Source organism: Enoplosus armatus, chromosome 7, assembly GCF_043641665.1.
Source record: "Enoplosus armatus isolate fEnoArm2 chromosome 7, fEnoArm2.hap1, whole genome shotgun sequence".
NCBI lineage: Eukaryota > Metazoa > Chordata > Actinopteri > Centrarchiformes > Enoplosidae > Enoplosus > Enoplosus armatus.
The window spans coordinates 20,967,013-21,111,191 of record NC_092186.1 but is presented as its reverse complement, the minus strand read 5'-3'; the positions used below and the strand labels follow the sequence as shown (position 1 = coordinate 21,111,191).

At 41.4% G+C, this 144,179-nt stretch overlaps 3 protein-coding genes across 3 annotated transcripts; 1 reads left to right on the top strand and 2 right to left on the bottom strand.

Annotated features, from left to right (window-relative positions):
- Nucleotides 1-48,837: 48,837 nt before the first annotated feature.
- On the bottom strand, nt 48,838-88,909 carry anos1b (anosmin 1b). Its single transcript, XM_070909449.1, has 15 exons — nt 88,733-88,909; nt 77,458-77,505; nt 64,915-64,977; nt 64,000-64,207; nt 63,101-63,285; nt 60,783-60,912; nt 57,450-57,543; nt 56,731-56,974; nt 54,216-54,354; nt 52,440-52,676; nt 51,314-51,408; nt 50,296-50,458; nt 49,710-49,942; nt 49,137-49,280; nt 48,838-48,948 (listed from the first exon to the last, which is right to left on the bottom strand). Exons 1-14 carry the CDS (start codon nt 88,907-88,909, stop codon nt 49,140-49,142), a joined length of 2,157 nt encoding a protein of 718 aa, XP_070765550.1. The 3' UTR covers nt 48,838-48,948; nt 49,137-49,139.
- Nucleotides 88,910-94,832: 5,923 nt separating this feature from the next.
- On the top strand, nt 94,833-115,999 carry swt1 (SWT1 RNA endoribonuclease homolog). The gene is made up of 17 exons (XM_070909221.1): nt 94,833-94,944; nt 95,396-95,468; nt 95,793-95,866; nt 95,961-97,032; nt 97,195-97,324; nt 97,691-97,792; nt 97,968-98,159; nt 99,127-99,220; nt 99,726-100,030; nt 100,285-100,436; nt 100,585-100,723; nt 103,477-103,616; nt 103,860-103,990; nt 104,342-104,488; nt 108,239-108,305; nt 108,431-108,498; nt 114,690-115,999. The coding sequence occupies exons 2-17, from the start codon at nt 95,400-95,402 to the stop codon at nt 114,787-114,789; spliced, it is 2,982 nt and encodes a 993-aa protein (XP_070765322.1). The 5' UTR covers nt 94,833-94,944; nt 95,396-95,399; the 3' UTR covers nt 114,790-115,999.
- Nucleotides 116,000-118,586: 2,587 nt separating this feature from the next.
- On the bottom strand, nt 118,587-131,916 carry ivns1abpa (influenza virus NS1A binding protein a). Its single transcript, XM_070908706.1, has 15 exons — nt 131,750-131,916; nt 126,699-126,996; nt 126,378-126,511; nt 125,600-125,769; nt 125,420-125,495; nt 125,133-125,306; nt 123,640-123,765; nt 121,905-122,015; nt 121,182-121,323; nt 120,674-120,898; nt 120,263-120,384; nt 119,920-120,046; nt 119,619-119,750; nt 119,181-119,354; nt 118,587-118,965 (listed from the first exon to the last, which is right to left on the bottom strand). Exons 3-15 carry the CDS (start codon nt 126,486-126,488, stop codon nt 118,703-118,705), a joined length of 1,953 nt encoding a protein of 650 aa, XP_070764807.1. The 5' UTR covers nt 126,489-126,511; nt 126,699-126,996; nt 131,750-131,916; the 3' UTR covers nt 118,587-118,702.
- Nucleotides 131,917-144,179: the final 12,263 nt, after the last annotated feature.

The following is a 144,179-nucleotide window of genomic DNA, read 5'->3' as shown; positions in this document are numbered from 1 at the left end:
TTCCCTCTCTGTAACAACGTCTGACGTGTAATAAATGTAGCTTGTCGGAGGGTTGAGCACAAAAACGCGTTCAGTTGAATTCGCTGAAGGCTATTTTCAAGAGATTTCAGCTTCATTTATTTAGTATGCATGCATGGACAGTTTATTGGAGACAGGGAAGTTGAAATGTAACACAGGATGAGAACCAGACTGAGGCCATGCTGTTCCTCTCTTCATGTTTTTTGTCTCTAAGAATCCTCCCCAGCCACCTGCCCTCCTTTTTTATTCCATCAATGTTTCCATGTGTCTGAGCGTTGTTGATATCAAATGAACTTACTTTTAGTGATAAAAACATCTAAAGTTTTATAGACCAATAATCTCAAGCCTAATCTAGACATTCATTAAGTAACACCCTGCCAACATTTTCTGCTTTTCTCCCTCATACATATCTTCACCACTAAAATCCAGTTACAGAAGTAAACAGCTGTGGAGCTCCTACAATCAGTCGATTCACTGGTTCGTCAATGATCAGAATGTTAATGAGCACTAATTTTGATGACTCATTATTTGTTGAAGTCATTTTCTGAGCAAATATGCTAAAACACGTACTGGTTACAGGTTCTCAGTATTGGCTGATTTTCTTCATCTTCTTTGATAGTAAATGAAATGTCTCTTAATTTTATACCATCAGGCAGTCGGACAAAACAACCAATTGAAATATTTCAACTTGAGCTTTGGGAGATTGTGATGGCCATTTTTCACTATTCTACGTCATTTTATAGAGCAAAAGATGAGTTGTTCATTGAGAAAATAATCTGCGATTAAAAGATAATGAAAGTCGTCAATAGCTGCTGGCCGAAAGCCCATTTAAAAACAAAACAACACTCTGGGAAATGTTCAACGAATAGAAAATTAACATCTCCAAAGCACCACACTGACTACATAAGGACATGAGGACTCTCAGACAATAACAAGGCGTGAGCTCAAAACATTGCCAGGCGACAGACTGACAGGCGAAGTGTAAGAGGTCACAGTTTGTACTATCCCAAGGTGCCACAGTAGAGAAGATTTATCGTTGCTGTGGTAACCAGCACCACTTCTCCTGACCACACACAAAAGAGCGATAGAGAGGACGGATGAAGATTACAGTGTTTGTTAAGACCGATTTAGAAAGAGTGGAGGGAGGTGGGATGGATGTCATTAAAGAGAGGGAAGAGCGACAGAGCACAGGGCAGAGAGGAGAGAATGGGAAGAAGGGAGAGAGAAAGTACTGAACTGTTGCTTTCGCTGGCAAAGATTCAACCCTCAGCTTCCAAGCTCTCTAATTGGAGAATGAACAGCTGTTCAGTTTGACCCGCGCTCCCTGTAAATACAAGCTCAACTGCCAGAGTGTGAGGGATGGTAAGAGAGAGGGAGAGAGAGCGGCAGAACGACAGGGAAGAGATGGAAGCTAAAAGAAGTGAGAGAAACTGACAGGCAGAAGCAGCAAGAGAGATCAAGAGTCAGAAGAGAGGAAAAAAATACATAAAAGAATGAGAGGAGACACGTCCTCCCAGCACACTACATCATACGTAATTTGTTGTCACCTTTTCAAAATGACCCCTACGAGAAAAAACAGTTCACGGTGAACATGAATCATTCTTGTTTTCTTATCTGCCACTGTGGTTAAGGTTTGGTTAAATTTAGGGGGGGGGAAAACCTACTGCATTTAAAGAAATTGTTTGACATTATGGAAATATTCACACTCATGTCTGTACATTACACATGGCATGGAAGATCTTAGGCAGTTAGCTTAGCTTAGCATAGACACTAGAAGCAGGGGGAAACAGCTAGCCTGGCTCACCCCAAAGTACTGTAGCTCACAGCAACAAAGCACCCTGACTTCCCAAAGTGTTGTCTTCATAGTGGTCGTTGTGCACAGAAGTAGTGGATGGATAAAGTGTTGTTCGTCAAAATAAATTGTTATGATACGCAAGTCCCCCTAAATCCACAAATTGCCGTTCTTAGAGAATTACTGAGCTTTAGCTTTAGAGCTTCCAGCAGAACGAGCCAGGCTAGCTGTTTCCCCCTGCTTCCAGTCTTTACACTAAGCTAGGCGAATCACCTCCTGACTTCTGCTAAACTACTGCTGATGAGGTTAGACAAAAAGATTCATTTATTCATTTAATCATTTGGATAAAATATATTCGGTAGGGGACTGTGGTCAAGGTTAAAAGGAGGTATGACCACATCAGTCCCTCTGTGATTCTGACACACAACAGTCATAATTTGCACCATCATAAGAGCTCTTTGTCAGGTAAACGTAAACAATAGCAGTCATTAAAACATTTTCATTCTTTTTAAAGTCATAACATTTAGATAATATAGAAGTTTTAAGGAACTGTACACATCCTGATTTAGCAAAACCCTTTGAACTCGAATATAAAATATTTACTGAATTACTAACGAGAATCAGAGGAGACAATGAGGTTGAAATTACGGCAATAACCTCAGATGAATATTTTAAAGGGTGTGGAAGGACTTGATGAGAGTAAAGTATGTACAGACACACGTCCCTGCGAACCCTAGGAAACAGATTTTAAACGAATGAGTGAAAGGCTGAGCCGAATGCTCACAGCACCTGTAATTGTGCATGAGCCTATGGAGATGAGCATGGTAACGCACAGAAATATGCAGAGTCACATACCAATGGTGGCATGCATTCAAGCACATCCACACACAGAGACAGACATGGAGAGTCAGAGCTGATCAGATCAGAGCTGGTTAGCTGTGACCTGTCGTTAGGTCTGTGGGGCACTAATCTGTCCACCCCTCAGCACACCACAGTCCAATAACACACACACACACACACACACACACACACACACACACACACACACACACACACACACACACACACACACACACACACACACACACACCATCCTTGTGCATACTGACTCTTAATCACCTGCACAAACAGCCTAAAACACACCGAACTAATCCAATCCAAACGTGAAGGGGCCAAATCATTAACACAAACACTCATTGACATATCTTCACACACTTACACCACTCAAATCTGATCCCAGCTAAGCATCACCAGCTGAACCAAATCCCGTCTGTTAGAGCTGAAATCCAATAACAATGTCCTACCTCAGCACACTTAAGCCCACTGATTCAGGAAACACTTAACACGGTCACTGAAACATGTACTGTAAATACACTGGCACCACATGTTAAGAGCCTTCAGACAGAAGAAGTAAATCACTTCCTAAAAGTTACTAACCATATGCTGAACCACCTACTGAAACCTTCAAAGCAATATGACTTTGTGTGGTACAAAATCAGAAAATATACGCGTATTTTAAAAGGAAAACTTCAACATTTTGGGAAACATGCTTATTCGCTTTCTTTCCCAGAGTAAGCTCGTCAGTGCGTTAAGTATGGAGCTATAGCTGGGTGCCTGGGAGAATTAGCTTAGCTTAGCATAAAGACTGGAAGCAGTGAGCTGTTTCCCCTTGCTGTCAATCTTTATGCTAAGCCAGCCAACACCATATTTTATGCACAGAAACAAGAGTGGTATCAATCTTCTTATCAAACTCTCAGAAAGAAAGCGAATAAGCGTATATACCAAAATATTTATATGGAAAAGTTATATGTATTCTAAAGACACATACCAGTCTTAAGCTAGAGCAGAAATATGCATGACTCAGTGTATCTCTGTACCATTATAAATGTTTACTGTTTAAAAGCTTCTAAAAAGGATGTGCTCAAAAACTCAACAAAAAAAAAAAAAATCAGTTTTTCATCACCCAACTGGTCCCTGAAATAGAATTTCCTTTTTCTCTCCACAGGAAGGTATAAGTACAGCCTGAAATCCAGAACAGTGCGTCCTGGAGCTGGCAAGAAATGAATGTCAAGTACACAACAGCTTGCCCACATCCCAGTGCCAATGCTCATCTCCCCTGTGACTACAGAAAGCCAATACCAGGTGTGATATCAAGTGTGGCATCATAACCCTGACAGGTAACACCATACACCACACCTGAGCTAAACTACTTTGGAGCTCCAACAATCTGCATCTGCCAAAGCAGAGAGCAGACACTCAGCTCATTCATGTGTTCTTTATTCTCACTTTCTCCCTCCATTTGATAAAATAACTGTTACCATTACCATCATTATGATGATTATTATCATTATCATCTCCCACACACACACACACACACAGGGTCTCACATACACATAAACCGATCTCCCTTCTCCAAACCTCCTCCCCACACTGTGGTGCTGACAACTACATTGATGAGGTCGACCGGCTCAGGTGTGGTTGGCACCTCGAACACCCAAAGCTGTGGCAAGATGTGTTGATTTGAGGAGCAATCACAGACCCTTAGCTCCTTAAGGGTCTGGGAGCTGCTCTAGGAACAGCCTGGCCTTGTTTTTCTTCCATTTCTGATCCAGTGGTTGAAAAACACACTACTGAGTCACTCCACTGGATGTATTTTCATTGAAAGCTGCTGAAAGCTTAACAATAGCATGTCCGGAAGGAAAGAGCTAAAAGTCAAAGTTAGATGGCAAAGACAGTGGAAGAGGAAAGTGAAAAAGACATGGAGTGGAGACAGGGAAGGTAATTAAGTGAAAGAAAGAAAAAGCACACAATGTTCAAACGAAAGAGAGAGAGACGGAGAGAGACTGATTAATGCACACCCCCACCTTCAGCTATGGACTATTTGAGAAATGGTACCAAACACCCACAGCCACTGTGGAGTGCACCTGCATGTTTCTGTCCATACAGCGCGAGCGTACATTATACATTATTATTGTACAGGTGCCACACACATTACTCCACACTGCCTCCTTCAAATTAATGAAAACAGATTTGCAAAAGGAATTTACACTCAGTTCCAATAGAGATGGAGTGTTGTGGAGTTCAGGGAGGTAGATGGCTGCTAAAAGCACTCTACTGCAACACAGCAGCCTTGAGTCTTTGTGTAATCTTACACAGTTAAGTCACGATTTGCTTTTTCCATATTCGACTATGAACACAGTCTCTACCTTACCTTTACCAAGTGATTTAGTAGCCTTAACATAACCATAGTGCTTTTGGTTGCTTAACAATAAATACCTTAAAATATTACAGCTCCAAATTAGCATTGCCTTTCTTCAACGTTGTAGGAAAAAATCCAAATTGATGCAGCATTACCCACAATGCAACTCGATCACTACAGATCAGTTGGAGATTCAGGTGTGTTAAGCTAGTGTAGCCTCAAAGGGAATTTTTTTTGTTTTTTGCAGATTGTGCAGACACAATCAGTACTAACGTTTCTATCCATATATGTTAAGTAAGAAGATTGTTGAAAAAAAACCCATTGTGTTTTCACAAAAAAACATATTTAGCTATGCAAATTAAACGGTTAGCTGTCCACATGCATGTTTACTGTACGTTGGTATCAGTAGTAGATCAAATTAAGACACAGGTGCAGGATGTGTTGTGCTGAGGTGCATAAGGCTATACACACAACATGTGCAAACACTAGTACCTGTGGGGTTTAAACATCACATTGCATGTTTAAAGACCTGTGAGTGAGACTGAAGGGAGAAGAGAGAAAGATCAGAGGCAGAAACAAGAGGAGAACGGAGCACGAGATGGGAGCTGCAGAGCTAACAAAGGGGAAACTTGACGTGGCAGAGGAGGAGAGAGCCAGCCAAAGCCCAGAAAAGAGAAAACACAGGGAGACTGACAAAGAGAGGGACGATTCAGAGCATCAAAGAGGAAAGTATACCATCCCGTATCCTCTGTGTGTGTGTGTAGAACTGCTCGTCTCTGCACTTTCCTCTGTCCTGCCACTCAGCTTACACTAGAAACTACATGACGTGTGCTGCTTTGTCAGTTAAAAACTCTTGAATTCCTCCTAATTGATCGTGATCCACACTGTCTCTCTCAGTCAGGGTTTTTTTGTCTGCTACTCTTGTGTTTATGTCTCTCTTTTGTGTCGTCAAAATGTGTTTGATTGCTCTCCTGGTATATACAGCCTGTTGTGTAACTGGTGAGATATATTGGGGACATGATGACTTACATTGTTGGGAGACACCGTGAGAACACTCCTGCTTTTCCTCATCTTTCCTCGTGTATCTCCCTCGCTGTCCAACCACGGCAGCTTCACATGCAGTCCTGGAAAACACAATTATACAAATACATTGTTATGGTTTTTTGTGTGTTTTGTGATACTTTTAGAAGAAGTTGCAATGTTCACAATGAGGTCAATGAGTGGTCATCTTGAGTAATTGGACATTGTTTCTGGATAGACACTTTTTCACTGCTAGACAAGGACATACAACTTTTTTTTACCTTTACCTTTAACATAACCTGAACCTTATTCAAAGTATTTCCCAATCCATGTTCTACTTCCTGCAAACTTTCCCACCTTTTTTGGTCAATACAAAGTAATACAAAAACACATGTACATACAGATCCCTGTGCATCAATATTGAATTTATGAAAGTGCCTTTTTTAGTAATTGTGTATTTGTCTCCCTATAAGGAAGAGTAGTGCAAAGCAGTCAAAACAAGACAGCCTTGCCTTCAATATTGCTCCATCGAGGGGCATTTGGTAAACGACACATCATAGCGATAACACTGCTGTACTTCACACTGAAATCCCCCAAGATGCACCGCTATGTGATAATGTGCAAGATATTCTTAAAGGTCCCGTAAAAAAAAACAGACTGACAGAGAGGCTGGCTCACTATCTGGGCAACTTAATAGCTCCCTTGTTGAACTAGCTTTTGTTTATTTCCCTTTCCTATGACTCCCCAGGATCAGCAAAAGGTGGTTCATGTAGAAAAAAGACCAATACTTCAGTTTTTAGAGCTGCTACGTTGGTAGTTTGAGAATAATTAGATTTGCATTAACAGTGTGTAAGTAGTAGGTAAGAACAGATAAAGATCTTCTTTAAAAGCCCTCGAAAATTAGGTAAAAAAAAGTACGTTTTAAGAAGAGATTTAAAATGTTACTGACTCAGTCGTTCAGTCTCAGCTTGATTTCCAAGTCTCAAGGCCCTGACTATAATGGCTCTATTCCCTCTAGCTTTAAGCCGGGACCTCTATCCAAGGATCTTAAGCTTAGTTCTGGTTAGACACCTGACAGCTGAGTATATATAGAGCAAATATACTGTAAATGTAGGGCTGCAACTAACGAATATTTTCATTATCCATTAATCTACAGACCATTTTCTCAATTAATCAATCAATTATTTTGTCAATAAGAAAACCATGAAAAATGCCCATCACATTTTCCCACAGTCCTTGTTGAGGTCATCACATGTCTTGTTTTGGCCAACCAACAGTTCAAAAACCCAAGAATATTCAATTTACAATGATACAAAAACAGAGAAAAACAGCAAATCCTCACATTGGAGACGTCACAACAAAGAATTTTTGCCAAGAAATGGCTTAAATGATTAATCGATGATCAAATTTATTTTGTATTGACTGACTAATCAATTAATCAACTAATCATTGCAGCCATATGTAAATGTATAAGTTAATACGCACACATCAGCATCCGAGGATGAAAACCAACAGCTTAAAGGGAACATGGACAACTGATGAACACGTTTTCTACAAACACTGATGACTGAAACTAATGTTTAAAGTAAGGAACTAAGTGTAGAACTTCATGGTTATTAAATGCTTTCTCTATATTTATCTGCCTGTGAAATGAATCATTAGCTGCAATATAGTTACTTGTGCATGGAAAGTCTACTGACCACAACATATCATACATTTTGCACTGACAAGTAGGTCAGCTATTTGGAGAAGAACATACAGTATTTCTGGTAACTTTTTTGGAGTCTTCAAGAAATCACTACACATCACAGTGATTCCTACAAAAGTAAACTCTACAATACAAATCATTCCCCCGTGATATAGAGCTGAGATAACAGCCAGCAGAGGATGACAGCTTAAAGACAAAGAGAGTATGTCATGTGAGAATGTGACAGAACAACTCAAGTTGTCTGTCTTGAACTGGGTCACAGGTTATAAAACAGGCTAATGAATACTTAATGTTACGAACAACAGCACGGCCATTTATCCAATTTTGTTGCCAATAGCCCCAAATTACAGTAAACGGTCTCTGCTTTTAACCCACTGTAGGAACATCACTTTAATTATGTTATGTAATAAGATTACACAACCTTACATGAGGAACACTGCTACTGGGTACACATGTGAAAAAACACATAGTATACTAGAAAAAAAAAAAAGGTAGAGAACAGGGCAAAGAACAATAACAATAACAATAACAATGATCCAAACGCAAATTGTAAATCATCATGTGTGCGTTTATACCGTGTGTGTGAAGCTAAGGTATGCTGAAGGTATGGATCTTAACAGGCAAGTGAACACAAACCAAAATGAACACACACATTACACGTGAGCACAAATGAACTCCCTCACACACACTGATTACCCATCATGTGTCCCTCGGCTCTTCATCTGATGCTTTCCGATAATCTTTCCAATCACGCTAATCTTTATAAGTTTTTCTCCCTTGCCTTGGCAAATTACGCTTTATGCTTTTTGTATTTTTTTCTCTCAATAACACATGCTAATGAAACAGAGAGCTAATGAAACCTGGAGCAGCCTTAATGGTTCAGCACACTTTAATTCCCCCCATGCTAATCATTCAAAAGCAGCAGACAAGACTGACTCCACCGCCACTGAGCCTCTCTCTAATGAGCCAATTCAGGCAGTCGTTAAAAGGCCGTAAGAACTCATATGTTCTTCCTGTGGCCCGGTCTCTCGTTTCTTTCTTCAATAATCAGGAGAGAGGGGGAGGTTAGCATCAGCAGTGAAGTAATACAGAGGGAGGGCCTGATGGGAAAAGAAGATGAAAGAGACTGTTTTGGGGAAGAAATTCGATGAGGTCGGGTTGAGAGAATGACTTGAAGATGGAGACGGAGAATGGTAAAGAGAGCTGCAAGCAAGCAGGTCAAAGAGGATTTAATGACATGAAGAGAAAAGGCTCGAGGTTAAAGAAGGAAGGCTGGAAGAATGAGGTGTGAAATTATGAAGCAGAGGAGGGAGAAACAGCGAGGAAGACTAGATGAGGTGTTTGGGTTTAACGAATAGTTCAATGTTAAAAATACTATTCAATCAGGTTCCATTTCTTGCAGAGACTTCAGTGAAAGGATCTCACCACTCTCATGTCTGTACGGTTAATACAGCAGTCGGTTAGCTTAGCTTGGCTCAGCCCAAAGACTAGAAACTGGGGGAAACAGCTAGCCTTAGCATACGACATGCTAATTAGTGAACTTTCTTTGGACAGAGTCAGGTTAGCTGTTTCTCTTGTGCTAAGCTAAGCTAACCAGCTGCCAGCTCCAGCTTCATATTTACCATACAGACACAAGAGTGGTATCGATCTTCCCCTCTTAAGTCTCCGCAAGGAAGGAATAAGTGTATTTTCCAAAATGTGGAACTATTCCTTCCGACTGTATGCAAACAGGGTAATGTTGCTGTTTCAAGATGGCGTATGTGTCCTGTTACATGATGAGAAATCAAATGGTAAAGGACAGTTCATGCTCTTGAAGCAGATGGACAGCTTTCAGCTTGAACAGACAGGACAACCTTGAAGCCAAGATGTGACACCACTATTACATAAAAACACCACTATCACGCCACCTAAATGCAGTGAAAGAGGAGTAACCACTGTAAAAGAACAAACAGTATTTCCCTTTAAACCATGGACTTCCATTCAAAAATAAAGAGACTTTCTGGTGGATATAATGTTTCATAATATTTTGTTTGACAATTGTTGAGCTCATTAAGCTGAGTGACAGAAATTAGGCCAGTCATTAAAAAAGCCTTGAACATGTATTTCATAGAGGAAATTATCAGTGGCAGGGTCTCTCTTTAGGGATGAGGATCCGTTATCACCATTAGCAGATAATTAGTGGGTACAGAGGAAATTTGTGTTTCAGGGCAGATCTGAATATTGTGCTCGGCAGCACAGATGTAGAAAGCATTTTATGAACACAGATTAGCGCTGTAGCCTCAGGGGATGCACAGTGGTACTAACAGGGAGTGTGGTAAGTGTGTGTTTTGGTGTCTCCTAATTGGTGTTACTTTTGCCTAATTAACAGCATCAGGTCAGACAGGTGCGAAGACAGAAGACAAACACGCGCAAACATGAGAAGAATGTTCAACGAAGCACATGTTTGCTCTCTGCATGAAAACAATACACAAAAGATCTCCAGCATGTGTTCGGCATGCGCACAGTGCCGGCGTTGTGTGGCCTTGTGTGTCTGTATGCTTTGATGGTTTGGCAATAGCTTGTTGGTCACACGCCCACCAGTGGTCGGAGTGAACAACCGAGTGTCCTCTGCTCCTCTAAAATGAGGAAGTGGCACGGCCCTCCCTTTGGCTTGCAGTCAAACCGAGAATGTGGCAGAGGTGGCGTCACGGAGCACAGCACCACAGACTTTTCAAAGCGACTCTCAACAGCAAAGACACTTTTCTCACTGCGAATTCAGCAGGCACTAAAGGTGCATCCTTCTGAACAGAGTTGTTGGAAGTCTTTTGCTTAACGACAAAGCCACACAAGGAAAACTCCGTGATAGAGAAACTGCAAAGTAACTTACACTGCTGTGTTATATAATGAGATCGGCTCGCTGCAGGTGTTGACATTTTTAGCACTGATGACATTCTAATGACAATAAAATGGTACTGCTTTGTCAAAACTAAATGGTTAAAGGTGAAAGAATAAAGAATCTGCATTTTTCCTTTGCTGAAGAAAGTTTTGCTTATTTTTCAAGGACATACTTTGCAGGCCGTAGCGGCCCGTTGAGAGTCACCTGTTTATGTCCACAGAACTGTCACTTTCTAGCAGCCCTGCATCATTCACTGTTAGGAGGGGCAGACTGTTTCCGGGCAGGTGTACCTAATACAATGTAGTGCAGTATCTTACTGTGCAAAGCAGCTTTATTCATTTCTACCTAAGTGGTGCTTGACTATAAGGCAAACATTTCCTCTCCAAGCTATCAGTCAGTCAATGGATCATATACAGTAATACCTGAAAAACTCACCCAATTCCCCAGACTGCATTTCACAGGTATTTAATTTTCAAATGTCGCACAGGGAGACAACTTCAGGCGGGTGTCATGGCAAAATGTGACAAGGTGTCTCATCACATCTTGTACACACACTCGGGTTGACATGCGACATCGTCATTGGAAGATGGCTTTAACAGAGCATGTCGTGTATCAGCCTAACAGAGCAGAGATAACAAGTGCTCGCTGCCTGCCTGTGCTGTTGACTGACTGGCACACTGGGACACCTGACGGAGGAAGAGTAACAGGATCTGAGCAGCTGGCTGTCTACGTCTCAGTCTACCCGTCTTCTGGTCCACATTTCTGTTGGCCGACTTTAAGTTAGAGCCTGAAACTGTCTGCTTCTCCGCCGTTTGGGCCTGTTCTATCTTTTTCTGTTTGTTAGTTTAACTTGCGGGGTTAAAGGCCTGAGTAAGGGGCTGTCCGGGGGACAAATCAGTGTGTAAGTGTGGATTGTTGAAAGACTCTTTTGCACTTTTGAAAGAGAATGAATGTCCCAGTGGAAATGGAAGGAAATCAAATGCTACAGGAACACAGCAGTAGCATCCAGCCTGTCTACATTCATTCATAGGTTTACTGTGATCTGTCGTGCTCTTGCATCATGCCAGTAGACAAAAGGCATACAGCAAAAAAGATAAAATGTTGTGTGGACAAATCCAACTGTAAGAACAATAAAAAATAGGGATCTCTTGATCACATTTTCTGCCATTCCCAAGTCCAATCCAATATTTATCTTTATGATAGGTTTTGTAATTGTTTCCCTTGCACACAGTGTACAGTTGCTTTCTGTCGCTCAAAGCCTCGACTGGTTCTGCAGCGCGATTTCTGATCATAGCTGAAAATATCCAGACTGCGCCAGATCTTGAGATTTTTACCTCACATTTTTGATCATCATACCGTGGTCTTTATGTGTGGAGGTGCGTGACTGTGTGTGTGTGTGTGTGTGTGTGTGTGTGTGAGAAAGGGAGACAGCAACAGAGAGAGAGACTCATAATGATGCCAATACGAAGCAGCTTACCCAGATCCAAAGAACTGTTTGAGTATTCTGAATTGTTGGTCTTATATCAATGAATACTTTGATATTAATTAATACTCAGAACACCCTTTATACACAGTTAATCCTCTACAGACTCTGAATCCTGTCAAACTGTTGGAAATATTCAGCAGGGCAAGCTCACCCTTTACACGCAGTCTTAGACTTCATAAAACCTAAATACAAAAACAAAGTTAAGAGTTTATGGCAAACATCAAATACAGCATTGGATACTTTTTAAAGATTATATGGAGGACATTTTATTTTATTAAGCACCACTGACAGAGACAAAGGGGAGAGGGGAGGCAAGCAATGGAAGTTCATGAGCAACTTGTATATATATTAAAATACATGCTAGAAGAATTATCATTTAAAATGTATAAGATGGTACTTTAATTTTTGTTAAATAATTCTGATATTCAGCTTTTGTTGTTTTCCACACAGTGATGTGAGTTACTGGCTAGAAGTAATACTGATGCATGGACTTTAGCTAAAGCTATTGTCATCCCGTGTTCAGCGATATTAGCCAGCTAGCCGCTTGTTGAATAAAAGTTAAGCATTGTAAACTACAACATGGCACTCAAAAGGGAGTTTTAATGGTTCTATTTTCGATTTCTCAGACCTCGTATGATAGAAATGTTTTACATGCTGTATAAGTGTTTTTAGTGCTGTGATTTAAAACATTTTGTTTGCCAACCCCACTGGCTCCTGTTTATCTTCTGTTTGAGAGGTTGCCGGCTTGCTGGAAAATCTCCGTCCACAGAATCTGTAACAAAACGCAATCTCCATTCATCAATATTGCTACAAGTCGGCACGTCATACCATTTAATTTAATGTCAAAAAAGTTGGAACTTTCCCCTTTAATAGTTTCCAGACATTTCGACTACAGTTTCAGTAAACCAGTGAAATTGCAGTCCCAAAATAGCACCAAATAATCCTTTTTGGTGTAAGGGAACAGAATTGATTATGACAATTTACTGAATGCAGAAAAGCAATTTTATTTTCCTTCCTCCAGAATTGAAGGAAAAACCATTTAAATAAATTAATTCCGAAAACTGTTTTATGATTTGAATCCTGTTTACCCAGTACTGGTTCCCCTGCTGATCCACTAATCCAGTTTAAAGCACACAGATGTCCAGGCAAAGGTGCTTTAAAAAGCTTCCTGGGATAACGTGACAGTTTGGTAAACGCTGTGTGGTAATATTCCCTCCCAGTAGGCTAGTTACATAATACACAAACATTTGACGTTTCTGTGGTGGAGGGGACAAATGTGATGTATTTTCTTTCTGATGTATTGTTTGAACAGGGAATTGAGGAAGGTAGTCTACTAACACAGCCATGGGACCACTTTGGTCTACCAGGGTGAGAGGGCAGCACTGCCTCAGGGGAGCCTTAAAGGACCTGTAAAAAAAAACAAAAAAACTGCTGCCTAACTTTGATGAGAAGACAAGAATCATCTTAGGCGATGCAAAGTGCGCGGCGGAAGCATCCTTTTGTTTTTTTAGTCTGTGTGTGGAGTATGCATTTGTATGTGTGAGAGTCTCAGATTTCACCGTTAAAAAAAAAGAAAGATAAAAAAAAAAATTAAAAAAAAAACTCATCCATATCCACATCAGCAACCTCACACCCACTGCAACTGTGCAGTACATGGGAGTCCTGAATAGAATAGTGGACATCACCACACTGGGTACTAATGGGCCAACTGCGTATTTTACCCCCCTCACACTAGATTCCTTAGACTTGTTTTCCTTACCACAGGAAAACAACAATATTGGCTGCAATCACTGGCATTAAATTTGCACAAAATCAGAAAAGAAATCACAAACTTGCCCACATAGTGTGGCAAAATAACTAAATGTGTCCTACTGAAAAAGATATCAAGGCGACTTTGCATATGAATTGGTTTCTGTGACGGCACATCTTGGCATGTGTATAAATTTGAGTTGGTGAGTTAGTGGCCTGCTGCTGCTGCTGCTGCTGCTGCAGTGCTGATCCTGTTCCCTGGGCTCAGATAACAGCGGCACATCTGCTGCTACGTGAGGCCTTGTGTTTACTCTGGATTCATTCATAAAAAAAAAAAGAAAATGCCACTAATCGCCAACCTCAATTCCACCCATTAATTGTCTGGCCTGTGGCCCTGTCGTTTCAGCGAGTTCCCCGAAAATAACGCGCATGTTTACATTCGAGTGACAAATCCCTCTAGTGGCCGTATTAGTTATGACGGGGGCAAAGGAGAAAGTCACGTGATGTTATTGTAAATGTGTTCGCAGTTTATTACTAAACAAACACTGGTTGAGTCTCTGAAACATGGCAATCTACTACTAGCAACATTAGCATTGTAGCTAAGGTGGTGTTTGGCTGTTGAGCGGTAAATACCACGGCAACCAACGTTTGGTTGGTCGTTATTGTGCCTAAACCATAGCGTTATTTCATCATAAAAGTGATTCAATTCAAACCGACAGTGATTTGTAACAGTTGCGGAAGGTACAGACAATATAGGAGGAAGAATCTTAAAACTCTGTTATCACGGTGGCAATCATTTTATCCGCCTCAACCACCAAGTAAACAGTGCAAATATGCTGTTCACGTAACAAAGTCATCTACCAGGAATGTGTGATCCTTTCATTTCAGATAGCCACAACAAAGTCTTAAATAGGTCCTTCAAACTTTTTATTTCATATGCTTCCCACCTACAAAGATTTTATATTTCTATCGTAAGAATTCATGACACACTGAAGACGCTTTATGGTGGAGGGATGTATGTGAAACTATCACATCACTCTGCAGCCTCTAAACGCCTCCTACATGAGAATAGTGTAGAGGAGAAAAATCACAGAGCGAGAGGTCAAAGCAGTGGAAATAGACTCATTGCTCCCACGTTTTCTACAACTTTCCTGATTTTTATTCCCAAGCCAAGGTTTACTAAGCCAATGTAACACAGGACTAATCTTGACATAAATAAGTAGACTACTGCCACTTATTACCTTGTTTATTAACTTATTAACTCTAACGATCAGCCTCTTCTGCTATGCTGGGCTCCAGCAACATGTTCATTCAAGATACATTCAAACTCCCCTCATGCAAATTCTAGGTCCTGAAGCAGCTGTTAAGAAACTTCACCAATGATCTGTAGTTTATCTGCTGGCTCCCGTCCACTCTGTCTGGGGATTTTCCTCCTCACAGAGACCATCAGTGTGAGCCAGAGAGCTGGTGCTCAGGGAGCTCCTAATGAGCAAAGTCTCTTTCTTTCCCTTTGTGTTGCTCTTGTAGTCGCTCTCTTCTCCCTTTTCACACCCTAACGTGAATGTTGTCATTTCACACACACACACACACACACACACACACACACACACACACACACACACACACACACACACACACACACACACACACACACACACACAGCCGTCTTTCACCCTACTTGACTAAGTCTTGGGGAAACCAGCTTATGAAAAAGTAAGTGCTTTCTCATAAGAGACTAAAAAAAACTTGATTAGCATCCCTATTTTTTTCACTCCCTCAAGCGGTGTCATTTTAACGAAGGGGGAGCAATCAGAGTGAGGGCTGCACTCTTGTTGAGCATGAACACTTAGAGAAGGGACTCTATATTGGAAATAAATAAATAACTAAATAAGAAAAACAATGGAGGCAGAGGGAGAGAGAAAGGGTATATATATATATATATATATATATATATATATATATATATATATATATATATATTTTAACCACATCAACAAAAAACAAAAGCATTAGTGATTTTAGACCGCCCCATCTCTCTCTCCACACACACACACCCTTTCAGCTGTTAAGTACTACTGTATACTGTTTTCACACAGGATCCGTTTGACATGGGATTATGTACATGAGATCAACCCTCGTTTGACCCAATCATAACCAGGGTTAATCCCCTCATTGTCGCCATTCACGCAAGTCAACAGCTGTAATTCCACACACGTCACTGCTCACGCACAGAATTACAACAGAGCAAATACACGTACCCTAACTCTATTCCACGACTCAGGTATAAAACATAAGATACAAACATGTCCAAATGTAACTGTGACTGAGCAGAATTATAGTTGGGTAGGCTTGAAGATTGCTCTACAATAATGCTTTAGTAACCCTACTGTGACCCTATGGTAACCTTTTATTAATCTAAATCTGATGACTTCATCCTCTCATATGAAAGGCTGATTCAGATCAACAGCAAACATGACTTTCTCCCACACCACTGTGTCAGTCTGGAAGGGTTATAAACTGTAGGCTTTGAGGCTGTTGCAATTCACCAGTATTGATAACCAAGGTATTCAAGTAAGAGGAGAGTATTGATCGGCTGCCGGGTCAATTAGACTCCTCCTGCCGAGATGCCCCGAGGACATTTCTTGACACAAATATGATAGACTATGGTTGACTTTTCATAGCAGGAAAACCACAGGCGTAATTAATAACATTAATGATGGTTCTGAGCCAGTACACACAATACCAGGGCCTTGGCAGTAACACACCTAAATCATAATAATATAATAATAATGACTTACAATAAAATGCAAAGGCAGCAACGTAAAACGTAAAAAATAGAAATGAGGTGAAATATAAACAGAGATACTAATTAAAAACAGATCAAATCTATGCATACAAGTATTGCCAAAAAAAAGGAAAAGAAGAAAAAAATGAAATCAAATTAAAATGCCATTACCAGGTTAAAATTTCAGGTAAAAGCTCCAGCAACACTTGAAGTATATAGAACTTTATTGTCAGACCTGACAATAGAGGACAGGAATAGAGGACTCGAAGCACCTGGGGAAGATGAAAATAGAGGTCATGCTGAAAATAAAATAGGGAAAGGTTTCGAAGAAGATAAATTCGGGTCTTGTTTGAAAGGCAATCTATTTGTTCTGTTGTTTTTAGTTTAGATTTATACGCTTTACTGCTGTCTAAGAGACTTTATAGCAAAACTACATTTTTAAAAAGCAGTAGTGCTTCATATTTAATGTTAACAATCTGTGTTCACCCTGTAACTGCATCTGTATAATGTCACCAGTGTGTCTTACACAGAAAACCAAACCCAGTTCTATTCCTCAATCTACTCATCAGTTTTAGCTCCCGCTTCTCTTGAACATGAAGACATGAGCTGACTGCTTGGCATGTTAATTACTCTCAATTATCTAGCTCATCTCTTCTCGCTATTCATCTCTGTCAGCTCAAGCTTTGTGAGGGTAATACTCTCTCAGAGACGCTGAGTGAGAGGAGGGAGAGGGCGTCCTTTTGTTTATTCACCGATTAAATTAATAATCATTATTCACGTTTATGATATTCATAAGAAGACTGTCAAGAGTCAGAGACAGAGATGAGCAGAGAGAATGACAGAGAAAGTGAGACAAAATGAGGGAGAAAATGAAATAGAATCCTGTTAACACAAGGCTAAATGGGAGCCTATACTAAAAATGGACCACCCACAGTTTGTGACCTACAAAAAAAATAACATTATCAGGGTTAGTAAGCAGTGTTTGGATAGTACAATAAAGCAGACATCTAACAGCTGCAGCCTTTTAAATGGGTCAAAGTAAGACACAGAACACTTACAGCGTTCTGTATTTTCTTCACTGTTTGGTCATTGCATGGAAAACGGGGTTGTGGAGTTTAGCATGGTCTGCTTCAGGTAGCCAGATCAAATCCCCCCCCCCCAAAAAGACACATACAGCATGAATTAAGATCCAGCTTTAAACAGCCACTGTGTACATGACAACTAGAGAATTCATCTGCTGACGAAGTACATATGATTTGATCAAAAGCTCTGAAACGGCCAATAAATGGACCTTGTGGTTGTGGCTACAGTTACATAACAATGGAGCAAACTGCATCTGCTGATGAAGATTATGTGGTGTGAGTGAAAGCTCATGAACTGCTACTGGATCGTACGGTGAGACCGTTTGTGCAAGTACTTTGGCATTGAGGCAAGGCTCGGACCAATTCACACGCAGAACTCACACACCTGTGACTGAGTTGAGATATTTTTTTATGTCAGCCCAGTTACTCAGTAACCTTGGTTTCACCTGAAGAATAATGTGTCAGAACATATGTCACTGCGATTTCATAACTCTTGCTTCTAAGCATGCAAGCTGCGCACCTAAAATCAAGAATACTTTCCCTTATATAGAGCTGCAAGGATTACTCGATTAATCGATTATTCGATCAAAAGAAAATTACTTGCCAACTACTTTGGTAATCGATAAATCGTTTCAGTAATTTCTCAAGCAAAAATGTAAAACATTTGCTGGTTCCAGCTTCTTACATGTGAGGATTTACTGCTTTTCTTTGTCGTTTATGTTAGTAAATGAAGAGTCTTGGGGGTTTGGACTGTTGGTTGGACAAAAGAAGCTATTTGAAGGTCTCCCGGAAATTGTGACGAGCATTTTTCACTTTTTTTTTTATTTACATTTTATAGACTAAAAGATTAATCGACAATAATCGTCAGATTAATCAATAAGGAAAATAATCGTTAGAGGCAGCCCTACCCTTGTATCAGACTCCGATCAAATATTAGAAAATGCACAATCTTAAGATGTGTCTTAAGGTGTTTTGATGCAATTCACCTTCAGAATGTAATTTCAGCTGGATCACACACAAAAACAAGTATGCAGATGTTAAAGTATTGACAAGTTAATGATTAAAGGGAATACTTCTCTCCGCTCTGTACTTGACGACAAAAACCCAATTATCATGAAATGTTCTCCGGCTGTCACTGTTGTAATTACAGTTGCCTGACAACCTCTTACTCTCTATTTGTTTCTCAAATTTTGACTCAAACTAATGCATGAGCACATACAGCTGTCTCTACTCCTCCTAGTTATCCACCATTATATATCAATTCCATTTGGCCTGTAGAGCTGTGGGCATTATCCTGCCATGTCTCTATCGACCAAGTGAAAGCCCACTTAAGAACGGCCAGTGAAGATGATACAGTGATGGCTGGATGGATCTGGAGATTTATAAATGGATGCTGCAAGAAGAAGAGGAATGGAGGTCTGTTGTTAAACTAAACTACACTTTCATATCTGGAAGACAGCAAAAAAAAGTGGGGATGACATCTTCTTAGGCCAAAGTGGGAAAGGGGATTGTATCCCTCAATCACATTCACACTCTGTGAACAAAACAACTACTAACTACCATTAAAAGCAAGAAATATGCGTGAGGCAGCAGACAAATTAATCTGAACCTTCCAAACGTTGGCTATTCAGGACATACATCATGAAGTAGGCATGAACACATGAAAAGGAAACACTCTCTCACGTATAAAACTTTGCATAGCTTTGACACGACACACTCAAGACACAACACACATGTACACTAACAGCGGACATATTATGGTTACAAAACACAAGCCCTCGCAGATTTGTGTACAAGTCTAATATGCTCACCCTGTAAACTCCCAAAAAGAGGGATAATGGGTTGTTGGCATGCCCCACATTCACCTGTTTTCAATTGATTTTTCAACCAGCTCTTAGAGTGAGGGATATTAAGCAGATGCATCCTCTGTCTGGCAGATCTGCCAAGACTATTCAACCAACCTCCCAAAAAAAGCCAGGACAAATATAGTGATGGTGTCGCTCCAGTAAAAAAAAAAAAAAAAACAGCATAAATAGCTTTTAAATAACACATAAATTGGCTTCAACTACTGTTGTATGCAGAACACATAAGCAGATGGAGTTGCACACACCATCAACATGACCTGACCTTTCATTAGATCTCCATATGAGAGCGGATAGCGCCCTCCCATTGAGCTGCACATTCAAAAATCCATATTGCAATTAAAATGACAGGATTGGCTGAGTGACAGGCAGGGATTGTGGGTAAGAAAAACTGTGTTGTGGAACATGTTGTTTAATAAGTGCAGAGATGAATATCACATGTATGACAGGAGTGCTGGTAGCCTGCTGGGCAGTCGGCAGTGCCAAGACAGGACTGACTGAAAATCCGTGTAAACTGAGTGAAAAACAAATGTTCCTCCTCCTGGAGACTGGAGCTTCTCTATGGTCAACGGCATAAATATTCACCTTTGAGGTGTGAAAACACGCAGCTGTGAAACAGGGCATTGTCGTTATATATAATAAAGACCAGATGTGGTCAGCAAATCTTCATTGGGAATAATGTCACAACACTGTGCAGCTCCCAGGTGTGAAAGTGTACAGCTGAAAGAGTGTGAAGTAAGGTGTTGGAAAAAACAAGAACACACAGTACACCTCGCAAATCTTCCCAGGATAAGAAGTCGCCGCGCGAAATCTCGTATCTCTAATTTCCTTTAACCCTGCAGTGGCGGCCCACGATTTTCACTTCTTTCATTGTTTCCTTGCGATAAATCATTTAGAGTAGGACGTGCGATAAATGATTGACAGCTGTTTCCTTTACTCCCGTCATCACCACAAACCCTTCCTACGCCTGCATGGATGAAATAAACTCTGCTCTCTTTGATTATTAAGTTAAAAGCCATACAGCAAAAGCAAAACCTACACTAGCTGAAATAGCGGTTCACAAGGTTCGGGAGTCTTAAGATCCCTTGAGTCACATCAGCACTCAACAAATGCTCTGGCATGGATCAGACCGGCCGAAGGGCTTCTAAGTGGACTGAAATCTAATAAGAAAAAGTGAGCTCTAAAAGGTGTAGTCTGACTTTGTGAGGCTGTTTACTGAGTGCTGTCCATCTGTTGTATGAGAGGTGATTCATGGCGCGAGGAATGGGTCAGCTAGCTCCTGTCAGTGCCCAGGCCTCATCAGACAGTTACCCCTGGAGTTGCTGTATGTGTGCACTAACTTACTCTGGGTTAAATCCTGCTGGACCCCCCACCTCTCGCCGTCTACACTCTCTTTAAAATAATCAATAAATCAATAAAACATCTCTGAATGGCAGCTGAGAGGAGGCACCGCCATCAGTGTCTGAGAGGCAGAATAACAAAGATGTGTTGTGATCATACAACGCGTCCACTTACTTGCCGAATGTGCAGCACGTGGTTCTAAGCAGGCTAATTGGTTGGCATGCATGCCGAGTGTCAAATTACTGAATGTACGATTCTTGTAATGAATATCCAAAAGGTTTAATGTGCATATACAGCCCGCTGTGTAACCCACATCAACACCACACGCACTTTTTTAATGCAATCAAAGAGCCCCCGTTATAGAGTGCTCAATTACAATCTCAAAGTGGGTCAGCGTAACCAATTTCAGTCCCACAATGACACCCATTAAATATTTGTAAATAACACAAGTCAATCATGACAGTCAGTATTACAGTAGCTGTAATTTGCTCACGTGTTGCGGGATTTACAGGTGCCTCTCCACTAAGAGCTCTGCTCACGGATCAATGGCTTTCCACATTTACACATGGAGAGTAAGCCAACAGATCGATAGACCCCGAGTTTTGAGGAATAATGTCACACAGTTCTCCCATCCAGGGAGGGACCGACAGCCAGACAAAGACAGAGGCAAAGACTGAAGATGTGGAACGCATGTGCGCAGAGCTGGAGGATGCAAGTGGTAGAGAGGAGTCGAAGGCACGACGGAAGGCGAGCAGGGAAGCATGGAGGGTATCTCAGGGCATCTATAAGGTGCAGAATCAGAGGTGAGTGTGAGAAAGATAACGGGTGATTTGAGAAAGAGAGAGAAAGGGCGAAAACAGGGGGAGCTGCTGGAGAAAGGAAATGCACCTGCCAGCTAGCCCATCAGCCAACTGATTTATGTGTTTGTTCACAGTTTCCTTCACAAAGCAGGACACCCTGCTGTTTTGGATCTGTCACTGCTGGGAGTCCCCACGCTGCCTGTCCAACATGCGAGGAATTCCCACTGTACCAAGTCTCCATTTCAGTCCATGATCTGAATACATCCTCAGCCCACCAAGCTCTTACCTTTAAAACGATGCTAAACATGTGATGATAACAAGGCCATCTCAGCAGACACAGGCCGAGACCAATCTGTCTGCGAAGTCTGCCATAAGGTCTGAAACGTCATTGTACTTGGAGCCACTGTCAGTCAGGACCAAAAACAGCATAGCGGGAAATCTGCTGCTCTCTGCAATACTGGAAATCAAGTTGCCAAGTCAGTGACAGGCAGACGTGTTGACAGCTCTCTAAATTTGAGGAAAAAACGGGAATTTAAACCTCTTGTAAAAATGGGCCACTCAGTTCAATCAATACCGGGTCCAGGGGTTAAAACTGGACAGCCAGAAACTGCAGGGTTCTGATAGATGCACCTCCTTCAGATAATAACATAATGCACTTGTTTAAAGCAGGTCAGGTCAACGCCGTTCGACTATCAGGCTGCTTCCTCATGGCCGCTGTGACTCCTACTGGGACTAATGAGCACTTTCCTTGCAAGGTATTGAGGCGGTTGCGGATGACTATTATAATAATAGGCCTACTGCTGAAGGAGATACAACCCTGACATGCCTAATGTAAATCAATGGCACTTATGCTGATTGGCAGGTGTGCGGTTATTTCTTAGAGCCCAGCAAATTAAGCACATACCAGCATCTAATTAAAAATGAAAGGTAACAAACTCTATGTAATATACCTGGTGAAAGATGTCAGGCAGATAAATGACAAGACTTAAAGACTTAAAATACCTCCAAGTCAATATGAGAGGAAGAAAAATATCCTGAAGTCAACATTTGCCAGTATGAATATGAGAAATATGAATATGATATGTTGAGATTTACAGGGCTCAAGGGTTCAATGGACTCCTTCGATAGGATGCAGCCTGGGGTGGGGGGGGGGGCACCGGGGGTTGAAGGGCTAGGGTTCTGCTGAACTTGTCGGTGTATTTAACGATGACAGGAGCCAAACAAAGACAACCACAATCTTGTCCACACCTCCACATCTTTTCTTCACTGTTGCGTTTAGGATCAAAACTCAAGCTCGTCCAGCAAATCACATTTAAAAAAATGTTATCTAATAAAAAAAAAAAGTATATGTAATTGGACAACCGGACATGGAAAGCTTCTTGGTTACCTTGTGTCTTCTGCACGGCTCGTCCACACGTGGGGACAAAAGGAACCCCGACGCCTTTTCTGCGCGCGTGTTTTCGGACAGCAGCTGTCACCGCGTCCACAAAGACCTTTTATTCCGTGTCGGGGAGTGTTTCCGCCATCCACAGCTGCTCTCCCCCCCCCCACCACCACCAAAGCACAGGGTAATCCAGACTCTTCAGCCGGTGTTTGGCATTCACATGATCTAAGGTTTCTTGCTTGTCCACTTTTCCCGCACCCCCCCCCACCCCGCCGAGATTAAAACATCACTGAAACAAAACTGCCGCGTTAATTAAACCGATTCTTATTTGGTCCCAGCTGCGTTCCGCTTCATCATTCACAAGCTCCTCTCCAGGAGCGAGGTGCTTGTGTTCGGGGGGCTTTCGCGTATCAAACGCATCTGACACTCGGTGTTCCCCTCCGACCGCCCCCCCCCCTCTCAGCAGACGGGGAGTGTGGACCAATTGGGAGGCAGAAAGACAGAGAGCGAGAGAGCGTCAGAGCAGAGTCTGGTGTGGGACCGGAGAGCTCAATGAGACCGCGAACAAACACTTCATCTACATCACACCATCATCATTACCAGCAAAGGGTTTGTGGACTGGACACGTGAGGAACCTGTGTGACCTTGACAATTTGTAATAACAATAAAAATGCACTAAATGTGATGTTTCAAATATGAACATTTATGCAATTCAACAACAAAGGTCAACAAAGATGTTTTTTTTATCTAAATAAATAAATAAATGAAGCCTTGCCATAAGCCTTCTTTTTGTTTTACCCTGAATGAATCTATGAATTCAAACTATTGGCAGGGAAAACAATAAGCTTTGTTATGAATGTGTTCAGCCAACTAGTGGTGACTACATGTCAAGTCAACTAAATTTTGCCTCGGTCAACTTCACAATCTGTAAAGCACATGACACCTCTGTCATGGAAGATGGAAGAAACCTCAGGAAGAGCAACGGAGGAGGGATCCCTCTCTCAGGACGGACAGACAGCCAATAGATGTCGAGTGTGCAGAATAGACCAACATAGTAGAGCTGCAGCACGGACGATCGGGATGACAAAATCATATCTTCGAGCAACTGCAGGTTTCGCCCAACAGACCTGAGCCACACGACCTCCTGTCCACCATGGAGACCTGGAATAGGACAGACGCACCATTCACACAGATAGGAGACAGGAACAAGCTCACACAGAGGGAGGGAGAGACAAGAGGAGGAGAGGAGAATCTCCTGGAGGTCAAAGATCCAGATCCAAACATCTGGAATGATTATGCTCTTTAACCTCTTGCAACGTTACATCACATCTGGGTGGTACTTTACATTCATGTTGCCGACACCTCTGTCCAGAGTGACTTACATTGTTCGTATACACATACACTTGGTGAAATGTTGGCCTCAGTGTCTGACACATGGACAGGAGCAGCTGAGGATTGAATCACCAACCCTACATTTAATGGTCGAACCTGGTCTACCACCTGAGCTACAGCCCCCCCCCCCAAATTCTGCTATACTTGTGGTCACACACCTGCTCACACAGCTGTGATCATGGGTGTGGCCAGAGGTTCAGAGGTTACTCTTTAAAGCCACTATGTGTAGGACTTTTGACTTTAGGGCCCCCCAGTGGTAGAAAAATGACACTGAAATGTGTGCGGCTGAGCCTTCCAGAAGTTTGTCCCTGCTTCTGGCATCGCCTCCTTACCTGTAAGTGTAAACTATGTAAAGAAACCCCAGCTTACTCTCTGGTGCAGTTTACACTTCAGGTGGATCAGCTGTCTGTACTTGAATTCATTCTTTGTGCTAAGAAACACGTGCACCTCTCTGCACTGAGCACAAAGTGATGAAACTGAGGGATTCACTGAAGCATTAAGCTTCCAGTGGAATATGGCCGCTCTTTGTGCATTTGGTGAATTGCTGTACGTTTGTCTTCTCACATATTGCCCCACCGTGTCCCTGGAGATTTAGTCAATGTCAGTGGAAATGGTGGAAAATATATAGGGCTAATATTAATTCACATCCGCCTCCTTTTACAACCACAGATGACTTCTGAAGAGATTCCCATGTTGCAGTAAATAATCTGTGTTTTCAGACTGTGCTGTTCCAGTCAACAAGAGGAAGAATAATGTTGGGAAAAAAAGGCAATATTACTCTCTTGTGAGTTCATATATTATCCTTTGTCGACGTCTGATCTCATGTTCTGGAAGTTCTCTATAATAAGTTTGAGACTGAGTTGTGTGTGTGTGTGTGTGTGTGTGTGTGTGTCACCGTGTCACCAGGTCATGTTGTATGTGATTACTCCACATATGCTGTCACCAGTCTGTTCATTAAGCCCTATGAGACTCTGAGGGACAGAATTAGTGGAACACAGACTGTCATTTTTCTATGGCTTAAAAAAGATTTTTACTGTCAAATACATATAGTTCATGACACGTGTCTCGTATAATCCACTGTAGCTCACATTTACTGACCTACATTAAGCAGAGAGGTTGCAGGGAAGCTTTTCCAAGCAGGCAGTTAAACGCATTCTGTCAAAATGCAGCTGGACAAAAATGATCCAAATGTGATTAAAGCATGAATGTTAAACCTTATACATCTTTGAGTTTTTGATCCTCAAATCCTACAAAAGAAAATCTGAATCTCGAGCAAAAATAACACTGAGTACAAATTAAATGACAAAATAGGTTGTTTGTGCATGTCCTCCAGACGCGGCTAATCTATCGCTGCTATCAACAGGACAACGTTGTTTGTCAGTGGCTTCCAAAAGCATTCCAAAAGTTGGAATGTGTGACGTTAGGTAGGGTTAGGGAAAGATCATGGTTTGGGTTAAAATGACTTCAAAACTACTACACCATCATGCTTACAATATTGACCACATGTTTAAGGTCATGGTTGACTGTCTGTAGGAAACAGGACGGGAGCAGCAGTCTCCCGTCCTGTTTCGTGTTTACCCGTGATTCCTCGAGGGCTTTGCCACTTGAACATAACCGTATGTCGTTCTTGGGTTTATTTGCTGAAATGACTGATGCTGCCGCTTCTCTTGGGAGGACAGTCTCAATTATTCTTGAATTCTATTTCTGACTAAAGAGCTTCAGTCATGCAATGAATTTCTACTTTAAACCAAGCGCAGGAGCTGTGTGCCATTTCCATCCAACAGAGCTGGACAGATTTCAGCAACACAAAGCCGATCTAAAACAGAGATATGAAAATATAATTGCTTACTTTGCACACTTTTCACTTCATTTTTCAGAATTTAGAGAGACTGAGACTGACTGTATTGACATTTCTACTAAATATTAGTGCTCATTATGGCACTCTTTCTTCCTCCCTCGCAGAGAGATTTGGGTTTTTCCTTTTTTTTTTGTAAATCCCTTGTCTCCCTGCCACCACAAAGCATGTCTAATCTCCTCAAGCGGCCGCGCGGGAGCAGGTTTCTGTTGTCTTTTTCTATATTGTGCGGCCAATTACAGGAGAAATTTCTGTGTGTACAATAGTGCATCTGGTGCACTGTTGCCTATCATTACTGCCGTTGCTTCTTTCCGTGGCTCATAAACATATTGTGATTTGAAGGCAGATGGAGTCAGCCATCCCTGATGTGCGGTTCAGCAAGCCAAGAAGGTCTGATCGGTCAGCAGTAATAATTACAGGAAGACCCACACAGCTACTGTGTGAGTAAACCGCCACACACTGACCGCAGCTTATTAGTCTGAATGAGCTATTGCAGGACTGAGGTCAGAATATTTCACTCAGTCACAGAGGAACAATGTCAGAAAGGCAGAATATGAATAAGATGATTAATGTTTGGATTTAAATAACATTTGACATCAGCAGAATACTTTTTTACCATATATATATATATTTACCCGTCTACTAGCTAGGCATCTTTTGGGATTTGCAATCAGTTACAGGCTGTTCTCCTGGTCTGGTTTCTGACCAGAACGTAGGATTAGGATCTTCCTGTGCCCGACCCATAAAAAAATTGCGAGAGAGAAATTGCCACAAAAATGACCATAAGCATGGATGAGATCGAGACCGCTATGCAGTTTGTTTCACAGTCGATTCATAGAAGGAACAACTATTTCTAGTGATGCGAAAAACATTGAGATAACTGCTGCTAGAAACCTGTGGCGAGTGCAGCCTGCATGTCGACTGAAAATGACATCACTGGATGGATACATCACTTGCCACTGATTGATTCGGGCAAAATAACGACCCCACCAATGATTAATTAAACCTCTGTACTCTGTAAAGACAAAGCAGCCAAGAAATTGTGCTTAGAAGTGCTGGAAAAACAGATTGTTTAATAAACAGATTGTTTAATCTTTGGACAGAACCAGGATATGTGTTTCTGTTACTGCTTCCAGTCTTTATGCCAAACTAAGTTAACCACCTTTGGACGAGTGGTATCAATCTTCTCATCTAACTGTCGGCAAGAAAACGATTTAGCTTTTATTCCCAGAATCAAGTCAAACTATTGCTTTAAACATAAAACCCTTGAAGTGAATTGGAAATCAGTTTTTCCACGTTTTCTATGTTTACAAAAATGATTTTCAAAATAAAATTAAGTTGCCCCCCCCACCATCTGAGTGTGAACACATGATTACCCTTCCTTTTCTGGGGGCAAGGCTTGTAAACACACACATTGATGAGATATGCAGCACCACCTCCACTGTGAAGATACTCATCTGACATACTGCTATGAATAATATCACAGGCTGAATAGATATGTTTACAGGAGATAAACATGTATCTGCTGGGATGTAAACATCACCTCAATGAGACAACAGATTGAGATGAAATAAATCTATTTAGGTCTTATTCATATTCCAAAGCTGAGCGGCATTTTATTTGCAACCAAAGGGGGGAGACGGGGATTATGCTGAATTGAAAAGGGAACAAAACAGAAGTGATGTTTCTGAATGCAAATCAATTCAATCCCTACCCCTGCATCTCAGTGGATTGACTCAATCTCATATTTAGACATTCCTGTATTGAGTCCAACTGTAATATCTCTAAATCATAATATGCAAAGCAGATCTCGAGGCTATGCAGACTCTGCTACAGAGATTAAAATACTACCAGTACTATAATACAATGAGTTTGTTTTTTTTCATGATGCTTCCACACTGATCTCATTTCACTGACATAATTCCTCTCCGCACTGTTTGAAATGCTGTCACTGGGCACCAAGACAGATGAGAATTGGACTCCTCCATATTGATGAGAGATGATGCCACTTTGGGTGACCAATCGTGTTTGTTTAAGCTGTGACACGGTGCGTTTTGTACTTCTAATTGGACGCAGAAACTCTCTGCTTTTTGTTGATTCCCACTCGACCGGTTTCCTGCAACCCACAAATCCCAAGACGTCTGTTTGTTATGTGTTTAATTAATGATGTGTGTGATACGTGTGCATGTTACAGTGAGGTTAGTACATTACCGAGGTGTGTGCGAGCGAATGAGAGGACTGTGTGTGTATCAGTGTTTGTGTGTTGTTTTTTTCGACAGGGGGATTTACTACTTAAGTAACACAGCCGTGATTAGGAAGCATTGCCATCTGGTAGTGGAAGGGTGCTGAGACACATGCACATGAGCATGCGCAAATACACAATCACACAAGGATGCACACATACAAACAGGTACGCAGATACACACAAATGTCAGCATGTAATAAATAATTCAAATACACTGTCTACTGTATCGGGCATTCATACACACATCACGTGTACATAAATAACACTACCACCTTCTCATTCTCTGACGGCCTCTCCTGTTCTCACCAGACACTGCACATTTACTTTCAAAGTTCCTCACTCTTCCACTTGATGCTGCTTTCATTTTCCCTCTGGTGGGAAGAAAGAAATCCCCATCTGTCGGCTCAGGAGAGGATAAAACATCACGTCTGTGAGGTAAAATTCAATGTTCCTAAGCAACACGTTTACCTCTTTCTGTATTGAATTACAAGAGTACCCAGACATGAAGACACACATCCTCCGTCTTCTCACTGTGGTCTCACACAAAAACTGCGCAGCAGTTAACATTAGTTTGACCTTGATAGCCACTGAGCCAAGCTGATGCATCACAGCACACTTGCGAACTGCCGTGGTAGGTGAGTGTCGTGTTTGTCCAGGATTATAGCCATGATTCCCTCTGTGCGGTATCACAACGGACCACATTTTGAGATAAAGGTCAAGAATTTCACGAGATTGTACCTTATGTTGGCCGGCAGTGAGCAGAGGTAACAATAATGACCTTATCTGGCAGTCCTCTGTGGACATCAGTGCAACACATACTCATGTATCTGAGCACATATGGACAAAATCGTTCCACGCCTCCTCAAGCCGACTCTCCCTCACACGCACACACATACACACACGCAAATCACTTGCTTTGAAAGCTTCTGCTGCTCTCTTTGCTCATCTTGTGTACAGTGAGCGAGGCGTGCTGAGTGGTTTTGCCTACACACTGTGGTATGTCACTCTCCTCTGTGCAAATTTAACCTGTCAGTCCTCACAGCATGATCTCCAGACATGACTCACCAGCATAACACTGCGTTTGTACACACACACACACACACACACACACACACACGAGCAACTGCAGTCGCAACCATCAGCATGCATATAGGTTACACAAGAAAATGTGGAGGCACAGTTTTGTACACAGATTCATTTTCAGTTACACTTGATATTCCATTAAGGATCAGACGACTCTACAGCACAGAGAACCGGACAGTGCAGATACTGAACACGTAACTTTCACCCACATACATACATGTATGGCTGCTGGTTCCCAACCTTGTCTGAGTCAACCTTGTCAGTTTGCAGTTGTACTACTACCAGTGGCAGAAGCTGGACATTTCAACCATTTATCCTTTACTATTAGCTAACTGAGCTAGAACCTGCACAATCGAATCCAATCCAATATTATGGTGCTGTAACAAATGCTGCCAATTTGACAAATTCACACCTAATTAACTCCACAAAGGTAGGGTTTGTTGCAGGGCTATCATAATGGATTGTATTAAACTTCACAGGTGCTCACAATATTGAATCCAAGCCGGGTACAGTCTACATCTTTCTACAGTGCAGTAGAATCTTTAGCTTCTGAGACTGTAAGTTCTCACCGAAAAGATCTGGTAGAGAGTGAAATATACACGCTGTTGACATTCATAACATGAAACATGCATTCAGCGTACTGTATTTCAGATAAAAAGGGTTAAAAGAGTATGCATCAGCTCTCAGAAACTGTAAGTTCTGTTTCAGGGACAGTCTTTGCTTAAAGTGCTTTTCCTCCACATCTCGTCTCCTGGCACTCAGTCTAAATATAGGATTACAACGTTTGCATATATATGTTCTATAGGCCTACCAGCACACACACATCAATCAATTCATACTGCACACATGTAAATACTAAAATGCACTCATTTGGAAGCACAAACAAACAATAAACGCATGTACACAGACAATCAAGATTTGACCTGCAGTGTTTTTTGTGTCACTCTGGTTTCATAGTTCTGCAATCAAAGAGAGAGAGAGAGAGAGAGAGAGAGAGAGTCCACCTGGGGGTAGACTGGGTTATTATTTCAATCAGTGAACAACTGGCTGACAGGTTGAGGTGCGCACAATGACACGCAAACAGTTCAGTGGAAGTCCAGACTCCGTGCATCTAATGATGCCTTTAAGAACATTTCTCCCCGACCACAATGAGAAATTCTTCTCTTCTTTTTAACAAGTCGACCACGTCTGAGGAGACCAGCCTGAAACAAACCCACAAAAATACATTCAACCAATAACACACACCTACAGACACACTTCCTCTAAGTTTCTACAGAAACAACCACGTTTAGGCACAAACACACACACACACACACACACACACACACACACACAAACATGCATTTGCTCGTAGTATGCAACACAATGCCATACAGGAGCCAAGTTTCAGACTGTGTGTAGGTCCATTAGGCGACTGACCCAGGGATAAAAACTGATGAAATATTCACAGCGGAGTGTCTCTGTATATTACGTCCATATAAGTTTATCTCCATGAAGGTCTCTGTCCTGCAGAGTATCCTCTGTGGGAGATTTCTTTAACTGCAGACACCACTGGGACACAGAGACTCAGGGCAAACCTTAGTTGTGCTGAAACATCAATGGAGTTCACTGCTGTCTTTGGTTTTATCTAAAGGAAAAGACATTTAGGTTACTTGTTTACTCTACTTTGCTAGTTTGACAAGCAGAGTGAAATAAACTACACTGGTCATGTTTATTGTAACAACAGAATATGACACCCAAATACAAAATAAAACATTTTTGTTTGTTTTGTGGAGTATTAAGCCACAGAGGCATGTAATATATCAGACAGCAGGCCTACTACTAACTGATGGTTTAACTGATGGGTTATTTGCTTCATGGGATTTGTTGGTTAAAATAAAAGAACAAAATACCACCAGTATTGTCCTTTTGCAGGAAAATTGGTTCTATCATATCAGAGTCTTTGTCTTCCACTGAGCCGTGGAACAGAGGCTCATGATTTCCCTTTAATCTGAAGGACAAAAGGCCCAACTCCCCCTCACACACTTGGCAGAAAATCCCATAATCAAGCAGAGTCCACTTTGCAACAGCTGTTTCCCCATCTTGAAACACTGCGTGATCATTTTATTGCTGTTTATGAGACTTTTTCTGTCTCCTTTCAGACAGACACGCCCTACTAACATTAATCTCAGTCTCCTCTGCAAATCAGTCTGGGTTTGCATGTCCCCCCAAAAAAGACCTGTTCCTAAAATGCCCCTAGGTGGAGTGAAAATGTTGAGTTGTTGTGTCTTCTTCGCAGTGAGCGATCACTGCAAACCCAAACACTCTGCAGTTTGTGACAAGGCTGTCAACAGCAGCATTGTCAGCTCAGGGGTGGAGAATTTTGGCAATGGTTTTTTTTTTTTGTCCATACAAAGAGGCTCGAAATGTGTGTGCGCCCTTGTAGTTCTTTATTTGTGAGGACCAATCAGAGTTTTGGACACTATACCAAACAGTGATCTTTCATAGAGGCATTGAAGGAATGCCTTGAAATTCAGATAACAGTTGGTTCTGGGCGTTTTAATGGGATGTATGTACAATAAAGGTATTTTATTGACTAACCTATCGTGATTTCAGCAATTACATTACAAATCTATCAAACTGAAGGGAAAGAGTAACTCACTCAAGCATCAGTATTTCTTCCTGTTACATCCCTCCACCCTCAATGAATGAGGTATCTGTTTTAACGAAACTACACTGTCTGTCCTGAACGTATTTTATACATTACTGGTGAAACCAAGGGTGATTTTATCTATAGTACACACACACTCAAGTCTTAAATCAAGCTGTTTAATCAATCTGCTGGAAAATTAACTCATTTATAGTGTTTATGTTGAAGAGAAATGCACGTCTGCACCAATCTGCTGTCTCTGGTAAACAGCACAGGCACCATGACACTATGATACAAGTGTTGTTGGAGGAGGGGATGATGAGGAAGATTAAGATGTCCATCTGTTGCAGAGCAGTCAGCTCAGATGAGCATGTGGAGATACTGATTGGTATGATTCTTATTATGCTGAAATGATGAAAATGAAAGTGAGCGATACATGTCCCTTAAATGGAAAAAAAAAAAGAAGTGTGATAGATGTGAATGATCCAAGTTCAGCAGTGTTCAGCAGGGAGATGGTGAGGGTCAGTGTAGCGTTTACCGACTGACTGAATGAATCCATGAATGAATCAATAAATAAATGAGTTCATCTTTGGACCCATGAGGTGTATTGCACCAAAGAAAGACCGCTTCAAGAAGACCACCAGCTGTAGGACTTCGACACTGCCTGGGACACGTACGATCGATGGAATCAGGCGAGGATAACACTGTCTATACACATGGTGTTTATTACATTAAATGAATGTTTTTGGTATTTTTACTGGCTCTTTGTGACCTACTGATTGATTGTGCAAGATGTATAATAACTGTACATGTATAACTATTCATATTAATGAATAATATGAATGAATATTAGATGTCCTGGCATATTTTAAAAGACAGGTTCACATGTTTTGTGTCTTAAAACAATAGTCAGGTGCCCATCTGAACAATGAAAGAGGTTTTGCTTGCTGGAGTCATTCCTCCCGTTCACACCGGCCATTAAGACATCCCTTCCTAATGTGCTTCCAGTGTAAGTGACGGGGGACAAAATCCACAGCCCTCAGTCTGTGCATATAAAATACATTCCTTCTGTTCACACTGGCCCTGAAGAGATCTGATCCCGGAGCAGTTTCAGTGTAAGTGACAGGGGACAAAATCTGCAGTCTGAGAGCAAGTGGATATCCTCCAAAGTTACAGTCTTTTTAGAACAAAATTCCCTCTTTGTGTTACTTTCCCTCCACCCCAGGTCATTAAGTGGGGGGACTTTTCATACTAAAAAGACAGATATCCACTTGATTAGACTATCTCAGACCGCTGAAGCTTCATATTAACTTAAGCTACTTAAGGAAAGAAGTATTTAAGAAAAAGAGAATCTTTCATCGTGTGTGTTGGTGGTTGTTTGCCTTATATGACAGTTAACTTGCCTTTTTATTTTTCTATACTATACACTGAGTATAAATGAAGGGAAATGGGGTTTGCAAAAGGGATTGGGACAGACTACAGTGAAAACATGAAATATCTGAATATACCTCTGTCAGACTTTCTCTTCATTAAAGCCTCATGTTTTACATAACTACTTGCAAAGTATCTTATTCACATTTAGCTTTCTGATTAATATCTGTGATTAATGCATACTTCCCGCAGCACTGACCTCCTCAGGTCTTCCAAACCGTCCATCTCCCTCTCTCATCCCTTAATCCATCTCAATGTTCTCTCGATCTCTCCAAAATCCCTCTTTTCATACCAACTTGACTCCATCCCGCTCTTTCTGCCAATCCTCCCCCTCCCTTTCCCATTCCTTTTCTGAAGAAAAGTTTGACTGAAACTAATGAAATCAAGAAATCGATCATCAGTCCAAGTAATTAAGAAAATAATCAAGGGTGGTGGGACTAGTACGGGTTTCTCTCTGTATGAGTAAGGCTGTTGCAGCTCCCAAGACAAATCAGGTCTGTTTCCTTTACGACAGTTTGAGAGACGCCAAGTCAAGATGTCCTGCAGGGCTGCTTCGACTGTACAGACTGCTCTGCCTTTGAAGACTCATCTAAGGAACTGACAGATGTATTGTACGGCTACATCAATGACTGTATGACACCCACTAAGCAGGTAGCCCTTTATCCAAATTAAAAAAAACCCACAAGTTAAAAGTGACTCTGTTTTTGGTGCAGAGAACAAAGCTGCCATCACAGAAATCAGAGGAGACGTGGTGAGGCAAACCTTTAAGTATAAGGAACGAGGTTCAGTCTAAATTCAGCCGTAATAATCCCAAGTGGAATGAAATGCATGATCATGATAGGGGTAATAACATAATCTCACTGGATGGTTTTACTTCGAAGCAGCTGCCAGGTGACCTGAATAGTTTTTATCTGAGAGTTAATACTTCTAATATGTCCCTCTTCCCTGTCATTTGCGTGATCTTTCCAGGTCTGCTCCTTGTCCAATTGACATAATGTAAAGTTCTGCAATGCAGGCCACAGACAGTATCAGTTACATATATATATACTGTATATATATATATATATTAAAAAAATTAAAGGAACACTTTTTAATCAGAGTATAGCATCAATTTAATTAAACTTCTGGGATATTGATCTGGTCAGTTAAGTAGCAGCGGGGGTTGTTAATCAGTGTCAGCTGCTTTGGTGTTAATGAAATTAACAACAGGTGCACTAGAGGGGCAACAATGAGACGACCCCCAAAACAGGAATGGTTTTCCAGGTGGAGGCCACTGACATTTTTTCCCTCCACATCTTTTCTGACTGTTTTTCACTAGTTTTGCGTTTGGCGAGGGTCAGTGTCACTACTGGTAGCATGAGGCGATACCTGGACCTTACAGAGGTCGCACAGGCAGTCCAACCCCTCCAGGATGGCGCATCAATACGTGCCATTGCCAGAAGGTTTGCTGTGTCTCCCAGCACAGTCTCAAGAGCATGGAGGAGATTCCAGGACACAGGCAGTTACTCTAGGAGAGCTGGACAGGGCCGTAGAAGGTCCTTAACCCATCAGCAGGACCGGTATCTGCTCCTTTGTGTAAGGAGGAACAGGATGAGCACTGCCAGAGCCCTACAAAATGACCTCCAGCAGGCCACTGGTGTGAATGTCTCAATCAGAAACAGACTTCATGAGGGTGGCCTGAGGGCTCGGCGTCCTCTAGTGAGCCCTGTGCTCACTGCCCGGCACCGTGGAGCTCGATTGGCATTTGCCATAGAACACCAGAATTGGCAGGTCCACCACTGGCGCCCTGTGCTTTTCACAGATGAGAGCAGGTTCACCCTGAGCACATGTGACAGACGTGAAAGGGTCTACAGCTGCCTGTAACATCGTTCAGCATGACCGGTTTGGTGGTGGCTCAGTGATGGTCTGGGGAGGCATATCCATGGAGGGACGCACAGACCTCTACAGGCTAGACAACGGCACCCTGACTGCCATTAGGTATCGGGATGAAATCCTTGGACCCATTGTCAGACCCTACGCTGGTGCAGTGGGTCCTGGGTTCCTCCTGGTGCACGGCAATGCCCGGCCTCATGTGGCGAGAGTATGCAGGAAGTTCCTGAGAGGATGAAGGAATTGATACCATTGACTGGCCCCCACGCTCGCCTGACCTGAATCCAATAGAACACCTCTGGGACATTATGTTTGTGAATTTCAGCAAAATGGACTAGCCTGCCACATCATTTTTTCACTTTGATTTTCGGGGTGTCAGAATTCGGCCCTCTGTAGGTTGTTAATTTTCATTTCCATCAAACGATGTGGCATCCTTTCATTCCTAACACATTACACAGTCCATATCAGTATAGATATCCAGCATGATTTTTTTCCCATTGAGATCTGATGTGTTTTCAAAGTGTTCCTTTAATTTTTTTATATATATATAAGCCAAGACACTTTTATAAGTTAAAAGTATCTTGGCACAAGATTTTCATTTAAAGGCTTCTGGTGTTTTCCACATTCATGACAACAAGACGTTCAGTGTGCCTCATTATGATGATCTTTTTTTAATTGCAGATAAAAAAAAAAAAAATCTTTCATAAGACTTCAATTTGCTGCACCATCATGAATCATAGTAAATGGTTTCCAGTTCAGCACTCTGATTGAAGGCCACAGGCTGAAGTGTCTCTACCTGTCTCAGCTCCTTGTTAGATTCTTTGAAATGCCTTCAGCATATATGGCCATCATTAGGACTACAAACCTGCAGAAACTATTGGTTGTTTACAGATTCATGGTGCTCAAAACAATGCAAGGCATGCCAGCGACTCTTCCATCAGACTAAGTGTTTTAATGTAATGAGAGCTGGCTCACTGAGGCAGGAACAACTCTGAGTTATCTGTTGGCCTCAGAGATTTTATTTATCAGTAGTGGACTTTAGTTTGGCCTTGATCTGTTATTTATTTGAGTTATATTTTGGTTTAATTGTCCTGTTTGTGGGATGTTTTAGTATATTTTGTTTTATGTGCTTTTATGAGTATTTTTAGCCAAACCAAATTTCCCTCAGGACAATAAAGCTGAAGTTGAAGTTGGGGGCTCCAGACAAATAGGCATCAGATGAACTAGAAGGATTTAAACAAAACAAAAAAAAACAGACCAACAGAGGCGAGTGGAGTGAAAGACGAGGACAAGTCCAACTTGGAGGTGAGATCAGACTCGTCCCAGACATTTACCAAACTCTCACTCAGAGGGAGAGCAGTTTTCTCCTGCCTCTTATCAGCTCATCCTATTATGGTTTCCCCACATTACAGGGATAAAGCAGCGCTTAGCTGCACTTAACCTGCCTGTGTAGAGCTGAATTAGATTTAATGGGAGAGAAAGACAGAGACACCCTCACCTGCTACTGCACGTCCAAACTGCCTTCACACCATTACAGCCATCCTCCATGATGATGCTTAAACCAAAGGAAGCATAGAATCCATTAAAGCTGAAATCCCACTTTTTTTATGCTATGGTGGTGGTGGTGGTGGGGGGGTTCTGTCTGTCAGTTGATCCATCACTTTGGTCCAAACTGAAAGTCTTGAACAGACGTTCATTGACTCAAAAGGATGAATCATAATGTGTGATCCTCTCACTTTTCTTCTAGCGCCACCATGAGGCTGACATTTGTGGTTTCCAGTGAAATGTCTCAACAAATGCCATGAAATTTTCGGAGAGGCCTTCCGTAAAACAGAGGACTTTCCCCATCAACCTCAGCTGTACTCTGCGTTTAGCGCTAATTAGGTAATATTTGCATGCTAACACACTAAACTAAGATAGTGAACATGGTAAACAATATACCTGCTTAACATCATTTTGTTAGCATTGTCACTATGAGCATGTTAGCATGCTGACATTGTTACCAACATTTTGTCGGTTACTTCAGGGACTCCCTGAACAACAGCACAATACCCTGAAAGTGCTGAACGTAAGAATCAAGTGCAAAACAGGCAGCACGGCCATCTTTATTTGATCTGTGCATATCTGAAGAAAACACTGGCCACAGGCTGAGACGATGAAGCCTGCGCAGCAATCTCAAACTGGCACCTGCTTTTATACAATGCACAAATTTAGCATAAAGCTGCACTTAAAGGTCAACTAATTTACAGGCCTCTGCAATGCTAATTATGACATTCAAGTATGTACACGAAATTCAATAGATTCGCATGTTGATTAGAGGACCATCCCTCGAGCACCCATGTCGGTAGGTGTCCCTGCTGAAGTGCACTTGAGCAACACACTGAAACTCACTCCTGGTCCAGAACCGTTGACATGTTTCTGGCCTTGTGTTCTGAAAAAAAAAAAAAAAAAGGATAACCATGGCAAGATGGTAATTGCTGATATAGGGCCCCCTCTTCTGGTAATTATGTAGTAATGCAGTAGTTCAATATGGCCCAAACAACATTGACCTTTCACAAATTGTGTTTATCAAAGAGATGCTTTGGTTTTTTCACCACCAACTAATGCAGATATCTGATTACGATAGATTTCCTTCGTCGGTCAAAAAAGATCATCTAAACTTGTGATTTTGATGCAGAGAAGAGATTGATAAGAGGACAAGTTTATCTTAAAAGTCACTCTCACACCGTCAAAGGTGGAAAGACAGATTTAACTTTGATGAAGGTCCCTGCCGTCATGTACTCTCTGAAAACAGGGATATAAAGCGAGAATTTACTGTATAGTTCCCTGAATTCTATTGATATCAGAATTGAGTCAATTTCTCTCCCTACTTTTGGCAGGGACATTTTTCTTTTTTTTTTTTAATCAGTACTGGATCTCAAGGACTGATCTGATAGAGAGGAAATGATTGGAGCAGGCACTGCTGGATAAATATGGCTATCTGTGCGGGGGACTTTGTTAAAAGGGAATTTCTATTTAGGAAAAATAAATCTGTCTCAATTATCTTAATTAATTACTTAATTACAGCCTAAAAGACGTCATCCATCCTGTCACTGTGTGTTGTTGCCGCCATGTTTCCTCATCAATTAAGCATTTTTGTGATTGTGTTAATCACACCAGAGCAATACTCATTCAAAACGAATTAAGAGAAAAGCTGCAACAAAATTACCAGCATTATTGGCCTTTTAATAACAACAATAAAAACAGTCCAGAAACCATTGTGGTTTTTAGCCAAAGCAAGCATGTACAGTAGTAGGCCAGTAAAAGTACAATACAATCTGTAAATACATATAAGTGAATATAACAACAAAATCCAGGTTGGACAGAAGATTTAGTCAAAATAGCTGAGGTCCACTTGTTTCTCTGAGGCCACTCTGTAACCACGGCGTTCTGCAACTGAAGCAGTAGACCTTGACTATTTAAAGTCATCATGGAGAAACTGCTTGGCTAAAATCAAAAACGGTGGTCCTCGCATGAGCAGCTAGCTGTACAGCTTAACAGGAAATTTACTAACCAGCATGAGAATCTCTTTTCAACTCAAATTGATGGATTCAGATGTTAAGTATTATCAAACAACGAGCTTTCAGCTGAAAAGGTGCAAAACCTAACCATAAGGATGTACTCACAGCAAAACCAAAAAAAAAAAAAAAAAAAGCAGGAAATAATGCGGTGGAAAAACTGGAATTTTAGTAAGAAATTATTTGGACTTAAAACAAAAACTACCTTGAAAAAGTATATCCCTGTTTCAAGCCACAACCAAAATGTGCCATTAGCCTGTACGCTGCCATGTCTCCACCCTGCGAGGCAGCCAGGAAGAATACGTGATCAGTACATTCAGTTGATATTCATATTGACTCTTCAACGGATAGGCCTCTAACCGTGCAAATACCTGTAGTCCAAGAGAACAAAACCAACTTAAACCTTCAAGTTTTTAAGTGAACGTTTGGTCCACTGCATCGCACACCATAACTTTATTAACATATTAAAAACACAGGAGGTAAGGCCACTCCATTTGGGATGGAAGGTCCGTCCCATTGGTCCAGGCTGGTCCAACGCCTGTGTCTTCAGTCAGAACTCCCTTGTGTCCTTAAAGGTGGCTGTTTGGCCATGTGGTTGAAATCCACTGGGTATGGTAAATGTAGAACGCAAAAACAACCTGATGGGTACGGGTCCAGCAATTCTGTGGGTCAGTAGGGGGCCACGTCAGTAGTTACAGACTGCTACAGGCGGTTATTGAACTCCAAAAGTCACCAAAAGTCCAAGTGACCAGCCACTCTGCAGTCGGTCTAACAGGCAGACTGGCAGTAGGGGCTCCCTGGAATACAGATGGCCAGGTTGTGTTAGCTTATGTAACAGGTTGTCAGTAAAACAGGCCGTCTGACAGACCGTCTCATGTAACCAGGCAAGCAGTCAGTGAGTGAGAGCGACCGTTATTCAGTCGTTCAATCGTTGAGGTGACAGTCACACAGCTCCTTGTAGATTCTCTTGCGGATGCGAGGCATGTCCTCCTGACTGAACAGCAGAGGCTGCTTCACAGAGAGACAGCGGCAGTACTGACAGACCAAGACAGAAAGACAGGCAGTGAGGGAAAATGAGCTAGGTTATCATATTAGATGTATACAATGAAGAAAGCTTCACTCCAATGGCTTCTACTAACCCCCCCCCCCCCCCCCCCCCCCCCCACAGCACAGCTCTACTTTAATTCTTTTTCTGCCAGGAAGAAGGCAGATAAAGCAAAGAGAGGGGGCAAACAGGAGACAGGAGATGAGGGTAAGAAATAAAAGAAACGAAGAGCGAATGATGAACGAAGGACAGGAGGGCAGCTGTAAAGGTGAGAAAGAATAATGTCTCACCTCGAGGACAAACACTCCACAGTCGCTGTCGTTTTTCTGCTGAGGAATACCCTGAGGAGTCAACAAGTCACAGTCAAGCAGGGAGCCAGACGAAAGATGGCACAGTTACAGCTTCTGGGCTGAACAGTTTGTCTCTTTTGTCTCATGTATGTATTTAACGTACATACATGCAACTATTCTATATGCTTGACTTGAGACCAGCAACAGCAATAAGTACTATAGAAAATATATATGCTTATCATAATCAAGTTGGTAATAAGAAGGAGCCTTCCACTTTTTGCATTTGACTAACATCCATGGTGCCAGGTAATACAAATGTTTTCAGGACACAAGGGGAACAGAGCATGAGCATCACAGTCAGGGTTCAGGGTTACCTTGATGATGGTAATCTTCCAGCCTTTCTGGAAGGCAGTCTGTTTCTTCTCTCTGGCTTCAGACAGAAGGTACTTCATAATGTTCTGATAGGGAAGCGCGCACACCACACACAAACAGAGGACACGGTTACAATGAAAATGGTGTAAAGGACTAGCATTGTCCCAGCAGCAAAAATGTCAGCATTGGAATAGTTTTAATGAAGAACAAACACAGACTCAACCAGAGAGTGGAGGGTAAGGACGACTGAAACGGACACTCTTCAGTCTAGTTAAGCAGACGGTGAGAATATGAGCAACACTGAAACAGTCCACCACATCCACCTACCTGCACTGACTCGAGGACTGAAATATCAAACCATTCGGTTCACAAAGGTAACACAACAGGACCTTAAAGTCACTGTGCACCATTTTCTACAAATCTGTCCGGGTCAAATGCAGTAACACACTGCTCGATGGTTTCTACTTTTTATCCAATCAACTGATTGTCTAACACACAGTTTCATGCTTTCCTTTCACAAAAACATGACCCTTTGTAAGCAAGAACCTGCTTAATTTAGTAAAGCTGTCTAAAATGCTACATATATACAAGTACGCAGATTATTCTGATGGACTAGAACTCAAGACTCACAGCTTTAGCTTTCTAGTTGTGGGCAATTTTAGCACAGTAATATTAGTATTAGGGTGGAAATCACAGAAATATCTCTTTCAAGTATTAATCTACTAATTCCCTATCAGAGTACGTTCTGGAGAGAGAGCAGAATAGCTGGATTACTGATGATCTTGTTTCATCGGTGTTTGTTTGTTCCGCAGAGATTCACAATCATCCAAAATCTGAAACAATGACCTACAACCCTAAATCATCAACATGCACAAAGACACTCACATCTGTGGTGTGTCTGAAGACGATGCCTTGGCTGTCGTAGTAACTGATGGTTTTGGTTGCCATGGTGACCGTGATTAGAGACCAATGGATTTCTAAATGGATGGGAATTAGCAACAGCCACTTGGAGAACAGGTCAACCTGAAATAATCCCACAAATTAACAATCACACAAATTAGATATCCACGATACAAAATGTTGCAGGTGTCTAATACAAATTATCCACAATAAACCAAGTCAGATTATCAGGAAATAATTGTTTTATATGTGTAATAAAGAAGTCAAAACCACAGAAAAATGGCAAAACTCCAAACTGTTCCATCTTCCTCCTTACTTTTTTAGTCCATCTCTTCACACCATCATAACCCTTGGCAACCAGCTGCTTGTGGAAAAAGCTGTTAAAATAATGAACCTGAGAGGGGGAGAGAGAGAGACAGAGAGAGACAGAGAAATAATAAATGACATTACACAATCAAAATTTTATTTATCTATTTAAGTTTCAAATTAAAAAACCTGTCTAAGAATCTAAATATTATCTCAAGAGTCTTGAAACAATGCAATACAGTTTTTAGACTCCTACAGCGAGCCCTTTTTGAATTTTATAAATCCCATTCTACATCTACCTTTTGGACGACATGACTACGAACACACACTCATTTACCTTGTGTTGTGTAGCCTCCATGATGAGTTCTCCATACATGTTGATAATCTGAACCGACAAAGAGAGAATTTTCAACATAAGACTGTCCCGCATCACTAAAACAATGAATGTGATATTTTCTATCCTTGTCGCTGGGTTCACTTTTGAAGCGACGTACTTGTTAGAAGGTTGGACCGAGTAACAGGACGCGTGATGGTGGCAAGAATGCTTTTCTATGGCTGTATAACCCCTCATACCTGGTCATTAAGCCAGTTCTGTTCCTCCAGCGTGCCAAGGTCCTCCAGGCTCAGGGTATGTTTGTTATACGTCACCATGAAGCCCGCAATAGGAGCAGAGGCCAGCCCCGCCCTATACCGAGTCATCTCCCCTTTGATGTCCAGTCCCCTAAAACACAAACATTGAGAGGAGAAATGCAGAAGAAATGTTATACAAAAAGTGTTTATCATATCTTCAAGGACATTGAAAAGAACGTGACAGGCTCAGATAAGGAAAGAGACGCCACAAGGTCTTCAAGATTAAAAACAACAATAACAGTCCACAGAGTGGAGTGTTAGGCACCTTTGCCTCCAAACAGATGCCTCTGAATACTGTTTCAACATCAGAAGAATCTGACTTGCCTCTTTTTGATATACGATACAACATGTCATCAAGCAATAATCCATGTTTCTACTTTCTACTGATGAATGATGTAACACAATACTGATTTAACCTACACCTAGATAATGACCATGATAGTGATCGCCTAGCTTTTATATTTACTGTGAACAACACAAATCCTCAGCAACACAGTAAACGGTGCGTTTTATTGTTTATTGACCAAGCTTCAGTGTGCTGTTCTGATATCTGTATATGGCCTCTATGTTAACCTTATTCTGGTCAACTGAAGTACTTATATTTCACCTGTATCACCAGATTAACGTGAAAGGCTGAGGCTTAGTGCTGAAACACACAGATAAACCTTCAAGCACTGTACTGTATTCTGATGAGTTCATAGACGTGGTGTGAACAACCTGAGATCAGTGAGTCAACAGCCAGGAAACTGGTGTTCACTGTTATTCTAGCTGTGTGGTAGAGATGGCACCCTTGATAGAAATACTGGTAAATTCCAGATTAATACTCAAACAGGTGGATTCAGGCAGATTGTGTGTGTGTGTGTGCGTGCTAACCTATTGCTGAGGTCAGAGTTGCCGTTCTTCTTCAGGTATTCCAGGACATCAGTCTCACTTAGAGGAATGAACCCGCCGTACTTCAAGTAGAAGCTCTCCAGGAACTCTGAAAGAGAGCAAGTCAGTATCACTGAATCATACGATCTATCAGCTAAATCCCAGAAACAAGCAGTTTTGTTTGATGACGTTAAAACCTGACTCTGAATCCATTGCTGACAATTATAGAATTGTAATTTTATCACATTCAGGCCTGTGTGCCAATACATTCAAGCAGCGTTACATTTTTGTGTATTTCAGTAATATACACTCTGCTGATATTTGCACATCCTTTACCACTTGTTTTCTTGTTTGTGTCAAAGCAACAGTTCGCTTTATTCAATTTACCTGCAAATATTAGTGGTGCCGCAAGATTCTGTACCAGAACAAAAATCATGTGACTGAAAAGGTGCAAGATATCCTGGGCACTTTCAGTTGGTGTGTTCGTGTGATCAATGATTTACCACGCTTCATTTTAACAGACTGAGATGCTGATGATTATATTCATGAAGGGGATGAAACTGCTATTGTGTGCTCAAAAACACATCCTACCGTGGACCATATCAGTAAGCTGCTCCAGGCTTTCTTTATCCTGCGCCTTTTCATCCATCTCTCGTCCATCTTTGCCCGATACTTCTTCCATCTCCTTCTTCTCCCAGGTTCCAGACTGACAGTACAGCCTGTGGTCTCTTAATGCCCAACGGTGCTGCATGCTGGATACTGTAATAGGGCCCTGGGATGGAGGAGCAACCGTAACTGGATGAGAAGTTTCCACCTCCATAAGTGTGGAGCAGCGGTCGTCATTTGTTGGTGTGGTGACGTTTCCGTTGGGCAGAGTTACTGGCACAGACACGGAGTCTGTTCTGTCAGGAGTTTGGTCCACCTGCATCTCAGAGTCAAGGTCCTGGGGAGACACTGACCTTAAAGCAGGACCTAACTGCCGTGAGTCGGGCAGTAGTCCATTTTCCATTCCACTCATGATCATGTTGTACTCCCTCGCCTCATCTTCAGGTTCGGTGTCAGATAGGTTCACAGTGTCTCCATTTCCAAATGGAGATTTAATTGAACTGGGGTCAGTCTGCTCACCATGGTCCATCTCTGCATCTTTGTTTTGCCCCTGCCTCGGCACAAACACTAATCGAGGTAGGGCATACGTTTTAGAACTGATGACGACACCACCTAAACCTCCCCTCTTTAATCCACCTTCTACTTCCATTTTTGACGCAGTCGTAGCTCCCACCATTCCCCTCCCTCGCCCTCTCCCTCTAACTACTGGTGATCCCGACAATCTCATCTCTTCATCCCTGCTATCGCCACCTCCTTTCCCCCCTGCACCAGCAACCCCTGACCCCTCTATCAACATGTCCTCCTTTTTCAGCGCATCCCCTTTCTCTGGAGCAGCAGAGTTCCTTATTGGTCCATCCTGCAGGGAGACTGTGACAGGGAGGGCAACAGGGGTTAGTGACTGAGTATCAGCCACTACTACAGTCGTTTGCACCTTCTCATATCTGTCATCATCATCCTCTGCATCCTCTACCTTCTCCTTGGTCAAATCAAAACTCTGGATATGTGTCAGCTGGCCACCCACTTTCCTTTTTGGGGTGTCCCAGAGGTCACTACCGGCCCCCCTGCCTCTCCCTCTCCCTCTTCCTCTCCCCCTCCCTCTGCCCGCGGTTCTGACATTGTGTCCTGTACCGTTGGGGCCACAGCAGTCACAGGCCTTAGGAGTCCTCTTCCTGCCTGACGTACGGCCATTGATATGGCCGTGAGCAGAGGACCAGTCTGATGCTGGGCTCGAGTTACAAGCAAGCGCTTTTGCTGGGGTTACAATAGTGGGCTCGGCATCAGCAGGAGTCGGCGTAGAGGGCTGGGTCAAGTCTGGCTTGGTGGTAAGGTTTGTGGTGAGGAGTTTGGCTGGGATCTGGGTTAGGTCCTGATCTGTAGTATTTCCAGGAGGGGGCACCAGAGGAGCTGCTTGCAGAGGAGGTGCTGTAGCAGGAACAGTTAAATGAGGTGATTCTGATGGTGTTGTTTTCATTGGGGATGCAGAACCGCTGTGAACCATGACGTCCTCCTTTGGCTCTTCAACCCCATCCCCAACACCCCCTGTCTGCACTCCTGTCCTCCCCTCCCCTTTGGTCCACTGAATTTCAGGTGTTGTGGTTTGTTCTTTCCTTAATGTTTATCCCGACACTTGCCTCCTGGTACTCTTCTGTAAAGTCCGTTTGCTGTGTAGAAAAGAAGTCGTCCTCAAGCCGTTCCCACCATAGAGGTATTGACACGACAGCAGACTAGAACATGGCAAGTATTGAGTGTTCCTCAGTGATGGATAGACTCTGTATGGAATAGTAAGACCACCATGGTCTCCTAATCAGAGTAAGCGGGAAGTGACAAGGAGAGGGAGGAAGAAACGGGGACAAAGAATAAGAGCCAATGAAAGACGTGTTAGCAAGCTCCTCTCAATTAGCTACATACTGAAATTACAGTTTAAATGTGCAAGACATGACTCAGGCCTCAACCAACACATTTGTCAATAAGTCAATAATGCAAAGAAAAACACAGCACAGCACCCTGTTGGTAAGTTGTTCAAAAGGATTGTATCTATTTCAACTATAGAGATTTCAAATATTTGTATTGAGGACAGGTTAACATGTCCAAATAAGTTTTATCTAAATGTGAATGTCCTAAAATGTGCCCATTCCCAGGTAAATCCACAAAAAGGTCAAAGATTTGTGTTTCGATGACACCGTCACCAGTCCACTTCTCTGCAGTTCAGTGTAAGGACAGGCCTGTTTAAATTCAAAAAGTAAAACTGACTTGTACAAAACAGTAAAAATTACATATGTATATTATTTTAAATGGTGTGTTTCTTTAATCTATTCCTCATTCAGCTGGGGAATATGAGGATATTCATTGATTGTGTGCGACTTAGCCACCTGCAGTGATGTTATCTTCATTTAACTGGTCTTCAGATATAGCATGCGATTCATTTGTTTAAGCTTGCAATTAACTCACTTTTTGCACACACAATATATGCTCTACTGACATTTTGTGCTACCCGCTAGTCTTCTTTTTAAAGTAATGTTAATGTCACCTATTTATAGATGTTATTACCTTTAGAAACGAAACGCACCGTTAGCTGATGTTAGCAACATAGCAGCGACATTTAACAATTCTTGAGCTGCAAATATTCAGTGTATGCAGACAAATTAGTCATTAGCATCTTCGCTTGTGTCTGCTAGAATTCCCACAATCAATTAAGTTATGAAGTTAAATAAAAATTGCGTTAGCTAAGGTAATTAACATTGGGCACCGGGCTACTGGAGCATGCCGATACATCATTGAAGAATATAACGTATCACCAGATAGTTTAACGAAGTCAAATATCACATTTCACAAAGTTTTGCATAAGTTAGTCATTCCCCTGAAGCTAGCTAAGTTAGCTAGCTGCAGCCAAAACAGGAGAAAACACAAAGCAACGACTACACACATTTCCTCCATTTTCAGTGGGAAGTTGGAGGCGTTTAAAGACAAAAAAAAGGAGCTGCAAATCAGTAACTGAAGTGATATGGAGTACAAGTCAAAACCATGACGAAAAGTGAAAAGAAACATCATTATACACTACCTTGTCTATGAATTAACAAACTGAATTTCGTCTAACCACGATTTGAAGAAACAACAATCCAAGCTGTCGTCGCTCGTTGATTGCGTCACGACGTCGGGCTCAGCTTCGGGTACATCCGGATATTCTCCCGAATTAACCTTGAAATTTCTCTGCCTATCTAACCAACGCATTTTCCTGCTTTGACTATCATCTATCTACACAATATCAGTGACGTTTCTAAAAGTTGGATTTTACATGAGACCACAAAACACTACAGCAATATACTTCCTGTTTCAGTTTAAGATTTTCACTTTGCTTTTATTGGTGTGAAATGTAAATGAATCTGTGTTGCCATAGCAAATAAAGGCAAGTAGTGGATAAGGAGAGGGAAAGCAATGACAATTCTAATTTAAATATAATGAAGAATATAATATACAATCTGTATTATGATGATATTATTATATTATCTGTGTTATCATAATTTCTAACCACTAGATCACTGACACAACACACACTGTAAATTGATCAACTTTAATTACAAAAAACTAAGACAGGGAAACAATAAATAAAACTGACAGTCAAAAAGTAAAGGAATTAAGTACACAATTATCAACACTAAAATGTCATAAAAAAGGTTACATAGAGAGAATATTAACATGATAATTACTGGTTGCTTGACACCAGAAGATTCCAACCTTTTCAAAGTAATGCCATGACTTTTGTAAGACAAAGAAAACCACCACAGGTATAGCTTTATTAACTGTGTAGAAATGTCACATATCATTGTTTAGTGAAATGGGTGTACCATAATGCAAATGAATGCTACACAAAACAAGCAACTTCAGACAAATCTGATTGAAAATTTAGCTTTTTTTAAACATATGAACAAAATATTAAAATATATTTGAGTTTACTTCAAGGCTTCAGCACACCAACTCAGACCCCAAAGATAATGCAGCAGATTATACATTGAAATATACAATGCAGTCAGTCTGTTGCTATACATTTGTATTTGTACATAAGGTCAGTGCTTTATTATTCCATACTTGCATGATCAAAAGCAACAAGCATAATAAGTCTCTTTACAAGTGTCATTTGGCTCAAGTGATGTCAGGTGATTAAAAGTGACCTTTCTAGTCCCATCTAAACACCAAACATGTACAGATGCAGCCGTGCAAGGAGTCTCACTTTTCACATACATGTCTTGCAATGCTGCGGCACTGAGGCACTAATGCCAAGAGGAATCATTTGAAAAATGCTGTAGTTTCAATAAAAAAATAGAAAAGATATGGATATGTTTTTCACCGCCAAGACTAACTGCAAGTACTTAGTGCTTTTTAAACGGACACCATGTACAGGTACAGTTTTTTTTTGTTTTTTTTAATTTTTACAAAACAATATTGACTTAAGCCATAACCTTTGGAACAGCTGACAGATTAATGATTGGTTAGATGAATGATTAATGATTTTTTCCATTAGAGCAAACTCACAACCTTCCTGATGTTTGAAAACAGATGAAAGTGAAAGACAAAACAACACAGCCAGAGTAGGAAATACTGTTCATATGAGAGAGTGATCTACTTTGCACAGAGGAACTTTCTTTATTATACAGCTTTGGTCATGTTTTCAGCACTTGAACTGCAATGAAACCATGTTGCTCTGTGGAAGAGAGTGGATGTTGGTAAAGATGACCGTGATGCAGCAGACAGTGACAGCTGTGGGGTTTGGGCCTGGAAGAGATGATTGATGGAATTCAGGGGACAAAAGATAAAAAGTATTATCCTTTTATAGAGACACACTCTGAAAAGATGACAGAAAATGTTAAAGATATTTTATCATGTAAAGGGATAAAATGTGACTTTTAGTTTTTAATAGAATTGCACAAAAATGCAGTATGTTACTTAGAAAGCACTATTACCTATCAAAGTGTGGCGTTGATAGCTGGAGTGTGTATAGTCTTGGAGACTGCGGCGCCGTTGACGCCCCCTGCTGTTAGCACCTGGAGCTGCAGCTGGTAAACACTGTCAGCCTGAAGACCATGAACTGACACCGACCACTGAGACTTTGGAGAGTGAAGCAGGGTAAGTTCACAGAGACACACATACACTTTTGTTCCTACACAAATCCCTTAATGGAGTAAGAGCAGAAATAACCTGATGCATTGTTAAAGGATAAGGTGGGCAATATTAATTTTTCTTATTATTATCAACAAAACCAACCATGTTTTAGTCTGTCGCTCTGGCTTCCAAAGACTCTATGACTGTCTATGACATCATAAATCTTACAAAATGGGTGAAAATGATACACTAAAATAGGCTAAATAATCTTCTAAAACACAGTTAGACACTGTAGTTCTAAGCAAGTGTTACTAAAACAGGAGGAAATTGCGCACACACACACACACACACACACTCTCATATTTCTGAGGCATTTTCCTCCTGCTGCTAGCACAATACAATGCTGTCACTGTAGACCTCTCTTTGTGTCTCACCGGTGCAATTGTCTGCGTCTGGGAGATAAGCGTGTCTTCCTGCCCCTCCGTTGCCGCGGTAACCCCTGATTGCAGCGTCCAGGTGAACTGGAACCCCTTCACGGCCGCTGGGTCCAGTGCATCTTGGGACATCCTCCAGCGAAGCGTCGTGAGCAGGGTGCCATTGACTTGTTGAAAGTCTGCGGTCAGTCGTTCTGGACGCAGTACCACCTTTCTGCCTGACGGGAGGCGCTCTAACACAAACAAAGGACACAAAACATTTTACTGTAATATGACAACTTTATGCCAAAATGTTCTCAACAATGAGAGTTTCAGAGATCAGTTTGATTATGAAGAAGATTATTTGGAGTGGATTTAACTAGTTAACTGTGTACATGTAATAAAAGAAATTTTGTGATAATACGTATATCATTATACAAATGTGTATTCAGCGGCCTTAATGTTCCCAAAAGATGACAACAGAACCACTTTACAGAGCTCTTTTTTAAAATAGGTATTCAGGGGTTACAGGATGAATGAAGATCAATGGAACAATGCATTTACGTACATACGTGTGTGTGGAGTGCGTGTCTTTAGTTACTCTTACCCTCTGTGTTGCAGGGCAAAGCTTTGCCTCCTCTGACCCGGATGGAGGAGCAAGTCGGGGTCGTAACCCAGGCAACAGCCTCTGACCCCGGGTCAGCCTTCATTGCCACGGCGACCCGGTACTTACAAGCGAACAGCAGGCCCGTTATGGTGTGATGGGTGCCCTGGAGAGAGAAAATGAAGTCAAGTTAGGGATTAAAAAAAGAGTGCTTAAGGAGACATTATAGTGTAAACTGTACACAGCTGGTTGTTAAAACTGACATATTACAAGGTTCCTTAAAATATACATATTACCCCTATTTTTGTTTGGAAACCTGTCTCTCATATGTTAAAATGTTAAAATAAACACCACAGTTGGCAGCTGTGCAAGTTGGCAGCTTCAAATGGCATAACTGTTTAAAAAAGGTTGAGCAGAAATCTTGCTCTGTGACCTCAGCAAATTGCACACAGCCTTTTGATATTTATCATCCCACTGGGTCTGTGATCATTTGAGACGAGAGGTTAACACCGGGACAACAGTGGGCAAAGATCTGCACCAGTTCATATTTTTAAATGCTCCTCTCTATGGCAGCTTCACTTCATGATTTAAGTTTCAAATAGCTGCATTTTTAAGAAGAACAATTCAAATGTGGATTTAAAGTTTTAAAGATTTCATTTTGGTGACACACTTAACGGTTGGTAATCATCGCTGAGATGATTCTGCAACTCACTTTCCCATAGATCATTTTCAGTCAAACTATCCTATATGGGATATTTCAGCCAGGGATTTGACAGCGTTACGGTAAAAGAGATGTTAGGCAGAGACGGAGTGAGATGAAGGCAGAGAGACAAAGTCACACACACACACACAGAGGATGAGAGCATTCCAGGCTGATCTGAGCTACGGTAATGAAATCTGATCTCTGATACACACACATACACACAAAAACACACAACAATAATGCACACATAAAAAAAAGACATGTATATATCATTTCATGAACACAGAGACACATAAAACCCAGCCAGGGTAGTTATACCTGCACAGTTGTTGTTCTCTCTGTGCTTGTCACATTAGTACTGCAGGTATGCGGACGCCACCGCAAAATGTATGGACCAGGGTGTCTCTGTCTGCCTGTAAAGCAAAAAAAAAAAAGAGACACACACACTACATGAGTGGACATGTGTTTGTGTTTATATGCGTCATCATTAATCATACTGTTTGAAACCTAAAATATGTCATGATACACACTGATACACTTTCTACTTTTCTGTGTTTTGCATTCTCTTCTTCACTTGCGTGTTTTATCTTGTTAGTAGATCATGAGAGTTATGTGCTTACAGTATCTGCTCTCAGGTGAGAAAGAATCAGAATCAGGAACTAAGGGAAAGTGTCATTCACCTTCTTTCTGTCCATGTGGCTGTCTACCTGCTTACGTCAAGTCCAGCTAAGTTTGTTCATATAGCCCAGTTTGATAAAAATGATACTGTCACAGTGTGCGGGGGGATACTGCCCACCGCTCAGCCTAAACTCTAATAAAACAAGTAGAAATGCCACAAAAAATGCCTTATTTATCTACTTAATGTGCATATAGTAAAAGTATATATATGTGCAGTTTAAACTTTCTGCATGTGGTGTCAAAGGTTTAGGAGCTTAAAAAGTAACTCATCACAAAACCAAAATCAGTTTCAAAGCTGACAAAGTCTATTGTTTCTTCATTCTTTATAGAAATAAGAGTTTTGGCGTAGTTGTCTCTCTCTGAAGATTATTAGTTTAAGCAAAATCTGCATCTCAAGCATCAGTATATACAGTATATTGCCATTTAATATCATGGCCACGGAAAACTCTGGATTCTGATTGGTTGGTCAATGTTTGGTAACCAACAGTATAACAAGACGCCTATGATGCAGGTGATTAGTGATCAGTATTAGTCTGTATTTGTTTTGATTACATTTTGTTGGCATTTTGTTGACAAGTGGCCATAGTATAAACGGGTTAATACTCTTCAAGTTTGTATGTTTCATGATTATAATGGACGTACGTACGCAACGTACACCATGTCAGATGTTATCCTTTCTATCTCCCACCTATTTGTTGTTTTCTACAGTCTTTTCATTCTTTCTTCTTGGGGCTGATGTTGAGTTGTTCAGTGTTTCAAAACTCACCATGGTGAGGCCACTTCCAGAACACCTTGACCTGCAACTGGTCGTCATGGTAATGAGGGGCAGCGACCTCCAGGCGCAGGTTGCCAGGGGTGACGGGGTTAGGGGGGGATTCAGGGTGAGGCAGGGAGGAGGAGAGGGGGATGTCAGAGGAAGAAGGGGAGGAGGATGAGAGGGACGGAGAGGAGGGAAGAGATGATGAAGATGAGGAAGAGGGGAGCTCATTGGAGAAGTCTTCGCCTTGGGTGGAGGAGAGGAGAGAAATAAATGTTACAATTTTAAAGTTTGGCTGATTTAAAGGTCTGAAAATAGTTTGAACATCAAGCTCATAATTTCTTGTACATTTTCACAATAAAAGTACCTTTTTTTTGGTCAGAAAATATTCAGTCTACAGACCCCGAAAAACATCAGATGCAAGAGGGATATTGATTGTGTTTTTGAGTGTCTTAAGGAAGCAGTTTCTTCACAACTCTACTTTTTGTACTCCAGTAATCATTATTTATACAGTAGCTGTTCTGAATAACTGACAACATCACAGAAACCCTTTATATGAATGACTGGATGTATGAAACCTGTTATATAGCACATGGAATTTATGAATATCATTAAAATGGTGACGAGAGTGCAGCCGGTAGCTAGCTTTCCCGTTAATTCATTCACTCAGAAGCACTAATTGGTTTTATCTGGCCTAACTGACCCTCATTAGCGCTGAGAGAAACCAGGCCAACACACGGACTGTGTCAAATATTATATATTGCTAAATTATAAATGGCAATATGTTCCATATAAAATTGTTAGTATGTGGTTTGATAATTGAGCTGCAGCTGGCTATAATCCTCTGCTGGGCTGACCGACAGGTCATCTATAAATACCTCTGTTGCCTGGGCGACCATTAACAACGCCACTTTCCACTGTATGTGTGTGTTTAAACAGTGCAGCTGTTGGGAGACAAAATATGCTGACAGTCAGCAAATGCAGCAGCTGAACTACTACTTACTGACTAACATCATTGACTCAATAATGTATGGCTCTGTTAACAAATGGGTGCTGTGGACTGTACGTACAGTATTTACTAATGCCGTGACAAGTTAATGAAATGTTCAGAAATGCGTACTTGAGTGAGTCTCTGTTTGGGGTAGGGTTGCTAGGGGAGTCCTTAGGATGCTGTATTGCTAAATCACAGCAACACAAACAGTACAGCTACAGTTTACACTACTTGTGCAATAAACCTCAGTCTACTGAGAAACCCCTAGCTTTATTTATACCCCCCTTACTGTTTATTCCTACAAGACAAAACTCTAAAAAAAACCTACTGGAGTTTTGGTGCCTTCCTAAAAGTCATGTATGTCTAAGTGACTTTACACCTGGCTCTATTTATGTATCTATCTACAGACATGATGCTCATCCAAACTGTGGAGAGAGGCAATGGTGAAAACACTGGATTCGTGGTATGTAATATTAGGCTGCACATGTTTCACCAAAAATAATTACTCCTTAAGGTGAACTGCAGCTGTTGTGAGAGAGAGGAGCAAACTGCAGCCATACAAACTTGCACCATGTATGAAACTCACTGCAAAGCATATTAATAGTTAATAGGTAGTAAGATAGAAAATAATAACCAACGTACTTTAATGCATTTCATTCACATTCTACTTAAATTATGGGGAGGAAATTGGATATAGTGGTAAACAGTGTTATTGTCAAACATAGAAAGTATACCATAATACACCGTATACTCGTACCACCCATCCCTATGAGGAAGAGGCTTTGTTTGTTTACCTGTATGAGTTGTTGTGGTGAAGACAATTTGGGCTCTGGGGCTTTTCAGCCTCTTCTGACCCCAGTAGGCCACCGTCTGGACAGAAAGGAAGTAGGATGTCGCAGGCAGCAGACCCTGCAGCCACAGCTCACACTGTGCCTATAACACAGTAAAGAAAAGTTGTCTTTTGGAACAGTATTTCTGAGTCTGTCCCAATTCACTTTCACTTGCTAGAATTTGACAGGGGTCTCATAGAAATGGTACCAGATGAACACTGAACATACAAAAGTCCTTAAATTCAATCCCATCCAACTCAGGATCACCACTATAGCCTGCACAGGTACTGCCATCATCATCACCATCTTCATCATCCTTAGAGTCATCATAAGCCTCATCCTGAGCGTTGTGTGTGCCCCGCTTTGTGACTGACAGTCCAGACCTGTTCTGCATTAGCCCGCTGTTTGACTGACAGCTCATTAACAGGCTCTTAGTCAATCGGGTCCGTCTGTCTGTGTGGATTTGAGCTAGTCACAACAAAGAGATGCTTGGATGATAACAAATCTGTGTGTGTGTGTGTGTGTGGTTCTGTATGTGCATATAATTAAAACAGAATGAGACAAAAGCAAGTTAAAAGCAGTTTCTTGGTGACCTGCAGACAAAATGGGGTTTAAGGATTTCCATTACGCTCAAGATAGACAAAACATATGGCCTGTACAGCTGTGTGTGTGTGTGTGTGTGTGTGTGTGTGTGTGTGTATTTGTGAAACAGAGACAGCCTGGATTCCTATTTTGGTGCATAATGTCAGTGGACATTATATGTAAGAAGCTGATGTATATTTAAAAGCACTGATTCAGCAGAGGTTTTTCCGTGTTTGAATACTTCCTCCAATTTCCTGTTTTACTTCAGGTTTAATGTTAAATCCCTCTGCTCCTGCATACATTCCTGATTGACAGGATATATGTTTTATAAACATCTAGGGAATGTATTATCGTGTGCTCACGGAGAGCAATAAAATATCAATGCTTTGCGTGATATGAAAACTATTTTACACAGCGTGGAAATGCTATTCTGGTTCCTCCCTACCTGTTGTGATGCTGCTGTCTCTGTGTGTGTCTAGATGCAGCTGCAAGTAGGAAACACTAGTTAGGGGGCCTCATTTAAATTCCAGGCCTCCCAACCAAGCAGAACAGAGGACCAGACTACAGATAAATGGCTCCACCAGGCTCAGTCTGGGATCGCCATCACTACTTAGGCTAGCTAGGTCCATATGAGTGCACTTGGCATTAAAACCTTGAATCTCTGATGTTTATGTTTTTAATTATTTTGTCTCTTTTCTTGAAGTGAAAGCTCACATTAGAGTTGAACATTTAAGTGGGTCTGAAGCTGAAGGATCCTGTGCAAAGAGTACTGCCCACTAATCTGAAGGAGAAATGTTTAGTCACTACTCAGGTTTCAGGCATCAATCATAACTGATGCGTCAAAGCTGTAATATCTGTGTTTACTGTGATTATGGGTATTTTGGTGCTGCTGACTGGACTTAGTTGCATTGTGAACATATTATATTATCGTCACACCTATAATCATAACTGTAAAATCCAACCTCTTGACTGTTATAGCGGCATTAAATATAATTTCAAAAGTACGGCAAGAAACCTGTTGTATTTCTTAAGAAGTTAAAAGTTACTCTTTGAATTGAGCAAGACAGCAATGGTTCACTTTATTACTCTGTAAAGCAGCTACAGTAATGAATAATCATCTAAACATCAGTTGTATAACTCTACTCTTTTACTTCTATGACAACTGATACACTCACTCACTAATGCCCTCGTGCTGTAGTGACTGGCATGTTGTCAGTACATTCCCAGATGCTTTGACTTGAGTTAAACATGTTATCCAAATGCAGGAAAGCCACTTCTCTCTGTTGTCAGTCAATCTGCATGGCTTAGTTGTCATGTTATTTCACCGCTGTAAAGCCTGTATGTTGTCATAACACGCTAACAAAGTTATGGCCCATGAAGATAATGGCCTGTCTGTCTGAGGACAATATTGCTGTTTCACATCCACAAGAAACATATGCAAAAATATCTGCTGAAGTAATGGGAAAGCGTGCCAAACAGAGATTTCAGGGTGACTATGTCAAAACCAGTAAAGTTCGACAATTATACAAAAAAGCAAGAGCATGTAATACATAAATCCACACCCTCAATTGAGATGTCTGAGTAGTTCCACTATGTCTCCACCTAATTCTCATTTGTAGGATTTTTACGGGCTGCAGGTGGTTCAGAAGGACATGCTTTCATTTGAGGTAATAATTTAACGTCTAAATAGTAAGAATTAATAAAAAGTGTTAAATGTGAGTACGGTGTGTTTCTATGGTGTACGTTGTTCTATTTACTTGTGAAACGCTGTACCTCAAACATCATTTCATACGGTATATGTTGAGTGCAGTGTTTGGATGATTGTGCGCATCCAAATGTAGTTAATCACTGTATTCTTTCATTTAGTGTAATTAAGTTTGTAAAAATGTTTCCTTACCCCCTGAGTCACTCTGCTGTTGGTCTCCTTTTTACCCTGTTCTGGTGTGCGTGAGTGTGTAGGACGTGTGTGCGTGTTACTGTGCACTGCGCGTGTGTGTGCATGCAGCGTGTGTGTATGTTTGTGCGCTGTCTGTGCATGTCGAGACATCCAGGTGACTCTGTAGTTGTGGACTGGCAGGTCTCCCTCTCTGGGGGGCTCCCAGCTTAATAAGACCGCCACTGTGAGCCCACTTCCCCTCGACCTAAGCAGAGAAAGCAACAACAGTCAAACAACAACAAATTTAAGGTAATAAAGTGGAAAGACAGATACTTCCTTTAGAAGTTTAGAAGTAAATGCTTTTTGAACAAGTTGCACTGAGTGGCAGTAAAATAGATAAAATATCTTTCATTTATTCTATGTGTGTGCAGTATAGCCTCAGACATTCTCTCATCACGTTGAACAGAAGCTACAATTTAAGTCCTCACCTCTGTTATTAAATGTTTTATTGGAATATTGCTGCTGATCCAAGACATTGTCTGAATTTTATATGACCTTGTTCAGCATTACAGCTCACAAATAGAAAAGGTGCTGCAATATATTATTGAACAAGGATGAACTGTAATTAGCATCAGACAGGCAACAACTATTCACTTGGCCACATTTTATGACTGATTGCCCTGAATGGATGCATAGCAACTAACTCAGCAAGGAAAATAATCTTTCATCTGTTGAGATACCTTTCTGTGAACTGGCTCCCTGGTTGTGAACCTGTCCGGTCTAGAGTCTGGTTGCTCACTCTGACATTTACTGGAGATTCTGGAGGTGAGGGGTCTGCAGAGAGAGATGGTCAGAGAAAAATGCTGTCAAGAGACAAATGACAGAAATCATCATCAAAATAATAGGCGTAGGGATGTTTTTCAGTGCCTGCAGACCCTCTTCTCAGACAACTACTTCCACCAAAAAGAAAGGGCCGTTTGGATGTAGCCTGACAGGCAAAACCTGGGGCAAAAAAAGTGTGAAAATCACTTGCTGCTGCTTATTAAGTTTATTGCTGTGAGCGTAATAATTGGAGGTCACAGAGATGAGTCCATCAACATTTTTATTAACTCAGAGCTTCTTTAATGGAGCTTTTGGCAGGTGGACAATGAGGAGGCATTGTTTAAAGACACTGTACTCAATAAATGAAAAAACTGAAAAAGAGGAGAGTACAGTATACCGTTTATCAGGGCATCAGGGCTGTTTGTAATGACTAATACTATACCCTAGTGGCAAGGAAACTGAAACTGGACGAAGATATATTGAAGACTAATTGGGGTTAAGTTCATGATTCCCACAAAGCAGAGGCCGTTCCCCAGCTTGACTGAATTGTCTAATGAGTCGATGTTTAATGTGTTGCAGCGGAGCAAAATAAAGAAGCCATTCCGGGGGAAAAGGCTAATTTCCTCTTGGTCTACAAAGCCAATTACATTTACAGCATCAAAGGTGAGCGATAATGGAGAAGCTTGAAGCCTCTCTTTTCAGTAGCGACCACAGCACAGACCAAAGGCGACCACCACTAGACACTGTTTGCCTCCAAGATTAAATCCTGAGGTCGCTGCTCTTTCAACGCTGGCTCTGTATCTCATTAGAACCTCAAACCCCAATCCTGTATTTGATTAAAACTACAAAATGTAGGAATGTCTGATTAGAACTACATCCCCCGTGGCAGGCCTCCCACAGGCCCCGGGCTGTGCTTGGCTGACCCGGATGCAGAGATCAAAGTTAGGGCAGCATATTAGGGCTGCAAGACTTGGCCTGTTTGTGTGTGCATGTGTGGTTTTTCTGTGGAATAAGCAGGGTGTCTTTCAGTGCCAGCAGTAATTGTCAGATCAGAACCAAAACAAATTCTCTGATGCCTTTTTCACTCTGTGTGTCTCCCTCAATCAGATTTCAGTCCATTCTTCCATGAGATGAAGACATCAAGATGAGTTTTCTGATCCAGACATTCCCTCGTAATTGCTGCTGGCAGGTCCATTGCAACCCTAATATCTGCATGAACAGGAAAGGGGATTTTTCAAATTCAAATCCTCTCTCTGGTTAGCATCAGGTCAAAGTAGAGGAACTTCAGCCATCCTGACATCTGCCAGCTTCCTGATTTGTGACCCCTGACCTCTAGCCCCTGACTAATCAGACTAATGAACACAAGACTTTGACTCAGATCAGATGGTATTTATAATGTTTAAGTGTGTGTGTCTTTAACCTTTAACCCTGGCCCTCAGAATACATACGCATACAAAAGGATGCACACACACGTACACACACCGTGTCTGAAAGGAATAATTCAATATTTTGGGATATAAGCTTACCTGCTTTCTTGTAGAGTTAGATGAGAAGCATAAAAAACTGAAGTGTAAAAACTTCATTTTATGATTTTTGGGGGGCCATTTCTTGGCTGAGAGAGATCACTTTTTATAGTCTTCACTGGTTGCTTGCTTGGTAGCCAGCAACACATAAACGTCTTTGCGAACCAACTCAGAGAAGGGGGTAACCTTAGGTCACCGATGTGCACCTGCATGTCAAGCCAGCTGATTCGTTGACATCCTGTCAGGAAGCTTTCTCTCTCTTTTTTCTCTCAGACTTTGGGTGTACATGTCAGCCTAATAACTTTAAAAAATAAATACATTGGAGTGTCTATTTGCACCTGGGTACGAATAGTCACACAGCAGCTATTCGCCTATTTACACCCGGCGTGAGCGCCATAGTGTCGACCGAGGGCGGTTATTGTCCGCTGCGGTTGTCTATTTTCGGCCGCGGGGGTTTAGAGCAGACCGCAGATAGGCTTTAGGAAGTCAGGTGACGTGGTATAAAGAGCGACAAAGTCTGCTCGGTATACATGTTGAGATGGACAGCTGAGTGGATCAAACATAGGGTTTCCACCTGAGAGACTGCTGTTCGACTCTTGTGTGGAATTCATTGAATGTCTTTTTTCAAGGATGTTGTGGTTTGTATACACTGTCACTGGGTTGAAATTGATTTCCGTTTCCTGATTTCTCCTACGTTTTCTTTACATTGTGGTTTGCGCGTTATACCCAGGTACCCACCTGTTTATGTTCTCTTATGCGCAGCCCAAAGAAGCAGAAAGCTTTATATATAGCAGAGGGAAATGAGAGTGGTATTGATCTTCTCATCTGACTCTCAGCAAGAAAGCGAACATGAGTATTTCCCAAATATCCAACTAGTCCTTTAATACGTTGATGGGCCACCAGGAGCTGCCAGAGAAGATTTAGTATACCATGGTACAGGTTGTATATTCTCTAAACTCTATTGGAGGCATGGCAAATTCTACTATTGGGGGTTTTGTTGAAGGCGGTGGAAAATGCTATCTAAGACACCTCTTTATAATCTCCCATAAGTGCTCAACTGATAAAGAGCCTTTTTCCAAAGTTCGGTCCAACCTGAAGTCATTATTCACATACAAACATGCTCTAGCCAATCCTGGTAGGGGATTCATATCACTAGCCAATCCTGGCGCAGCACCAATATGACCTAAGTCTGTTAAGCATTAGAGAGAGGACCTCCTACAGTGTGTGTGTGTGTGTGTGTGTGTGTGCATGCCTGTGTGTGACTGTCTTACTCTCACTTGCACCCTGTCTCACTGACCCACACCAGGGATTTTTACTCTGGCACTAAACCAACTGAACAGTACAGTATATGTATACGCGTGTCTGTACAGTACGTGTGAATGTGTGCACGTGCAGTTGTGTGTATTTTCTGTTTCCTGTCTGTGTTTTATGGACTGCCTGATAGATTTCCTGCTGTGTGTACCTTATCCATCAACTCTGAGTGAAGGAGAGAGAAAGAACAGGGAAGGACAGGAAGGGAAATGTTTCGGACTTTCCCTCAGAGAGGTGCAATATCTCTCGTAAAATGACACAAATGGAACTGTGTTTTGCTCAGTGTCTCATGACAGAATATCAAAATTCACAGGTGAATTACGTAAACATGCAGGAGGAATCATCAGTCACTGTGGGACGCTCGTAACCACTCTCTAAAGAAAATGAGAGTATGCGTTTGGATTGTGTTTGTGTTACCTTTACTGGAGATGTAGTGTTTGCTGGGTGTGGTGAAGCCTCTGCTGCCGTGGCTGTTGATGGCTGCTACTCTGAACTGGTACCAGCGCTGAGGTCTCAAATCTGACAGAGCCACATCTTCAGAAAGAGTCTAAAAATGCAAACACATCACATATAACAATAACTAGGTGCATGGCAGAAAAAATACTTTTTGTGCAAGACTTTGAGCATTTACAGTCTCGTTACCTTCCTTCATCTAACAGATAAACTTATATTTCATTCAACAGATTTAAAGAGTAATTTACCACCCCTTGAAAACCTTGTTTCTGCTGACCCCCAGTGGTTTAACTTCTCACCTTACAACAGCGATTTATAGGTGTACTCCAGGACACTGTGACATCACTGTTGGGTGTGGTTACAGTGAAACAGACTTTCAACCAGATAGGGCAAAACAAACCGACAGTGATTCTTTAGCACGACTTACAAAGGTGAGGATTTGAGGACAACATACAGAAAATATTGATCTTGATAAACAGGTATTTCTCCCCAAAGAGCATATATACTCCTAGTATTCAAAGGTGTCTGTCTTGGCTCCAGCCAGCAGCTGATAAGCTTAGTTTACCAGAAAGACTGGAAACAGGGGGCAACAGCTAGCTTGGCCCTGTCCAACAGTAAGTCCAGTAAAATCCACCTTCCAGCACCTCTAAAGCTCACTAATTAACAAGTTCTAATCTTGTTTGTTTAAGCTGTACAAAAACAGAAGTGTTGTTATTTTATGGGGGGTTATGTGCTGGACTATTTCTTGGAAGTGACTGTGTCCAGCCAAGAAAAAGTATGGCGCATAACCCCCCATACAACCACGTGTTGGTTTTTACACTTGTATGGATTAAATAAACGAGATGCAACGCGTTAATTAGAGCTTTAGAGGGGCAAGTAGGTGGATTTTGTTCTGACAGAGTCAGACTAGCTGTTTCCCCCTGCTTCCAGTCTGTGCTAACCTAAGCTAACCTGTCACTGACTTTGGCCTGATATTTAACGGACACTTGTGAGAGCACTATCAATCTTCTAATCTAATTCTATCTTTGGAGAGCCATGCTAGATGTTTAGCGTATATACTGTATATGAGAGTGTTATCAATCTTCTCATCTAACTGTTGGCAAGAAAGCAAATATTATATATTATATATATATAATATTTGTATATTATATATATTATATAATATATATATTGTTATTATGATTTTCGTCATTGTAAATAGAAACAGTTCACTTCAATCCAAGCCTTCTTTAGGCACAAATATTCTGTCCTCTCTCACAAATCCACTCTATATCTTCTTTCAAAACAGAAATCCCTGTGTACTTTTAGACATATAAGTTTCACAAATTTAACGAGCTGGAAAGTCAGATGAACACAGTCGGATTGGAATTCCATCTGATAATAGTGAAATTAAACGATTTGCCAAAATGATGGTTAAAATTGCTAAAGATTCACATGTTTTGTCTCCCTGACAGTGCAAATGTAATCACTGCTTAAAATCTACTCATCCACACACACACACACACACACACACACACACACACACACACACACTCACAGACACGAGCTGCCATCTATTTAAGTCTATAATGAGCGCTCAGTCATTCAGAGTCAGCCGGTGGAACGACTGTGGCTGCCTGTGGTTCCTTTTTAAGCTCTGCTTATTTACCTAACCTCACACAGGCACACACACATGGACGTACAGTGCACGCACACACACTCACTCATACACACACACACATGCACAGACATACGGTTTACCCTGGCAGAATGGGAGACTGGCTGGGGTGGAGAGGTTTAGACAGCAAGGCAGCAGACGGATGAGGTGGAAACAGAGTCTAACATCCATCTCCATAGCTGAGAAGTTTCATCATTCGAGGCAAATTGAGAGTTATGAGGTAAAGATATGGTACAAACTTTGTGGCGTTGCTCCACTGTTAAAGGCACAGGGAACCATTTTTACAGCTTCAATCACTCAGAGTTGCTGGTTAGACAGATTCCACGATGTGCCATGTTGTTACATGGGTTTTTTATCTAGCTATCAGCTTCCCTACATCAACATCTCCACAGCTAATACCCCCCAATAATGTAGAGAGGGTGACATTAACAGGATGATACTGTATCTCCCCAAATGTCAGAAAACAATCCAAACATTTCTATATCAATCACTGTAGGCCTCACATCAACTCCTGAGTCAATGAGTTTCGTTCTAAATCTTGATGATTTCAATATCTCAAACCTTCTAATCCTCATAAAAAAAGACCCAGGGTGAAAGGTGAATGGCTGCTGGTTACTGCAGTTACCATGGCAACAGTAGTCCACGGAGAGGCGTGGTCTTCGCTGGGATGTATCCCGGCGTTCCAGCGGGACTGGAGCATGTAGATGACCGGCTCCACGCTGACATTGAACTTTGACACCCACACCACCTTCACACGACCCTCTGAATCCTCCACGAAGCTCATCTCTCTGCGAGGCTTCAGAGGAACGCCTGGAGGGACACGAGAGAAAGGAGAATTCATTTAAATTACTACTGAATTATTATTTAGAAACAGAAAAGTCATGTAATTTGATAGTTATTAGACATTTAAATAACATCAAAGAACACTGAGTGATGTGTGATCGATGATGACAGGATGTCTCAAACACCATCATGTCTAATTATTGTAAAACATATACTATTTAGTCAACGCGCTTTTATAATTGTTGTGTTTTTTTAATAATTATTTATACATAGGCATTGATCAGGCAGTAATCATTATTGACTGACATTCACTGACCACTTGATCAGCTGTTTTAAAGTTTGCAGATCAGAGAAAAATATCACAAAATTGGTAAAGAAAGCAACACTCAAACAATATTTTCTTTTTGTTTAATTATGCTGGCTGCCACACAGGCGTCTGAGGCAGTTTGTACTACTTGAGCTTTTAACCACGGCGGGGCCGCCTGGGACTTCAGAGGCACTCAAGCAGGCAATATTTGAGGATCTTTATTACATTTCATTCATTTGGCAGACACATTTAACCAAAGCAACTCACAAGTACATTTAAACACCATAGGAACGAGAGCTAGATGTCGTCAAACATTGGAAGTGCATCCCTCCCAAAGAAACTAAAAGCGTGTTCAGTGTTATGAGTAACAAGCATGGGTGGCCAATGATAGCATATCAGCAAGTCCCAACCAGCCGCCTGGGACTTGCCTTTACCTTTATATAGATTGGCTGGGGCTTGGCAAGTGTGTCCACAGCCATTAAAGCAGCACTTCCTGGGGGAGGGACAATGCTGGTCTGACGAGCAGCTCTCCACGCAGGCTGCAGCGAATCCGGTGGCTCGCTGAGGTGGGGGGCAGTCACCCTGACGAGAGGACCTCAGAGAGGTCAAAAAGTCCCTGCTCGTCACACACTCTGTCTGCTTCTAAGAGAAAGAACAGGGGGGGGTTATTATTATTATTCCAGTTGACACACAACGGAAATCATACGTAATGTATAAACACACATATGAGGGCAGAAAAACACACAGCGGAGGTGAAAGTGTTTCCTTTGGTAAACTCCTACTGACTCTTTGAAGGCAGCCCTTGAGATCTCGTCTGAAAAGGGGTGCATATGTGTATAACTGTGTGTGTGTGTGTGTGTATTTCTGTGTCTGTGCACATGGCTGCAGATCAGCAAAATGTAAACACTAGCTTTAGCTAATAGCTCTAAATTACCCTGTGTTCCTAACCAGCCAGCCACTCAGCCATCCAGCCAGTAACATGCTTCAGCTATTGTGATGAAAAACTAATCTATCCTAAAACCACGGTGACTGGCTTTACAAATAATCATTTAGGACCACACACACCAAATACACACATAACCGATGCACACTCTCACATGTATACAATCAAAAGCTCACAAACATGTTATTCATAACACACATAAGCCTCCATAAACACACACAGGAATGCTCGTTCATGGCGTGCAAAAAAATTGCTTCATGGTGCCAACAAAAGCGAGTTTCTGGTGCAAGAGTGACACTGCCACCAAGGGTGTTGTGACACACACACACACACATACACACACACACACACACACACACACACACACACACACACACACACACTATGCACTCTCTTTCTGTCTTACCTCACAGGACTTTTGAGAAAGCACCTTCCTGGTTTCCCACAGTTCTTTGCATGGCTGAAGGCACTGCACATAAATAAACAAATAGCAATAAACAAAATATGAGGCTTTAGTCACAATAAAGTAACTGTTTTACAATATACCTGTTTCATCACACACAGAAAATGAGTAAAAAACTAAATTTGTACATCAATTCCAACATTTTAGGGAAATATGCTTATTTGAGGGAGAGTTAACTGTCTGTTCGTTCAATACGAGGCTACAGCCTGCAGCTGGTTAGCTTAGCTTAGCACAAAGACTGGAAACAAGGGGAAACAGCTAGCCTGACTTCGTTCAAAAGTAACTAAATCCACCTTCTAACTGTTTTCTTGGCTGGGAGCAGAGACTTTGCGGAGTCTCGTTTTCGCTGATGGCCTGGCAACTGGTCACAGCCGAGAGATCGCCTGTCGCATTATGCCACTTAAAACAGGGAATTGTCGTTTTTTACACTTTGACTTTTGTGCAGATTAAACAAACTATATAAAAATGTGAATTAGTGAGCTTTGGGGGGCTGGTAGGCAGATTTTGTTACCTTTGGACAGAGTCAGGCTTGCAGTTTCCCCCTTTTTCCAGTATCTGTGGTACGCCAAGCTAACCTGTCACTGACTGTGGCCTCATATATAATTGACACTTCGGGAGGAAATAAGAGCATTTCCCAAAATGTATAACTATCCCTTTAAATAGCTGAGGTTTGAAGAAATACAAGGGAAAAAGTGTAAGAACAAGGATAAATGACAGAAGTGTCAGAGGGTTTCAGCATTGCACAGACGGGGCTCTCGGTGTTTAAGCAGGTAGGGAACACAAAAGAAACACACACTCACACATGCACACACTCATCTGGTTTGCCACCTCAGTGAACTGGTGAATGATGGCTCTTACCAAATTAAAACCAGACAACATATAAAAACTGCGGTTTCACCCCCAACCTCCTCCCCCCTCCTCTCTCACTCCCCCTGTCTGTCTGTCTGTCTCTCTCGGCTCCCACTGTGCCTGGCTTCAATCATTTCTCCAATTTATTCCATCTCACTGATTCCAGGGGAACAAACAGAAACAACAAAAAGCCATAAAAACTTCATCTCTGCACAAATAAATGGCTACTGTTGGATGAAAATGTCTTCTCCTAAAGCTGTATTAAACAGGCTCATTTGCAGACTGATGACTATCAATATTTCAAATGCCAACTGTGTGGGCTTTTAGGGTCATTATCACACTTGCACACTGCATTAAAGACCATGTAAACTTCCATGTCATGTATAAAATAAAGGACAAAAACTTCATAGTAACTTGTCACTGGGACTTATACAGCATCAACAAACCAAAGCCAGTGAAGCCACATGTTCTGGTTTCTTAACCTCTGGGACATAAAATGGAGTCTCAGCGTGAAGCATGATAGCTGTTTAATGTTGTACAGTCGGTTCATTTCATTTAAGTCATGGACGAAAAAGTTTGGGTTAGCTTAAAGTGATACTCCACCCCGAAATCTCTCTTTTGAGTATTAAACACTCTTTGCTCTGAGTGCTTGAAATGTGGCTGCAAAACGGTTGTAGTTTGCTTCTCCACAGGGAACAAACGCTGCGGTCAGCTTTCACTGACGTAGGTTCCAATGGGTTCCAATGTGACAGTATAAAACACTAAATATTGAGACAAACAACTCAAACGTCTTCTCCACTGTCCAACCACGTGGTCACTATGTTCCAAACACTCACATTTTCACCAAAATCAGTGCACATCTTTAAAAAGCGACTCTGGCTTTTTCTGGATTTTATCACTTTTATTTTGTGGGTCCTACAATTGTTTCACCTTCTTTTACATGTCTGATAACGAGGTAAAAAATGCATACTATTATTTGGTTCCAGCTTCTCAAATGTGACTATTTCCTGCTTTCCTCTGTCTTTTATGATAGTAAACTGAATATTTTTATGGTTTTGGATTGTTGGTCGGACAGGTTGGTCATTTTTCACCATTTTCTGACATTTTATAGACCAAATCACTATTCAAGAAAGTGATTGATACTGAAAATAGTCAACAGTTGCAGTCTACACACATCGTATCACTTGGCATAAGTGGCACACCGGACATGTCATACAGACAGAAGAAGTTGTCGGGATACAGAAGACAAGATGTGCCAGTCTGGGGAATAAATGTGATGAAATTGCTGCTTTTCAGGAGAGTTGATGCACATGAATGTGTCAGGTTTGCCAGTGTGTGGTCTTTCACAGGAAACAATAATTGCGGGTGTTTTGACTCGTGTCCCTTTAGGCATCACAGCCAGTCTAGGTGGCCTTGGCATTTAGAATATAAAACTGCCATACATCCAAGCTGAGCATCACCTTTGTTCTCCATGAAGAAGCAAATCACAAACCTTTTATAGACAAAATATACATAAGATACAGAAGTATCAATTTAAGTTATTTTCTCCTCTGTAAGTTAATTATGCAAGGGGGCTGGGTATGAGGAGACAGGGACATAATACAAGACAAACATTTACACACACACACACACACAGTATTGTAACCAGATCCTGAAGTGTGATGTGTTTCTTCAAGGAGCTCTCGTGGGTCTTTTCACTCGACCATGTGCTGCTCAGGTTGTCAAAATCTCCCCAAAAACACCTCATACACACACACACACACACACACACACACACACACACAAACACACATAACCCCACCAACCAACACACCACCTTTTTTCACTCCACTCCATCTTACATCCAAACCCAGCCCACTCTGTACTCCCCCACCCCCCCCCCCCCCCCCTCCTTTGCTGCCACTTTGATCAGTCACAGACGTGTTTAATTTTTCATTCCTGTCCTCTCGTCCTCTACGCTCCCCTATTCCTCTCTCCCCCTCCCATCCCTTTCCATAATCCTCTGTTCTTTTTGTCTCCTGTCTTCACATTATCACTCCTCCTCTTCTGGCCTCATCTCAATACCTCTCCTCTCCTCTGAGTCTAAAGCTTCCATGCCCACTCTAGGTACGGTGCTGCTGACCATGTAATCGCAATGTCACAGATCTGAGTCCTTTTCCTGTCATTGTCTCGACTGCACGGCATCTACCAAAGGCAAAAAAGCCCCCAAAACTTGATTACTAAACATATTCATCCATCATATTTTGGATAACAATGAATGCTAACTCTTAAACTAAACAACAATAATAATAGTTGCTCTTCTTGTGCTTTTTTCAAAAGGTACACAGTCCAACTGAAAATTAAAACTGATTGATTGAATCTGTGGTTGAAAGTGCATAAGCACATTTACTACTACATTCCATTTTATGCTATTTTATGCCTTTTCTTCACCACATTTCCGAGGGAAAGGCTGGACTTTTTACTCCACATTTACTTGACTGCTATAGTTTCGCATCATTTTGCATGCAAAACATAAGATCACTTTAGAAAATAAGATGCATTATTATCGGATTAACGGTACATAAGTAGTTAAAATTAGCTCCACCATGAACAGCTACAACACTGAAATACTGCTCACATGTTAATGCATCAGCAATAACAGTCCAATAATGTATTAATAATCCACTGACAGGGGCCACTCTGCATGAGGAGTACTTTAACATTTGATACTTAGCGTGTATTTTGCTAGCAATAGTAAAATATACTATATATACTATACTATTACTACATTTTTAAAGCAAAACTTGTAACAGAGTATTTTTACTAGTTTATTATTTTACATAGTCAATACTACAGAAAGGCAAGAGGGGAGAAAGGGGGGTTGGAGGCTAAAGGATTTAAGATGAAAACACTTGTGGTATGTACGTGGTTACACCTTACACTCTCAAATATCACTTGGATGTTGTTAATCATTGAAAAGTACTGTATTTGTGTAAGAGGAGCTGAGAGACGAACGGACACTTTTGGCCTTGAAGGCGACATGATGAGTTATGTGTGTGTGTGTGGGTGTGTGAGAGAGAGCGGTAGTAGACACAGGAGAGGTCAGAGGTCAGAGATGTTACTGTTTAACACACCAACGCACTGTAACAACAGAACCCAGATTAATGACCATGTATGTGTCTGTATGTGTGCTCAGTTTGCATAGGAGCTCCTCAGATATCTGTATAATAATTAATCACACACACACACACCTCGTCTCTCGGCCCTCCTCTGGCCTCTCCTGCTGTTTTATGGCCTCACCTGCCACGATAGAGGGATGACAGCCACACTCAGCGAGAGGGAGGAGAGGAAATGGGAGAGGGAGGGGAGGAGAGATGTGGTTTCATAGTGGATAGCGGGGGGAAAGGAGTGAGTGTCAGTTGAAAAGGAGAGAAGAGATGAAAGACAAATAGTGAAACAGGTCCAGAGAAAAGGGAAAGAGAGAGCGAGAGAGAGACAAAGAAAGACAGCCATAGACCAGATGTGCTCACTCTCCATTCATGGCCACCAGTTCAGTGGGTGCAATGTGAAAAACTATTTATGCTAATTTATGTGTTCAGCTTGTCATTAGTCATTCAGAGTTTATATCATATCTTCTACCTACAGTACATATGTGTAGCATTTAGGATAGAGTATCGTTTAAAACTTTTCAATACCATTCCTTTAGTTTTGGTGCCAAAATCAACACCAGCGCCAGTGCCAATATCAAAACAAAATAAGAATAAGTACTGCGAATACATTGAGACATCTTTGTATAATAGTATGGCGGAAAAATTAGAGTTGTAGAATTGTAGCTATGACTGCATGCCTCAATCTCAGGGCCATGGTATTACCTTGTGTGATATTACCAAGTAACTCGTGACGTTGAGACCAAATTTCAAATGAAGTGTTTCTTCTTCTGTAAAACATTCTCTTATTCACCTTCTTAAACACAGAAAAAAAACTTGAAAGTGATTTCCCACCAGCTTTTCTAGTCTTCCACCATCAGCTATTTTAAGAACCTGAAAGCTCTGGAAGGAGTGAAGAACAGCATCCTCTCCATGTTTTCGCCTCAAAGCAATCCAACAAATTTCCTGCGAAAATCTGACCTGGTGGCCCACATTGTAAGATGCAGTTCAGTGGTTGATACTGAGCCGTGTCACTTACTGACTTAAGATTAAAGGTGAAGTGAGGCAATTAGAGAGTCACAAACAAACAACAAACTGACAGCAGTGTAACTGTAAGGAAACAACAATCAACAAGTAAAAGAAAACACTATCTGTGATTTATACTGTAAAAATATCTAATTGCAATTTTTCTGACCAATATTGTGATTAAAATCTGTTTAGCATAATGTGGTATGTGAGATGTGATTTAGAGAAAACTGTTAAATAATGTTCAAAACTTCAGATTCCAAATCGCATGTGACGAAATGTTCAATAACTCTGTGTGAATATAAATCTAAATTTTGCATATTCATATATACCTTCATCACTTCACCTCTTCAGGCTTAAGTTAGTCGATAATGGTCACACTATTATGTCAAAATCAATTTATGAGAGGAGATTTATTGATGTTACACTGCTACATTCAGTAGTTTTAATACTGCCACATTTAATATAATTTTTAAAAAATCTATTTACAGTAAGTAAATTCTTCATAGTTTAGACTATACACAACTCCACTTATATGCCAAATGAGATTCTATAGAACATTTATTATTATTATTATTATAGAACATTTGTTTTATATATTTGCACACACATGCATACATGTATACACACTCACACTCACACAGATACACACACTTCAGGCCTTGTGGTACGTGAGTGAAAAGTAGCGGAACAAATTCCAAAGATCCCTTTGAGAAGCATGTTAGTCTTTTGCCAGACCTTTGGAATAACATGTACAACAACCAGCGCTAACTTAAGTCGGCAGCTTGTGGGAGGAGAGGAAAGGCTGGAGGAAAGAGAACAGAGGGAAAGAGAAAAGGAGATCGGGAGGACGGTCAAAAAGACAAATGCTTCGAGATCGCTCAGTGGTTAACGTCCTCACCTCTCAAACCACATGTGCCCACAACGGCCTCAGACGAAATCCTGCCAGAGCTTTCTCTCTCTCTGTTTCCCCTAATCATTTTCTTTCTCTCCGCATAAAATAAACCTACTACAGGGTACTTGACTGACTACTCTACATCGGACGGAGAAAGGAAGGAAGTACGGACAATAAAGAAATGGATGTGCTGGCAGCAGGTGGCTACTGCACCTGCATGATGTTTATTGTTCTAAACATGCAAAAAGGTTTTATAACATTAGCTGGTTCGTTAACTTTCTAGAAGGCCAAAATTGTAAATTCAACACATCTCAACCAGACATCATATTAACTGCTGGACAAATTTGAACAGCAGAGGGAATGGAAATTACTGTGGGAAAGGAGAGGAAAGCAAAAGAATAAAAAAATAAGCTTTTACCGGCTAGCAAGCTGTTGTTTGCAGCTGTTGTACAGTGTTGCCCAAATGGAGAAATGATGACTGAGATACTTTAAAATCTAAGGAGGAGAGTGAGAAGACTGGCACACAGGGACGACTACCTGATTGTAGAAACTCCTTCCAACATATTCCTCTTCTATAATCTCCTCCTGCCTTTTGATCATAACACTATGATTGATTTCATTTTGAAACAACACCTGATTTGCAGCTGAGTGAGAAGCAATTGCTATTCTGCTGGAAATTGTATTTGGTGGAGCGTGTGCGCAAAGGCGGATTGGTGCACACAGCAGCAGCGTAGGTGCACCGGACTGTTGTGGTAAAGGTGGAACTGAGCCCGAAGACAAAGCTCTCAATTCACCCGACGATAACACGTTCCAAGCCTCACCTGTGTTCATGAACTCTGAGCGGAGATCGAAAGAATGAGGATACAAGCAGCTGAAAGACGTTTTCTTTACAGCTTTTCAGGCCTCACGTTTAGACACACCACCCGGATATCTCCCTATGGATATGTATCAAGCATGTGCAACTGGAAGGAAACCCCAAAGGAAACCAAGAAGGCGATGGAGGGACTACATATCCCACCTGGCCTGGGACTGCTAGGAACCAATAGGAGGAGCTGGAGTATGTGGCTAGGACATAAGGACATTTAGGCTACTTTACTTCGCCATATAAGAGATAGAAAATTGAGGTTGAATGAAAGAATTTTCTCAAAACAAATACTATTTTTATACAGATATTTATAAAGAGGATTAGGTGGGAGTGGTTATGCAGAAACCAAACGGCCTCTAATAAGTTGCATGCATAAAACAGTAGTACCACTTCATACATGGCAGATTGTTATGCTAAATAGCGATAGGGTCAGTTTAGGACTCAAATGAAGGGTAGTGCGTGTTCAGTAGCCTCATAGAGTTCTTACTTAAAAGTATGATGTGAAATCTACCACGCAAAAGCTAAAATGGTAAATGGAGTTCACTTAAGGGACAAAGAGCTTTACAATTTGCCTCTCATTCACACACACACACACACACACACACACACACACACAATGGCGGCGGAGCAGCCATCGAGACGCGTGATGCTCAAGGACATTTTGACATGTGGACAGGAGGAGCGATTGAACCACCAACCTTGCAATTAGTGGACAACCCGCTCTACCTCCTGAGCCACAGCATACATGCATACAGAACAACTGCAAGTGATACTACAAGTCATTCAAACCTCTTGAGAGCAAGTTATGAGGAATGAATGAGGGAGAGATGATCAGAGGAAGAGTAACAGTGACTTGATAGCTCGACTGCTTTGTTCTGCATCAGACCTGTTTGTTAGTGGATGTCCCGCTGATGCACACACCTGGTACACATTACTACGTCTACTCTGCATGTGTGTGTGTGTGTGTGTCAGCAGGAAAGAGATAAAAGAAGGAGGAGAAGGACAGATGGAGGAATTGAGTGAGGGCTGTAGTTCAGTTTTAGTGAACTCCCATGTGTGTTTCCATGAGAGAGAGTCCACTGATGATGTGACACAAACCATATGTGCAACATCTGCCTGGTGTGTGTGTGTGTGTCTTCAATAGAGAGCCCCCAGGCCCTGATGTAACAAAGGATCATATAAAGCACCACAGTCGGTGAGGCAATGCTTACCTTTATCTGTCTCATTTCTTTTATCCCTCTTTCTCTTATGCAACCCTATTTGTTCTGTTTTATTCCACTCCCTGGAGGAGTAACTTTGGAGAAATATATGTTTTGTCCTTTTTTACATTCTTTAACATGACTCATCTAAATAACTGTCCTCCTATGCAATCAAAGATTTAATCTAGTACATACAGTTTGGAAGACGAATAATATTTAGAGTATTTGCGGTGTCCTCCAGATGCAACAAGTTTTGTTAGTGTGTGTGTGTGTTTTTTTAAATAAATGCTCCTGAGGCTGACTATGATTAAAGAAAAGGGAAGACATTTCTAAAAAAAATATATATATACCAATACCTTTTTTTTTTTACATACTTGTGTTTCATGCCATTTCTTTGTGAAATACTGGATTATTGCAAGCTTTCAGCTTCCTAAGTGAAATAGATGACATGGGAAATTAAATTAATCCTTTAGTCTCACAGTGCACCATTTGTGTGTGTGGGTGTGTGACTGTGAGTGGACAGACTGACTATGTGTTACACATGTTAAAACTCAGTGAGAACAAGCTAGTTCAGTGCTGCTCCAAGTCTGGGTAAGGACCCAATAAGGAGTTGAGGGAAAAGTAATACCAGTCCCCAAATTATTCTGTAAAGATCTCTGTCAAAAGTTATTGAGTGTGTTACACTGCCAAAACGCTTTATGAGATCCTGCAGTGGAATGTCGGTTGAGACCAAGTCACTTTTTGTTAGATTTGCCTTACTAATAGCCCTAAAATTGGGTTTATAAACATAAGAAGAATGTATCTCCCCAGAGAAGAAATCTGTAAGTCAAACTGTGTAGAGGGGTGTTTTTCCTCCAACAGATCAACAGCTAAGGACCAGTGGACTCACTACTTCCTCCCCTCTGACTTGTTCTCTTTAGGGCTGGGTATTGCACCTGAACCATGTCTTGGTCCTGACTAATGGTGTCTGGAGAACAGATTAACAAAAACTGTCAAGTACTGAAAGCTGATTTGTTTATTCTTTAATGTTATTCAATCTAAATCAAAATGTGTGTAGTTTTATACAGGCAAAGTTATTTTCATATCCGCATTGGTATTAACAAGAGTCTAAGAGTCTACAGCCATGCTAGTGACTCTATGAGGCTGTACAACGGTGCTTCGAGCTAAATGCCAACATCATTATGCTAACATGCTCACAACGACAATGCCAACATGCTGATGTTTAGCAGGTATAATGTTTACAATGTTCACCATCTTACTTTAGCATGTTAGCATGCTAATTAGCACTGAACACAAAGCTTGACAGCTGAGGCTGATGGGAAAGTGGTTAGTTCTGCAGGTATTTGGTCATAAATCCATCCAACAGGTGTTGAGATTTTTCACACAAAACCACATATGTCAACGTCATGGCGGCGGGAGGGAATCCCCAAAGTCATTATTGTACAAAATATGATGTCAATCCATTCAATGGTTGTTGAGATATTTCAGTCTGGAACAAAGTGGTGAACCAACTGACTGACATTGCCATCCTTAATATTTCAAATAATATCCTAGTCTGTCTCTCTGTCGTTCATTATAACTTGTTGTTAGGATCTGCGCTTTACCTTCTGATATCAAATTATGTTACTAGAACAAATGCAGAATTAATAGAACAGAAAGCAGAGAATATTTGTGATAATAAAGTGGACTGTGGACTTATTGTATAATGCTCCCAAGATGCATAATCAATAAAATAAATAGCAAGCCCTAAACATCTCCCACATATCCTGTTAACAAATATACACACCTTGGGAGCACTGGACTTCCTCTGCTGTATAATTCATTATTTTGATGAATCTTGGCAATTATGGCTGAGGACTGGGATGTGTGCTTTTCTGTTCTAATTTATTTTTGTTGGCCTGCTGCAGTGACTTTTACAAATTGGGCCGTGGCCATTTTCAACAGACTGTAAAACGGTAAGAATTAATAACTTTGCAATTCAAACAAGCAAGAAGAGACACTGTGCTTGTCTGCGCAGTATCAGGCTGTCTGAAAGGGAAAATTGTGGTTTACACAGCGTCAGCCCCCACTGGCCAGTTTCAGAGTGTTGTTGGACGTCGGCTACAGCGTAATGCCACACTGGTATTCACACATGTACAACAGCAAGACACAAAGCCAGGGCAATAAAGGTTAGACATGGTATTAAACTAGAAAATATTTTCCATTCTGGTTCCCTCTGTTTCTTTGTTGAAATCTAAACATCGGGAATAGAAACAAAGGGAGGAAAGAAAGGATATAGATAAGTCTGAGTAAGGTCAAAGGAGTGACAGTGTGTTTGTGTATAGCTGAGAGTTGATGTCTGATGTTTTGCTCAGTGTTGGTGGGAGTTTTTGGACGGGGGCATGCCCTTGGCTGTTGTTGACATTAACCCCGGCTGACCTCAACATACACACACTACTGATATACGCGCTATACAGGAAAAAAAAAAGCTCCCACCCTCACGCCTGTTTCTTGCTTTCCCTTTATCCGACTGTCATGTGAATTTGTAGCGAGGCTTGGAAAAGTTGCAAGAAAGTAAAATACGATTCAGGTGTGCTCTCAGCCGAGATGAAGCTTTTAAACAGGTCTGAACCTGAACGGAGAGTTCAGAAAACACATCAATAAGAAACCAGACAGAATCTTTCAAGAAGTCATTAATATTGAGCGAGTTATGGTCAGTAAGTAAAAGGTCACGGTGGGCAGATATTTTACAGACTACACAGATTACACAGCATCATTATTTAGCCAATAAAAGAATTTCTGATCTCACATACGTTTAGTGATCAAAATTTGATGTAAAATCTTTTTTTCCCCAAGACATTTTCCTGAAATTAGATTTTCATCTTTTCGCCTTTCTGATTTAAAACATGATCATTTGCATCAATTTGGGTCTGGTTTTATCCACCCACTGACCAGCGGTCTAAAATACCCACAGCAATGTCCAGAAAGCAGTAACAAACTGGAGCTGCTGCAGAGTGGACAGACTGGCAGCTAAAAATACACAGCATGGAAACTCCTCTTGAATCAAACAATGAATTAGCACACACACACACACACACACACACACACACACAGTGAAGCCTCCTGGCAGGCAGTGTTAAGTGAATAAACAGGGGATAATTTTTGCTCCAGGGTGGATGGATAATGGGGATATAAGGGAGGACGTTATTTTAACTAAAAACACAACCTTTGCTATTACAGGAGCCGTGCGGTGGGTATAAAGATTCCATACACAAGAGAAGCAAGAGAAAAACTCTCTGTTTCTCTACCTCTCGAGGCAGAGATGAAGAGTGACACTCTGCTTTGCATTGTACTGTTGTTGTTTCAGGTTCGTTATGTTCTAGGATCAGGATATCTTGTTGTGTGTTACCACATTTATACTATAGCCACTTAGAAAAGATGGGTTCAAATCATCGTCCACATTTTAATTTGCTGATAGTCAGTTTAACCCATGATTTGGACCATTACACAACTGAGAGTTAGCTGTTAAGGTAGCACAGAGCAGAAATACTGTGGTCACTCTGATTAAGTGCGTTTTAATATTCCTTGCGCACTGATTTAAACCGTTAAACAGAAAATTGTTTGAGGGATCCTGTTAAACAATTTTATGTGCTTGCCAATCAGAGACACATATTTTCCATGGCCCTTTTATAATACTGAGACGAAGCATGTTACTTACACATTATATGATGCCCAAAAGCTATACCTGTGTTCTGTTTAATGCGCCACCAGAGCCCTTTGGCAGGATCATTGAGTCTATGAAAAAAAGATCACAACATCCGCACACTTATCTCCTTTGCACCAAATTATCTAAGCTTTCGGCCATGCTTAGATAATAAATATGCTGCAAATGCTATAAGTGTGCAGGTGTTTTGATCTTTTTTCATTGCTGTTTTTGCCTGCAGCAAGTTCTTGTTTTGTGTGGCCGTAGTTTTGGGAAAGTTTTGTTAAATCACTGACTCAGGCAGAAGTACTTGTTCCACTCTTCATGGGATCTATTTGTTCATGTCTGGGGACAAAAATCCCATCCCCACGAGATCACCGACTCAGTTACTTAGTCCCCTCTGCACTGCAGCCCTTGTCACTGCTAAACTCTACTGTTTTGGGCAGTCGCTTCTTTTCACCTGCCAGCAATGAGATTCACTAGGATGGTGTAACACTAGGAAGGTTCACGATATCACCCCCAGTTCCACCCCAGCTAACCAGTAGGAGTGGTTAGTGCAGCAAAAAGGACAAGAACCCTCACAGGCTTACCACCCACGAACAAGGCCAATTGTGTTCAATGGTCCGCACCACCAAGTCAGAGTTACTGTTACCAGAAGTTGAACTCCTGGACAACAAGAGTCATGGACTTTTTTGGGGGTTAACATTGGGGTTATGACTGGCTTAAGGATAGGGTTAGGCACAAAGTGATTGATGCTTGGGTAAGCCTTCAGGCAATTGAATGCAAGTCAGTATTATGTCTTTAGAAGTGTGGCAAGACAAGTTTGTGTGTATGTGTGTATTTACCTGCGAACAGCGTCTGTGGTTTTCACACCAAACCAGAACTTGGTCACTCTAGAGGGGACAGAGAGGATGAGGATTAAAACAAACACAGAGAGATCTTTCCCACACAAATCCTGTGTCTGCCCACATTTGACCCCTTCATGTGAGACTACTGTCTAACATACAAGGAGACAGAAAGCTAAATATTGTTAATAAAAGGTCAAACACACACTCAACCTTTCTCTTATTATTTACGTAATTATCCTCGGGGTGCATGATGACTTAACACACTGTGTTTGTGGTTGCTGAACCAGACAGAGACCACGTCACTTGGTGAGATGTATGTTTATGTGTGTGTACAGTTACTGCTAAGTGAGTCAAGACCACCAGTAAACATGGCTGCTATAACCACTGTGACAGAGGGAGACGTCATCTCATGACCACAGGGACAGAAATACAGATTAACCAAACTAACCCCCCTAGTCCTTAAGCCTCTTCAACTTTTCAAATGTTGTCTTTCATCCAAATAAAACGGCTCAAAAGAAACTTGTACTCATCTATACTTGATACTGAACGCACAAGTCAACACAGACCTGCAAAGGTATTTTGAGAATTTACCTGTAACACAAAGAAGCTGTTGATACCTGAGCTTCATGAAGTGATCTTTTGTCATTATTACGTCATTGTGAAATTCATACACCTTGTTATAATTACCATAAACCAAAAATACTATGGTCAAGGTAAACCTGGTTGGCTCTATATTAAGTTCACACATCCCATCAGGGATGCAATTTATGATAATTTTCATTATTGATGAATCTACTGATTATATTTGATGAATCCAAATATTTATAATTTATTTATGTCAAACAATTGTGAAAATAAGGCTCCAAAAGCGTTAAGTTTGTTTTGTTTTTAGGTATTTTTTGGATCAAAACCCTGTCTGCTGTTTTTAACTTTCATTGGTAAGATAGTCAGTGTGGCAAAACTGCTGCTCTTCCCTCCTAAAAGCTTTGTCATCTTCAGCACAATCATGACGCCATCATCCAACATCAAAACAACTATTAGAATACTGATGTGTGTGTGCATTTGTGCGTCTGTCTGTTGTCATGTGTGTGTGCCTCAAGGGAGTATATGAGCTTCTAGTGTGTGTGTGTGTGTGTGTGTGTGTGTGTGTCTGTGTGTGTGTGTGTGTGTGTGTGGGATAAGCCCTCTTAACGACTCCTAAACCCTCTCCTGACTGTGCTGTATTTAGCCCGAACCAAGCTCATCTCTTTCCACACACTCACACACCTTTCAGGGCTTCTCCTCTTTAAAGTAGCCTTTGTGCTTCTGGTATAATGAGGGTTAAGGGGTTAGAGTTGGGGTAACAGTGCAGAGGTCAAAGGTTAGAGATTAGGGGTTAAGGGCTTTCACGGTACAGAAGATGCTGAATTGACTTGTTCCCTCTTAACATTCAAAACAGATGCATATTGACTACTTTGGTGAAATAGCTGCTAAAGGAGCTAAACTGGACTTTGATGTATGAAGACGAGGCCTTATTTCCTTTTTCAGCCCTGTAGAGATGCTGTATGTAGCAGCTAAAAGAATTTACTGTCTACAAGAACAGCCAAGGATGTTTACTGAAGTGAGGGCAAGATTAAGGCCGTGACATACTTTTAAAGAAGTGCTGGTCGGATAGTCCAGTTAAAAGCTTCTCTAAGACGGGGAGGGCTGCCTCTCTGCCTCAATTTTTGTACATTTCCAAGACCGACAAAGCTTTCTGCAGAGACTGGCCTTTCAGCATATGTGTGAAAATGGTCAGAGCTCCAAGTCATCCACAAATTTTGTTCGCCTCATTCCTCTCATACTCTCACCCCTGTCCCCGTCCGGTGCTACAGCTGCGTACTATTGCCTCAGTTGTCCAGCTGTTGGCAGCAGTGAAGAGGTGGTTAGTTTTCAGAGTGGAGACATGATGAGTGCAACCAGAATCAGGATCAAGTTCTGAACGAAGGCCACAACAAATTCCCTCAGACTTGACGTCGCTTAAACAGAAATTGTCTGTGAAATGATAGTTGGACATAATCTTGGGAGAAATACAAGTGTATCTCTTGCCCATGCTAGTATGCCTTTAAGACTAAATGAGTATTGATGGGGTGGACACCCTTGGCTTAACTGTAATCTGTGCTCGTTGTTAAAAGGGATAACGCTGGGGCGACTGTTTAACCAGCCTCATATAGAGATAGATGAGAGAGGGAGGAAGAAAGCATTAGAGCATTAAAGTAATGGTTAAATCTCTGATGAATAAATTACTAACAAGTCTGTGGGGAAGGATGGATGGAAAGAAGAATAGATGAGAAGAGAAACAGAGGAACGGGTGTCATGGTATCACTACAGAGACAGAAACACCTTCATCCTCTGTTTTCTCTCTTTCCTCATGTCTTCAAGGCACTGAGATACACCCAGGTGCCACCAATTGCACCATAAATGCCCAAGTCGCCATGGATACAGGTATAGCAGTGTAACTCGCCCAAATGGAGGAGGCCCTTAACTCTCTCAAACATTACAACTTTTTTAAGCAGCTGAGAGGCAGTCACACTCTCCTTCCTCTGATTCTTTTGGATGACACAGTTGTGAATAACCTCCACATTTTCACCATTTTCACTTCTGTATTCTGGATCCACTGGTACTTTATCCATAAACAATTTTTGCAGACATTCAAAAACATAAAACATGTATTTCTTGTGATCAGGTCATGCTGTAAACGGGCTGCATGTCCAGGACAGAATCAGGTTTAAAAGGAGAATAAAAACTTTTACAGGTTTTTCGTGTTACATGCTTCATTGGATATTCTAAAAAGAAAATCTGCCATCATACAATTAAAGGTGCCCCGTGGAGTTTTCTTGTAAACAAAGTTTCTGTTTACATTCAATACAGCGTACCTTTAAGCTGCATTAGTGCTGCAGAATAGGCACCCTCGGGTGCAGTGTTTTTTAGTGATATAATGTACTGCTTTTACTACTTTGGCTTCTGTTACAGATTCCCTGCATTTACCAGAGACTTTCTAATGTTGCCAAATGAATGAGGGCCTATTCAGGCGGCTGTAAGTAGGGAACAATGTCTCTGCCTCTTTGAAAAATTATACAGATATGTCCCTGTATGACTGCTGAACAATGGAACAAAATGGTAGAAAAATGTACCAAAAATAGTTTGGTAATTGAAATATTCCAATATAGTTTAAATATTTTCTTTTCCTGGTTTTAATGGAAGCATTACAGTTAAGTGAGGTCATTTTCCCGATTCATTATTCTGCTCTAGCTGAGTGAGATGACACCAGATGGTTTTGAATCTTAATCATATCCTCATTAATCATAATCACATCCACATCGCAGCCCTAATTATTTCTCAAACTCCCCAAAATATCATTACATTGCTGATTTCCAGTATCCAAGGTATCCAGTCAAAAATATTTTGATTTTGGCAGTATTGCTCTGCTCTGTCCTGTTCCTCGATGCTCAATCAAGGTGGGTGGAACATTTGTCACCCTTCTGCCTTTCTTTTGGTGGAGAAAAAACAGATACAGAAGAGCAAGAAGAGGATCTGAGTACAATTCACAGACACAAACACCCCTTTCATCTTCCTCTTCCTCCTGCTGCTGCTACTCAACCAGATTAGTCCCCTTTGGTCATTCTTTCTGTCTTTCATTTGTACCCTCCGACTATTCCTCTCAGTTTCTCCACACTGCTGCCAACTCCTGTAAAAATGGCCTGAGAGGACTTGAAAATGATGGTGGTGATATGCTGTAGATGCTCCACTCAAAGAGCTGAGGACAGAGTAGAGGCCAGTTAAACATCTCCAGATTTTCACTGAGGAGATATAAAGCTGCTTTCCCCCCTGCTGGCCTCACATCTTCATCCCCTCTCTTAATCTTTTTCACGCTCTCTTTCCTTTTCTGTCTTGCTCGCCATAACATCCCCCTTTTTCTGTCACTACTCTTCAGCCCCCTCCGCAACACACACATTAATGCACACACACATGGATGTTCACGTACACACACGCATCCCAAGTCAATTTCATGGGACATATTTGCTGTCAGAGCTAATCAAGGCAGTTTAGACGGGCCTGTGTGCCGTATGGCTATTAAACGGTGGTCAAAGTGGGGTTTCGTAGGGTCTCAAGAGTGTGTGTGTGTGTCTGTCTGCGGCAAAACAGCTGCACATGTTGAAAAAGTCGGGGAAAGAAAGCGAAGACTGGAAGAAGGTGGCTGGAAGAAAAGAGAAGTTGGATGTGGGAGACTGAGAGGAAATGGGAGGGAGGGAGGAAGTTGAAAAGAGCAGAGTGAGACAGACAAAAGAAGGTGAAAGATGGAAATAAATATTAGTTAATAGGAGCAGGGAGGAGACTGGCAAGGAGTGGTGGATACTAGTTGTGAAACAGGACGCAATAAATTTTGATGACTGCTGTTTGTCTGGCTGGAGTTTAGTCTTCAGAGTTATTTCAAAAATGGGAAGCCAACTTTTAAAAGTGTATTTTCATCCATAGTGGAAGAACATTTTAAAATGTACAAATGCATTTATTGTGGCACTATACTTTTGGTTATCGATGGAGTTGTATGTGATATTATTTATTTAAAAACCTTAAAAACCCATGTAAAGCCTTTTTTGGACCAAAGGCTTTTGTGCATTTTATGGTTCAAGATGACCTTTCATGAAAAATATCAAGAGAATATCACTTTAACCAAGTTTATGATGTATTACTGAACAAAAACGTGCAAAAATCCCATTTCATTTTAATGATGGATTTCCACATGGCTGTATTTCATACCCACACTCAAAACACAGGGTCTTAAACTTTTTTTCTATCCTGGGATCAACAAGAAACATTTGTCTGAGGACACGAGAGACCCGTCAGAAACAGAACTGACCCACAGAGTGAGAAACACTTGCTCCAAAGGACTTCCACATGGCTCTGATGGCTGCCGAGTCCACAGTAATCATTGTTGAACAATAACAACCTGATATCACTGGATGCAACAGCAGGAAAGAAGCAGGGACACAAACACACACACACAGAAATATGTGCGCGGTCAGCATGCACGCGTACAGCTGCACACACCCTTCAGTGTTTGAAAGAGAGTGAGATATAAATCACACTTCTGCCAGATGCAGCGATAAAAAGTGTGTGTGACTGTGTGAGAGAGAGGCAGAGTGTGTGTGTGTACATATTATGTGTGTGCGTGTCGTGGTCAGTGTTTGCGGTGAGGCGCAGTAGAAAGTCTATTTAACACGAGGCATTAACTCTGCTAATCACACCCAGATGACCAGAAGCAAACACAGCTATGGTGTGCATTGTGTGTGTTGTGTTGTGTTGTGTGTGTTGTTTGTGTGTGAGTGTGTGGGGTGAATGTATCATGACTAACTTCCACTCAACAGAATATAAAGTTCTTCCAAAAAAGCCCATGTTGAGGTCTGAATATTCCCGACAGAAGCCCCTAATTAGTCTACGTGTGTGTATGTGTGTCGGTGTGTGTGTGTGTATTTTCGTGCGCGTGTGTCAACGTTAGTGTTTGTGGTGCCCCACATCCTGTAAACAACAAGCGTCACAACAAAGTGGTTGTTATACGGTCCTGAACTTTCTGAAAGTCAGATAAGAAGATTGATACCACTCATATCTGTATGCTAAATATGAAGCTACTGTCAGCAGCCCGCTAACTTAGCTTAGCACAAAGACTGTAAACAGGGGGAAACCAGTTGTCCGGCAACCAGAGGAGACTCCAGGAAGTTACTTGTCCCGACCAAGAAATAGCCCGACACATAACTGTCTGTAAAACTGTGATTAGTCATTTTTTAATTTTGTTTTTTGTTCGAATTAAACAAATGAGATACAACGTGTTAATTAGTGAGCTTTAGAGGTGCTGGTAACAGAGGCAGGCTAGCTTTTTCCCCCGTGTTTCCAGTGATTGTGCTAAGCTAAGTTAGCCGGCTGCTGGCGGTAGCTTCATATTCAGGGTGCAGATATGAGAGTGGTCACCAGTGGGAAGAGGAATGGATTTAATTGCTCAAGTATCAGACATAGTATGCCGTCATGGTTTTGATGTGGTAAAAGAGTCTTTCTATCGGTCTCTCTTCCTGTGGCTGAAACAACAAAGACATGTCGCTCAATGCTTTGCCATCCCAGCTGTGATTTACTGTCTTGGAATTTCTTGTCCTGGTTTCAGGTGAGAGTCACTCCTACGCCGTCACAATTTTATCACCATCATCATTATCCCTGGCTCTGCCGATCAAATGACAGGGCTGTCACAAAGCCGCAGAAAGAGGTGGAGGCTTTATCTCTGAGGTGAATCAAACAAGCCTTTGTCTCCTGCCGTCACCCACCCCTCTGCCTGTCTCTCTGCTTACCAGTCTGCCTGCATGTCAGTCCACTTTTTAGCCTGTCTATCAGTCTATCTTCACGTGTGTTTGACACACCTGTCTGTGTGCATCTACCTGCCTCATCACCCGTCTTTCCATCTCCCCTGCCTGTCTTCGCGCTTGACCGCGTCTGTCTACCTGCCTTTATCTCTCCGTCTGTCTCTGTGCAACCTGACCTGACCGTTGTCTCTGGTCTTTTTCAGAGCGTGACTGGTTGGCTGACCGACCTCTGGGCTGATTAGAGCTACCTACCGCAGAGCAGCTGGGACACACACACATGCACGCACACACACATAAACATGAATGCACAGGCAGCTCTTTCAGCCTCGCACTGGCCCTCAGCCCTGGCTCGAACCGCTAACCATCCGCTCATCAGCACCACAGACCCGTGAGTGTTTAAGACACGCATTCTGCGTATGTGCAAAAAGATCCAGCTCTGCAGGCGAGGCTGCAGTTTTTTTCTTATTTTTAGGAGTTTACATCAAGGAGGAATTTGGGAATATGACAACATACCAGCATATATATGCTTATGTGCACACACACACACACACACACACACACAAAGAGCTATAATTACACTATTACACCATACAAGGGAAAGTAGTGGAAAACCCAGAGAAGCAGCAGAAAGAGAGGTGTAAATAGAAAACTGGTGACTCACATTCTAGTGGCTACACACTAGCCACACACACACTAGCCACACACACACACACACACACACACACACACACACACACACACTGAGAGAGAAAGAGCCAAAAACACAGGGTTCACCCACATGAAGCCAGAGGAAGCAATGTGTGTGTGTGTGTGTGTGTGTGTGTGTGTGTGTGTGTGTGTGCGTGGTGAGTAGGATGAGTAAAGCCCCACTTGCCTTCACTGATGTTATAGTTACTGGAGATGCTATCAAAAGGTTTTTTTTGTTTTAAACGTTATGTTCTCCAAATGAATGAATGCTCTAACGCACAGTCTCTCCCACCCATTAATCACTCTGTGTTCTGCTACACTGTCCTATAATAGGTTCAGGGAGTGATGCTGTTCCCCAGGATGTGGCTGAGAGGAAACTTGTTTCCTTGTTTGCTCAAAGTTTAGAGGCTCTTTTTAATTTGGTATAACACACAAAGTTTTCAGTGCCCCTTTATATCCTTAAATGCTGCTCTGAGTCACACGTAAACATCTGCCTTTCCTGTTTGTCACTGTTGTGCTAATCAATAATGACGCCAGTACAGACTTATTTTTCTTATTTCAACTAGGGCTGCGATTTTATTGATTATTATTGACTATTCATTTCTTGATTCATTGTTTTGTCTATAAGATATCAGAAAGTAATGTAAAATTCCTCTCACAGCTTTCCAGAGCCCAAGGAGATGTCTTCAATTGTCTTGTTTTGTCCAACCAATAGTCTGAAACCCAATGATATTCATTTTATAATGATATAAAACAGTGAAGGATGAAATCCTCACATCGGAGAAACTGGAAAAGCTAATGTTGTCAATTCTGCTTGAAAAGTCCTCAAATGAATAATCAGTTATCAAAACAGTTGCCAATCTTTCAGTCACAATCCATGCAGGTAAAAGATCTGACTAATGGAGTGAGTAACTTCAATGTGTTAGCAAAGAAAAACTACTTGTTTCAAGAAGTTTCATGAATGTAATTGTCTGAATGAAAAATAATAAATTATTTAATAACTTCACTTGTTTTAATAAAAATAAGATCTTAGGGGGAATATGACCTTTCTGGATTCTGGGATATTCCCTCAACAGGTGAGTTTGTCTGTTTGAAGACATCAGCGTACAGAGTCCTAAAATCCTGGAAGTCTAAACGCACCATGGATGTCAACTAATGCCAAGACTATGACAGAAAACAAACTCACACAAGAAATCAAAACGTTGTATCACAAAGGAATTAAATATTTTGTCCACTGTTGAGCAGTCCACCTGTGTTGTGTCTGAGTCATACCCTTTCCCCCCTTCTCTCTTCAAAGTAACAGTTCAAATTAAGTTTAACAGTCCAGTTCAAGATGTACTTTAGGTGACCTGTTCCCCCAATACGGGGCCAGACTTTACACCTTTATGAAACTGCTAAAACGACAGTTGAAGGTACAACCACACGCCTGTGGTTTCTGCATCTAGCGGACACCCTACGCTTGCAGTGAAAAACCACATACGCACGGTTGTTTCGGTGCCTCGTTAAACACGGAAGTTGAAGCGTGCTTTGTTAAAGTATGGAAAATGTATTTTGTGATCTCATGTGTTGTTACCCAATAGCTAAGATGTTTTTTTCAGAGGAAGACCTTTTATGGATCTCCGACCCCCAAGAACAGGGGGGCAAAGGTTATAAAAGGAAGAGCAGAACAAAGGATGGGGGCTTCTCTCTTGGACTGCCTTTTTGGTCCCTTGGGGTTCTTGGTTGTTTGTGAGAGTTTGTTACTTGGTTTTTGCTTAATTGCTTTTGTTCCTTTAGTTTTTATATTTTCTTCTTTTTGAACATTTTGTATCCATTTACTCTTTTGATAAAACTCCAATAAAACTGGGTTGTATTTTGTACATTCCAACCAAATTCCTGTGTTGCTCCTCCCTGAGATCACCTAAGTAGCCACCCTCAGGTAAGGAGACTACTCGCCTTGAGATATGCCGACAGTAGATAATAATTTGACTTTGATTGGTGAATTTTAATGAAAGCTGCTATGTATATATTATGATGTACAACATGGGAGGACATGTTGAATAGGTTCAGCTCAGTTGTCTGATGTTTTGCTGCTGTTGTGTTATGTTTGGTGTTGAGGTTAAAGTTTTCTGAATATTTGGGACACAGGGAGGGATTTCCTAAATGTATCTCTAAATTATAAATTAGGGATTAGGGCCTTCGAGGCGGCCCAGTGTAAAACCAGTATTGATCTTTTCCTTCAGGGTCTTACTGGGGTACGACCAATCTCCAAACACTAATAATCCGGTCGTCAGCACATAGTCGACTATATAGGCCCTAGAGACGTGGTATTCCGGGAACATAACTAGACTCCCTAAGCAGGCTGAGACGGTCTTGCGTGTAGATTTTGGGAGTCCGTTCGAAAACCTAAGGGTTAGGTCGTAGAACAGCCGTCACTCAATGTAATATCCGCGTTGGGTGGGGGTATCGGTTATAACATCTAAGAACCTCTTCACCACTTGAAACCCAAGTATGACAATGAATGTCCGGCCTGTTTGCTACCTCCCAGTCAGTTGGTCTCATTTCCATCGCTGCTGTTTGATGCTCAACATCTGACTACTGCACTCCACTTCATAAAGTTTAAACCAAATGTTCCCTTTCTCACACCTCCATTCCAGAAACCCCACCACACACACACACACACACACACACATCGCACTGCTCGAGAGTCATCCAGGGGCCACCCTCATTACCCAATGCACAGGTGCCGGGAGTCTATTCTAGATGGACGAGGACCAGACCAAACCTTCGCTTTATACATGAACATATGCAGACCCACACACATACATACATACATACACACACTTCTTCTACACACCTCAGAGCCACTGGGGCTAAACTCTGTGGTTAATGACTTTCCCACCCACTACACAGCATGCACATGTTGAAGCCGTTAACGATAAGTGGCTTTTCGAACTTGGTAACGTCCTAATGTCCCCGTTAATCTCACATTCCTCACTACAAAGGCCACAGAACATGGGCCAGCGATTTCACTGAGATGAGTAATTTTGTCAACTATTATAAACCCGTAACTTTTTTTTCGGGGTACCTTTGACCCTCTGAGTCCTGACACGGGGCAACTTCAATCTGGGCAACATCAAAACATTTTGTCCAAAACTTCCTGATGAAAACCATGTTGGAAACAACTCACAGTTTCAGGCGAGATCACACAGTTTCCTCTGATTAATTATTTAGGCATTAAGTGCTCCACTGTGCTTTTCTTCTCTCGTGCATAACAACACCTCTTAGCTGATCTAGCTGATCTAAAATCACTGCACACCATGACATTGAGTGGTCATTGTTTCTGTAAAGACCCTAAAAGGAAAGAATGGCAAGTTTTTTTAAAAGATTTGGAACTAAGTGACACAACTATGAATGGTGGTGGGAGCTGCGGGGATATCTGGTGTGGCTTTTTCACCAATCAGAGCAGTGAACAAGAATTATTTTTTGATGTTGCTTAAAGTGTAATGATGCAATTTGAACTTGATGTTAATGTCTTTGGTGACATGTATCATTAAGAGTAGACTCCAAATCTGAAAATACACTGAGAGATCATTATGTCAGTATATTATGAGAAACAAATTTTTAGACTTTGATCCTTCTATTTTATTTGACTATTGGCTGCACCTGATTGATTCCAGATGCTCATCCCTGTCCCCACTTCTGGTCATTTCACACTTCAATACCCTCCTGTGTAATATGTTAGACAGATAGCAGGCCGTTATGGATATTAAAGCAAATACATTAGTTGAAATAACAAAATAGGTCATTGTAAAGTGTCTATTAGGTACCACAGACCAAATCTCTACTGATCCCACTGAACTATAAGGATCAAGACTGATAGAGTTCCAGTATACAGGTTGTGATTGCAACTGGCTTGTGAAATACAGAAAATACCAAAAAGGCACCTTTTAAATGAAGAATTTAGGGTAAAACAGTCAAAGACTGTGGATCATATTCGAGGAATATTGTTGATTCACCTTTAAGAGTCACATAAATGTTTAGATACACGTTATATAAAGTATCACACTAATGTAAATAGAGATTTAAGAGGCAAATAGCATCAAAATCCACAGTCTTTGTATTTTATGACTTCCAATTTATTTTGTATACACTGGTGGTCATGTCGACCGCTGACTGGAGGTCACGTTTGACCTCAGGGTCGGTAAACACTCTTAAATAAGGGACAAAGTGGTCGTAGGTACCTGGAGGTGTCTGAAGGCAGCGGTGAGTTGAGTCATGTGCAGAGTGAGGCACCTGGACGTGCATCTGGCGCTGTTGATTTTCTCCTGAACATCCTCCTGCTCCGGTGAACTCCTGCGGGCGCGAGTTACCGCCAACACCGCGCACAGGAGCACCAAACCGGCCCGCCTGACTGACATTACACCGGGAGGAAAGACGAGGAAAGGAAATAAACGGACGCCCGAATGAAACGGCAGACTTTTCTTCCTCGTGTGCGGCTCGTCAGCGTCTTGCTCTCGCGACCCTTTAAGTTCAGAATGGAAACATCTGAGCGCTGCTCCTGTCTGCGCGCGGGCACGAAGTGGAGCGGCTCTACCCTCCTCGCGGACACTCCCACCACCGGTACAAGTGCGGCCACGCGGAGTTCTAATGGTCCTCTTATCCTTATCTTCATCCTCATTATCATCCCCATCACCTCTGCCATTTCCATCACTTCTTCCTCCAATTAGTCTACTCATCATCATCATCACCATCATCATTATTAGCACTCAAACTATCTCTCCCATCACCTGTGCACGTGCAGCTATCGTCATCCTGATAACCACCATCATCACCACTTTATTTCATAGCGTGATCACCATCATCGTAATCATCTTTACCTCCTTCACCTTCATCATCATCATTTTCATCTTTATTTTCTATTGCATCATTGGTGCTCATGAAATTGACCACCACCACCACCATCATCATCATCATCATATCATCCTCTACTTTCATCACTCCCACTCCCACGTCGTCATTGTCATCTTCACCACCATCCCCATAACCATCACTGTCACCTTCATCATCATCATTGTCATCACAGGTGCTTATGCTGCAGGTCCTTTTCACCGAGAGCATTCCTGATTGTTTCTCACAACCCCCAAAATATTAGGATCAAGTTATCCAGGTAAACATTTTTTTGTCAATATCACTCTGACCTAACTGCTACAGCTACAGATCAGCACCCTGGAGCGAGGAGACATGGACCTTTTTTGACGTGTCACGCAGCAGGAAAAGCACAGGTATAAAATGAATGATGGCTGAATTCCATTTATCTGCTTCAGTTTCAGGGTCTTGGCATTGGTCACGCTGGCTCACTGTCATGGCGCACTGGGACACTTGAGCAGAAGAGAACCATCGTTAACACCTGTCAAAATGTCTGCTGTGAAAAAGGCCTATTATTCATATCACACACTCAACAACATCATCATCTTCATCTTGTATACGAGCAAAATCGTCAGCACTATACTAGGATTTTCATCCTCAGCTTCATCTGCATCATCATCATCACCTTTATCTTCATCTTTTTATTATCATTCATTGTCCCCACCTCCACCATGATCATAATCATTGTCATCATCAATACTGTTACCCTCACCTCCATTGTCATCATCATCATCATCATCATGGTCATTATTGTCATCATCATCATCATCACAACCCTGCAAATTGAAATCAACACTGTACTATAATCATCATCTTCTTTGTTTTCTCTTGCTTCACATGCGCCTATGCATCATCATGTTTAAAATCCATATCCACCTCCAACATGATGTTGACCTTATCTTCATCTTCATACTCATCATTGTCCCGGTCATCGCCATTACCGTCACAATTTTCATCCTCACCGCCTCGCTTGCACCTTCATCATGATATTCATTTTCTCTTGCCTCACCTTTATCATCTCAATCTTCCCCTTTTTCATCCACATGAAGATGATAATTATCATCTATAATCCCATCATCACCATCATCATCACAAATAAATAGATCAGCTCCATGAGTTCTGAAGAATAAGGAACATTTTGTTGAAGACCTCATAAAGGATTAAACATCAGGAGATACAGTGCAGTGAAGCAAGAGAAGGCATTTATGGCCTAATGGTTTGCATGGCAGGCTATTGTTTCGGGCCTATTAACACTTTACTATTACTATTCTGAAAAACAAACTTCCCTTTATAGTCTGAGAATGCTCTCCAAGGGTAATTATTAGAGCAGACTAATAAAAGAGCATTTATTAATGGGAAAGAGACCTGAAGAATGTGTTGAGGTAGGTGTCTGTCACAGAGCCAGTCAGTGTGTTAGTCACCACTTCTCGACAGAAACTGCAGAGCCAAGTGGGGCTTATTAGATCCAGGGCCAAGTCAAGTGTTTAGGACACATGGTTGAAAGCCCTTCTTGTTTATACGAAACTGTAACCCAGCAGAGGAGTCATCTCTATTGGCAATGAGATGTGGAGAGAATCACCTACGTTTTGATTTAGGGGAAATGGAGACGTATAAATATTTAGTAAGTACTGGCAGGACTGTTCTTGGCCCTGCAGTAGAAACCAGATTTTGCATTCTGTCCTCATATAGAAAGGACTGCATACTGTAGGTTCATATAATAGTCTGGACCAGTGGTTTTCAAATGTTTTGGCTTTTTAACCTCTAAAAATAAGATATCTAGTAACTGTAACTGTAACTAATTATCGGTAGTTCCAGTATGGTTTTTGATAGTTTTGTCTGTCAAATATTGGAAATAAAGCAAAAAATACCCGTTTTAACATCCCACAGGCCAGGGTTATGTATTTAGGTGGCTTGTTTTATTTGACCAACAGACCAACATCCAAAGATCCTGACATTTGAAAAACCTGAACCAGCAAATGTTTTAGCAAAAAAAAAAACGACTGCAACAATTCATCGATTATCAAAAAAGTTGCATATGATGCTGTTAATGGACTAACTGATAACTGACTAATTGTTGCAGCTTTAAAGATATTAGCTATTAATAGGTCCTTGTAACCCCTCATCAAGGGCAATTTTGTGCAACAGATAAGTTTCTTTTTATTCTTTCTTATCCCCTTAATTATCTTGTGGTCCCCTCAGATTTACCTTGGGATCTTTAGGATTTGGAATAGATTGGGAACCACTGTTCTAGACAGTAGAAAGTTAGATGTGCTGTGAAGCCACACCATGTGTATCAGTCACTGTGTTCAAAGTTGTGTGTGCACGTGCTCTCCTGACCTCAGAGGACCGAGGCAGTCCTTATATCAGAAAGCATAAAATCAATTCTTAACACACACACACACACACACACACACACACACACACACACCTCTCTCTATCTCACACACACACACACACAGATGCACACACAGTAGTTGCCCATTATCTAAATGGTCGAAAGAATATTTTCATAATTTCATAAAACACCCTGCTCAGGTTTCTGAATAAACCATTAGTGGAGCAAAGACCCTCCCCAACACATACTCAAACATCACACAGTTTGACACACACACCACACACACCACACACACACACGTAACAGAAGCATTCACCGTCTGTCCAAATCTGCTCGTTGATTAAAGCCAAATGTCTTTGCGTTGCATGGAAAGAGAGAGAGAGAGAGAGAGAGAGAGAGAAAGAGAGAGAGAAAGAGAGAGAGAGATATTGTGATAGAGATAGAAAGAAAGAAAGAAAGAAAGAAAGAAAGAGGGACAAACAGACACAGATGTCTGGCTGAAAAAATGTGCCAGAATCTCAGCTCTTAATCAGTCAGTAGAAATCAGCCAGAGGGTGACTGAACACCACACATTTCTTCTATTCTTTAAATCAGTTCTGTTCAGTCTTTAAATCTGATCTTAATCAAAGCTGCTACAACAAACCTCAATGACTAACTTGATTTGCACCGTGATTTTATACATTTACTTTGGACTCTTAACCCAAGTATTTCTAAAATCCTGGCTACCGCCCTGTACGCAAGCTTGTTTTGTCAAGTATGTGTGAATTGAGTTTTGTGTGGGGAGTGATAGGGTTGTGCTGTCTAGTCTTATTCACCAAGACTGACATGAGGACAGATTTCCATTTGTGTAATGGCTTTGTTTCTTTAATGTTCACAGAGAAGATTGAGTTCCATGATTCATGCTAATATGGGAAGCTATACTGCTACATGTAGCCCTCTGATGATGAAATCTAATGAACTGGTCTGTCTGACATCTGACTTCTGAAACTTCATCACAACATACAACATGAACACATTTCATCACAACTAAAGCCAGCGGAATTAACCGTCTCTATGAACTACAAAACACAAAGGCTGTTTCCACTTTTCACATGTAATCTTTATGTATTTAACATGTCACCGATCTAATCCAAGCCGTGTCATCTACTGAATCCCAATCCATCTAACTGTTTCTGTCACAATTCGTACATGTTGTTATGGTTCCTGTCCAAGATTATTGAGGTGGTCAGAGATTACTCCCTGCAGCTGGTACTACTCACAGCTCATCTGTTAGTCGTCTGATTTCTTTCACCTCCAAAGTCTTCCACAGAACTGTTTCTCAGTCCAGGGACCCAAATGTGGCTCATTGTGAATGTCAGCGTATGTCAAGAGAAAAGGAAGGCAAAGGAAGGCAGGGTGTTTCAGACTGGAGCTACAGTGTCACTATGTGGCATATAAACGCAATTGCAGTTTCAGTATTGCTTTCATAAAGACCATGCATAGATCAGCTGTTTCAGTTTACTTAAACTTGGCATTCTTCCCCTCCAAAAACTGCATGATTGACAATCATATATTGAGGGTCAGCTTTTGAAATACGGTGTAATCATTAGGTGAATGATGGCGGCTGTTTGCAATATTGTTTTGTCCACAGTCACATTTTCACTACCTCCATAATGATGCATGCGATCTCGTCACTTCATGCCAGTTTTAGTCTCAGGTGGACCAAAAGTCTTTAACTTGACGTCATGTTGGTGTGCAAAATGTATTTTCCTTCAGAGCACAGTACAACAGAATACATGACGGTGAGGATGTAAGGTAACATGACTAAAGGAACTGATATTAAATTGTAAATTCATGGGAGGTGAAGGCAGAGGTGGAAGAAGTACTCAGATCCTGTAGTAAAAAGTAAAGCAGTAGTAAAAAGTAAAGTAAAAGTAGCAATACCACAGTTTAGAAATATTCCGTTATAAGTAAAAGTCCTGCATTCAAATTTTTTACTTGAGTAAAAGTACAAATGTATTGGTATCAAAATTTACTTAAAGTACCAAAAGTAAAAGTAACTATCATTTTGTTATATTATTGGGTTACAATTAATGATGCATTAATTAATGTCACTTTAATGTTGCAGCTGGTAAAGGTGGGGCCAATTCTAACTACTTTCTATACTGAATCTGCTGAATTTTCCGTTTTACCTCAATCCATAATATGACATCATCATTTATTAGTTGACTATATTTTGCATTATTAATCTAACTCTGCAAAGTAGCTAGTAAACCAAGTTAACACATGAATGTAGTGGAGTAAAAAGTACAATATTTGCCTCTGACATTCAGTGGAGTAGAAGTATTAAGTAGCATAAAATGGCAATACTTCGTAAAGTAAAAGTAAAATTGTAGTTAAGTACAGTACTTGAGTAAGTACTTGGCACTTTCCACCTCTGTCAACAGGCAAGAATACAGTTCAACAACACTGTACAGTTCAGCTCCTGCGGCAGACTAGTTAATTGTTTGTTATTATTAATACCCAGACTCAATGTAATCTCTGTATTCTCCCTCATACATCTCTGGCATGCTGCCCCTCTGCTGAATGACTGCATGTCTGTCTTTTGTGTTGCAGGAAAAAGTCATGTACAAGCTTTGGTAGAATTTTCTGTGAGTGGAAAACTACTGACTAAACTTCTGCACAGCCTTCAAATATAGTGTAACCTTGGTGTAAAGACTGTTTCTTGGGAAAATTAGCAGATGCATTAGAGAGCTGGTTCTTCAGTGTGTGTTTGTATCTATCTGAGTGGGTTATCTTCCCATTATAGTGGGTTATCTTCCTCCATTATAAATGACTGCATTTGTCTTCTTCTTTAGAGGACTCACGTATCTGCATGTTGTGTGCGTATCTTCTCCTGCAGGACAACGAAGACCGGTTATTAAACCGCAAAAATAATATCCAAGCGCGTCAAGCCCCGCTCCCGTCCAATCTGTGGCGGTAATGTAGCAACTAGAGGAAGAAATAGTCGTAGAAGAAGAAGAGGCGGAAGCGCAGCGGATGTTTTGGAAAGCTGTTGGCATCAGTGTAGCTAACTTACTTGGCTGGGGATTACACATTTGATCCTGTAAAACGTAGTTTTCCTAGCGAACGTTTCAGTCAAGAAAGAAGACAATTAGCCTGCAGTGTTGCGGTTGTGTTGTTGTTTGTCATCACCTAGCGTTCGCTTCAACGGTAAACATTTAAATTTAAACTTGTGTCAGTACACAGTCCACCCGGTGTTAGCCCCAGTCTGTGTCTCGTGTAACAAACAGACAGAGGAAACTAAAGTCTAGAGACTGTGTCAACCACCATGAACTAACCGTAGTTAGTTAATATCTGGTGTGCTCTGTTGAATTAATCGACCTGTCACACGGCTGACACAAACTGCCACTAACCAGTTGCTGTGACACATCATGAAAATGCAGGTAGCTTAGTAGACGGGGCATTTAATCATTAATATTAAGTGATATTTCCATTTTATTTTCTTAGTCCCTCATTTCATTCTGTATTAGTTAGGCATGGCTAGCATACTTCACTGTCATATTCATGTCAAGGGCCTGAGTGTCTTGTTGAAGATCAAAATGCATTAAGACGTTGCATAGTCACCGAGGACCGTGTCTGTTCTTCAAAATCACATTCATAGGGAAATGTCTAAAAAGTCAAAAAAGAGAAGGCGCAAGAGGTTGTCGTCATCCTCAAGTGAAGAAGATGAGAAGGTGAGTAGGCAGTCAACAGTCTTTATTATTATTATTTGTTATTGATAGGGGCTGTTTGATATGGATAAAACCCTGTATTTCATACAATTATTTGGCATTTTTGCTTGAAAAATTACTAAAACCGATCAATCAATTTCCAAAATATTTGCTGATGAACTTTCTGTTATGATAATATTGAAGAATGAACTAATTGTTTCAGCTCTAGTCTCACTGTATGTATTTTGTCAAATCAGCCACGCCTAATTGTTTTTGTCATCAAGGGTTTACTCTGTACTCACAACAAGCTGTTCACAAGAGATTTCATGTTTTTTTTCATGTTTTCAGGTATGCAAGGAAGACAGTGTTACCAAACATTGCAAAAGTGACAAGAGAAAGCAAGATGTAAAGAGTCAGGAAAGGTTAGAAACAGTATACTTAACAACAAATTAATGTAACACTTAATTTGTGTTTTTTTAATGATATATGATTTTTCTTCTGTTCTCCTACATGTAGCTGCGCAGCAAAACAGGAAAAGTGTGCTTTTCCTACCGTTAAAGATGTCTCCCAAAGTACCCGTCAGATCAAAAAGCCTGACTACAGACTGGCAAAAACACAAGCAACAGACCAGAAACCTGTTAATAAGGAAGAAGAATGTACAAAAACAAAACGTCTCTCTGTGCCATTCCATGGGGGAAATTGCTCTAGTAAAGCAAAAAATGATATTTCAGGGAAAGTATATACTGTCAGTGGGAGTAAGACTGTGGAAAGGGGAGCATCAAAACCCCTGAACACCAGCAATGCAGGTACAGTTCCTCAGAGAACAGAGGAGACATCTAAATGCAGCTTAGATGAAAAGACTTCCCTGAGGAGACCATCCAAATTAAAAAAGCAGCTAATGAGTCCCAGTTTGGTTTCTGCTGAACAGAATGCACTGAAGAGTAAGTGCAGAGCTGAGGAGCCACAGAGGACTGGAAATGACAGCACCACCATCAGGATTAGGGAACCAAGCAAGACCGCCTCCATCTCCAAGGATTCTGCACGGCTTAAGAGAAGGGAGCTGGTGAAGGAGATGTGCCAACGGCATCAAGAAAATAAGTCTGAGGCCAAAAGGAGCCTGTATAAAGATGCAAAAACTCCCTCTACCTCTACCACAAAGCAGCTTTCCACTTCAGCCAAGCACACTACCTCAGTTAGTAGCTCAAATGTGATGAAGAATTTCACTTCAGTCCCAGGCAATATGACATCAGTGTCACATAAGACAGCCAAGTCATCATCTGCTCATCAACAAATATGGTCTCCTGCATCATCTCTCCCTGTTAAATTTAAGATACCAAGAAAGGATCAATTAAGGCCAGTAGATAGCACCGGTGAGAATAATAATGCTGTTTCAACAAACAGAAATCTCAAACATGGGAATATGCCTTCAAGCTCTGGGGCCTCAGTGAGCGACGCCAAGCAGGAAACTGTCAAACAGGCTCACAGCTGTTTGGATGTTACTCCTAGTTCTTCATCTCAAGGACAAGATAAGAGGTCAGGCCAACTCCCAGCTACGTTTGGCTCAGTCCCTGAGCCGTGGTATGACGAGGTAATAAAAAAACATCATTCATTTAACCCAAACAAGCCAGTCTTTGTTTTACATGTATTGCTTATCTTAACACAGAAATAATGATTTTGTCAGCTAGTATATTAAAAATGGCAGGGAGGATGTCTGTATTGTGTTTGTTTTAAAATATGTTTTTTTCTGTAGATGCAAGTGGTTGAAGAGCTTCATCTGGCCCGCTCTGACAAGAGACTGGAGGTGAACATAATGCAGAGCTACGGGGAACTCACCTGTATGGACATAGACTCTCCAGAAGAGGAAGCTGCAAACACACACTGTAAGTTTTAATGTTTTCCTGGGAGATGGTAAGTAGGAGGCATTTGATATTTTGTACACTCATCACAAGTGTAAAGTATAAACCTAGTCTCAAAGGACCACATCAGTTAAGTTCAAAATTGAATGCCTTGTAATGGCTTCACATTTAACCCCACAGAAGATAAGGAAAGGTAATTGTGCCATGCAAAACATGAGATCACACAACAAAGTAATCATAAAAATTGTATTTAATAACATTTATTTTCTGACCTGTGACCTTCACAGGCACTACACTGTGCTGGGTACGATTACCTTCATTTTATTCAGTTGTTAACTTTTGATAATCAACAACGAACAATTCACTATGCATGAACTTGTCTTTTTACAGGCAAACAACCCCCTCAGCAAGACCTAATCCTTGTTTTGGACACCAACATTCTCCTCAGTCACCTGGATTATGTGAAGAAGATCACATCTCACGGCCTTGGAGGTGTTTGAAAGGATTTTAACACTTGATGCTTCTTAATTTTAGATGTTATCCCACAAAAGTATAAAATCTTATTTCCACATTTTTGGGATTTACTTCTAGCCATGATGAAATGCACTTATGTTGTGAAATATGGAATCATCACTACTTGCTTTCTCCCCACTTCATGTTCTCTTAGCTCTGGGCTTCCCTGTAGTCCTGATCCCCTGGGTGGTGCTTCAGGAGCTGGATTCCCTAAAAAGGGGGAAAGGCCTGTCAGGCTCTGTGGCCCACCTGGCGATTCCTGCCATCTCGTACATTTACAACTCTTTGAAGAGCCGGGAACCTCACCTCTGGGGGCAATCTATGCAGCAGGCTGCTGAGAGCAGCAGTGAGTGCTGATTTAAGGAAAATATGGGAATTTTCAATGCATTGAAAGTAGTACTCATTTAGGACCCATGTCAGATTTCTACCGGGGACTGTTAACATGATGGCTGAGCCAGCTGATATAAATGTCACCCTTGGTTACTAAAGAGCACATACACAGATGAGTGCAAGCAAAACAACAGGGGGATTTTTTCTTCTATGGGTAAAAGCATCACTATAGATTAATCTATCTTTCACACCAACACTCCAGTCCATTTTTGGCTGTAAAAATGGCTGCCTAAATTATTATATTAGATACTTAAATACTTATATAGCGCTCTCATTCACACACGCACACACACCGATGGCGACGGAGCTGCCGTGCTAGGCGCTGGCCTGCCCATCAGGAGCAACTTGGGGTTCAGTATCTTGCCCAAGGACACTTCAGTGTGTAGACAATGATTAGTGGACGATACGCTCTGCCTCCTGAGCCACAGCCTCCAACACTAACATAAACACTAGGTGGCACTAACACTAAGCTGGTCCTCCAAAACTCATCATCATAGCATGCATGTGCATCTCAAGGGCAGGTTTCACCCATGCATAAGGTAACCCACTTCTCAGCTCTATACAATATTGATGTGACATGAATTCTTAAACAGTGGAATTAGGATCTCTTCAAAAAGACGAGTGATAAAGGAGATTTAGCAGAATATTGTTTGCTATTTCTAAGTATTTAGGAGCATGTAAGCATTTAGTGTATCTCTTGAAATAGACCTGAAGTCTCCATCTTGTGTTCTCTGAATCTTCCTCCTTGTCTTTAAAAGAGAAAAGACATGCTGTGTCGAACAGTGCTGTAACGCGCTTACCATGAGCTATCTGTGTCATGAATTAAACATGTCTCTTCATCCTTATATGGACTATCACGTTTCTCTCTGTCACTCTTGTCTTCCTCTCCCTTCCTCTTTCTCTTTGTACCTCCTTGTCCCCAGATGGGCTGAATGCTGAGAATAACGATGACAGAGTGCTGCAGTGCTGCCTGCAGTACCAGAGTCTGTACCCAGAGTGTGCTCTCATCCTGTGCACGTGAGTTCCCCCTCCCCCCCAGGGTATACTGCTGCTGCTGCAGAGTGTGTGTCCTCTGCAAATAATGCACATGCATGTGACTGTGAGTGGGTCCAGCCAGATAGTTCCAGTTGGGATGAGAGAAAGAGAGGGCCAGACAGAGTAATTGGGCAAGAATAGATGTGCTGAGCAGGGAATTCTGAGTTTAGTTCAGGGTTTTTTTCTTTGGTGTGGCCATAATGGAGTTTCACTTTCTTTTTCCTTTTGACCTATTTCTTTGACTGCCACTATTTCCAGATGCTGTTGAAATTGATAATTTTGCTAAATTCAAGGAGAAATGAGTGGGTAGACATTGGATTTGGATATGATGGTGTTGCTGTGCAGATTCTGGATACTGTTGCCACCAAACCTTCAGGCTGCTTGAAAATAGATGTGACTGAATTGTCTTCATGTTGTTTGTGTTATCATTGCCATATAGACTGATTAAAAACAAAAACAAACATGGCATCCCCTCTTTCCTCTCTAGTAATGATAAGAACCTATGCAGTAAGGGCCTCCTGAGTGGGTTGAAGGCCCTCAGCAAGAATGATTTGGAGGCAGAGGTTGGGAGATCCGGACATGGCGTTCATTCTCTGCAAAACATTAAGACTTTCCCGCTGCCTCACATCAGCCCTCAGGTCTCATCGTCAACGCTGAGCAGGAGCTACACACCAGTCCAGCCACATAGTCAAGAGAGAACAGGCCTCTTTGTAGGACTCATAGAGAAAGGTGAGCCAGGGATTAATGTGTTCTTCTTGCAAAACAGGAAATTACTTGGCATATTCCACCATGGTCTATTAGTTAACAGCACATAATGTTCATGCACTTTCCATGTCTGCCCATCCCTTCCAATTTTGCTGTTTTCTTTGCTTCACTTAGTCCATCTGTATGAAGGTGACATTTTGACAGTTTTAACAAGCAATACACACACACACACACACACACACACACACACACACACACACACACACACTCACAGTATACTCTTGTGTATAGCTGCTGCCCTGCAATATGTGTTTATACAATATGTGTGTAACTGATTACAGATAACAAGCAGCTGAGCAAAGGAGAGGATGGAGAGAAGACAAGATGGGACCTTGGCAGTTGTGTTTCTGAACTAGAGGACTGCCTGCGAGAGGTGCTGTCTGATGTGTTAGAGGTGGAGATGAAGGCCGCTTATGAAGATCTTTGGCTAGAGGTGAAATTGTGTTTTGGAATTAAATTTTATCTCTTGGACTATATTTTAATTACTGTTTTACTGGGCCAGATTGACTGTTATTTTGAACCTTGCAATATTATTTATTTTACATTTTGTCTATTTTCTGTTTGTTTTTTTCTGTTAACAGATAGTTTATCTAAAACCACCTTGGACTCTTCTAGATGTCCTGCAGTGTTTGAAAAAGCACTGGATTGCTGTTTTTGGGCACATTGTCCCACGGAGGAAGCTGCAAACTGTTTTAAATCTCATCAACTTCTTCAACTCAGGTATGGAGGTGGAGAGGGGGGAGTGCTATTATTTAATTCTATTTTACCACAGTAAGATTTCCAGTACACTCTTCAAGTTTTGAGTGTAACTAAGACTAGCGCAATCCTCAAGGTTAACTGAATAATTGACTATATATAAGAATAATGTCTAAATGTTTAACAACCGCTCCAAACAAACAGATAATGCTTAAAACATATAATAGTGGATCATCTGGTCAGGCAGATGTCTCCAAATGTAGGTTACTGTAAGCAGTTTTGTCTTTCTTGGCCATAGTCCAAACGCCTAAGCACCCAGTGTACAGTTGTATAATAACTTGTAACCAAAATAACATAGAAACTAAAAATTAAAATATAACTCAGTGAAGAAATGAGCAATTGATTCCACATTGTTCAGACAGCTTAATCAAGTAAGTTTAGAAATCAACTCCTCTTTTTAGCTGTGTTTCCATACGCTGTCATTTCTAATATGGCTTACATTGTGTGCAATACATCAACTCAAAGTTCTCAATGTGTCTGCCTCTTACATCGTTTTATTATGCCTCTCCACCGGCGATATCTGTGGCCAGAGGAATTATGCTTTCGGTGTTATCAGCCTTGAGGGAATTTCTTCAAATTTGGCACAACCGTCGACTTGGACTGATGCTGTAATAATGACAAAATTTCAGACAGATGTTTAATGGGATACAACAAAAATATTGATGACCTTTTTTACTCAAAAGGTCAAAGGTCAACTTCACTGTGACATCATGATGTCCTGGAAAAACGGCCATTATTCAACACCATAACTCATAACATATTTCATAGTTGGACGGACACTGAATAGATGACACTTTTGACTCAAAGGTCAAAGTGACCTCAAATTTAAGAATGAATTGGGCAATTCCAGATCCAGACACACACACATGTTGACTGGGACGACACAATGAGTAAAGAGACTGCAAACAACGTATTGGAGCGCGCGAGTAAGTGAGTGTGTGAGTAAGCTTCACCTGCAGCTCATAGAGAGGTTTCGCATCTAGAAATGTCAGGAGGAAACAAAAGCACCACATTTTGTGCAGCTACACTCTATAAGAATGGAATCATACATCATCAATATAATGATAACTTCCATTTAGCATATAGTCTGTTGCTGGGATTCGGGTTATCGAGTTGATAACGACATATACTGTGGATGAAAACATTTGATGCCAGTTCCATTGGAGCTGATTTTAATCTTCATTTGAATGTGAACAATAGATTTTGAAAAAAAACAAACAATAATAAACATGAGATACAGGAGCATAACAATTCTGTGGAAACGGCCAAGCTGAGCTCCCTGAGGTGTCTAAATACAAAGATATTCTTTGTTCCACTGTAACAGTTTTTAGACTATAAGCTGAGCATTTTCTTGACTTTCTTCTTGCGTGGACAGCGGTGTTGAGGTACTGAGTCATCCCCCAGATAAAGCGCTTACTCCACTGGGGTATGACGTTGTCTGCCCTGCACTGCGCTAGAACCCTACAGAACTACACAAAGAATCAGGTCATCTGCTAAAACGGGACACTCAAATGTGTGTCAGAAAGATGCTGAGTCGCCCACTGCAGCACTTCTTGCTTTGGATCTCATCGCTGGATCTAATTACATTATGCTTACAATGCTGAGTGTGTGTGTGTGCGTCTCAGCCTCTCATTCAATCTCTCCGTCCACCTGTGTGGGGGTGGCTGCACAATGCTTTTTAATCCGTCCCAGAGTGTTTGCTAAAACAACAGAGTTTTGCCCTTGCCCTGTGTATCCTTGGTGCACTAGCATGATTTTGGATTTCTTGGTACCACGCAGCCTGGCTCTGTGCCAAGACTGTGAGAGTAGTGCAAGGAGGAGGAGGAAGAGGAGGAGGAGGAGGGATAGACTGTATGTGAGGCTAAGAACAAATCTAGGAGTGGAAAAGTACTGCATGCGATGTTCTGCTCTCCCGTGTGCAGGCTGTGAGTGTGTGTGTGTGTGTGTGTGTAGCTGTACTTGTGAGGACACACCTTGTACAGCCTCTTAAAAAGTGACAAAAGCTGAGTTTTAGGGCAGCATTTGCTGAAAGGTAAGTTTGGTCAGGGCTAAAGAAAAGTGTCGTCTGTCATAGACACAGCCTGATACCCACTGCAGGTCCAAGTGATTGGTCAATACATCATGTAACAAGAATACTGGGCTTCCATAGGAATGCTCACCCAACTTTTGGCACATTTTACTGAGTATTGACAACTAATTAGGTCACAGCGAGGGTAAGGGTTATGGATAGGTATGTGTTTGCTATGGTTAAGGTTACTGTAATGCACCAGGGAATTAATTTAAGTCCTTACAATGTCCTTTCCAGTATTCAGTGTATAATGCAACATGTTGAAGTGCTGTACACCTGAATTCATGAGTACATGGATGTGTCACTGTAATATGTGTGTTTTGTGTACAGGTTTTTGCAAGTCTCAAAACAGAGTTGAACAAAAGACGTACACACACACACACACACACACAAGCTGAGCTGACATGTTTTTGGCCACAGTGTCTTGCCGCCTGGCTGTTTAGTTTTCCATCTTTGTATTCACAACAGTCCTTCTCACAAGGTTACACACACAAAACATCCTCTCATGAAAAAGGTGGCTGCTGTTCAAGCAGCACCTCTTACCTTTTGCCTCGTTGAACCAAAAGAACTGGTGTGGTATGTATACATCCAAGTGCGTCTTCCTGGACACATCTGATGGCTCATATATATCTCTCATGTGTTTGCTCAGGTAAAACAGTGGACTGTAGCGCTACCTTAGCAGCCCTCCAAGAAGCTAAGGAACTTGTGAAAACGTTTGGGAGAAGTTCAAGCCGTGTTCCCAGTGCCATCCCCATGATGGACAACATATTCTATAAGCTACAACCACAGGTCAGCTGGGAGCAAATTGGAACTATAAGTGTCCTTGTTGCAATCGGCGCTCAAATTTATTCCAAAATACACAAAGATATCGTTATAGCCGTTTCTGTTGTGTGTACATTGTGTCTATATCCAGATAGCACTTTGAAGAAGTCTGTTCTCTTTTAGATTTGATAGAGCTGATAATGAGTAATATTCAGAATGATATTTTTATATTTGTATAATTGGTAAATCTGTGTGTGTGTGTGTGTGTAGGGGGAATCTCCTGCCTGTGATGTTGTCATGAATGATGACGATGAAGACAAACAACCCACGTCTGCTCAGGTCTCTCATCAGGACGTGTGGGCCCTGTTTGAGAACATCTGGTCTAATGTGTGTCAAATAAGGTGGGTGTAACGGGGACTTGATTGATGCAGTGCTGGGATGATTATACTGCAGAGAACAGCTGAGGACGATGCGTTTTTACAGATTTTCGCAAAAGACAATGCCTTGATGTTTTGGAGGAGCAAAGCACTTTGTTTTCACCTGGACTTTATGTCACCTTACATTCAAAAGTTGTTGTTTCCTGCTGCACGAAGACACCGTTCTGTACAGTGAATGAGGTCTCTTGCACCGAGCGAAGTTCGGATGATGCTTCTCCTGATAGAAAGTGGAGAGGAAAATTGTTTGTTTATTTTGATACTTATTTTTTCCATTCCACTGACCCGCTAAGGTCATTTTTTTCTGTCATGTTTCAGCTTGGAAGTGTTCAAAGCTCTGGGCTTTGACCCTCACACTATGCAGAGCGCCCAGCCAGTGGGAGGTCCTCCGCCACCACAGGACGCCTGGGTCTATTTGCACAAACTGTCCTCCATGGTCTCACAGCTGCTCCAAGCCTTCAGCAGGTATCTCAGCCAACTCATATCACTGCTGTCAGTCTAAACATAGCGCCAGACATTCTGTCTGTTTGCCACATTTCCCTCTGTAGAAGTTTTATATTCAGTCTACTCACTCTGGTCACCTGTGTTGAAGAGGCTATACTCAGTCTAGCCCCACAAAGAATTATCACCCTACTCTGCAGTTCTCCGGCGACTTTTAGCTCATTGTTTTAGTTTTCCGGCCGGCAATTTTACTGTTTTGTTTCACTCTTATCTGTCTCATAGTGTCGTTTGTGACTGCAAAGGGCAGCTGTTTTCAGCAAAAGCTCTACAAACCGACTGCACACTACATGCCCATCAAAGTTAGTGACGCAGCTGGTGAACATAGTGGAGCAATTAGCAGCTAAAGAAGCAGACATTTCCCTCAGGAGTTGGTGGAGACCAAAAACAGAGCAAAAAGGAGAGCGAATATTTGACTTGGATAGAAACACGATTCTAAGTGGATGATAATGTTGCTGGATGTATAAATAGTCACCTGTTTGCTATCAAGTTATCGCCCTATCAACTTAAAAGGTGATATGTTAGTGTTGTGTTCACAGCTTGTTTCTGCTGCCCCCAAGTGTCCAAAAAAATCAGCTGTTGCAGGTTTAAAGCTTGTAAACAGCTCCTATACCTCATATACAAAACCTAAACTTGATTGCCGTAGTGAAAACTGTCCATATGCAAAATGTGTTACAGACTTAATCCTTGGTGGGCCGTGCATAGCAGTCTTAATATGTTTTAAGAGCCTGGGCCCTTAAGCATGAGAATAAATGGTCTAGAAAGAAGTTTCTGAGCAGGTGGCACCTCTGAATGGTTCTCCTGTAACACCCTCCATAACTATTCTGTCAGTCTCTACTCGTCATCCCCACATGTCCATCTTCACTAAACCTTCTGACTTAAGCTCTTTTCGTGCCTTCATAGATCTGCCTTACCTTTGTCTCGACAGCCAGTCCCTCTAAGAAGCCCCTTTGAACTGTCCTTCACCTGTCCTTCACCAGCCCGCTCCTTCCTGTGTCCTTCCTGTGTCATGTGTGTGCTGTATGCTCTCATAGCTCTCAGGCCCTATTTGGCATATAGTGTTGGTCAGGCTGTAATCTGCTTGACCTTGTAGCTTTGTCTTATCACCTTTCCCATGATGCAACGGAGCTCTCCACTGTAGCACTGTTTCGGTTCTCACCGTGTCTTCGAGAAGAAAAATGCTAACAGTTATCCCTGGGACGTCTTCACCTCCTGTAGGCTTTGCCAGTGTATACTTGGGCCTGCAGTGGCATCTAAAAATATTTGTACTTGCTTACATTTCACACAGATTTGAAGATATCATCCAGCAGTCACAATGGTAATCACAAGGTGGCAAGAGGCTGCGTTGTTCTTTGGTTGAGTGTAATGAGGAATTTCCACCACACAGAACTGATGTTACTGCAAGATATCAGTGGAGCTCTAAATGGGTTTTGTGCTCTTCTATCTTCTTTGATGATATCACCATGTTTCTCAAGCTGACATCAGCTGCCTGCAGTCAGTTAGTCAGTCAGTCAGTCAGTCAGTCAGTCAGTCAGTCAGTCAGTCAGTTTTTTTCCCGGTAAGTTGGTGATGATTCGCGTTGCTGTCACGGCAGGTGCAAGAAAACATCCCACAATTCATCAGCATCATCATTAATATAATATGAATACTTTAGGAAGATGGCTAGACGTTATTGATGTGGTTACTCAGTGTTATTTTTCACTCTCTTTTGCTCTCTCTCTTACACACACACACACACACACACACATATATACATATGTATCCCCACATCACACAAACACAAGGTCCAGTCAGAGTCAGTACATTATTCATTGCCTGGATGGGATTCACTTTGACATTTGGGTCTCTTTGAGGTTCAGGAAACAGTAAACTCCTGACACCCAAAGGGCAAAGCGTCTATTGATCCCTCTGTTTCATCCAGGTCTGAACTCTGAACTCCTACTCTCTTGGTCTACAGAACCAGTATACTGCAGAAGACCTCTCCTTTGATTGTGACAAGCTCCTGAAAATAACCTTTAAGTTGTGTGAACAACAGTGAAGTAAATGTAATCAGTCTGTCTTTAATCAGGACAGATTCAGTCAGAGAGATGTCAGCTCACCACTCATCCTTCCATCCAGATCTTACCTGCCACATATTGCAGTTAAATGGTTGTGCCTCCAGTTTTTTCATGCTGTGGTTTGGAATTGATCATAATAGTCCTGATTCTATGTGTCCCGGCTTGCATTATTTCCTGTGTTACGTGTCTGCTGTGCTTTGTTTGTTACCTCTCAGTCGGCCCCTCTGTAACATGTTGCTTCATACAGGAAACGGCTCATAGCACCAAACCTGTACAACCAATTAAAAATGTTAGACAATAATGCTTTTACCTACAAGACAAGGCTGTTTTTAGAGAAGGAAAGAAAAATGATGCTTAAGCCGTGCAGTGTTTTCTCTGCTCAGTGGCTATAAAGCTGACAAGAGGCACTAAGCACTAAATGTGTCCCAAGTGCACTTTATTACCACTTCAACTCACGAGGCCTCTATTGCTCCCCTGTTTATCGTTGATGACTAGAATGGTGCTACTTCGTTGCCAGATGTTTTTGTCATATCTGGAAGGTGTATGTTTTGATCTGATGGCATGTACTTACTATGTGTGTCAGGCGATGTTTATCTGTCATTTCCTGTTGACGATGTCATGTTACAGACAGTACACCTGTAGCTCCTTAAGTAGGTCTGTGTGTGATGTTAATCAGTCTGAAGAGGAGCAGTGTCCTTAAAATGTCACTCAGTCATTTATAATGTTTTTTGGGGGGGTTTTTGCATGTAGAGCTTTAAGTGTGCAGACTTTATTGTTCTGACACTGATATCTTAAGCACACTCAGGACCTAAATCTGGTGAAGGTGCATGCAGAGTTTCATCATTCATAAATAATAGATCAGATCATAAATAATGGTTATAAACAGCAACAGTCATAATGCTTACACATGCACACAATATAAACATGGCAGTTGTGTAAATTGAATGTTTTAGAATAAGCTTTTTAATACAATGCTACATTAGTCCTTAACTGCAGGAATCTTGCTTCGCTGTGTATACTTAATGTGTGTGCGTCCTAGCACTTATCTATGCACATGTGTGTGTATCGGGCTGCTCAAGTGCAGTTGCCTAGGAGACAGCCAGACTCATTTTCACGTGTTTGAGCAGAGCTATGACTCACTCCATACAGGCTATCTCTCTCTGTCTCCGTCTCCCTGATTTTTCTCATTCTTTGGACACTAGATATGGATAATTTAGGTCTCTCCTCAAATGACCATTTTATATTCCTGCTTTACCGTCATTACTTGCTCTCTTTTTGTCTGTTACTTTGTTTTTTTCCCTAGGCCTTCAGGGTAGCCCTCTATAATGAAGTTATTGACCGTGGTGTGTGCTGGTGTGCGTGCATTTCGGTTGGGTGCATGGTGCATGGATGGATGAATAGATATAGAAAGCATTGATGTGCTGTGTATTCATTTTGTCTGCAGCTCTCAATGTGTTCTGATTAAAGATTCTAAAAGATTGCATGTAAACTAAAAATTACGTAATTCCGCATTATGATTGTCATGAAAGAAATGGTTGAATCTGAAAGAAGGGAATTCTTATTGCGCTCTTTTTTAAAAAAAAAATGCTGTTCCCATGGGGAAAACAAAGGGTTATTTAGTTCAGATTCACTGAGTAAAAAGTGTTTTTGTTCATTCCAGTGTCTTGTCCTCAGCCCCTGGTTTAGAGGAAGTCCAGACCCTGCTCAGCGTCATCCACTCTAATAAGGTTGGTGCCACTTCACAGTTATTGGTATGAAATTAGATGGCTGCCATTAATTAAAGTCACGTAACCTTTTTTCCGTCGCAGTGGTCTGTTCATCTTTAGCTCAGCTCACATGCATTGTGTTTCAGATTGTTAATGTGGACTCCAGATTGACCGCCAAAGACCTTCTTGATTGTTTCTCACAACAAGACTACAGGTAGGACACACACACACACACATAATAATGATAATTGCATATGTATATTGTTGATACAGAGTATGTCTCTTGTATCTCCGATGGATTTCACGACTCAATGAACACAGTCGCTACAGCTGGAATCTCTTATCTTAATTATTATGTATGACAGTAGTTAAGTACGTTTTAACATCCAGGACAAGCTCAGAATAACTTTTAGTCACTTTCCTCTGGAGGTTAAGCGCATTAAAACGAGTGAAATAGATCAAGCAGCGCCTTGATTTGACATGTACCCGCTCAGTTTGATGCATGCATCTAGCACTGACTTTCTTCTGACCAAACATCGCAGTCAAACATTCTCAAGTTCTCCGAATTCTTGCACTCTTTGTTGCAGCATGCCCAGGCAGGTATGTGTGTTGTGTTTCCAGCGTCATGCCCATTACTCTGTCACAATAGCCCCCCCCCCTCACAGATATCCCCAGCAGAGCGCTCACAATAACGGTGGCCATGTCAACAATTGTGACACTCGTTGTTAACGTATTTCTTTGAAGGAATGCTGAATAGATCTTTGTACTTATAATAATCTACCGCACACCACATTAATCACCAGGCTGGCATATCACGGGACTGGGATGTCCGCATGCAGTTGCCTGGTTCACAAATTGGTTGTTTTGTCAGCTGCTGAAACATAATCACACACACATTGTCTTGAAGGGTCAGGATTTGTCTATTGCATGGACAAGAATGTCATGCTGGTCCTGCACTAAGATTTCTTTTTTCAAATGGCAGTGTGAACTGGAGATAAATGTTTAGTAACCAGGTGACTTAATTTGAACTAGTGAGATTAGACAGTACGTGGACTCCCATAAACTCTCATAAAGTAAAGGAAGTGTTGACTTAGTAAATTTAGCCGGGATCACAGATTATGTGTCACTTCTTCAGGCTTTTGTCGATGTCATCAATCTTAAACTGCTTATTTTAACCTGTGGCTATATAAGTATCTTTAAGGAGGTGGCATTTGTACGCAGCTGGAGAAGAAGAAGAGCTGCCTGAAGGGCTGAATTTAGAACTACAAAGTAACCTCTACCCTTTCTCTCATTCGCTCATGTAACGCAGGTTTTACATTTACAGCTTCTCTAAGATTATCTTGCCCGTCTTAAGACTAAATATTAACACACACAAGTACACAGTTATCCTACTTACTTATCCTGCTTATTCTTGGCTGCTTTCTTCTGCTCGTCACTCGTAATATGACATGGTTTAACATAAACTGTACGCTACTTTTGCTGAAGCTACAACTGATGTTTTCTGGATTTGTTAACAGCAGTGTCACTGACACTGACTGACATTGTGTGCTAACATACTACATGTTATTTATTTAAACGTTAGAGATAATTTAATTGAAATGCTATTAAACTGTTATAATTAGACTTTATAACATTTGTAGTGCTGACGTGATTCATTGATTATTGGTTAGTCGATCAACAGAACATCAATCACCAACCGTTTTGATGATCAGCTAACCATTTATCAAGAAAAAGCATAAAACAAATGCTCATTCCAGCTTCTCAAATGTAAGGATTTGTCGTTGTTCTGTGTTTTACGTCATTGTAATTGACATAAAAATTGGATATCTTTGGGTTTGGGACTCTTGTTTCGTCGTCACACCATTTTATGACATTTTATAGACTTAGCAAATAAGTGGTTTATCAAAACAAATTGACAGATAATAAGAATAATAGTTAGTTACAGCTCTAAATATCTGCTTACATAGCATCCATGTGTAAACAGCTACATTTTATACCCTCAGTCCCCAAAATATCAGCAACAGAATGAACACATATAGGGACGAACCGAACCACCAATCCCGCATCATTATGTGGTTCGGAAGCTACAGTGCTGCTGCATTTATGACTGCAGGTTGAACCCAGCAGCTGCCATGGAAACAAGCCACGGTTCTATGTATTCAACAGATTATTTATTTTCCAGCTATTATGCGTCCTCTCTTAATGTCGCCACCTGACTGTCAGGCCGCTGTTTCTGATGATTTCATAATCCCATATAAGACACTGACTCTCACTAATCATAGAACTGATGTTATAGCTCTTTTAGTCATTTATTCTTTTATAAATCACTTGAAATCAATCATCTTGATTTAGCACTGTGGTTGTTTTTATCATAGCCAGCAAGTATGATCAGCGGATAATTAAAATGAATAATTTACGAATTTTACATGATGAAAGCAAAGGTTTACTTAGTATTAAAGACAACATCTGCTGTGTCACTTCGTGGAAGAGCTTTGCAAGCATTTAGCAGTCGCGTCACTCCAGCTTTTGTTACGAAAGGTCACCACTGACAGATATAGTTAAGCTGACTGTGTTGTGATTGTAAATATTTTATTTGTTACATTCACCGTGAAGCGGTGTCGGCCTTTACTTAGCGAGTGCATTATCCGCGGTGTTAAATATTTGATTTCTGTGCTCAGTGCTGTGGTATGATGTCATGAGTTATGTAAGGCCTTGGGGAGGCCCCTTTCCAGGAGCATGTTCGGTCATTGATGGGCAGCTTCAGGACAAGGACTTCAACAGAAGATAAGGAGGAGATTTTAGAAATGTCAGATTTAAAAAAATGGTTCTGTAACAAACACCTGCTGGCTTTATAGTAAAAACACATTTAAAAAGTAAGCACTATAACATTTCCAATGTGAGATCGGAGATTTTAAAAACCCACTGGCGTAGAAGCGCTAGTTATTCAACAGTAGACTTCTTAATCAGAGTCTATGACTGAACTGTCTGTCTTGACACACTTTTCACATTTCTATGCATGTTTCTTGCAGTTTTTAGCGGTGAACTTGCTGTTGCATTTGGAAGGATGTCTGCATACAGAAGGAGAGCTGTAATGTGTTTAGTGGGAAGGATATATGTAAATGGTTTGCAACACATTTTTTTCTCGGGAAAGACATGCATGCACTTGTGTGTTTACATAATCCCTTTTCTGAATGCCCCCTCGATTTGACGTTTTTTTTTAAGAGAGTGGGAGGGAATGGAACAAAACAAATTTCTTTCTGTTTCTTATCCCAGTTTGCATTCTGCTAGACTACATTCAGGTCCAAGAATTATTTGAATATATTTAGCCTTGCATCTCTTTCTACCTGCTTGTGATGTTTTCTGTATACGCGTGGTGCTCCCAATTGTCCGTGATTTTCCTGGTGTTGTTTGGAAGCGAGTTATTTGTGTGTTGGAGTTTGCGACACCTGGGTTCTTTTCACCCGTGGGTGTGTCGTCAGGGTGGATGCCTGATGGCTTTTAATACGACAGAGCTTAGCTGCCGCTTATCACAGCTGATAGGTGAGAACAAATGCCTCAGTTGTAAGATATCGCCTCTCTTACATTGCATGTGTGTGAATCCAAGCTCACGTGGTAGCATCAGTGTTTAACTTGCGTATCATTTCTTACATTAGTCATTGACTCTGACACGCAACCTTAAACTCCAGCTCCTTATCTCCATAGCGGTTTTACATCATAATATTTGCACATTAACTTCATGTAACTAAAGAAGACAGAATGACCCGGGGGAACAACATAGTGCTGTTTCATAAAACTAACCACCCTGTAGGGAGCAGCACATTTGAATTGAAGAAAGGCTTTAGTTTATTTTCGGTTCTTTTTATCCAGAAGCTGCACTGATGAGGAACTGCTTCGTGTTTGATAAGACAGATCATTCACTCTCACTTGTTTCTCACCAAGTCAATCAAAACAAATGAAAAAGGAATTGATGCCATGATAAAAACAGAGGGGGAGACATATAGCAGCCTTTCTTTCACCCTCCATTATTATATATTATAATATTATTATTATATTCCATAATATTACTGAAGTATAATACTATTTCATCATTTACTAATTGGACTGCACCAAATGCCCCTTGCAAGTCTTTGTACGTCAAACATTTTATAAGCAAACCCAGTGCCACCTTGTTATCACCAACTGGCACTCCTTCATAAGCGTTTCTGTAAGACTGAGCCACATTTTTAAGGTCAGTGTTTTTGCTTTCAAATGAGCATCAAATGGAAAAACAGACTGAGCCTTAGTTTTATGTAAATCATATTATCAAAGTGTGCGATAAGATTTCAACACGAGAGCCATGGCAGCATAATTGGTGTACAGCGGATAAAGGGAAAACACTGTTAATGTTAACTTGTGCTTAGTGGCAGTTTGTTTACATCCAGTTTGATGAAAATAAAAGTATAAAGAGAAAAACAACAACAACAAAAATACAACCAATGTTTCCGGATAGCCAATTAATAATCTTCAGTAAAAGGTGATCCTTCTGCACATTTTTGCCTGTTAATGACCAGTAGTTTGTGGAGAGTCGGTCACCATGGAGATGATCCATGTGTCCATAGCAGCATGTTGGTTAGGTAGGAGAGTGAATCCAATCGGAGGCTTTCTGTTAATCATAACATGACCGGCTTGAGGAGAACAGCAATCATGTCATCTCAATGTATCATGTGGCTCTATGCTCAATTCAGTGCAAATGTCTCCTGGGGATATCCATTAATTACCTGTCAAACACACACAGGCAGTTATGTAACACACAGGAGCGGCACAGTCCTCCTTCTTTGTGTATACATTGTGGATGTGGGTCAGTGACTCTGCGCGTCACTAACTTTGCGTGTCTGCGCTCAGAGATTCTTCATGCAAGAGCTTGATGCTGTTAGACGTGACCGGTGTGTCACAGTAATGAGTCCATTAGTTGTCAATGTAAACACATTTACAGGGGGCCTTTCACACAGTCCCTCTGTCCGTGGAGCATGCTGGAATGCAGAACCAGATCATTTGTGACAGAGCAACACATTCTGGCAGTACCCTAAACCCAGCAAGAGTGAATAGTCGCTAACACGACCTGCGATCTCCACGTTACGTAAACACACAGCTGCACTATTGGATGAAGAAGGGGAAGTAGATGGATGGATGTAGGGTGAAAACAGGGGGCGTCAACAGCAGCATTCGGCTCTTTCTTTCCTCTTTCTCTCCTCCAGCAGTTACGTAATGCTCCAATGGAAACAAAGCAGAGGAGGAAACAAACAAGCAACAAGCTCCCTCAGTGTCTCTGCTGCTAAGCAGCCGTTGCCAAGACTGCAGCAGCCAATTTGAGTATGTGTTTGTGCTCACGGTGACGACTGGTCGTGTGTTTTGTTTGTGCATTTGTAACTGCATGGATATATGTGGTGCTGTAACCAGAAAAATGTAATTCAACTAGAGAGAAGTGTGCGTAAATAGCTGCCATTGAGACCCAGGGCCTCTGGAAGCTGCAGCACACACAGAGGCTCTTTTGTCTGTCGTGGACATTCTGTGCTGAACATGATCAGCACATAGAAGGTTCTCTCATCAAGATGTCCGTGTAGAGTCATCCGGGTTCAACCAGATCGTACAATGTCAAGCTGGACAATTGTCTACTGGACACTTTATTGTAACGTTTAAAATGTTTTGCTGCTTATACGAATGGATTCCTCTGGTATTCCTCAACCAACAGGCTTTGGCCTTTGTCAAAACCCCAAATAAATCACTTCATCAATAAAGTAAAACATGCACGTTATGAAACCATATCTCTGTACTGGAGAATTTGTGCCATACGCAACATTTCTGTGGCAAAGTTTAGCCCGCCTGCAAGACTGCATAAAAGGAGTATTGACTCCTGTGACATGCAGCAAGAAATGTACATTGGTGAAACCAAATAATAGCTCCATAAATTCATGACAACATAGAAGAGCAAACACATCAAGTCAGGGTTCAGAAGTAATAAGAAACACAGCTTTCAGGACAAAAATCCTACACAGAGAGGATAATGACTAAATAAGCAACAATCGTAACAATAGTTATTATTAAGAGTTTAACTCGGCTAATCTGCACACAATCAGGATTGTGTGGGTAACTTGTGCAAACAGTCCCACAATTGTCAGCAGATTTACATTCAAATTGATTCAGATGGGGGTGTGAAAGCATGTGACATCACCTTTTTCCACCCATTTTAAATCTAGAAAGAACACAGCAAATGGCACAGATATATACATTTCTCATGTAAAGTAACCAAAACTGTTCCAGCTTTAGCAGAAATATGTGTTCATGTAGGACCCGGTCGCCTATAGTAACAAGATGATTGAGAAAACGTCCGTCCTCATATCTTATTTATCTCTTTACTTGTGTTCACAGGGAGAAGCTGAGAGTTGGAGGGAACCAGTTAATGGAGCTGAAAGAGGCCCTGGATTGTTGTGTTGGGACCACGGGGCAACACATCTCCACACAGTCCTGATTGGACCAGAATCAGGGAGTCTGCACATCAGCCAAACAGATGCACTGAATAAACTGATATCCTTTACTTGAAGTTGAAAGAACGTCTGCCCACACTTTGTGTCTGGTGACTGAACCTGTTTACCTTTTAAACTCCCATTTATAGACATGTTTGTTGTGACAGACACATTGTTGTTCTGTCTCCCTGAATACATGGATGTCTATGGATGTTCTCCATCATTCTGAAGTTGAATACATTTGTTAAACAGACCTTGTATTTTTTGTATTAGTTAAATCACAGCACTGGTTTTCATTATTATTATTTAACACGTCATATCTGCTTTTGAAACACAGTTACATAGTGTGCAAACGTAGAATTTGGGAAATTTAATAAGTGATATTTTTGGACCTTATGAATGTGTAATGTGCAATAATGTCTGAAGTCCTAGGTACCCCCCCCTGGCCATTGTGAGAACTGACAGCTTTTTTTTTTAATGACTATACTTAACTATATTTTAATGTGTGTTTTTCAACCTACACCCTATTAAACAGTTGTTTCTCATTATTATCACAGACAGCTTCAGTTTAAAACAGCTTACAGTGGCTTCTCACTCTTTTTACCCTTTGGTTTTTGTACAAGTTAGAGTACAATAAACAAGATATGACATGTTAATCAATGAGCATTAGAGGTGCCGGTAGACAGAGCTTGTTACCTTTGGACAGAGCCAGGCTAACTGTTTCCCCCTGTTTCCAGTCGTTGTGCTAAGCTGAATGTCTTCATATTTAGCTTACAGACATGATAAATTCACTGTGTACTTCCTGTTTAACCGAATGAAATACTCACAAACCAAAACTAACTGCAAATGTAGGGAATGAAACAGCATTAAAACCTGATAGACAGTATGGTTTGACACCCCCCCCCCCTTTTTTTAATCAGATGAACATGTGGACATGCCTGACTCTCCGTTGAGCTTCTTGTTTTCAAAGCATGGTTTTTGCCCACAGGTTGTGCAGTTGGACTCGTCCCACGTGTCCCAGTGAGAGGCTGTGACTGGTTTTTGAAAACCAAAGCTATTGCTGAGGTTGCAATGTGGACGATGATAAATGATAAGGAACAACATTTTAATAGTCTAGTTTAAAACTAGAAGAAAAAAAAACATTTTCAGCATGTGTAGTTTTGGTTGATTTTTAAGTAAACTTGTAAATAATTTGAGAAATAAATATATTTTATGTGAAAGAGTTAAATATTTACAACAACGAATTAAAGGTTTTGAAGCATTGTCTTGTTGGAGACTTCTTTTTATTTTCTGCATCCTTTGCTTCCATTGAACTTTGAGAAGAAGGGCTTTAGCCTCAGTGATCATGTCCAACTTCTTTCCTTGTGGTATTTCCAGCAGTTTGTAGCAGAGGCTCTCCTGTGTGCTACAGTACGAGTGCTGCAATTGATTGAGTGTGAGCGCATGTGGCTAAATGTGTGAGTGTGTGTATGGTGACTAAAGGGATTAGAGGGCAGGTGACACCAGCAGACGGGCTGAGATTACACCTGCTGCTGCTGCTGCACACACACACAGGCTAAAGCATCAGACGTCACACAGGAGCAGGTGGGGAAGGACAGTTAACGAGGGCCAATGGAGATCTGAAGTCAGTGAACTTCCCGTCTCATTAAATCGTTGCAGAGTTGAACGCTACGCAGGCGCAGAAGTTATTGAACATTTTGTTCAGTTGTCATGTTGGACTCATTGATTTTTTTTGTTCCAGCTGTACCTCCTGCGTTTTTGACTGTCCTAGAAAAACCCACTTAATCATTAATAAAAGTGTGCAGTGAATTTCCAATTTTTTTACTTCATTTCTAAATTTAAACCATTTTCATGCCAGAGCAGTTTGTGCTCTGGCAGGAACTGTGTAACTTAAAAGCTCACCTTGACCCAAAGTGACCCTTTCTGTCTTCAGATACGGTATAATCACGCACCTGGCTCATGTGAAACAGCCTTTATCCTGGATTGGTGATGTGATGGAAATTTCCCTTAATTTCCACAAAGGAACCACCAGTTTTATCTCCTCTTTCATTTTTGTTTTTCAGAATTCTTTTGTCTAAATTTGGTTTTCTGTGGAGATCCTGTGGTTTGACCCAAAGTGACTCCATTTTTACAGTAAATGATGCTTTTTTTAATTCAATGCTTCTTTGGTTCCGTCTCTGTCCTTCAAGGGTTGTACAAATCCAAAGTGAAAAGGAAACTTGTTCCGAATGAAGGGTGACTGGACATCAGCATACATAGATGTGGCAAAAAACTAAGGACAGACTCATCAGTGTCTCAGTATTTAGTCCCTGCTTCCTGTAGCGCGTGGCCCACATGATGCCTTTTCTTGCTGTGAATGTCAGGTGTGTCAGCAGAGATTAACAGAGGCTAGCTTGTGAATGAGCGTAGGGTAGGGGAGGGATTTAACAAACTCGTGACTGGCAGTCAGTGATGTCTGAGGTCATGCAGATGCAGCCTGCTCAGCTGGTCCCCTTTCAGCGCTCCCAGAGTGACTGTCGTCGTTCCTTCCTGCTGAGGTCTGTTAGCCAGCTTAGTATAATCTCCCCTAAAAGACACTTAAGAGGAGCAGGAGAAAAAAAGCTGGCTTAGTGTGGTAGTCCCTGAGGAAAATGGTGGCAATGAAAGCTTAGACAGCAGTGACCGGGACAGTAATTACTCAACGGAAAGAGCAGGAAGAAGGGGGGACAAGGTGGCAGTAAAGGCTAAATTTAGGATCAGCAAATCGGCTGTTGGCCGTTTTATTCAAGGCTTGCAGCACCTGCTTCAGCTGCTGATCTATGACTTGCATAATAAAACTTCTCCAAGTGCTCTCCTTGGTTAAAAAGCAGTCAGTCCTGGCACGAGATAGAAACCTAAATACCAACAGTGTAAAAGAGTGTGGCCGAGTTATGGCCCAACATCACTTAACAACATATATTTAGAAAGTAGACCGAAGACAAATATCAGATTTAAATGATTTATTAATTAAGAAATGTTACAAATGTGATAATTTTCTCGCTCTAACATTCCTTCCAGAAGAATCTGCCAATGCCTGACACTTTAAAACACAAAAGAGAAAAAAAAGGATCTTCAGTAAACTGCTTCTCTACATACATCAAGTAGTTAAATCACAATAACAAAAGTTTGGTTAGCAGAAGCATGGTTGTGCATGTGTGGTGTGTGCACAAAAAAAAAAAAACTAAAACTGGCACTGGTTAGATTCATTGACTTAAGCTGTCTGCTACTACTTTTATTTTATCAGTAAATCAGCAGTGTATAAAAAATATAAAAAAGGCCATCATTTAAGATTCAAAAAGCAATCCAGCTTGTTTAAAATGACACAAAAAGCCATGACAGGTGTTTATCAACTTGCACTCTGAGTAAGGCTTCAAACCACTGACCTTTAAATATGTGAGCAAAATTACATTTCCACAACAGAAATATTCTTAAATAAACTTTGAACTTTCAAGTCAATCGTCACCACTCCATACTGCCACCTTCCAAGTGACCAACAATGCTAGCTCAACTGAAAACCCTCATTGAAAGTGACAGACCTTTCAACTCTAAGAGAAAAAGAAAAGCACTAAATGTGTATTAAATGTTGGCATATGACAAAAAATGAGGAAGAAACAAAATATATACAGCACGAAAAACATTGTATGCAATATGCAAAGGCGTCATGTTGCTTTGGGCAACAACCCCTCCGTCCCCACTCCCCCACGCGCCAAATATAAGCCAGTCTTCACTGAAGACCCCTCATCCCAACAACCCCCCCACCCCCACCCCCCCACCCATCCACTCATACACACAGAACATCACGAAACACGATTACGTCACTAAGCCTGTTAGTTTGGAAAACGGTGAAGCACTGTGAAACTCCCCAACCCCTTCCCTCCCACCTCCCTGTCTCCCCCTTCTTCAGTCAGAGAGGGGAGACAGGGCCTTGGTGCAGTCGTTCCACTCGTCCGTCTCGGGGTTGTACACCTCCATCGTGTTGAGGAACTCGTTTCCGTCGAAGCCGCCCACAGCGTAGATGGTTTCGCCCAGCATGGCCACGCCTGCATTGCTGCGGGAAGATGTCATGCTACCCAGCATCCTCCACTCGTTGCGGGCGGGGTCGTACACCTCCACACAGCGGAGCGCGTGGGAGCCATCGAAGCCGCCAACAACAAACAGTTTGCCTGGGAAGAGTGAGAGACTTTAGTATCAGCTTAATATGACAAAATGATTGTGTTCTACACTAAAACTGAATCACCCAGTCACACTTAGTTTGCTTCTTGTCAACATGTTGATAAGAAGTCACAGTTTTCCACACAACAGGATGTTCTTACACAACTGCTGCTGAGCTGATATCTCTGGTTCCACTATTCTCACCCGTTTGTGGTCGTGGGCTCACCTGCATGGACAGCAACGCCGGCCCCCCTACGAGCCACATTCATGGGGGCTATCAGGGTCCATGTGTTGTTCTCAGGGTTGTAGCGTTCCACAGTGTTCAGGCAGTTCCACGACTCCGCCCCTCCAATCACGTACATGAAGCCATCCAACTCAGAAACCGCTGCCTGGTGCCTCCCTGAAAACGCATTTGCTTGATGAATACAACTTCCCCTCAACACCACTAGCTGTTCTGAGGAATTGTTACCCTACTTTTGGTCTCATTCTTAAACATAATGAACTATTTCCCAGAGGGTATAATTAACGCTTTACATTAAAGAAAGACATTTGTTAGCAATCTGAAAAGATATTACTCGGTTTCATGCTTGAGGTTCGATCATGTTATATGTATCAAATGTCAATGGAATGTTCTGAATGTATGTGGGACACTGCAGACACGTACTGATGTTAAGGGAGGCGCAATTGGACCAGGTTTTGGTCACAGGGTCAAAAGCATCACAGTTCTTCAGGCCCTTCTGCCCACAGGGGTCCGACCCTCCCACAACGTAGAGTTTGTTGTTCAATGAGCAGACACCTTTAAACAGAGAGGACAGGAATGAGCTTCAAAGGCAAACCAGCCTGAAGTCAGTAACAGAGATTTTAATCATCAAATTCAACGATCAGTTTAGAAATCTGTGTGTGTGTGTGTGTGTGTGTGTGTGTGTGTGTGTGTGTGTGTGTGTGTGTGTGTGTGTGGGGCTCACCTGCATTGCAGCGGTTGGTCCTCAGCTCTGGCACTTGAGCCCATTCATCAGCATGTGGATCGTACCTCTCCCCGCAGCTCAGCTCGTCAGAATGTCCATTTGAGCCTCCAATCACATACAGCTGACCCTGTGACGTGTAAATACACAAGTCATTAGATGAAGATACATCCACCTGAACAGAATTTAGAAACCCAACTATTTGGACAGGGAGTATGTGAGTATTTGCACAAGACAACTGAAAACTGTTCAAACACTGGATAAGTGCCCTCCTCGGCCAATATTCAAAATGTCACTTTATTGTAGAGTCAATAAATCTGAGATAAAGATGAATTGTAACGTGTACCATGAGAACAGCCATCTGGAATCGAGCCCTTGGAGTCCGCATGGGAGCAATGAAGGTCCAGCGGTCCTCTTTGGGGTCATAACACTCCACAGTCCTCAGACACTCTTCTCTGTTGTAGCCTCCTACAGGAACATCAAGATGCATCAAGGTTACAGTGGCGCTCCGTGGTCCTACTTTTTTCGTACACTTAATATTGAACAATAAATATTTGAGACACTGATGCTCGCATTCCATCATTTATCTAAGGATAGTCTCACTAAAGTAGTTCAAGTCCCACAAAGACAGTATGTGGTTTAAGCATTGATGGCACTACACAAAGAAACACCTCAAGGTACGTTTGTCTTCGTAGCTTCCTATGTAACTTCCAATTATATACAGACTACACATGATATAATACTCTCATCTTCTAACCTGCTGCGATGAGTCTTCCGTTCAGAGCTGCGGTGCCCAGGCCAGAGCGAGCATAATGCATGGGTGAGAGCGGTTGCTCCTCCAGCTCCTCGGGCTGGGCCTCGAAGCTGAGGCTCTTCATCAGGCAGGGGGTGGCAGAGGGAGAGGTCTGAGGGCTGCTGCGGCCGTGCAAGAAGATCACACACAACACACTGTCCAGCACAGCCAGACACAGGTAGGTGTTGTCTAGGGGTAAAATTAGAGATTGTTAGAGTCACTCAAGGGAAAGAAGTTTTGAGATTAAGCTCAGAATTCTGGAGAAAGAGAAACAATTTCTGAATTCAGATTCTTTGTCCTTTCAAGTAAAGTTGTTGAGCTTTTAAGTCTTTTAAGTCCCCAAGACTTCTGACTTTAATCTCACCAATTCTTATTGTGCAGCATCTATGAGACTTGTGCACAAACATATTTTAAAGTAAAACATCTCTGTATGTACTGGGACAAATCTCACGTAGTTCTTAGACGCACTTACTTGTGGTCTTCTCAGAGGCGATGTACTTCCACTCTCTCCTGGCAGTCTGTTTCGGGGCATTTGCTGCTTGGTTGGAGGGCGACAGGCTTCCTGAGGAGCTGCAGCTCATCTGTCTCTGGGTGCTCTCCCGTACGGGTTTCTTCTGCAAGAGCACAGTGCAGCTACAGAAGCCAAGCTTCACAGGCCAACCAGTGGCCAACACCAGCTAATCATACCCCAAACTACGCTTTGATCCAGCTGGTCTAATGTAGACATGACATAATGAACCTGCATTAATCTTGTCCGAGTATGTATTGACAAATCTCACACCATCTGAAGCCAACAACACAACACTGCAAACTACAGTCTCAGACCACGCAACAGTCAGATCTAACAGCACACAGTTCAGTCACAACTCAAAATAGAGGGTAAAGGCTGAGACAGCCATCACTGCCAGTGCTCAACTGGTTGAGATTAGCTTAAAATCTAAATATGGTTTTGATGTATGCTCAACAGCATAGCCAGGCAGGCATCATAGCTCATCTTGCTAATCTACTGACATTAGTCTTTTCATTGTGGCTAAATTGTGGTATTAAATGAGCCATATCTACTTCTAGCCAGGCACAGGCTGTGTAGTATTTTTATGCATGGCCAGGCACAAGCTGTACAATAAAGCTACACACTGCCAAGCAAAATGTGGTAGAGACTTCATCACAGTGAAGCCAGGCACAAGCTGTTGAGTACCTGCACAAACTGAAGGTGGTCCTCCTCGCCACCAAACACCTCACTGTGCCCCTCAATCACCAGCCCTCCATCCACCAGCTTATGGTCAGGTGAGTAGTACAGCATTTGCACCTGAAAGACAAACAGGAACAACACACCCATGTGGCTGTCTCCATGGCAACACACTGAGAGCCCCAGCATAAGGGGGAGAGGAGGGAGGAAGGAGGAGGAGGAAGGAGGGGGGGCAGTGCTGTGAAGAGGAAGAGGGGAAAGGGACGAAGACGCCTGGATCTTCAGTTGCTTGGATGGAAAGCTTCCTTTAAAAAGACACACACTCTGCTGCCACTGCATAGAGTGTTTGAGCTCAAGAAGGTATCCGACAGTGGCTCTCCTTAATTTGCATCTAAAAAAAGAGGGAGCTGGTGAAGAATGAGAGGCTGCATCTGGAAAGATCTTCTGTGGAGAATGAGGAGGAGGAGGAGGAGGAGGGGCTGCATGTCACCCTCTTTTCACCTCTGCTGCTTGGAAACCGGTCCTCTAGCTGAAGTAGTTGGTCATTGTGATGGCAGCCACAATAGGCAGTCAAATCCAGATGACTACAGACCGTAGTTCTGTTGTAAGAACTATCAAGCTATTCTTAATCATTACCCAATGATAGATGAAATCCATCACAAAATTAAAGCAAAACCATGTATGTTCTGTTGAGTAATTCAATGAGAATGTGTTGAAGTTTGAAGTCACTCAGTTGCCCATCTGAAGGACAGTTTATAAAAAGAGGAAAAAGCAAAAGGCTCCTACAATTTTATATAAGTGTGAGAAGTTGCTGTAAATGATAATTTCACCTGGAAGGTTAATAATTCATTTGTAATCCAGTGAAATTCAATATTCATACTGAGCAAATCACTATGCATATTTGCAATGCTGTTTTCTGTCCAATGCCTAATTTGAGTGGTTCTTGGAACGTGTCGGTGGATAAGTAGGCCTGTTTGAGAATATACTGCTATGTGCAGTAAAGTGACATTCAATTAGATGTATGTATTGCTAAAGGTTTGTGAGCAATGTGTTCTGGTAAATGCAGAGATGGGATGCATCTGTATATGTGGCATGGACAGATGGGAGCACAGTGTTGCTTGGCTGCAAAGAGAGGCAGCCGATAGGCAGCCGAGAGGCAGTAGTGCTCCTCTCCTCCCTCTCTTTTCTCTGACTCATTACCCTGGTGGCTCAGTCCTGGCTCCTCAGTCTGGTCTCCTGCTGCTGCTAATAAACCTACAGGAGAGATAAATCAACGGGGAGGAGGGCCTGTTAGTACTGGAGCAACAAACGCGCACCTGTTCAGATAGTAAAGTGGCAGTGAGACAGTAGAATCAAGGGTCAGACGTTTGAGAACCTGTGTTTTTGTGTTTCAGAGGAGAGGAGCACTGTAATACTCAGATGGGGCTGCATGTAAACCAACCACATACCCAAAAAGAGAACAGCGGAAACAAAAAACAGAGCAAACAGCAGCTCTTTTCAGCTCACCTCTAATTTGTAGTATGGTTCAGGGGTACAGAGTTTCTTACTGCAAAAACCTCAACAAATCAGAGGGAAAAAAACAACAATCCTGACATAGCAGCATGACAGTGGCATGCCATTTCTATTTCAGCCCCCTTAATGACTTCTTAATGTCAAAAACAGGAGGAGTCAGAGGGAGGGGAAGGGGCAGGGTAGGAACGAAGATCAGCCAGAGAGTAGAGATTGCACGCCCTTGTGTACTGACCTCCTCCATAAGTCGTTCCAGTTGGTCTCCATTCTCCCAAAGGCTACGCTGCACCCAACTGAGCACCTTCGAGTAGAGCTTGCCATTGCTGGGCAGGGTCAGGTTGTCTTCTAGCATTACTTCTAACTGTAAACACACAATGGGGACGAAACAGGAGTTAGATTTACACACAGCAGGAATAAAGTGACTGCTTAACTGAAGAAATTAATACCATGTCTCATTGCTCACTGGAAAACTTGATCTTACTTGCTGATTATTAATTTATCTGAAAATTAGGTACATGTGATTCGTTTCGTCTAACAGCTTAATTTTGCTGTAGTGACAGGATTCACATTAGTGTCATATTAAGTTGCTTGGGAACCACCCACACCCCTCATTAAACCAGTAAGCCTCTGGTGCAAAATTTAAAACACATTTGGATTAATCTTAAGTGTCCCAACAGAACTTTTATAGGCTCAGGTTGCTTTTTTAAATTCATGTCTTGAACAACCTTTGTTGGTTGTTGTTGTGGCTCAAGTAGGACAGCAGCAACTGTGCCAACTAGCTACCAGTCATCAATATTTCTCATAACGATCAATACAGGTCAAGTTTGTGGTTCACTTCAGGAGAATTAAAATATTACCCATTACATTTTTAACTCCCAACTGGGGCTGCAACAAATCAATTTTAATGCCCAGTGTTGATAACAAACTAACAAAATACACAATTTGAAGGTATCACTTTGTATCCAGGAGCTTAACAGTCAAAAAGCCTCAATGTATTAAATGTACAATGACACAGAACTGGATCCTCACATTTGGGAAGCTATAATTAACAATCAAATAAATACTGACTCATTTTCTGACCAATCAACTAATCATTTCAGCACTACTCCCAGCTAATGTACAGTAAAGCACAATAGAGGCCAAACAGCATACATGTTTGTATTCCAACACAACTTAAATTTGATGAATCTGACTTGCACAACCTCAACCAGAGAGTCAACTCATAAAGTACCTAGTGCAGTCCTCATGTTGAACAAAGGCCTACACACTGTAACCCACCTACGCTTGGTCTTTCTATTGCATATGTTCATAAGTCCCCTGACCTAAATACATTCTCAGCAGGATTTAGCCATAGGGAAATCTATAAGAGGCACACCTTCATACTGCCAATATTGTTAATCTCATGTCAAAGTCAGAAAGGTAAAAATACAAAGCTTAATCCAGTATGCGTTATTTAACTTAAGGTTATTTAACCTCCAACGCTGGCTAGTTTTAATACAGGAGCAAAGGGGGACTGGAATAATTTACCATGAAGACAAAAACTTCCAACCTGTGTTGCCTTGTAGCTTCATGATCAGAGAATGGCCCCAACTCTGTCAAATCATCCATAACTTACTGGTACCACTTAAACTGACTATAAAACAATTTTATAGAACTCTTAAAAACATCATGGCATATGTCTAAATTTAAGCTAGTACCTGAGGCATATTTGTACATTCAAGCTAGTACCTTGAGGCGGGGAAGTTTGAGGAAGTCCTCCTGTTCAGAAACTTCCAGTAGATGGTCCTGGATGAAGACGTCCACCTTGGCCAAAACTCTGGCGTCTCCCATAGAGCTGGCAAAGTTACGAAAAGAAATGGCGTTCTGGGAATCCATTTTAGACAGCAGGTAGTCACCACAAATCTGAGGAGTGAGTGGCATATGTTAAAGTCAATGAAAAGTCAAGTTCTTTGTAACCTGTGAAAATCACATTTGACCAAAACTGCAGCAAGGGGAAGTAAGATGAGGAAACATACCTGTTTGACTCGCTCCATCTTGAACCTTTTGGCTGCAGAGTAAACTTCCTTGACCAGTTCCTTGTCTGCCTTTAGTCTGTGTTACACACAGAAGACAAAAGGAAAAAGAGCTGGTCAATCGTCTTCAAAAGTTGAGATAAGATCAAAGGGAAAAGGTCAAAGGCCAAAGGTGCTACTAACTGGGCAGTGTAGGCATAGTTGAGCAAGATCTCTACAGCTTCTGGGTCCAAGTCCTCAAAAGTGACATGTGAGACTCCATGAGGCTCATTGTCACTATTAAAGATCTCAAACAGGTAGGGACTGCAGCAAGCCAGAACGGCACGGTGAGCCATCAGCTCATGACCACACACCTGGACAAATGAAGAGAAAGAGGATGAAAAACAATTAGGGTGTGTAAGAGTTTGTTAAAAGAACACCTATTACAGAACATATACCTGTTAAAGGGAAACAACTGCTGCAAAACATTATTTTAGTGTTTCAACATTAAAAGGAAACTAAAGAGATAAACCCCAGATACTGATTGAGAGAATGTCTAATAAAAAAGCAACATGATCAACAGTAATAAAAAGCCATTAGATTCCCTTGTGCCTCAATGGCAATATCTAAAGGTCAATTCCTGATTGGCTGCACCAATCTCTCAGAGGTCTGTATTATACAAATGGTGGGAACAGGTTCTCACTCTTGAGATAGGAGAGCAACGGAAACATTGAAGTATATACACAAATCTTTTTATAGTTTCCAAGTTTGGCCTGACTCAAGATGAGTTTAACAAAATACATAACATCACTCATATGACCCAAATATGCTGTAGAATTACCAAACAGTTTTGTATTCTCAACAAACCTGTTTGACATTTTATCCCCTACGGTGAACCTCGTTGCCTGGCTCTTATGTTTGACAGAATGACTCAGTGGCTTCCCTGAAAAAGTGTGAGTGTGTGTGTTTGCATTAAGCATACCTGCAATCTAACATCGCAGAACTGACCACTCTTTCTCAGAGCGTTCATTTTGGCCACGGTGGAATCCAGGAAACTCTCATCTTCAAAGATCAAATAACCGTTTGGAATCATCTTGGTGAATTTTGATGGTATGTCTGCAGAGGAAAGGTAAAAAAAAATTTTTTGGCCCAGTAAAGCAATAATACCCAGCATATTTGTCTTTTGCACTCTCAGCTGTGCAACACTGTAATAGCTGGCTTTATTAATTGATGACAAGAAAGAGGATTAAGATTAGGTGCATTGTGTATTATAATCTGTCCTATGCATTAGTCATGGCCTTACCTAATAAGAGAATAATGCAAATCCAGGGAAGCACCACTCCTGAGAGTAGAACAGTAACCGAAGGTAAGCAATAGGCAAAGTAGACAGAGATCACAGTGGAACCCAAATCTTCTTCACCCGAGGAGAGGGATGGGAAGTTGTTAGAAGAAATGCCAGTTGACTAAACGGGCGTGAGCAGAAGGGAGAGGGGGAGCAGCCGCACGGACAAACTATCAGGCTTGAAGCGACTGTAATCAAGTCCTCGGGATCCCGTTGGCTATAGAGTTGTACTTATTCTGTGTTGGTCATACATTATAACCTAGAAGAAAATGAGAGAAGGGAAAAGGGGACATGAGTTTTGTTAGAAAGGGCAAATGGCTCATTTTGAAATTGATGCCACTTGCTCTTGGCACCCATGCAATGCTAGCTCAAGTCAGTTCCACGTGGTAAATCAAGGCAACCTTGAGCACGGGGTGGCAGTTAAGAACACTGCCCTCCCCTCTGCTCTTCCACTCTTTCAGTGTCCTTTTCACAAGCCAATTTGCAAACATCCAGTAGAGCTCACAATTTTTCCATATTCCCCACACGCATATAAAATTCAAGAATAGACGATCAGATTCAGGATGCACTGGTCATTTCATGCGATCACATTATCCTCATTGAGTTCAGGAAGAAAACTGGAATTCAGCATTTTATCCCAATGTGATATAAACCATTTCGCGCTTTAAATATCCACACATGCTGCTACACGTTCCACCAGGACAAGCAACACTGTTTAATCCATCTCTTGCCTTCAGCTCTGTCTTGACTATCTGAAGCAAGGCCACTCCAACTCTATCTTATGTGACAAGCCCCTTTGGCTGGCTCCTCCCTATAGGAACCCTTTCATTCAAGCACTGACCTATAAGGAAAATGCAAGAGGGAACAGCTTGTGATTCCACAGCCACTCAACTGGTGAGATACAGTGATGGTCTGTTTTTTTTATGCAACTGAAAGGCTGTACTATGAAGTCTGGTTGGCCATCATACTTTAGGTACTCCATACACCATGTAACCCCATAAGCTCCACCCACCCACGCTTGCATGTCACATCCAATAGAGACACACTGACGTAATTCCATGCCTAACCACCTCACCACTATGCCATCTGCAGTCTGAAGCTCAGTAAATAAATTACACTGCAATTCCAACAGTTTTATCACCATCCCATATGGGAAGAGAGGCCAAGACAGACCGCAGCAGCTGCCCCGTAGTCTGAAATTGTATCCACACTCCATGTGACAAGGCTTTCCTGGGTAGCCTAGCTTTGCACAAGAGTTCTGTATCCAATTCGCATGTGATTCTAACTCATTAGAAAAAGCTGTGATTTACTCAACTGCTGCGCATTTAATGTACTTGTGACTAACTGCTGTCAGTGGCACATTTCAGTAGCAGCATGTAATTAATTGTGCGAGAATTTTTAAGTAAAATCCTCTAGTTTGTGTGCAGAACTTACAACATTAGCACTAGTCATCGATGAAGCCAAAAAGCCCTATAACAGATAAGCAGGCCTCTACTCCTCAAAGAAACATGTGACTCTAGGAGGCATTTGACAATCTCCTTGTGAGGCGCACAATATAAAACAAAGTTTCAGGTCTGGTGTCACAGTGCACAATCCATACGTAGACTTCAGGCATGAGAGTTATCTGCTACCACGATACACACAACGTAAAACACAGCTAGACTGACATTAGACCAGAGAAACAGTATGCCCTTTGTATGCTGCTGAGATAATAACAGTCTTCTCCACAGTCAGATGGTTTGGAAGAAACGTATACAAGCACATTCTTGCAAACCCAAGGCCATGTGTGAAAGGCACTTTTGTACTGAAATAATATTTTTCTCTGGACATTTGTCTTCAGCAGAAAAAAATGATGGAGGTGTAAGACAACAGTGCACTTTATAAATAAGACTGCCCTGAGCTATGCCTTTTCAGTAGATAATCCCTATAATAATAACAGCAACATTTGTAAAAAAGGAGTCAAGCAGCTGGTTGAACAAGTAAATCACACAATTCCTGATGAAACAAATTATGTAACGTTATGACTTGTATGCCAGTCATCGGAAACTGACCAATGTTTAAAATCCACCCACAAAGCACAAATACATGTGTACTTAGCCAGATCAACAAAACAAAATGCTCAAATCCAGTGACCTACTAACCTCAAAACCACACTGCGCAGTGTGAATATAATAATCACAAATCAAGTATCAGAAGGGGAAAAAAGATCGGATTACTTATCCTCTCATTTAACTCACAGCACAATGCAAAGGGAAAATAAAAAAGACAAAATGTACAAGGAGAGGATGATGGCTATGTCAGTCTGAGTTTTGTTTGAGAATGTTCTAACTAGAAAAATGCTAGTAATGTTCAGTATGAAAGTTAAATACCCACTGAACATACGGATGTGCCGTGCTGCACTACTGTTTGGGTTTGGCAAAGATGTGTGAAAGGCGGATGTGTAAAAAACTACCAAGCTAAGACTGCTGGGAAATGTGCCAGAGAATTTTATGGGTAAATGCGCAAGCACGATGGCACATGCTAGAATACAGTCCTTTTGTATTGCACTGAGCAGCATTTACAGCAAGGCTGGCATGGAAAGCTATAATTTACCCTGTCTGCATGTGGATGGAGGAAAAACTGACCCAGTTTTGAGTCGTTATGCAACATCTGGCAGAAGACTCCTTGTGAAGGCTCAAAAGCTCAGCTCCTCCACATGGTTGGGTCCACCACGCTCGCCTGTTGCCTTCTTACCCTCTCATTTCTCCACCACGCTCGCCTGTTGCCTTCTTACCCTCTAATTTCTCCACATAACGCTTAACCCAACACACCACCAGGCAAGTCACACCCTCAGCTCTCTAGAAAATTCTTTAATACAGAGTTGCCGCCTTAATCACAGCTGTGATTAAACAATAATCTTCTGTAAACTGATAAGACAATCTTGCGCCACTACCAGTGTTACTCTGGGAACCAACAAATTCAGAAATGATGACCGAATTGTTGTCTTCTAGTCACTTGCAGGACATGGGCACACAAGATTCATGTCCAAAACCTTAAGTGAGAATGGGGAAATAACTGACGAGATCAGGTCAGTCAGTGGCCAGCCATATAGGAATTTATGTATAAACAAAAAAAGCCAGGTAGGCTTAGTGAGCTGTACATTTGGATATATGGGCACACACTTGAAAACCAGGGAACAAAAGGAGAGAGAACAAAGCAAAAGCACAAAAGAGAAAGAGTGAGACTGTTCACAACTTTGTCACAGAGGGTGGCTCTGAATGTATTTTCTCTCTCCATTTTTCCATCTGATTAGTCAGGCACAAAAGTGCAGGTCTGAGGCTGAACAATCAAAGCTTGTTAGACACCCCTCCAGTGGCGAAGAGAGGCGTTGCTGGAGATTTCACCCAGCTTTACTGTGTGGAAATTTACCACTTAAATTAACACATCTTGAACAAGAGAATCTAATAAGGGTGTGACAATAAAAGAAGTGAAGGAGGCAGTTAACACTGTATTGGTTGTGTGTCTATAAAAGTTAGAAAATCTGCACCCTTGATCAAAGCAGTAGCAGAACTGAGATACTATAATACCTGGAAAGCTACGACACTCGCTACATAACAATGAAAATGTGGAAGACAGCAAATGTGTCTCAAGAAATCAGAAACCCTACACATTCAAAAACATTTTGATATCACCCCATCTTGATACCACTTACTGAAGTAATGAGAATATGTCTGAGCATTGTCCCTCAGACAGTAAGGATGTTTTATTAATCATCTATTGGATACGCCCTAAAGAGCCTACTAAATGTTTTTTCTCCGTTTTCATAAAGTCATTAATCTGCAGTACGTTATTCGATCATTTCCCACGTGGTTGCCAGCTAAGCACAGGAGGTCAAATACTATCACGGCATTAGGCAACCTGCAGCCGGGAGACACTATATAGTAAAGCCCTTTAGGAAATCTGAAACGTTAAGAATCGGCTAGACAATTCCCTTTTCCTAGACAATCGATACAGGGCAGCCAATAATGCCCAACGTCGACAGCAACACTGACGCGTCAATATTATGTCAAGACTGGTCACAGCCCATAAAACCTGACAATATGGCAGCTCCAATAAATGGAGGGTGAGTAAAGGACAGGATGTACTCATGCTACGTTACCCACCCTGCCATCCCCCAGTGGGCTTAGTCTTACAATTAGCCACCCAGTACCTCATGTTTGTCTGCTCGCTGCAAAGCCATTCTGCCTGCCTCCTCCGCTCATAGAGTAATGTACCGGGGCCATGATGTCTGGCGATGTGCCAGAAGTCATATAGCCAGTCTGTACATACATCCCGCCACCAGAAAGTGGGTCAGGGAAAAGAGTCCCCCCGCCCCCCACCCTCCTCCCTTCACACAGATTACAAACGCAGACGATACAAATACTTTAGTTTACAAGCGAGATAACTTAACGTTAGGCATCCAGCTAGAGCCAAGCAGCTAACGTTAGCAACCTGAAGAGAGATGGAGAGTTCTGGCATGCTCGGAAGCTAGAGCATGTTAGCCTTCAAATCAGGCAACCTGCTGCTTAGCTTGGATGGGGAGCCATGAGACAGTCACACCGGCTTAATTAATTAAATTGGACCACGGCGAATACATATGGTCGTTTTCCCGTGTCCGTGCTTAACGCGAGAACCGGCTTCACTATTCCGTTAGCTGGCAATATGCGCTAAATATCCGCGTCATTAGTTAACGCTAGCTGTATGCGGAAAACGGCCGTTTGTGTGAGTGTGACATTGTCCGCGCCCGTAACGTTACAAGAGGCATTTCCAGCTATTTCCACCCAGTCTGAGCCAAGAACAGCTATCATTCATTCTAAGCGCAAAATAAATATCTAGCAGTAACTTCGCTAAGGAATGACCCTCACATTGGTGTCCACTGTATCACCAATGACAGGTTTAACGGTGTCTCCACATTTTAACAGCAAACGTTATTTGACAAAGACGTAGGACACCATCATTTCCTCTATGTATTTTCAAGACAAAAAAAATCTTACCTGAGGCGTTTGACAACAAACGATATTAGACATATTTAATGCGAATTCAGAGTTGGTTGGTTCGGGTTAGAGCAAAGACGCAACGCGACTACAGGCACGGCTTGTTGGGCTAGTAGTAGGTGTTTGATATCTCTCTGTATCAGAGGCACGTCCGCTCTTCGTCTACTCCTCGCCAGCTCTGACAGAATGGCCGGTTGGTGACTGGAAGGCGCGCTCCCGACAAACCCTGTGTGACCGCCACGCCGCCCGTGACGCAATCCGAGGTGGGCGGTCCGACAACGCCTACTCCTACTATGAAAATGATGAAATCCAGTGTGCAATATAGTGAGTGGGGAAAAATAATTAATTTCACCTTCTTTATAACAATGCACCATAGCTGTCAAATAGTTAAGTAGTGAACTAGAGGTATGAAGTCGCATAAAATGGAAGTAGCTCAAAATTGTAGCCCACTGCACTGTACTTCAGTAAATGTATTTTGTTACATTCCATCATGGTATACTGAATCACCTGAAAGTATAAACCATTCGTTTTTTGATCATCTAGATCTTTCATGTAAAAAGACTTTAGTATATGTAAATATAAACCTAATACATTTTTTTAAATATTTGTTGTTTGCCTCATGGTGATCACAAGTAATCCTTGTTTAGTTTCTAAATAAGAAGCCTATTGACAGTAAAATGTATCAATAAAAAATATCAACACTAAAAGTACTCATTGCACAATAGAGTGTAGTTTGGTAAAAAGCCCTGAGACTCCAACTTTGGGGATTCACATGTGTTCAGATCAGTTGAAGAAGGAAAGGAAGAAAAGAAGGAAATGGGTGATATAATTATTTTATGACATGGAGTGAAGTGCCTCAGATTTGTACATTTGAGTTCAGTAGATTTCTCGCCTAAATGTGCTAAATATCCAACTTTGCTCTCAAGAGTGAGCAACAAAACCGAGCCCCTGTCTGCCTGGTAGGACACTTCAGCAGGGTGGTTGCTTGCTGAGTGAAGGCCACATGGTTCTGGGTCTAACCTGGCGCCAGTTTGGCTTCTCTGCCTTTTACTTGTTCATGTCTATATGGAATTACACTCTGTGTCTTCTGTCTTTTGAATGCATTGGCCACTCAATTTATGCTGCCACTGTGCCAAATTGACTTGCCATTTGTCATATTCTCCTCTACATGTGTGTGTGAGTCATGACAGACACCATCCCATAAGTCACTTCATGTCCATTAAGAAGGAACATCCAGGCTCAACTGTCTCCACTACTACACAGACGTCATACAGCAAGAAGAACTCATTCACCTGCCTCGACTGAATAGAGCTTAGTACTACCTCAGCACGTCAGTAATTAGATTAGAGGATAAGAATTGCTTCAATGCCAGTGTGTCAGCCAGCCTTTGTGTCTGTATGAGGAGTGTATGTGTGTGTGTGTGTGTGTGTGTGCGTGTCTGCATTTGTCTGCATATGAAGTTGTTTGTGAAAGCCTGGCACCAAATGTAACTCGGCGACACAACACAGGAGCATTTAGCCAGACCCTTAAAAGCACACTGACCATTGTGTTGAAAAACCACGGTGATAACAACCAAAGCCAGGGGTCCAGTCAACACAGATTAGGTTTATCAACACAAAGTAATCTCTTCATAACAGCTCTTGTGCTGGTAGCATTACCGCGGCACGTTGTGCTTCCATCCATGTGGGGGTGACATTCCTGACAAGGTGAAAGAAGCTATTGCTGGCTCATGGGCAAGAAAATGAATGGCTGCTTTCCAAGGATGGTCACCTGCATCATATTTCACCTCTATTTCTTTTCTGTAGCTGTGTCTATGTGTGCCTGGACGGTAGAGCAGGAACCCCCATACAGATGGGCTGGGAAACCTTCCAGCTTTAAGGTCATATCACCAAGGATGTTTTTAACAAAACAGATGGAAGTAAGAGACAGTACATGCCATCACTCATGTATCACTATGCAATTTCCATGTGACTGCTGAACACATGCTTGTGAAAATTTAAATCTAAAAACCTATAGCTGGTATAATACTAATGGTTTGCATTCATGAACTACAAAGCGCAAACCCCAAATTAGCCCAGCGTCCTTCATCTTAAGGTGTCTTTCACTAATCATTGTAAGTTTTGTCTTTGCAAAAGCTCCTTTGGGCTTTCTGACTTCAGCATTATCCTGACTGTCTGCAAAGCTGGCAAGTAGTCAGTCCATCTCCTCAGCCCAGTGTCTGGAGCCTCAGGCAGAGAAGTGGTGATTACAGCTGATGGATTGCAGCCAACTGATCCAGCCTGACTTATTAGTTTCTTATGGAAGTGTTTTTAGGAATTTGGATGGAGACCAAAATGTAGGAAGGAAACTAAGGAACTTGACAAATGGAAAAATTGGTATCCAGAGTGAAATTGCTTACTTTTAATAGGATTAATTTTACAGGCAGATAAAGAAAGTGAACACAATAGCTCTGCGATAAATACTGCCTTTGTGAAATTTACAATGTTCAATTTTTGTTGAGGTGTGGATTCAACTGTGGTAATTTCTGAGATGGTAGTTTGTGGTATTCTGCTTCTTTCCCTTTTATATGAATGGACAAAATACCACAAAATACCTTTAAATATAATGCAATCTAGAAACACCACAACTACAACATCAACAGAAAAAAATGCAATAAATACATCTGAAGTGGTTTAAAAACGTGGAGGTACTGTATCCTAAGCACAGAATTAAAAAAAAAAAATCTGTTGTGAGATGTAATTTGGAGGTTGTCAACAGAGGGAGAGTTGGAAAGATATTGGAATAAGCAGCAGATACACTTACTGTATCTGAATGGCATTCTTAGTTACTACACAAGCTGTGTGGCATAAACCATTAGGCATTCGGCTAAAACTCCTGTCCTGAGTGCTTTAAAATTCCCCATCTGTCCTTAAATGCACACCTACGGCGGCATCAGTGCTGCCTAAACCCTCTTCTCACTGCGAAAGCACAAACTAACAAAAGCAGGAGCAGAACTGACATTTTTCATATCACACCAGTTTCTACTACTACTTTCCAGGACCATGACATGCACTGAAAAATGGATTTCTGATTTCAGACACTCTGAAATGGATACAACAACATGTGTATACTGTTGGTTGTTGCCTCTCATCTCCAAATGTTATTCTCAGCTTCTTTTCTGAGTCAATATGGCTCTGTTAAGTCATACATATGTGACAGTAAAATCAACAGAAATATCATGTATTGGAAGGTGAACATCTTTATTGGAAAACTTGATATTTCTGTCTCTCTTTTAGCTCTGACTTGTTATTATTGAATATTGAATCAGCCATAGAAAACTGTGTGTGTGTGTGTGTTGCCGTCGTCTAATTCCAACACAAAGGACGCAGCCTTCATTTTGCTGAGTCATCTTGTAAACTCTGGCGCCCCCTTCATTCTTTCATTCCACAGAGATTTGTTCAGTGAGGTTACATAAATGTGTTCTGACAAGGACACTATGAATATTTTAGGTATCTGGGCCCAGCAGTAACACGTGGCTGGTACTGCTGTGTGGATGGAGTTGAGGCAAGCAGGAGGTTTATGTCTTGTGAAGAATTTAGAGCAACACTGCCATGTTGAAAAACTTGCTTATTTATTTTTAAAAGAAACACTTTAATGCCAGTGGCGGCCTTACCAGCTATTTACTCATTTATTACTTGGTAAAATGTGACACCATAAAGCTTGTCTAGTCCACATTAATTTAATGTCCTGAGAATGATTTAATTTTGCAGTATATTGAATGAATTTGCTGATGTCTTACCACTTATTCTGCATGTAGTTCCCATTCTTCTGTCAGTGTGGTAAATTCAATAGTTAGACCATCAAAACTGTACGTGCCTCCCTACCCCTCACCCTGGGGCCCTGAATAAAAGAGAGCAGTGCCATGTGAGTGTGTAGTTATATAGTCTTCTGATAAGGTACTGATAAACTGTGAAACTCATTAAGTTAAACATTCTCATGACAGACCAGTGACACTGACGAAACAGAGGCAGTGGGTTTTCAGTGGGGTCAGCTCAAAGGTGAAGAAAATGTCATGTCTTTTTAGTTTAGTGGCCTGTGAGATCTGAGACCTCACACTGCTTATGCATTAGAGGCACCAGACTCCAGAGAATCTGGATGATTTCCTAAGAATCCAGCCTGTAATGTTTTGCTAACACAGATATGATCTGTGCTCCTCTATTTTTCTTCCTGACTCTTAAAGGAGAATGGCGCCCGGTGTAGAAATCAAATATGTTACTTGTGTGCAACAGTTCAGTCAATACTTTATAGTTATACTTGTCTGTTTCTTTCTACACAGTCTTGTATAGTTGTCCTGCGTATTGCACTACATGTTTGTGCCTTGTTTTGTATCTCGTTCCATATCTTGTTTTGTTACCATGCACCTTATGTGTAGTCTGAATGTTTGCTTCACTCCCACTGAATGTTGCACCATTCATTATTTTATCTTACAAACATGCAGTACTCTTTGAAGAGTTGAAAAACTAACCCTTTAATTTGAGATGTCAGCTGGTCCATAGACAGTGAATGAGACACAAGTGAGGTTTGAATTCATGTTCACATCTGTTAGACTTAATGTGCATCCCCAATAAAGTCATCATACAGTCCTAACACGCTTGCTTATTATGTCATCAAAGCAACCCAGTCAATAATTCAATCACAGAACCGTGCACATAGCACATAGATTGGGAACTAAATGTGGCAAAATGGAGCTGTTAATTTGAACCTGCACCACTTAACAATCTGCAACACATGAAACTGCTTCTGCATAAATAGGCAACAATGTCGGCTATCAGTTACAGTTAGAAGATAAGTTACAGCTAACACCTTGTGCTGTAACTGATTATTGTGACTATGCAGACCCACAAAGGCTCACTGTAGTCAAACACCCTCTCCAGTCTTTCCCACAGAACTGTGCCAGACTCTCCCCTAGTCAGAGAGTCACAGGAGTCTAGCTTTCTGTCCCATGTAAGTACACAAAATCCCTCTCAGACTCACTCTTTTCAAACCCTCCACCCTCCTGTGGTCTGTTCCTCTCTGAGGAAGTGGGTCAGTTCAGTGAGAATAGAACACACACACATGCACAAGCTTTGCTGGAATAAAAGACTTGGTTAGTGGCACACCGAGCTGCTATCTTGACCTAGTGCTGAAATGATCTCCCTGGAGGCCACACTGCCTTCCTGTAAATGTGCTAGGTGCTCTAATTAACTCAGAAACAACAGGCTGTGTGTTTTGATTAACATACTGCATTGGCCTCACTCTCTTATTTCCTTCTCTAGTTGCCCAGAACCCACCTGTTGTCATATTTGGTTTCTAATTATCTAACATGGAAGTGTTTCTACTTCTACCCAATCATCAAAAAGCAGTTTTTTCCCCTGCATTGAATAAGCTGTGAGGAATTCAAAGTTGTAAATGTGTAACATTTGCACTGAATTTTGTCAAGTCCTATTTGCTTGCACAGACCTTTGAAGTTGAACAAATCAATCAAGCGACAACACAACACCCCTTAAGACACTCACATGTTACTGTGGTATGTTAGTCGTGCATTGCACAGGCAGGTTCAGAGGTCTTGATCTTTGAACCCCGTTTGCATCATGGTTTGCCCTCTGACCTCTGCATTTCAACAGTGATGTAACACCAGCCTTACCACATCTGTTTGAGTTACTTTAATCAACGTGAAACATGACAATTAAGCCATTTATAATAGCGTCCCCAACAAATCAACAGCTTGCTCAGGGTTAAACAAACACATTTCTCCACCTATCTTAGCCAGTTTAGGACAATTTTAACAATGCAAGTTATCACATGGTTCTTGTCTCACCTGTTTTTCCACAACAAGCAGCTTCTGGGACACAGGACTGCTATTTAAAAACAAGATAAAACAAGGGTCACTTCAGATCATCAATGTTTTTAAAGAATATCAACAGCTGAGGTAGACATTTGTCCACAGATGTGAGTGTATGTGTGTATGTGCAAATGATTGGATGCTACGTAAATGATTAAGACAGCTCATGATCTCTCCTACTTCCTATGCTGGTGACCTTCCATGTGACACTGTGTTTGGTCTCCAATCACTGACTGCTCCTTTCGGTTCCTCCTTTCCTTTCTTTCTGTCTCTGTCATGTCCCTCTCTTCCTCGTTCGATTTTAGCCTAAGATTCTTCTCGTCTCTCTTTTTCTGAATAACGCTGATGCCTGAAGTGTTGACGATTTGTTAGACGCTCATTTCTTTGAAACACATAAATAACATCAGTCATCCTTTTTACTCTTTATTTAGCCGGTACTTTAATCTGATGCTGTCCTCCACTGAGCTCTCTTCGCTTTTCCTCACGACTGTTAAGACAGGATTATCTCAGATGAACTCATGAAACCTCATGCATATTACAGGGAGCAAATGTTGCTATGAATTTCACAAGAAATAACATTGAATTTAAAAAGCTCAATATCAGCATCAGAGGCATCACATGGGTGCCTCAAGTCAATACTGGAGGAGCAAAATATCTTCAAAAAAACACATGTTCACAACTAGAAATCAATCTGTCAATATAAATTATTTATAGCAAAATCTTATTTCCTGTATTCCTACATGCACAGCAGATTCCTCTGGGTTTTGTGTTTACTCCAGGGCATGTAGCTGAGTGGAGAGAGGAGATAAAAAGAAAAAAAAAATAGAGAGGCACACGACAGCTCCCGTCTGCTTCTTAAAAGGGAAACTGTAGCTCTAATCCAACTTTAAGGCTGTCATCATCTCTTGATCTTTTCCCTCTTTGCTGTTTTTATAGTGTGAATGGCAAACTCATAGTTTTTGTAAAGATATATCTCCCTATTCTCTTTCTATTCCCACCCTCACTGAGGGACAAAATATAATATTACTTAAATTAATCAGGGTTTAGTGCTGTATCTGCTTGTTTTTGATTTATGTTTAAAGCTGTGAACCTCACTCTGATATGGTGAATCGAACTCTGTGCACTATAAACCTTCATACCCAGTATATCCTTTGTTGACTAATTCCTCTGTGTCTTTCTCAAAGACATTTAAATATCTCACAGCTTTCTCTTAACACTCATCTCCCATGGTGACAGTGTGGTGCTGAGAAAAGCTGCCAGCAATACCTAATTAGTTGTGTACCAACGGCCAGCTCATCGCACTGTGCTTTCCACAATGAGCTAGTTAGCCCATTGAGGAACACTACAATTATACACATTACTGTTGTGCACTGATGACAATGATAGCCAGAAACCTGTTTTTGAGGGCATGGTGAATGGACAGTCAGCTGTTTCTTCACCCCTTTACGTTATAGCCATCTACGCCTTCAGCACTGATTAAGGTTTTTTTTCAGTTTATTTATCTCATTTTAAGTCCCTATTTAAGTAACTATGAAGGTGGGATGTGGATTGTCACTGAATGCACCGTTAATCATTATTCCGTTCACACTCTGGTTCAAAGGGAATGTTCCACTGTTTAAGTGAGTCGTTTCCCCAGAGTGCCAACAACTGGGGCTTAAAGCAGGGCTGCTGATGTTGCAATAGGATTTTTCTGTGTTTGACCTGCTGAGGGTGTTATCCCTAAAACAGGGGGAAATGAAATGTGACCTAGATAACATCAAAGGTCACACTTCAATAAGTGGAGACAGGGACACACAACTCTAGCACATGTTGTGTGTGCACATACACGGGGCACACACAGTGGCTGTTGGCTATCAGTAATATTCTCTTAAAGTGGTTTAACTTTTAACCAGCGTGCATCCAGAGGGGAAGCCTTACATCACTTTGACCACAGTCACATTTATCCAGTTATAGCCGGAGTTATTGGCAACTCACACCACCAGTGTCACAGTGGAAGTAGTACTTTATTAATCCCAGAAAGGCCATTACTTTACACAGAAACCATCACCAGCAACATAGTAAAAACTCAAGCATTGTTTACACAGACTGATTGTAGAAGATACACACTACATTTTACAATCTCATCACACTGGTAAGAGTTGTATTGAATTGTATTAAAGAGTTGTATCTACGTTGCACCTGAGATTCAACCTCATCAGCTCAGCTGTCTGGGTCGAGGAGCTTAACTAAGGCACCACAATAGACTGGAACATTTTAGATTTTCTACTGATTAACAGGAGAAATGATTGGACACAGAATCGCAATGCTAGTTAAATGGTGAGAACTTCAGTGGCAGAATAAGTAGGTCTTTTTTGCATTAATGTCCTCTCTAGGGCAGTTGACCTGGTTTCTATATGCACTTGTCTCTTTAAAGTGAATTTGGGCTGTGAATTTTGATTGGAACTGTGGAATAAGTTTGAAGCATTGTCTTGTAATGTTGTTTTTATACCTGTAATGATATTTGAACATGCTTCATGCTTACTCGGGGGTGTGAATGCTTCACAGATTCATCTGTGTTTCTCGACAGGTTGGTCTGTCTTAGAAGTTTAATGAACTTTAAGTGCTTCTAATCTACTTTTTTCTCAACTTCAGTGTCTTTGTTAAAGTTTGGAGGATGAACTGAGCAGGCAGATGATGTTGAACTATAATACCCAACTGAGCAGTGCTGTAACAGGAGAGGCCATGACATTTACAGTACAAGCTGGAGAGTGTGAATTAATTGTGGAATTGTGGAGGGACTGCAGTGTTAATGCATGTTGCTGGATATGCGGTTGTTCTCTTATCTTTAACATCCTGTATTCATATCCTGTATGTTTTCAGAGCTCTTTGCAGATGTAGCTAGTGTGAGTGAACAGAGTTAGCATTCTGTTTGAGACCTATACCCAATAAACTGCAGAGGTAAAAAATTAAAAACACTGGCGTTGATGTTTCCTGTTTGAATTCAGCAGCCCAAACAGAAATAGAGACAGTGGCCGTGATCATATGTCTGCACTCTCTGCTCATTCAGGCACATAATGACGAGACCATGTGCTTATCTTGTGGAAAATTTGCACATCACCCTGCATGCGGTTGTGTTATTCCAGCAGTTTCAGTTTTATCATTGTTGTCTGTGATGTGTTTTGTTATGGCACCAACAGCAAATGGCAGCAGGCATATTCCACCGTGGCAGACCATAATATTTACTTGAGAAAGTGGATCATAACAAATCCATGACTGTCTCGCTCTATATGGCATCGTATATGAAAATAACATAATTGAACATGGCATAATGATGTTAGAGTAACACTGCATCTAGGAAAACAATATATTTATGAATTACAATTGGCACAATATTATATAATAAACATTGCATATATTGTATATGCATAACAAATTATAGTATTTACCATTTTTGGCTATAAAAATTGCAAAAACTGGCTTGTGGGAAAGGTAAAGTTAGTGTCACACTTTTAATGCTTTCATTGCTTTAAAGAAATGTTCCTCTTTATTCACTGATAAATGTTCAAGCTGGCTTTATGGTTCAAATTGTTATAACACCTGTGTGTATATATCAAAAAATGACTAATTGGACTTTTAATCCCTGAAAGACACAGCTGACATTACAAGCAGCATGCGAGTATGAAAGATTACGTTTATATGCTTGTGACCATTAAAAGGTGCAAAAGAATTGTGCTCAGAACAAGTAAATATAATTAAAGCTAAAGGGAGCAAAGGGGAGTATTTGTTTTATTCAAAGTAATCAGAAAGAAGAGGACAGTGGATAAATTGCAGTGGCGAGACGGCAACGTGAGGTGCTTCTTAAAATGATTTAACAGCCTTTTGTTTGGTAGATGCATTAATAATGCAACTGCTTCGGATGGAGCGGCTTCTTTAAAAATAATCCCATATTGTGGCACGCTTCCACGTCGTATTTATCGCAATGTCACATTCCAGCCGTGTTGATATTTTGACCATAATCTTGTGTTTTGGCTAAAAACAATCACTCACTTTAAAAATCCTTTCTTTGGCCACACCAAGCTGTTTTCATGTTAAATAAAATGAAGACAGACAAACAGTCCTCACTGTGAGGGTGAGGACAGGTTGCAGTTTTTGAGTTGAGGTCAGCTGGAACTCTCATGTTTTCTAGGACATGTTTGCCACTTCCTTGTTTAGTTTGGTGAAAGGGGATTAATAAAACAGCATTCGTTTTTCCATTACACTCAGCCAGTTATATACATTTTGGTGCTTAGAGAAAAAGAAATCAAGAAAACCCCTTTTTGCATTTGGTTGAGCTAAAATGGAACTTTTTAACCTCTGACTGCCCAACAGATGCAGCATTGATGACTGCAGGCCACAGAGTAAATTGACCTGCACTCTAATGTGTGTTACCTTTAAGAGAGGCGTTCCCATCAGTCCACTCAACATTGTTTTTATAGAAACAATGGATTCATGGAAATGATGTGGAATAGATACATTTCTGGTTGGGTTTGAGCCAAAGCCCACAAATGTGCATTTTGATTTCCTCAGTCACTGAATATTTGAGTAATCTTCTGCCTTCTGCTTTCACGATGCATGTAGATGCACATGAAGTGAGATAAACACACTTCCAATAAATGTTGGAGACAGCTCATTGCCTTTTTAAGATTTCTTTTTTTCCATTTCTATGTTATTTGACAGTGGAGAGAGACAGGAAAGGCAGGGGAGAGAGAAGGGAAGAGGGGATGACATGCAGCAAAGGGCCTGGGCCGGATCTGAACCTGGGGCACTGCAGCAAGGACTCAGCCTTGATACATGGTGAGCTAGCAGGGCTCCCTGCCTTTTAAACTCTAACTGAAAGCAATTGTGAGACTGTGAAAACTATATTGGACAACAAATTCAATGATAGTAATTACAAATTACAACGAGATTCACAAAAGAACGAGTAACTGTCAAATTCCATTGTGCTTCAATCCAGGAAGAAACCAGTATCACCAGTTAAAGATCAACATTGCAGTACAGTATGTCCTCATAGGAAGTACAGCTCAGCAATTAGTCCAGTACACATGTTATGTTCACAAGAGTAAAAAGAGTATGTGTATGTGTGTGTATGGTATGAAGGGGAGAGGGGAGAGGAAGAGGAGGGGATGGGGAGGTCATTGGAGTAGAGAGATTGATGGAGGATATACTGACACTAATGTACAGTCAGAGAAGTAAGTTTACTTAAATTGTCCATAAGTGACAGATTAATGACATGAGCGTAAAAGAGAAGGTTAATGACAGAAAATACATCAAATGTAAAAATGCAAGATAGAAAGACTTTCTTTCTTTACCTTTCAGTGCCCCTCCTGTCACGTGCCTCGCAGCCTCGTGCACATGCTTCAACATACATGCTCAGCCAGTTCAGAAATAAATCCTTGGCTTTTATCGATGACCAAGGTCACTGAGCGGATATACAGTACAGCATCTCTACCTGGAAGGGAAGGCTGAATATGCTGGCATCACTGTAGGAATGTTATTATTGGAGCACAGCCCGCCTGTGTTGTCAGTTCTTTGTGCTATTTCAGTAATGATTCATTTGTGTCAGAATGTCTTCATTTAGAAAAACAACAACAAAACAAGAGGTATCATAGGTCACCTGCTTCACCAGGATGTGAAGCATTCAATCTGTCTCACCGACCCGCATACACATGCATAACAGTAAATACACACATGGGCCCACACACACACACACACACACACACACACACACACAGCAGCAGCACCCAGCCTGATTAGGAAAACCTGCAGTGACCTTGTCGATACGTCTCTCCCCACATATAAATCTGCTCACTAGCCTACACCACAGTGTTACCATGGTGAAGTATATTAGTAATCTGAAACCCATACACGTGAGTTTCTGTGGTACCACTGAGGTAGACAGGGTGTATATATACACCCTATATATATGTCTTACAAATACAGTGTTTGAACTGAAGTAGGCTATTTCTTTCTTCTGTGTGATTGATTTGTTTAAGTGTTTAAGCATTATTCTATGTGTTTCTGTGTCTGTGATTAAATACTGTTTCTCTGGAATTGGTCAGGTACACATTATATAACACCAGATGAAACCTAGAACCGTGGTAGGAAACATTATGATATATATATATTTATATAGATCATAGAAATGAAACTAATTTAGATAAAACATGTATGCGTCTCAAAACCCATGCTCTGCCTCCCCACCAGAAACGGACACTTCACTAGGTTACACAAGGGGACACAATAGCTGCATGTTAATATTAAACTGTTTAAATGCAGAGTTGTTGTTTTTCTACATTTATTAAGGCCCCATACTAGTTTTCTATTAACTTTATGGATTTTTCTGACACAGTTGACAAAACAGACCTGACCAGAGCCACAATATTTAACTAGCACAAGAGTTAATGGTTTCCTCAAGGAAAATTACAAGCTGGTAAGATAATCTTCAAACAGAAACTCTAAAACACAATCGTTTGTCACATTTTATTTCTCTCCTAACCAAAAGCATCAGTGTCCTAGTTCTGTCCTAATGTCAACAGGTGCAGTTTTGTCATC

What these genes read in the sequence shown, in the direction of transcription:
- anos1b (XM_070909449.1), bottom strand. Translation starts at nt 88,909, where the DNA reads ATGTCAGTCAGGCGGGCCGGTTTGGTGCTCCTGTGCGCGGTGTTGGCG. An exon ending in CGTGGACTACTGTTGCCATG is followed by an intron (nt 60,913 to 63,100) that starts GTAACTGCAGTA and finishes TTGCATTTTTAG; the next exon opens with ACTCTTTCTGAAGATGTGGC. An exon ending in ACAGCAGAGTGACTCAGGGG is followed by an intron (nt 54,355 to 56,730) that starts GTAAGGAAACAT and finishes ACTGTGTTATAG; the next exon opens with GCACAGTGTGAGCTGTGGCT.
- swt1 (XM_070909221.1), top strand. Translation starts at nt 95,400, where the DNA reads ATGTCTAAAAAGTCAAAAAAGAGAAGGCGCAAGAGGTTGTCGTCATCC. An exon ending in ACTTGGCATATTCCACCATG is followed by an intron (nt 100,031 to 100,284) that starts GTCTATTAGTTA and finishes AACTGATTACAG; the next exon opens with ATAACAAGCAGCTGAGCAAA. An exon ending in ATGAAGATCTTTGGCTAGAG is followed by an intron (nt 100,437 to 100,584) that starts GTGAAATTGTGT and finishes TTCTGTTAACAG; the next exon opens with ATAGTTTATCTAAAACCACC.
- ivns1abpa (XM_070908706.1), bottom strand. Translation starts at nt 126,488, where the DNA reads ATGATTCCAAACGGTTATTTGATCTTTGAAGATGAGAGTTTCCTGGAT. An exon ending in CGCCTCTGAGAAGACCACAA is followed by an intron (nt 120,899 to 121,181) that starts GTAAGTGCGTCT and finishes TTTTACCCCTAG; the next exon opens with ACAACACCTACCTGTGTCTG. An exon ending in TCCAGATGGCTGTTCTCATG is followed by an intron (nt 120,047 to 120,262) that starts GTACACGTTACA and finishes TACACGTCACAG; the next exon opens with GGTCAGCTGTATGTGATTGG.